The sequence below is a fragment of the Salmo salar genome, chromosome 10 (assembly GCF_965601325.2).
Source record: "Salmo salar chromosome 10, fSalSal1, whole genome shotgun sequence".
NCBI classification, from domain to species: domain Eukaryota; kingdom Metazoa; phylum Chordata; class Actinopteri; order Salmoniformes; family Salmonidae; genus Salmo; species Salmo salar.
The window spans coordinates 117,870,835-118,015,013 of NC_138300.1; the positions used below are offsets into that span (position 1 = coordinate 117,870,835).

General features: G+C 42.8%; 4 protein-coding genes across 23 annotated transcripts in view; 3 read left to right on the forward strand and 1 right to left on the reverse strand.

Moving 5' to 3' along the window:
* Positions 1 to 48,842: 48,842 nt before the first annotated feature.
* LOC106561663 (uncharacterized) lies at positions 48,843 to 75,391 on the forward strand. Of its 5 annotated transcripts, XM_082957419.1 has the most exons (24): positions 48,854 to 48,908; positions 49,117 to 49,333; positions 49,932 to 50,080; positions 51,034 to 51,129; positions 51,347 to 51,419; positions 54,542 to 54,633; positions 55,107 to 55,244; positions 55,513 to 55,637; positions 55,771 to 55,787; positions 55,931 to 56,030; positions 56,264 to 56,358; positions 57,435 to 57,538; positions 57,653 to 57,725; positions 57,819 to 57,890; positions 58,009 to 61,050; positions 61,725 to 62,036; positions 62,217 to 62,529; positions 62,761 to 63,226; positions 63,344 to 67,243; positions 67,380 to 67,505; positions 67,651 to 67,804; positions 68,053 to 68,158; positions 73,299 to 73,480; positions 74,736 to 75,391. In XM_082957419.1, the coding sequence occupies exons 2-24, from the start codon at positions 49,303 to 49,305 to the stop codon at positions 74,834 to 74,836; spliced, it is 9,867 nt and encodes a 3,288-aa protein (XP_082813545.1). In that variant the 5' UTR covers positions 48,854 to 48,908; positions 49,117 to 49,302; the 3' UTR covers positions 74,837 to 75,391. The 5 variants fall into 5 exon arrangements, with proteins under 5 accessions (XP_013981303.3, XP_082813545.1, XP_013981302.3 ...); XM_014125827.3 differs by having other exon boundaries at positions 61,725 to 62,529; XM_014125830.3 differs by lacking the exon at positions 61,725 to 62,036.
* A 47-nt stretch (positions 75,392 to 75,438) lies between these two features.
* On the reverse strand, positions 75,439 to 96,572 carry gdi2 (GDP dissociation inhibitor 2). Its single transcript, NM_001139638.1, has 11 exons — positions 96,458 to 96,572; positions 95,377 to 95,484; positions 94,186 to 94,285; positions 93,861 to 93,995; positions 92,729 to 92,927; positions 92,073 to 92,204; positions 91,684 to 91,783; positions 84,479 to 84,650; positions 83,983 to 84,127; positions 76,114 to 76,168; positions 75,439 to 75,998 (listed from the first exon to the last, which is right to left on the reverse strand). Exons 1-11 carry the CDS (start codon positions 96,500 to 96,502, stop codon positions 75,843 to 75,845), a joined length of 1,347 nt encoding a protein of 448 aa, NP_001133110.1. The 5' UTR covers positions 96,503 to 96,572; the 3' UTR covers positions 75,439 to 75,842.
* A 93-nt stretch (positions 96,573 to 96,665) lies between these two features.
* On the forward strand, positions 96,666 to 109,717 carry LOC106561664 (transcription initiation factor TFIID subunit 3). 4 transcript variants are annotated; one of them, XM_045688477.2, is made up of 7 exons: positions 96,666 to 97,000; positions 97,743 to 97,994; positions 98,229 to 100,075; positions 100,191 to 100,273; positions 104,361 to 104,622; positions 106,157 to 106,263; positions 107,121 to 109,717. In XM_045688477.2, exons 1-7 carry the CDS (start codon positions 96,835 to 96,837, stop codon positions 107,233 to 107,235), a joined length of 2,832 nt encoding a protein of 943 aa, XP_045544433.2. In that variant the 5' UTR covers positions 96,666 to 96,834; the 3' UTR covers positions 107,236 to 109,717. The 4 variants fall into 4 exon arrangements, with proteins under 4 accessions (XP_045544433.2, XP_082813547.1, XP_045544434.2 ...); XM_082957421.1 differs by lacking the exons at positions 106,157 to 106,263; positions 107,121 to 109,717 and adding an exon at positions 105,873 to 106,093; XM_045688478.2 differs by lacking the exons at positions 106,157 to 106,263; positions 107,121 to 109,717 and adding an exon at positions 100,693 to 101,077 and having other exon boundaries at positions 104,361 to 104,544.
* Positions 109,718 to 119,585: 9,868 nt separating this feature from the next.
* The window catches only part of LOC106561659 (CUGBP Elav-like family member 2), a 55,759-nt gene continuing 31,165 nt past the window's right edge, over positions 119,586 to 144,179 (forward strand). For 5 of the 13 annotated variants that reach the window (XM_014125821.3, XM_014125818.3, XM_045688479.2 and 2 more), the window contains exon 1: positions 119,592 to 119,848. In XM_014125821.3, the coding sequence (XP_013981296.1) occupies positions 119,727 to 119,848 (122 nt within the window). In that variant the 5' untranslated portion in view covers positions 119,592 to 119,726. Of the gene's footprint in view, positions 119,849 to 125,670; positions 125,983 to 126,203; positions 126,478 to 144,179 lie in introns of those variants that run through there. The other 8 variants (XM_014125817.3, XM_014125819.3, XM_014125820.3 and 5 more) reach the window with 5 other exon arrangements.

Here is a 144,179-nt window from a genome sequence, read left to right on the forward strand (position 1 = left end):
TGTTAACTAGGGCTTTACGACCCCTGGAAAATAGCTTATAGTCGTAGACGTATGCGACCTAATGTCCGATCAAAAGTCACCTCTATAGATAAAGTTTCAAGAAAGAGATACACATAGCAACACATGAGGTTATACATTGGGAAATTTCCACAGGGGTAAGAGGATGATTGCATGTGAGACAGATATATTGGTCAAAAGCCATACATGTGAGACCTAATAAATCTATCAAAAGTCATGAAAGTAATTATTCTAAGATCCTAGAGGAAATTAACAATAGGTAGAAGAAGACACATAGACACATTGGGAAATTTCCACAGGGGTAGGAGGATAATTGCGTGTCAGATAGATATATGGACCAGTCAAAAGCCATAAGTAACAATGCAAAAATGGGCTGTTTGTCACGTCCTGACCAGTAAAAGGGGTTATTTGTCATTGTAGTTTGGTCAGGGCGTGGCAGGGGGTGTTTGTTTTGTGTGTTTTGATGTTTTTGGTTTAGGTTCTATGTTTTCTGGAGGCAGGCTGGGGAGTACCGGCGACTGAAGGAGGAACTGGAGGCAGCAAAGGCAGAGCGGTGCTACGATGAGGCGCTGTATAGGCCCAAAGGCAAGTGCGAGAGGCGTGGGCACACGGGGAGTTGGGCAGAGTCAGGGTGGAGTCCTGAGCCAACTCCCTGTGCTTACCGTGGGGAGCGGGTGACGAGGAGAGCACCAAGCTATGCAGAAATGCGCACGGTGTCGCCCATACGCACGCACAGTCTGGTGCGGTCAGTAAGGGCTCCGCAGCAATGCCGGGCGAGAGTTGGCCGGCAGCCAGGGAGAAGTGCGCCGGCGCAGCGCATCTGGCCATCAGTGCGTCTCCTCGGTCCAGCTTACCCTGCGCCTGCTCTACGCACGGCAGCCCTCACTCTCCAGCACAGCCCAGTTCGCCCTGTGCCAGCGCTCCGCCCGCTACAGTGACCACTCAGCCAGGACGGGGTGTGCCAGCCCTGAGTTCCAGACCGCCGGTGCGCCTCCACGGCCCAGTGTGCCCCGTGCCTGCTCTGCGCACCCAATCTCCTGTAAGTCTCCCCAGTCCGGGGAGACCGGTCCCAGCTCCACGCAGGAAGCCTCCAGCGACGCTCCTCAGCCAGGAGCCTCCAGCGACGCTCCTCAGCCCGGAGCCTCCAGTGACGCTTCCCAGCCTGGAGCCTCCAGTGACGCTCCTCAGCCCGGAACCTCCAGCGACGTTCCGCAGCCCGGAGCCTCCAGCGATGCTTCCCAGCCCGGAGCCTCCAGCAACGCTCCTCAGCCAGGAGCCTCCAGCGACGCTTCCCAGTCAGGAGCCTCCAGCGACGCTCCTCAGCCCAGAGCCTCCAGTGACGCTCCTCAGCCCGGAGCCTCCAGCGACGCTTCACAGTCAAGAGCCTCCAGCGACGCTTCACAGTCAGGAGCCTCCAGCGACGCTCCTCAGCCCGGAGCCTCCAGCGACGCTTCCCAGTCAGGAGCCTCCAGCAACGCTCCTCAGTCAGGAGCCTCCAGCGACGCTCCTCAGCCCGGAGCCTCCAGCGACGCTCCTCAGCCAGGAGCCTCCAGCGACGCCCCTCAGCCCGGGGCCTCCAGCGACGCCTCTCAGCCCTGGGCCTACAGCGACGCCTCTCAGCCCAGGGCCACCAGCGACGCCTCTCAGCCCGGGGCCTCCAGCGACACCTCTCAGCCCGGGACCTCCAGCGATGCCTCTCAGCCCGGGGCCTCAAGCGACACCTCTCAGCCCGGGGTCTCCAGCGATGCCGCGCAGCCCAGAGTCTTCTGAACGGGAGCTACGCCCAGAGCCACCTCCGTAGTTGGAGGATTGGGAAGGGGGGGTGTAGCACAGGGACCGTCGTTGACGGTGGCCACCCTCCCTTCCCTCTCTTTAAGTTTGGGGTTGTTTTTGTGGGGGTTTTGTTTTTGAGGTGCATTCGGGGTCTGCACCTTTGGGGGGGGGGGGGTACTGTCACGTCCTGACCAGTAAAAGGGGTTATTTGTAATTGTAGTTTGGTCAGGGCGTGGCAGGGGGTGTTTGTTTTGTGTGTTTTGGGGGTTTTGGTTTAGGTTCTATGTTTAAATCTAGTTTTCTATTTCTATGTTGGGTTTTTGGTAGGACCTCCAATTAGAGACAGCTGGTTGTCGTTGTCTCTAATTGGAGGCCATATTTAGTTGAGGTTTGTTTCACTTGTGTTTTGTGGATGGTTATTTCCTGTATAGTCTGTGCACCTTATGGGACTGTTTCGTCGTTTGTTTCTTTTGTTTAAGTGTTGTTTCTAATAAATTAAGAAGATGAGCACTTTACCCGCTGCGCCTTGATCCTATCCTTACGACGCTTATGACACTGTTGACCAGGGCCTTAACCTCTGGGTAATAGCTTATTGTTGGATACATGTGAGACCCAATAATCTATCAAAAGTCATAAAAGTTATTATTCTGAGATCCTAGAGGAAATTACTTGTAGGTAAGAGATACACATAGAAGTAATTGAATCAGAGTTTTAAAATGCACATAGAATAAGAAGATAATTATTTGTGTGTGAAATAGATATATTGACCAGTCAAGAGTCGCAAGAAACGTCATAAAAATAAATATTATTTATGGTCGTATACGTGTGAGATCTAAATAATGTATCAGGATTCATACAAATAATTATTCTGAAATTCTAGGAAAGATTAACGGTAGGTATTTTTCAAAAGAGGTTAAGGATAATAACGGTAGAAAGCACACACATTGAAGTTAATAGCAAGTACATTTACACATTGAGGTTAATAGCAAGTATATATATTTTGTGAGAAGAAGCATAATAACTGTGATAGTAATTAAACGAACATGGGTAGTAAATCCTCTAAGGGGATCCCGGTATTAACCGGAGATGAGCGTTTTATGCTGGGAAAAAGATAAAAGAAACATCTATTTTGGCCCGAAATGGAGGAAGAAGTACGAATTTGATGGATGTTTAAATATAGAAAAACTGGAATCAATGATTAAACAAATAAAGAGGGTCTGTGGGGATAACATAGAGAAGCAATGAACAGAAGGCCTCGATACCGCTCGTGTTTGGCTGGCTGAAGCTAGAAAAAGAGCGGAGGGGGCCAAGAGAAAGGGAGCTACTAAGGAGGAAGAATTAGGTTGCCAGGAGCAGACAGAGAGGACTCCCATGGCTCCCACAGAGACACCACCTAAGCCCAAATTGTACCCCTCCCTGGCAGACCAGCGGTGGTGGGAAAACCTAGATAACGAGGTGGTGGTAGTGAGATGGAGGCAATCACACCAGGTGCCGCCGTCCCGTTACCCCCTCCCCCATATGCTAGTCCTCAGGGAGCCGAGGGAGGTAGAGAGGAAGAGATACAGAAAGGAGGACAGGATTTAGCAACTTTATTGAGAAAGTGGATAGACACAGACAAAGGGAGAAAGATGGGAACTAAGGGAAGAGAGCATGTTCGTGGTGCTGCACGACCCAGAGCCCTCAGTAGACTCGTTTCCCATAACCAAAGTCCGGATAGGGACAGACAAGAGGAAAGTGAGGATGATTCTGAATGGATAGAGGAGAAGGAGAGGACAGACGGTCAGTACCCTCTGATAGCCTTACCTAACCCCCGAGCTGGGGATGACGGACAGGGGCCGACACTAGAGGTATATAGAGCATGGACTCAGAGGGATGTAGCAAGGGCAGTAGAAGGGGTAGGACATCCCAAGACAGGAATGGATGGGTTCAAGAGAGATTTGGAGGCTCTGGCAGCCAGCTTTAAACTTAACACGGGTGAAGTAGAGCGAGCAGTAAGACAGCTGGTGGGAAAAGATTGGGCAGAAGTTCGGGGAAATTGGGTACCAGGACATGGTGATTTGGTAGTAGTGCCCTGGGCGATAGATGGACAGTATGTTGAGAAAATCACACAGCGGTGTAATAATCTGAGGGAACACTATCACCGATATGCAGATTTCTCCAAGGTCCACGAGTGTAAACAAGAAGACAGTGAGAGTATAAGTCAATACTTAGAGATATTAAAAGACGTGTTCAACGCAAAAAGTGGGTTAATAGAACCCCCGGTAGTGGATGGATTTGATGCTCCATATTATCAGCAATTAAAAATTGCTTTCCTCAGTGGAATGCGTCCCGAGATAAGCCGTGCCATCAAACAGAACCTCGTAGGGTGGGGGCTAGCAGATCTGAGGGAAGTAAAGAGATATGCAGTCCACTATGAGCAGCACGGGAAAAGTGAGAGAGAAAAGAAGGAACGGATGGGAGTAGAGTATTTGATGGCCACTCTAGGAGAGATTGCAGGGAAGGGTAGAGGTGACAGGGGAGGAAAGAATAGCAAGGCAGGAGAGAAAGGGGGAAATAGATGTTACAATTGTGGCGAGACAGGACATTTTGCTAGAGAATGTGAGGAGCCGTGTAAACACTGCAATAAAGTAGGCCATAATCACCGAGACTGTAAAAATAACAAAGACAGGAGAGGCAAGAGAGGGGGTGTTGGCAAATACAGAGAGAAGAAGGTCAGGCGCCCACATCCAGACTCAGAGGAGGATGAGGAAAATGAGGCATGACTAAGTAGGGGGAGCAGGGGAGTAGACTCTAGTGAGATGAAGGAGGATTTTCAGGATTTGGTTATAAACAGTGATTGTGAAGTTTTTGAAATGGCTACGATTGATTTGGCATTACAACAGGAACAGAAACCCTATTTAACATTAACAGTAATGGGAAAGAAAATTACATTTCTGTGTGATACTGGAGCTTGTCGTACAGCAATCTGTGCAGACGATGCTCCCAATAGGGTAAAGTGTAATGGGGAACAGATAATAGTATGGTCAGCATCAGGACATCAATTCATGGAACGGCTATCTGCTCCTGTAACACTGAAACATGAGGCATCTGGGGGAGAAGCCACTGTCCCAGTTCTAATATCCAAGCTATGCCCTGTCAACTTGTTAGGTCGAGATGTAATGACTAAACTGAATGTGGCCGTCACTCCCACTGAGAGGGGAATGAAGGCATACATTGTCAGAGACAATATGATCGTCTGTGGGGACGGGGAACCATGTTATTGGTACAGTTAAGATTTGCGGGGGGGGGGGGATGACGGATATTCCTAAAACCTTGATGGAACTCTCAGACAAAGTAGTACCAGGACTCATTAACCTGTTGGGGCTAGGGGGCAGTATTTGCACGGCTGGATAAAAAAATGTACCCGATTTAATCTGGTTACTAATCCTACCCAGTAACTAGAATATGCATATACTTATTATATATGGATAGAAAACACTCTAAAGTTTCTAAAACTGTTTGAATGGTGTCTGTGAGTATAACAGAACTCATTTGGCAGGCAAAACCCTGAGACATTTTCTGACAGGAAGTGGATACCTGATGTGTTGTATTACCTTTAAACCTATGCCATTGAAAAACACAGGGGCTGAGGAATATTTTGGCACTTCCTATTGCTTCCACTAGATGTCACCAGCCTTTACAAAGTGTTTTGAGTATTCTGGAGGGAGATCTGACCGAACAAGAGCCATGGAACGATGATGGCCCATTAGACACCTGGCGCGCGAGTTCATGTTGGGTACCCTCGTTCCAATACGTTATAAAAGAGAATGCATTCGTCCACCTTGAATATTATTTATGTTCTGGTTAAAAAAGGCACTAATGATTTATGCTATACAACGTTTGACATGTTTGAACGAACGTAAATATATTTTTTCCCCTCGTTCATGAAGTGAAGTCCGGCGGGCTTAGATCATGTGCTAACAAGACGGAGATTTTTGGACATAAATGATGAGCTTTTTTGAACAAAACTACATTCGTTATGGACCTGTGATACCTGGAAGTGACATCTGATGAAGAGAATCAAAGGTAATGGATTATTTACATAGTATTTTCGATTTTAGATCTCCCCAACATGACGGCTAGTCTGTATCGCAACGCGTATTTTTCTGGGCGCAGTGCTCAGATTATTGCAAAGTGTGATTTCCCAGTAAGGTTATTTTTAAATCTGGCAAGTTGATTGCGTTCAAGAGATGTAAATCTATAATTCTTTAAATGACAATATAATATTTTACCAATGTTTTCTAATTTTAATTATTTAATTTGTGGTGCTGACTTGACTGCCGGTTATTGGAGGGAAACGATTTCCTCAACATCAATGCCATAGTAAAACGCTGTTTTTGGATATAAATATGAACTTGATAGAACTAAAAATGCATGCATTGTCTAACATAATGTCCTAGGAGTGTCATCTGATGGAGATTGTAAAAGGTTAGTGCATCATTTTAGCTGGTTTTATGGTTTTGGTGACCCTGTCTTTGAATTGACAAAACATTACACACAACTCTTGTAAATGTACTGTCCTAACATACTCTAAATTTATGCTTTCGCCGTAAAACCTTTTTGAAATCGTAAAACGTGGTTAGATTAAGGAGATGTTTATCTTTCAAAGGGTGTAAAATAGTTGTATGTTTGAAAAATTTGAATTTTGACATTTATTTGGATTCAAATTTGCCGCTCTTGAAATGCACCTGCTGTTGATGGAGTGCACCACGGGTGGGACGCTTGCGTCCCACCTAGTTAAAGTTCTTAAACATGTTTGTAATTTGAACCAATGAGAAGACTGAAAGGGCAAAGCCTTAGACTAAGGGTAGGCTTCCTTAAGTCTATTTTCCTAGAACCATAAGGGTACAATGATTTTTCTTTGTGGAATTGTTCAGATTAGTGATTTTGATCTGATTATGTTATTTGAATATCTTTTGACCAGTAGTAGTATTTTTATACATTATCTAGCTAAGTTTATTTTCACTTAGGTAGTCAGCTCTTGTTGTATGCAGTGTAAAAAGTTTAACACAACAAGGCTGTGAAATTGATATAATAGTATTATTATATTTTGTTGTTGAATAAGGTTATAATCTTAGCAAGAAAAGTTTAATAATGGTAAGACTTAGATTAAGTATTTAGGACATATTCTGAGCCAACAGGACAGGGATATATGACATCGATGGTGATCCAGGATCATTGAGAGTATCAGATAAACTTACTTAACTATGCAATAATCTTGATATTACTACCATAGACATGTTGATTTTTCTAAAATCCAGGAGTGCAACCAGGGAGACAATGAGACATTTAGTCAATATTTGGAAACAACCCATATTTGATACTGACTGTTATGAGAAAGAGCGACAGACAGATAGAAGGAAGGGCAGACGGAGAAGTCCTCCCCTGCACTGCTGAGACCTTGATGGTTTGGGAGTAGCAGGAGGAGAGCATAAGCCAGGAAGAGAAGATAGAAGTGACACAGAAGGGTTAGATAACAGTTACTGAGTGGAGACCAGCATAGTTAAATTATTAACAGGATTAGATGGCAGAGTGTAAGGCTCTACCGAGAAATGGGGGACAGAAAAAATACCGTGACAGACAGAAAAAGACAGAATAAGAATAAAAGGGGAAGAGAATTTGGTTCGCTTAGCTTTAGGATATTAATTCATGGAGAGACTATCGGCTCCATTGGTTTAAAAAAATATATATGAAAAGTTAGGAGGAGAGGCATGGATTTTTGTTTTGATTTTAAGTTTATGTTTGGTAAATTCGCTAGGAAGAGATATGATGATTTTGCTGAAAGTAGTTGTTACCCTAACTAAAAGGGGAATGAAAGCTTAGTTGGTTTCAGGCACTAAGGTGTTAGACACTGAACCATTGCCCAGACACTATTCTGCACAGCAGGCTGAAATAGTAGCATTGACTAGAGCCTGCGAAATAAGAAGGGAGAGAACGGTTACTATTTACACAGACAAGCACATAGACATTTAAAACCACACAAAGCAGCACAGATACATCTTAAAGAAGATAAGACACTTGACAGAGAATTGTTACAGGATAGCCGAGAACGAACGCCCCAGGGAGAATTGGACATGTGGAAAATGGAAGGGGCAATCCTACAAGAGAAGGTCTGACATAAGGATAATTTACTAATCTTACCAAAGACACTGTTTAGATATGCGGCAATATTGACACATGGGCGGAGCCAGGTGTCAACAAGGAGGAAGGATGGTAGAGCAGGTAAGGAAACACTGCAGGTTAGGAAAGACTTAGTGGCCTAGAGGATAATTACTTAACCTCTTACATCTAGACGTTCCGCTAGCGGAACACCTGCTCCAATATCCAATGATAGGCGTGGCGCGAATTACAAATTCCTCAAAAATACAAAAACTTCAATTTTACAAACATATGACTATTTACCAGCATTTTAAAGACAAGACTCTCCTTTATCTAACCACACTGTCCGATTTCAAAAAGGCTTTACAGCGAAAGCAAAATGTTAGATTATGTCAGCAGAGTACCCAGCCAGAAATAATCAGACACCCATTTTTCAAGCTAGCATATAATGTCACAAAAAACAAAACCACAGCTAAATGCAGCACTAACCTTTGATGATCTTCATCAGATGACACACCTAGGACATTATGTTATACAATACATGCATGTTTTGTTCAATCAAGTTCATATTTATATCAAAAACCAGCTTTTTACATTAGCATGTGACGTTCAGAACTAGCATACCCCCCGCAAACCTCCGGTGAATTTACTAAATTACTCACGATAAACGTTCACAAAAAACATAACAATTATTTTAAGAATTATAGATACAGAACTCCTTTGTGCAATCGAGGTGTCCGATTTTAAAATAGCTTTTTGGTGAAAGCACATTTTACAATATTCTGAGTAGATAGCCCAGCCATCACGGCTAGCTATTTAGACACCCACCAAGTTTAGCCCTGACCAAACTCCGATTTACTATTACAAAAGTTTGATTACCTTTGGTGTTCTTCGTCAGAATGCACTCCCAGGACTGCTACTTCAATAACAAATGTTGGTTTGGTTCAAAATAATCCATTGTTATATTCAAATAACGGCGTTTTGTTCGTGCGTTCAAGACACTATCCAAAGTGTAAATAAGGGTCACGAGCATGGCGCATTTCGTGACAAAAGATTTCTAAATATTCCATTACCGTACTTCGAAGCATGTCAACCGCTGTTTAAAATCAATTTTTATGCCATTTTTCTCGTAAAAAAGCAATAATATTCTGACCGGGAATCTGCATTTAGGTAAACAGACGAAAGAAAATAAAGCATGGGGTCGACTCGGGCACGAGCCTGAGTCTCACAGTACTGTAACCAGCCACTATCCAAACGCGCTACTTTTTTTCAGCCAGAGCCTGCAAAGCCACGATTCAGCTTTTTGCCGCCTTCTGAGAGCCCATGGGAGCCGTAGGAAGTGTCACGTAACAGCAGAGATCCCCTGTAATGGATAGAGATAATCAAGAAGGGCAAGAAATTGTCAGACAGGGCACTTCCTGCATGGAATCTTCTCAGGTTTTGGCCTGCCAAATGAGTTCTGTTATACTCACAGACACCATTCAAACAGTTTTAGAAACTTTGGAGTATTTTCTATCCAAAGCTAATAATTATATGCATATTCTAGTTTCTGGGCAAGAGTAATAATCAGATTAAATCGGGTACGTTTTTTATCCGGCCGTGAAAATACTGCCCCCTAGCCATAACAGGTTAAAGGTTAGGAAAGACTTAGTGGCCTAGAGGATAATTACTTTAAAAAATGTTTTTGTAGAATATCCATTCCAACATTTGGAAATGGACCTTATTGAACTATTCCGAAGTGAGGGGAAGAAGGGGTGTTCAACAATAATAGATAAGTATAGCAAATGGGTAGAAGCGTTACCAACTTACTTGGTGGACATGAATATGGTAGCTAAAATATTAGGTTAAGATATTATCCCTAGAGTGGGTTTACTAGGATCTATTTCTTTAAATTATGGATGACATTTTAGCTAAACAGGTAGAACAAATAGAATGCCAGCGTTAGGGAGACCAGAACAGGTAGACATAGAAGTTGAAGATATACTAGCAGAGCACATGAGAAGACTGGTTGTTAACCAAACCCGTATGTCCAGGATTTTGTCTCCAACAGGTGAATTACAGGAGAAGGTGATTCAATCAATCCAACCAGGAGACTGGGTGTGGATCCAGTCCCTGAGGAGAAAAGACTGGAAGCAGCCTCGTTGGGAAGGCCCATACCAGGTTCTGTTAAACCACTGCCTTTGCCATTAGAAAAGCTGAGAGAGTCACTTGGGTCCACGTTATCCACTGCAAGAAGGTATGTACACATATGAGCACTGCTGACCACACACAGAGTTAGGAGAAGAACCGAGTACCAACAGGGTCTGGGGGTTACCTCCTTAAAACCTCTTGGGGCTAGGTGGGACGCTAGCGTGCCACCCGTGGTGCACTCCATCAACAGCAGGTGCATTTCAAGAGCGGCAAATTTGAATCCAAATAAATGTCAAAATTCAAATTTTTCAAAAATACAACTATTTTACACCATTTGAAAGATAAACATCTCCTTAATCTAACCACGTTTTACGATTTCAAAAAGGTTTTACGGCGAAAGCATAAATTTAGAGTATGTTAGGACAGTACATTTACAAGAGTTGTGTGTAATGTTTTGTCAAGTCAAAGACAGGGTCACCAAAACCATAAAACCAGCTAAAATGATGCACTAACCTTTTACAATCTCCATCAGATGACACTCCTAGGACATTATGTTAGACAATGCATGCATTTTTAGTTCTATCAAGTTCATATTTATATCCAAAAACAGCGTTTTACTATGGCATTGATGTTGAGGAAATCGTTTCCCTCCAATAACCGGCAGTCAAGTCAACACCACAAATTAAATAATTAAAATTAGAAAACATTGGTAAAATATTATATTGTCATTTAAAGAATTATAGATTTACATCTCTTGAACGCAATCAACTTGCCAGATTTAAAAATAACCTTACTGGGAAATCACACTTTGCAATAATCTGAGCACTGCGCCCAGAAAAATACGCGTTGCGATACAGACTAGACGTCATGTTGGGGAGATCTAAAATCGAAAATACTATGTAAATAATCCATTACCTTTGATTCTCTTCATCAGATGTCACTTCCAGGTATCACAGGTCCATAACGAATGTAGTTTTGTTCAAAAAAGCTCATCATTTATGTCCAAAAATCTCCGTCTCGTTAGCACATGATGTAAGCCAGCCGGACTTCTCGTCATGAACGAGGGGAAAAAATATATTTCCGTTCGTTCAAACATGTCAAACGTTGTATAGCATAAATCATTAGGGCCTTTTTTAACCAGAACATGAATAATATTCAAGGTGGACGAATGCATACTCTTTTATAACGTATTGGAACGAGGGTACCCAACATGAACTCGCGCGCCAGGTGTCTAATGGGACATCATCGTTCCATGGCTCTTGTTCGGTCAGATCTCCCTCCAGAAGACTCAAAACACTTTGTAAAGGCTGGTGACATCTAGTGGAAGCAATAGGAAGTGCCAAAATATTCCTAAGCCCCTGTGTTTTTCAATGGGATAGGTTTAAAGTCAATACAACACATCAGGTATCCACTTCCTGTCAGAAAATGTCTCAGGGTTTTGCCTGCCAAATGAGTTCTGTTATACTCACAGACACCATTCAAACAGTTTTAGAAACTTTAGAGTGTTTTCTATCCATATATAATAAGTATATGCATATTCTAGTTACTGGGTAGGATTAGTAACCAGATTAAATCGGGTACATTTTTTTTATCCAGACGTGCAAATGCTGCCCCCTAGACCCAACAGGTTAACGAAGATTCCCTATCCCGACCGTTCATCACTGTGTGTGCTCCTAGAGGTGTGAGTATGGGGTGGTACCTAGCTGACCGACTAAGGGCAGGAGAGGGTTGGCGGTTTTTGGGAAGAGTAGGGACTCTGAGCTGCATCATAGTCTTGGTAACCTTTCTGATACATCCAGATCCACCACTTTCCGATACTAATCATCCGACACTGTTGTCATTGATAAGAAGTAAAAGATAAACTATATAATACACTGATGAGTGAGTCAAAGAAGATCAAGATGTAGGATTTAAGGTAAACATTAAACAATTCCCTAGGAAAGCAAATAACTTTACAGGGATTGGGTTGGCCAGATTGAAGTACTCGGCCAACCCACCTCGGTTCACTTTAACTCCAGATGAGTACCAGTGTTATAGATACAAGAATGGCACCGAGAACTTAGATGATTTTAACCTCTTACATCTAGACGTTCCGCTAGCGGAACACCTGCTCCAATATCCAATGATGGGCGTGGCGCGAAATACAAACTCCTCTAAAATACAAAACCTTCAATTTTTCAAACATATGACTATTTCACAGCATTTTAAAGATAAGACTCTCCTTTATCTAACCACACTGTCCGATTTCAAAAAGGCTTTACAACGAAAGCAAAACATTAGATTATGTCAGCAGAGTACCAAGCCAGAAATAATCAGACACCCATTTTTCAAGCTAGCATATAATGTCACAAAAACCCAGAAGACAGCTAAATGCAGCACTAACCTTTTATGATCTTCATCAGATGACAACCCTAGGACATTATGTTATACAATACATGCATGTTTTGTTCAATCAAGTTCATATTTATATCAAAAACCAGCTTTTTACATTAGCATGTGACGTTCAGAACTAGCATACCCCCCGCAAACTTCCGGGGAATTCGCTAACATTTTACTAAATTACTCACGATAAACGTTCACAAAAAGCATAACAATTATTTTAAGAATTATAGATACAGAACTCCTCTATGCACTCGATATGTCCGATTTTAAAATAGCTTTTTGGTGAAAGCACATTTTGCAATATTCTAAGTACATAGCCCAGGCATCACGGGCTAGCTATTTAGACACCCGGCAAGTTTAGCACTCACCAATATCAGCTTTACTATTATAAAAGTTTGATTACCTTTTGTTGTCTTCGTCAGAATGCACTCCCAGGACTGCTACTTCAATAACAAATGTTGGTTTGGTCCAAAATAATCCATCGTTATATCCGAATAGCGGCGTTTTGTTCGTGCGTTCCAGACACTATCCGAAATGGTAAAGAAGGGTCGCGCACATGGCGCAATTCGTGAAAAAAAAATTCTAAATATTCCATTACCGTACTTCGAAGCATGTCAACCGCTGTTTAAAATCAATTTTTACGCCATTTTTCTCGTAGAAAAGCGATAATATTCCGACAGGGAATCTCCTTTTCGGCAAACAGAGGAAAAAATCACAAAGGCGGGGGCGGTCGGGTCACGCGCCTAAACCCAGAGTCCCTTGATCGGCCACTTGAGAAAGGCGATAATGTGTTTCAGCCTGGGGCTGGGATGACGACATTCTGTTTTTTCCCGGGCTCTGAGCACCTATGGACGACGTAGGAAGTGTCACGTTAGAGCAGAGATCCTTAGTAAAAGATAGAGATGGAAAAGAAGTTCAAGAAATGGTCAGACAGGCCACTTCCTGTAAAGGAATCTCTCAGGTTTTGACCTGCCATTTGAGTTCTGTTATACTCACAGACACCATTCAAACAGTTTTAGAAACTTTAGGGTGTTTTCTATCCATATGTAATAAGTATATGCATATTCTAGTTACTGGGTAGGAGTGGTAACCAGATTAAATCGGGTATGTTTTTTATCCAGCCGTGAAAATACTGCCCCCTAGCCATAACAGGTTAAGGGCTGAAAGGTAATCGTTAATGTGACTGACTTAGGTTTAGAAGTACAGCAAAGGATGCATACGACAGAAACTACCAAAAAGGGTGGTTAGGAACTTGCGCCCCAGGGTTATTGGTCCAACCAGTTCAAGTTAGTCATCAGAGGCCAGTTATAGAAAGCTAAAGTAGGCACAGGAGGAGTTTTGACCAGGATGGGAGTAGCCTTGTCTAGATGGATGCTATTGGCATCCCCAGGGGAGTTCCAGATGAATATAAAGCTATGAATCAAATAGGTGAAGGCTTTACCACTACATTATTTTGGTGGTTGACAATAAATAAAAATGTGGATTGGATTAATGACATCTATTTTAATCAACAGAGATTCATGAATGAAACCGGGGATGCAGTAAAGGGGTTCTCTGACCAATTATCTGCCACCTCCCTCATGACCTGGTAAAATAGACTGACTCTCGATATGTTATTGGCAGAAAAGGACAGTGTAGGTAGAATGATTGGGTTTCATTGCTGCTCGTACATTCCTGATAACACAGCTTCAGATGGATCAGTGACTAAGGCCCTGGCCGGTTTAACCACATTAGCTCATGAGTTAGCAGAGAACTCTGGGGTGGATACTTCCCTGACAGGGTGGTTTGATAGCATGTTGGGAAATGGAAAAGTATTGTAAGTACTGTATTGTGGACTGCTTTCACCTGTATGAGTGTGTTAGTGCTGTGTGGATGTTGTCTTGTCCCATGTGTGAGAGGTTTAATCACCAGAACTCTAGAGAGATCGTTGACGCAGCAGATGGTGAGATATGGACCGATTCTGAGCTCCGACCAGTGGGATGACGAATACAGGCCTCCAGGCCTGGAAGATGGCTCCGTCTCTTTTAACCACGAGGAGCCAATGTTTGATGAAACTATTTTCAATGTTTAAACTGACTGTTCCTTTCATGATAATTATGATGAAAATCCTGAAACGAAGTGTCATAATTGGATATAGGCCTAGGACAGTCATTGATGAGTATCGGATGTATATACATGTATTGGTTTGGTTAATCCTTGTATCACAATTATGTTTCCATATAGCATTTGATAATCAATGTGTATTATTTAGTCATTTAAGGGTGGAATTATAAGGAAATTATATAATAAAGGTAAATGAATAAAGAATCCCTCCCTGAAACGTAACTGATTAGTAATTAGTAGATATGTAGTATGTGTGATGAATAATTAAAGTACTGAACGAAAGTCCCATAAGGTCTAGTAGAGGCCCGGGAGGATGAGAAATGGGTGTGTGTTAGTGGGCCTAAGGGAACTGTAGACATGTGTGTGTGACCCGACCTGAAGAGGCTTGGAAGAAACAGGGAGTAACCTTCAAGGTCCCGCTAATCTCGGGGGAAAGGAACAGGCAGTGCTGGATAGTGATTAACAGTGGTGAGAAGTCCGGGGAGGGATACTATTCACCTACTTTTCGTGTGTATGGATGTGCGTAGGATATCTATTGTTTGTGTGTAGGTATGTGCGTAAGCGGGGAGGGAGCATAAAATGAACTTCTTTGTGTAATGTACTTCAGAACGTTCTCTGAATAAACTGTACAGACCTTTTGCAGAAAGATGAGTCCTTGCCTAATTATTATTAACCCAGTGTCTTACAAACCTTGGGGATTAGTCAAGGCTTATTGATTGTTAATTATTATCATTGGGATTAGAAAATTCCCGTGACAGCGGCTCACGTAGTCTACTCCCTATTCACAAAGGAGGTGACCAGTTGTGACCAAAATAACCATTGATGTAGTGGTGGCTTGAGAAGGTGTATTCTAAGTTTGCCAAACATTTTCCAAACAGCCTGCACAGCCACGGAAAGACGCCCTGTGTGAAAAATTCTATGACAAAATATTCCACTTTGAATGACCGAAAATTATAAATCCAATATTGGTCTTTCACAGTCAGCTAATCAAAACTGTACTGTGCAAGTAGGCTAATAGAAGGCCTCCTATTAAAATCAATCAATTAGAATGTCCATAACAATGCTTAAACCACATCAGACCACATTGGAGGTCTGGAGAAAATGTACAAAATTTAGATTTTGGATTGTAGTTTCCCTTTAATTCAAGTGTGCAGGCACCTAGCACTGTTGTTTGGTTTCTGTAGTGTTTCTGTAGCAACTGGATTGATGCAAATAATCATGATATCATTCTGCCAGGCTACTTTGTAGCTGGTTAATATTTAATTGAGAAGGTGGGAAAGCCTTTCCATCTACCAGAAGACGGTTAGGCCAATCATTAGCATCACTATATTTTTCCTGTTCCTTAATTGTTTGAAACCTGGACATTTTACTTCATATTATGAGGCATGTTTTACCTTGCTTCAAAGTAGCCTATAGCCAAAATCCCAGCATAGAAACGTGGAGGCAATTATTTTATAAAGACTTCCTTATATGCGCTCTCCTGTTCTATTGGTTTTCAAAAAAACTTTATTTCATTGTCTAGCAGCCTAGTCATATTAGCAACCCATGATATTTGTTGCATCTTTAGATCTCCCCTCTTTCTAAATTTCGAATGGATATTTCCATCTCTGTTCATGAAACCGCTTGCATGTCCAGTGCGCATTTTAAAACAGTATATTCCCGCAAATTGCATTTTGGAACATTTGCACATAGACTTACCACCATGTGCACATTGCTACACTTAAAATGTGAAGAAATTATAGTTAATCAAAATGGTAAGCTAAACATTATGATCCGTTCCATGATAACAATTTTAAAACTTTCCTTCCTTGCAAACAAATTAGAATCCTTCAATTATCAGGTAAGATCTTTCTTATCTATGAAATGTATTCTGGATGTTCATTAGGCTGGTTTTAGAGCAGGTCATAGCACTATCTCGGCTGCATCCCACCTAATAAATGATGTAGTAAACTGTATGGATATGAGACAATACTGCGGTGCCCTCTTTATTGACCTTTCCAAGGCAGTCAACACGGTTGATCATTCACTGTTAGTTCAGAGGCTATCTTCAATTGGCTTACAACAGGCAGCATGTACAGTGACGGAAAAAAGTATTTGATCCCCTGCTGATTTTGTACGTTTGCCCACTGAATGATCAGTCTATAATTTTAATGGTAGGTTTATTTGAACAGTGAGAGACAGAATAACAACAAAAAAATCCAGAAAAACGCATGTCAAAAATGTTATAAATTGATTTGCATTTTAATGAGGGAAATAAGTATTTGACCCCCTCTCAATCAGAAAGATTTCTGGCTCCCAGGTGTCTTTTATACAGGTAACGAGCTGAGATTAGGAGCACACTCTTAACCTGTTAGGGCTAGGGGGCAGTATTGACACGGCTGGATAAAAAACGTACCCGATTTAATCTGGTTACTACTCCTGCCCAGTAACTAGAATATGCATATAATTATTAGCTTTGGATAGAAAACACTCCAAAGTTTCTAAAACTGTTTGAATGGTGTCTGTGAGTATAACAGAACTCAAATGGCAGGTCAAAACCTGAGAGATTCCTTTACAGGAAGTGGCCTGTCTGACCATTTATTGTCTTTCTTTGACATCTCATTCAATTACAAAGGATCTCTGCGGTAACGTGACAATTCCCACGGCTCCAATAGGCTCTCAGAGCCCGGGAAAAAACAGAATGTCGTCATTCCAGCCCCAGGCTGAAACACATTATCGCCTTTCTCAAGTGGCCGATCAAGGGACTGTGGGCTTAGGCGCGTGCACTGGTCGCCCCCGTCTTTGTGTTTTTTCCTCTGTTTGCCGAAAAGGAGATTCCCGGTCGGAATATTATCACTTTTTTACGAGATAAATTGCATAAAAATAGATTTTAAACAGCGGTTGACATGCTTCGAGGTACGGTATTGGAATATTTAGACATTTTTTGTCATGAATTGCGCCATGCGCGCGACCCTGATTTACCATTTCGGATAGTGTCTGGGACGCACGAACAAAACGCCGCTATTCGGATATAACGATGGATTATTTTGGACCAAACCAACATTTGTTATTGAAGTGGGCAAACGTACAAAATCAGCAGGGGATCAAATACTTTTTTCCCACACTGTATACAGAGATGACCAGTTTACAGAGCAGTATAGAGTGCAGTGATGTATCTGTATATATAAGGAGCATTGGTGGCAAATCTGATGGCCGAAAGGTAAAGAGCATCTAACCGCTCGAGAGCACCCTTACCTGCCTATCTATAAATTGTGTCTCCATAATCTAGTATGGGTAGGATGGTCATCTGAATCAGGGTTAGTTTAGCAGCTGGGGTGAAAGAGGAGTGATTATTCTAGAGGAAACCAAGTCTAGATTTAACCTTATCAAAGCTGCAGGCTATGTGCTGAGAGAAGGACAGTGTACCGTTTAGCCATACTCCCAAGTACTTGGATGAGGTGACTACCTCAAGCTCTAAACCCTCAGAGGTAGTAATCACACCTGTGGGGAGAGGGGCATTCTTCTTACCAAACCACATGAACTTTGTTTTGCAGGTGTTCAGAACAAGGATAAGGGTAGAGAAAGCCTGTTGGACACTAAGAAAGCTTTGTTGTAGAGCATTTAACACTCAATCCGGGGAGGGGCCAGCTGAGTATTAGACTATCATCTGCATATAAATGAGTGAGAGAGCTTCCTACTACCTGAGCTATGTTGTTGATGTAAATTGAGAAGAGTGTGAGGCCTAGGATCGAGCCTTTGGGTACTCCCTTGGTGACAATGGGTGAGATAACAGATTTTCTGACTTTATACACTGCACTCTTTGAGAGAGGCAAAAACAAACAAAACGTACGCGTGAACGAATAAGACAACAAAATGTTTATTTTGGAAACAAACTTTAGAAGATGAATTGGATCAGCAAGAAAACAGAATGAGAAGTAACAACATGACAATATTGTCCTTACCAGAACTTTCCAGTTATGTGATCAAACTGATAGAGGAACTTGATGTGGGTATGTCACCAGAGGATTTGGATTGATGCCATAGGATCTGCTTGAAACAGAAAAATCCTAAATACCCATGAATAATACCCATGAACTATCAGACCAAAGTCAACATTCTGAAGGCACAAGGGGGAAAGGAGATCAAAATCCAAGGCCAGACCATTCGATTTTTCCAGGACCTGTCTGCTAAACTGAGAAAGAAACGTAAGGAATACCTGCCAATCAGACAGCCTTATGAGGAAAATGGGATAAAATCTCAACTCCACTTCCTGGCAGTGCTGTGGGTAAGGAAGGGAACGCAAAGGATGGAATTAACAAGCGCTGATGAAGCCTTAATCAAGCTGCAAGAAACCTTTTCCAGTTGAAGGCCTACAAACATTCTGCATAATGGGGAGTGGACAGAGGAGTGGACAGAGTGGAGTTCCCTGCACTGAGAAGAAGACGGAGTGGGAAAAAGCCAGGTAGGTTACATACAGTGATACCTAAGACCTGCTTATTGTATGTTGTGAAAATATTATTTCCCCCCACCCCAATACAATCTATACTCTACTTTCCCCAGACTGTTCTTCTCTATTTACAGTACCAGTCAAAAGTTTAGACATACCTACTCATTCCAGAGTTTTTATTTATTTTACTATTTTCTACATTTGTAGAATAATAGTGAAGACATCAAAACTATGAAATAACACATATGGAATCATGTAGTAACCAATAAAGTGTTGAATAAATCTAAATATATTTTATATTTGAGATTCTTCAAAGTAGCCATCCTTTGCCTTGATGACAGCTTTGCACACTCTTGGCATTCTCTCAACCAGCTTCATGAGGTTGTCACCTGGAATGCATTTCAATTAACAGGTGTGCCTTGTTAAAAGTTAATTTGTGGAATTTCTTTCCTTCTTAATGTGTTTGAGCCAATCAGTTGTGTTGTGACAAGGTAGGGGTGGTATACAGAAAATATCCCTATTTGGTAAAAGACCATGTCCATATTATGGCAAGAACAGCTCAAATAAGTAAAGAGAAACAACAGTCCATCATTACTTTAAGACATGAAGGTCAGTCAATACGGAACATTTCATGAACTTTGAAAGTTTCTTCAAGTGCCGTCGCAAAAACCATCAAGCACTATGATGAAACTGGCCCTCATGAGGACCGCCACAGGAATGGAAGACCCAGAGTTACCTCTGCTGCAGAGGATAAGTTCATTAGTTACCAGCTTCAGATTTCACCCCAAATAAATGCTTCACAGAGTTCAAGTAAGAGACATTTCAACATCAACTGTTCAGAGGAGACTGCGTGAATCAGGCCTTCATGGTCGAATTGCTGCAAAGAAACCACTGCTAAAGGACACCGATAAGAGGAGACTTGCCAAGAAACATGAGCAATGGATATTACATCGGTGGAAATCTGTCCTTTGGTCTGATGAGACCAAATTTGAGATTTTTGGTTACAACCGCTGTGTCTTTGTGAGATGCAGAGTAAGTGAATGGATGATCTCTGCATGTGTGGTTCCCACCGTGAAGAAGAAGAAGAAGAAGGAGGCGTGATTTGTGGGGGTGCTTTGCTGGTGACAGTGTCTGTGATTTATTTAGAACTCAAGGCACACTTAACCAGCATGACTACCACAGCATTCTGCAGCGATACGCTATCCCATCAGGTTTGCGCTTAGTGGGACTATCATTTGTTTTTCAACAGGACAATGACACAAAACACACCTCCAGGCTGTGTAAGGGCTATTTGACCAAGAAGGAGAGTGATGGAGTGCTGCATCAGATGACCTGGCCTCCACAATCACTCAACCTAAACACAATTGAGATGGTTTGGGATGAGTTGGACTGCAGTGTGAAGGAAAAGCAGCCAGCATATGTGGGAACTCCTTCAAGACTGTTGGAAAAGCATTCCTCATGAAGCTGGTTGAGAGAATGCCAAGAGTGTGCAAAGATGTCATCGAGGCAAAGGGTGGCTACTTTGAAGAATCTGAAATATAAAATATATTTTGATTTGTTGAACACTTTTTTGGTTACTACATGATTTCATATGTATTATTTCATAGTGTTGATGTCTTCACTATTATTCTACAATGTAGAGAATAGTACAAATAAAGAAAAACCCTTGAATGAGTAGGTGTGTCCAAACACTCATACACACACCCATCCATAGAACAGTTATTGACATACATGCTATATTTCCCCCTTTGAATTGTCTTATCAGTGTCAATGTAGCCTGTTGGCATTGGCTACTTTTATTGTTACATGTGTGTATATAAATGGATATGTGAGAGAGGTGTGAGGGAGGGTGAATATGAATATGTGTAGGAGGGTGGGAGAGAATGGCTGTGTCGATGCATAGGGTAATGTTGTGTGAGAATGAATGAGAATGGATGTGTTAGTCGATGGATGGATATGTGTCAATTTGTCTGAAAGGAAGGGAGGGTGGGAAAAAATGTGAGGTTGGGACAAGCTTGGCTTCTGTGTATAAGGGTGGGCAAGGATGGGAGTTTTGGAGGTTGGGACAAGCTTGGCATGGGTGGCTAAGGGTGGGCAAGGATGGGAGGTTGGGACAAGCTTGGTTTGGGTGGATAAGGGTGGGCAAGGATGGGAGGTTGGGACAAGCTTGGGATGGGGGGTGGGGAAGATGGATAGGGATAATCTTGGCTTGGGAAAGGAAGGATTTATCTATACTACAATGTAAAATTCTGTGAAATGAATGAGTTCTGGCCAAATTAGAAGAGGATATCAAGTCATTATTATTCCTTGTTTGCCATTATAGCTAAGATCCAATGGTGGTTATTGGTGAGAGTGGAGATTGGCTCTAAGATTGGGGGGGGGGGGGGGCTGGGAGTACACCAGACACTTCCCTGAAGTATGAGTGGTGCCTCCACTCACCTCACTTTGTTCTTTCGGTGGACCCACTCTCCCCATGTAGAGCCCCACCAGCCACAATACTTTAATTTAATTGATAAGGTATAATTCATAAGAAGTCCTTTCTTTATGTTTTTTGTCTGTTCCCTGTTAAATGTTTGCTCAGCCTACATGTTCACACGTTCTCTATATGTAATGTATACAATAACTATGTACTCATACTATCATTCTTCTATAGCCACGGGATGTCCAACACACTCATAAGACATGTCTGCTCAAATGTTTTATCTGGTTCTTCAGACAAGGTTAACTTTGATTCTATACAAGTAAAAGCCAACAAAATCCAACTGATTACATGGTGCACAGGCTTCATGATGGAGAAAAAAAAACATAATGTTCTTGAACATTTAAAGAGATTGTCAGCAGATGTGGTTTTCCTGCAAGAGTTACACTTCCAAAAAGGAGAAATTGAACATTTAAAGAGCAGCTGGGTTGGAGAGGCCTATGCTTCCACCTACTGTGGTAACAGCAGAGGTATAGGTATCCAGATGAATAAGAATACACCCTTTTCCCTTATATCCCAGCACATGGACCAAAAAGGACGTTTACTAATTTTGAATTGTACCTTACATGGTGAAAAATACGCATTGATTTCATTGTATGTGGTGTTTTTAGATAGAATTCAATCTATATTAAAACAAACCCAGACATGAATTCTTATTTTAGCAGGCAACATAAATCAGACATTCGGCAAGTTAGACAGACATAGCAATAAAAACGGAAATTCAAGGAGCCTCCTAAGAGGTAGAAATATTGAATCTCTACAAATATTTTACAGGACCCCTGGAGATTCCCAACTACAAAATACTACTCATTTTTTTCTCAAAATAAGAAAAGCTATTCAAGAATTGACTACATTTTTATTTCCAAAAATGCACTCAACAATATACTGGGTTCAAAAATCCATGATAAAGTGATATTGGATCATTCTCCTGTATCATGCTTAAATATACAAACAGAAAATACACCTAACAACAGAATATGGAGAATGAACAGAGCGCAACTTCAAGACCCAAAATGTATTTAAAATATAAATGATATAATTAAAACCTTTACCATTACAAATGTAGACATACAGGACAGAGAAAAGCCGACCCCCAACATAATTTGGGATGCTTTTAATGCGTACATTATAGCAATGATAATCTCATACTCTGCTAAACTTACATCTGAGTTAGAAATTCAAATTAAAGGAAAATATAAATAAATCACTATCTTAGCCCATAAAAAATCTTTACAAGGTAAAGAAGAAAATGCAATTTGTGAAATTAACCAGGAATATGATCTTCTACCTTTGAAGATAGGTAACAACTACAGGTGCAACTCAAATAAAGCATACTATTTAATGGCAAATAAACCTGGTTAACACCTCGCAGCCATCACAAAAAGAATACACGCCAAACCAGTTATAATTTTAAAAGATAAGGATACAAATGCTTTAATTAGAAACAACAAAGCTATTAATAAAAAATATAGTTTTTATGAATATATATATAAATCAGAATTAAATCAGTTGGATTGGTCCTACAGCCTTCTTAGACTCAATAACCCTGAATCAACTATCAGCAGACAAAGAAAAAATGAAATCACCCAAAAGAAATATAAGACACTGCACAACTACACTACTTCATCCCAAAATGTCAATACCGACTTTTCCCCTATTTGCTCAAATTACTCTCAATTCAGTAGTTTTTGAGTTCCATGTACCAAACTGTTATTTCAGTTATATTAAAATGAGGAAAATCTGGAGTCCACTGAGGATTATAGACCCATAAGTTTAATAAATTAAGACAATAAAATAATAACAAAACTCATAAGCAACAGAATGACAGTCTTGATACATGTTAATAATCAAACAAGAATATGTTTCAATATAATACAATACGCTAAAAAAATCAAGATGTAGATTTAACAATAATGGCTTTTGATGCCGAAAAGGCTTTCGACTGTCTTGAATGGCCTTTTCTACTCACAACTTTGGAAGCCTTCAACTTTTGAACTGAGACAATACATTTCATAAAATACTACATTATCTGATGAAATTGCTTTAGAAAGGGGCACAAGACATGGATGTACTTTCTCCCCCCTCCTGTTTGCACTGGCATTTGAACCGCTTGCTGAAAGAATTAGACAGGACCAAACCTAACAAGTATCAGTATTGGTAAGCATGAATGCCGACGATCTCTTGACATACCTGACTAATATTGAAAACTCAATGCCCCGCTTTGTAAAAAATATTTTCAAAATACCAAAAAATCTCAGGATATAAAATATACGTGGAAAAACTGAAATAATGGCAATAGGAAAAAGAAAAAGAATCACAAAAAAGGACCACAAAAAATATCAAATACTTAGGATACTTAATTAGGGACAACAAACAACAAATATATTAACATAACTTTACTCAACAACATGAAAGCTAATCTAATTAAATGGAACAATCTTCCCATAGATCTTACAGGTAGAATAAACCTCTTTAGAACGGCATGGCTCCCAACACTTTTTTCTTCTTCAGGTAATACCAATTACCCAGCTGAAGACATTCTTTAAAATATCGTTAAATGCACTTAAGAAGAACAGTGGGTACATATTGAAGATGCGCATGTTCATCCCCAGAATCTTTTCACATGTCTGTTTTCAAAGGATGGCGCTAGGAACATGAACAACTTCATAGTTAAGAACATTATAACGATATGGAAGAAAATGAAACGGATTCAACAAGAACCAATATCAATCCCTAAAAACACAACCTGATGGAACAATCCTTGGATAACTTTTCAAGAATTCACCGATAAATTGGTCCACATGGAAAACTAAAGGCATAGAAACGATAAATGACTTAGTAACAAGAAATACATTTATTTACTTTACAGAATTAAAATGCAACTTGGACTGACCAATGTAGACATTTTCATATACATGCAACTTAAAATATCAAGACATTTCGATCTGAAATCTTTGGAAAACAGAGTAATGTTGGGGGAATTCTATTTGAGTCAGAAAATAATATTCATATGACAGGTAAGATATACAAAACCTTGCAGAAAGCATATCCAACTGACAATCTCTTAGAAAAAAACTAATGGAACCAAGACCTAAAAATAACTGATATTGGCACAAGATGGAGGGAGTGTTGGAACAAAACTAATGGAATTACAGTTAACGAAAATGTTTGCTTAATCCAGTATAAATATATGTACAGATTGTCTTATATAAAAGACAAAATTCACAAATTCTACACCACAATGCTAGATAAGTGTCAACAAATCAACATGCTGGGCTCACCCATACTGAGAATGTGTCATCTAATGCGAAATTGGGTTGTTTCCTGCCATTGCATTGTTTCCTGCCATTGCGTTTTTTCCCCGCCATTCGTTCATATCTAATTATCAGCTATGTATCAGCTGTTGTCAAACACATGTGAGTCTGAAAAGACTCAATAATGTGCAGTGAATTTTAGATGAAAAGTATAAAGGAGTTTGCATTCTGGTATTTAAAGCATAAATGTTCAACATTTCACAAAGGCCTACTATAAAATCTATTTTCAGGTACCCAATTAGCCTACTATTTAGAACGCACATATGGGTACTCGGACATGGCACTTGTTTTAGTACCTCGTACTCAAATGAGATTAGTTAACATACAGTGGGGGAAAAAAGTAATTTATCCCCTGCTGATTTTGTACGTTTGCCCACTTACAAAGAAATGATCAGTCTATAATTTTAGTAGTAGGTTTATTTGAACAGTGAGAGACAGAATAACAACAAAAAAATCCAGAAAAACATGTAAAAAAATGTATAAAATGATTTGCATTTTAATGAGGGAAATAAGTATTTGACCCCTCTGCAAAACATTACTTAGTACTTGGTGGCAAAACCCTTGTTGGCAATCACAGAGGTCAGACGTTTCTTGTAGTTGGCCACCAGGTTTCTGCACATCTCAGGAGGGATTTTGTCCCACTCCTCTTTGCAGATCTTGTCCACGTCATTAAGGTTTCGAGGCTGACGTTTGGCAACTCGAACCTTCAGCTCCCTCCACAGATTTTCTATGGGATTATGGTCTGGAGACTGGCTAGGCCACTCCAGGACCTTAATGTGCTTCTTCTTGAGCCAGTCCTTTGTTGCCTTGGCCGTGTGTTTTGGGTCATTGTCATAGCGGGAATACCCATCCATGATCCATTTTCAATGCCCTGGCTGAGGGAAGGAGGTTCTCACCCAAGATTTGACGGTACATGGCCCCGTCCATCGTCCGTTTGATGCGGTGAAGTTCTCTTGTCCCCTTAGCAGACAAACAACCCCAAAGCATAATGTTTCCACCTCCATGTTTGACGGTAGAGATGGTGTTCTTTGGGTCATAGGCAGCATTCCTTCTCCTCCAAACACGGCGAGTTGAGTTGATGTCAAAGAGCTCCATTTTGGTCTCATCTGACCACAACACTTTCACCAGTTGTCCTCTGAGTCATTCAGATGTTCATTGGCAAACTTCAGACGGGTATGCATATGTATTCTTGAGCAGGGGGACCTTGCGGGCGCTGCAGGATTTCAGTCCTTCACGGCATAGTGTGTTACCAATTGTTTTCTTGGTGACTATGGTCCCAGCTGCCTTGAGATCATTGACAAGATCCTCCCATGTAGTTCTGGGCTGATTCCTCACCGTTCTCATGATCACTGCAACTCCACGTGAGATCTTGCATGGAGCCCCAGGCCGAGGGATATTGACAGTTCTTTTGTGTTTCTTCCATTTGTGAATAATCGCACCAACTGTTGTCACCTTCTCACCAAGCTGCTTGGCGATGGTCTTGTAGCCCATTCCAGCCTTGTGTAGGTCTACAATCTTGTCCCTGACATCCTTGGAGAGCTCTTTGGTCTTGGCCATGGTGGAGAGTTTGGAATCTGATTGATTGATTGCTTCTGTGGGCAGGTGTCTTTTTTACAGGTAACAAGCTGCGATTAGGAGCACTCCCTTTAAGAGTGTGATCCTAATCTCAACTCGTTACCTGTATAAAAGACACCTGGGAGCCAGAAATCTTTCTGATTGAGAGGGGGTCAAATATTTATTCCCCTCATTAAAATGCAAATCAATTTACAACATTTCTGACATGCATTTTTCTGGATATTTTTGTTGTTATTCTGTCTCTCACTGTTCAAATAAACCTACCATTAAAATTATAGACTGATCCTTTCTTTGTCAGTGGGCAAACGTACAAAATCAGCAGGGGATCAAATACTTTTTTCCCCCACTGTAAGTGGTATCACTCAGAAAAGTTGAACATTCTTAAACTATAGGTGCCGAAGCGAAGCTGTGTTTATGCGAGCAAACATGACAAGTTGCTCCGTTTGGTGAACCACCAGAGTTTCGGCTCCCAACATCCATACGAAAATAAAAATGTGGTTGTATAACCAGAGTCAGTGTGCTAGCTTAGCATATAGCTCTGCCTCCCTCAACTTGCCTCTGACTGTCACCAAACTGGAAGTCTTCCGACTAGCTTGGAAAGACAGTACCGTGCAGTATCGAAGAGCCCTCACTGCTGCTCGATCATCCTATTTTTCCAACTTAATTGAGGAAAATAAGAACAATCCGAAATTTCTTTTTGATACTGTCGCAAAGCTAACTAAAAAGCAGCCTTCGCAAATGGAGGATGGCTTTCACTTCAGCAGTAATAAATTTATGAACTTCTTTGAGGAAAAGATCATGATCATTAGAAAGCAAATTACAGACTCCTCTTTAAATCTGGGTATTCCTCCAAAGCTCCATTGTCCTGAGTCTACACAACTCTGCCAGGACCTAGGATCAAGGGAGATACTAAAGTGTTTTAGTACTATATCTCTTGACACAATGATGAAAATAATCATGGCCTCCAAACCCTCAAGCTGCATACTGGACCCTATTCCAACTAAACTACTGAAAGAGCTGCTTCCTGTGCTTGGCCCTCCTATGTTGAACATAATAAACGGCTCTCTATCCACCGGATGTGTACCAAGCTCACTAAAAGTGGCAGTAATAAAGCCTCTCTTGAAAAAGCAGAATCTTGACCCAGAAATTATAAAAAACTATCGGCCTATATCGAATCTTCCATTCCTCTCAAAAATTTTTGAAAAAGCTGTTGCACAGCAACTCACTGCCTTCCTGAAGACAAACAATGTATACGAAACGCTTCAGTCTGGTTTTAGACCCCATCATAGCACTGAGACTGCACTTGTGAAGGTGGTAAATGACCTTTTAATGACGTCAGACCGAGGCTCTGCATCTGTCCTCGTGCTCCTAGATCTTAGTGCCGCTTTTGATACCATCGATCACCACATTCTTTTGGAGAGATTGGAAACCCAAATTGGTCTACATGGACAAGTTCTGGCCTGGTTTAGATCTTATCTGTCGGAAAGATATCAGTTTCTCTGTGAATGGTTTGTCCTCTGACAAATCAATTGTACATTTCGGTGTTCCTCAAGGTTCCGTTTTAGGACCACTATTGTTTTCACTATATATTTTACCTCTTGGGGATGTCATTCGAAAACATAATGTTAAATTTCACTGCTATGCGGACGACACACAGCTGTACATTTCAATGAAACATGGTGAAGCCCCAAAATTGCCCTCGCTAGAAGCCTGTGTTTCAGACATAAAGAAGTGGATGGCTGCAAACTTTCTACTTTTAAACTCAGACAAAACAGAGATGCTTGTTCTAGGTCCCAAGAAACAAAGAGATCTTCTGTTGAATCTGACAATTAATCTGGATGGTTGTACAGTCGTCTCAAATAAAACTGTGAAGGACCTCGGCGTTACTCTGGACCCTGATCTCTCTTTTGAAGAACATATCAAGACTGTTTCAAGGACAGCTTTTTTCCATCTACGTAACATTGCAAAAATCTGAAACTTTCTGTCCAAAAATGATGCAGAAAAATTAATCCATGCTTTTGTTACTTCTAGGCTGGACTACTGCAATGCTCTACTTTCCGGCTACCCGGATAAAGCACTAAACAAACTTCAGTTAGTGCTAAATACGGCTGCTAGAATCCTGACTAGAACCAAAAAATTTGATCATATTACTCCAGTGCTAGCCTCCCTACACTGGCTTCCTGTTAAGGCAAGGGCTGATTTAAAGGTTTTACTGCTAACCTACAATGCATTACATGGGCTTGCTCCTACCTATCTTTCCGATTTGGTCCTGCCGTACATACCTACACGTACGCTACGGTCACAAGACGCAGGCCTCCTAATTGTCCCTAGAATTTCTAAGCAAATGGCTGGAGGTCGGGCTTTCTCCTATAGAGCTCCATTTTTATGGAATGGTCTGCCTACCAATGTGAGAGACGCAGACTCAGTCTCAACCTTTAAGTCTTTACTGAAGACTTATCTCTTCAGTAGGTCCTATGATTAAGTATAGTCTGGCCCAGGAGTGTGAAGGTGAACGGAAAGGCTGGAGCAACGAACCGCCCTTGCTGTCTCTGCCTTGCCGGTTCCCCTCTTTCCACTGGGATTCTCTGCCTCTAACCCTTTTACAGGGGCTGAGTCACTGGCTTACTGGTGTTCTTCCATGCCGTCCATGGGAGGGGTGCGTCACTTGAGTGGGTTGAGTCACTGACGTGGTCTTCCTGTCTGGGTTGGCGCCCTCCCTTGGGTTGTGCCGTGGCGGAGATCGTTGTGGGCTATACTCGGCCTTGTCTTAGGACGGTAAGTTGGTGGTTGGAGACATCTCTTTAGTGGTGTGGGGGCTGTGCTTTGGCAAAGTGGGTGGGGTTATATCCTGCCTGTTTGGCCCTGTCCGTGGGTATCATCGGATGGGGCCACAGTGTCTTCTGATCCCTCCTGTCTCAGCCTCCAGTATTTATGCTGCAGTAGTTTATGTGTCGGGGGGCTAGGGTCAGTCTGTTACATCTGGAGTATTTCTCTTGTCTTATCCGGTGTCCTGTGTGAATTTAAATATGCTCTCTCTAATTCTCTCTTTCTCTCTTTCTGTCTTTCTCTCGGAGGACCTGAGCCCTAGGACCATGCCTCAGGACTACCTGGTATGATGACTCCTTGCTGTCCCCAGTCCACCTGGCCGTGCTGCTGCTCCAGTTTCAACTATTCTGCCTGCGGCTATGGAACCCTGACCTGTTCACCGGACGTGCTTGTTGCACCCTCGACAACTACTATGATTATTATTATTTGACCATGCTGGTCATTTATGAACATTTTAACATTTTAACATCTTGACCATGTTCTGTTATAATATCCACCCTGCACAGCCAGAAGAGGACTGGCCACCCCTCATAGCCTGGTTCCTCTCTAGGTTTCTTCCTAGGTTTTTGGCCTTTCTAGGGAGTTTTTCCTAGGGAGTTTTTCCTAGCCACCGTGCTTCTTTCACATGCTTTGCTTGCTGTTTGGGGTTTTAGGCTGGGTTTCTGTACAGCACTTTGAGATATCAGCTGATGTACGAAGGGCTATATAAAAATAAATTTGATTTGATTTGTGCTTGATCCTGGGTCCTCTACCTCGTCAACAAACGTGACATTCCGCTTGACAATGTACAAAGCGATTGAGCTATACAAAAGGATTCAATTGGATAGATCCATCTGCGATATTTCAAGCTAGCTGTGGAGTAAGTTTACGGTAAGCTCTTAACTCTGTTACATTCTCCCCCTCTAAACTCGCTCCACAGCCGTCAAGCTGAGCCCAACTGTGGAGCCAGGTAAACAGCACCAGTAAAACCAATGTCAACTGTGCTTTTTTAACATTTAACTAGGAAAGCCAGTTAAGAACAAATTCTTATTTACAATGATGGCCTAGGAACAGCGGGCTGGTTAACTGCCTTGTTCAGGGGCAGAACGACAGATTTTTACCTTGTCAGCTCGGAGATTCGATCTAGCAACCTTTCGGTTACTGGCCCAACACTCTAACCACTAGGACACCTGCCACCCCCTAACAGTAGAGCTTCCGCCGCTGTCCCTGTCCCCATACCAAGGGGAACGTTTTGGTTTTTGCCCTAACACTTACCTTACTTTAAGAGTAAAAACCAAGTATAATAAAAATCTAAATGCATTTTAAGCTAAAAGGCTACAGCAGAAATCTTCTTCCAGCAGTTGACAGGTTCTTCTAGCAAGCTCCAAAAAAGAGTTCTCATCCAAAATCATGCCTCCTTTATACCCTCCATTTTTCTTTCTGCTAACTCACTGTGGCTAACACCTACCCCAATGATGCATCCAGTGGTGAACAAACACCTAATGGGGCCATCGTTCAAAAAGGTGCTTTTTCAGCCCCCTTAACTCCCACCTTTTTCTCACCTAAGCAGGATGTCCGCTTCAACCTCTTAACAGCTCTAACCTAGGGATTTCCAAATCCAACTGACTCCCTTATTATATTTAATTACCTTTAACATTTAAAACAGTCATTTTTAATCATGAACCTTCCTCACTCCACTCAATTCTAATCTTACTCCAACCAAACGTATTACCCCACCCCATTACATCTTAAACATCCACCAACTTAAACATTTCATCATTACAACATTTCATCAGTATAACATTTCATTATCAACATGGTCTAAGGTTCCTCTAAGCTTAACAAACATGCATCGTACCTTAAAGCAAACAACATGACATTTCATTATTACCCTCCTATTGGCCCTAAGGTCTTGTTCCTCTAAGCTAAACAACATTATAAAACTGTTAACCATTTACTGCATTCCTCTAATCACCCTTTAATATCTTCCACTGTATATTTCCCCCTGTTTCCAACCTTTAACATATTTAACCTTTAATCATTATTTTAATAAATGCCAATCCCGATTCATTCATTTTTAAAATATTTTTCTTATTTTCTTTAATCAATACCAAATCCCTCTCAGTGTTCATTCTTCTTTGTGCTCAGTGTGTGTGTGTGAAAGTGAAACTTCTTCGTGAGTGTGTGTGCGTGGGCGTATGCAAGTTGTGTTTTTAAAATGTCACAGAGAGCTAGGCCTTAATCTACTACTCTTGTCAATGTGACTTCAGTAACCAAATGTTGCCTCCTAAACTTATTTAGGCGTTTTATAACAAAGGGGTTAAATACTTATTAACTCAAGACATTGCACCTTTTCATTTTTAATTCATTTGTTTAAAAAAAAATTGAACAACATTATTCCACTTTGACATTATGGAGTATTGTGTAGGCCAGTGACAAATAATCTCCATTTAATCAATTTTAAATTCAGGCAAAAAAACATTTTTTTAAAGTCAAGGGGTGTGAATACTTTCTGAAGGCACTATATAGGTAAAGTATAGGCAACAGGCAACAGGATAGATATAGGCAACAGGATAGACAACAGACAGTAGCAGCAGCGTATGTGGGGAGTGTGAAAGTGTGTGTGGTGTGTGTGGTCAGAATGCATGTGAGTGCATGTCAAGTGCATGTGTATATAGTGTCTGTGTGTGTGTGTGTGTGTGTGTGTGTGTGTGTGTGTGTGTGTGTGTGTGTGTGTGTGTGTGTGTGTGTGTGTGTGTGTGTGTGTGTGTGTGTGTGTGTGTGTGTGTGTGTGTGTGTGATATAAAGAGACCAGTGTGTGTGCATAGAGTCATTAGCTATTTAGCAGTATTGTTTAGAAGCCTCATGGCTTGGGGGTGGAAGCTGTTCAGGGTTATGTTGGTTTCAGACTTGGTGCGTACTGCTTGCCGTACGATAGCATAGAGAACATACAGTGTGCTCCAAAATTACTGGCACCCCTGACTGGCAATGCACAAACAATACTTAAAATAATATAAACAATATAATTATAGAGAGAAACTCAAAATACCAACATGTGAGAAATACTGTACTTTATTAATGTTTCAATGGAACCCACCAAAATCATACAATTATTTAATACAAAATACATTTCACCAAAATCAAGGTTTCATAATTATTGGCACTCCTCATTTAGTACTTAGTGCCACCACCTCTGCAGGGATACCAGCATGGTCTTTTCCTGTAATGTTTGACAAGGTTAAGGAACACATTTGGAGGAATTTTGGACCATTCCTCTATGCAGATCCTTTCAAGACCCTTCACATTCTTGGGTTTGCGCTTAACAACAGCCCTCTTCCACTCAGCCCACAGGTTTTCGGTTGGATCGAGGTCCGGCGACTGAGATGGCCATGGCAGAACATTGATTTTGTTGTCACAGAACCATTTCTGTGTGGATCTTGAGGTATGTTTTGGATCATTGTCTTGTTGGAAAGTCCACATACGGCCAAGTCCCAGCCTTCTGGCAGAGGCAACCAGATTGTCAGCCAAAATTGCCTGATACTTGGTGGAATTCATTATGCCATCAATCTTTACTAGTGCTTCTGGACCTCTGGAATTAAAACAGCCCCAAAACATCACTGACCCACCACCATATTTCACCGTGGGTATGAGGTGCCTCTCCTTGTATGTATCGCTGTTTCGACGCCGAACATGCTGATGCTGTATCTGACCAAAAAGTTCAATTTTGGTCTCATCTGACCAGAGCACCTTCTTCCAATCATAATTTAAATGACGTTTGGCAAACTCCAAGCGCTTGCGACTAGGTCTTGGGGTCATTAAGGGCTTTCTTCTGGCAACCATTCCAAAGAGCCTGTGGTTGTGGAGATGGTGTCTGATGGTCCTTTTTTAAACCTGGTGACCCCAAGACGCCACCAAGGCCTGCAATTCTTTCACAGTGATTCTTGGGGATTTTGTTGCTTCTCTCACGATCCTCCTCCCTATCCTGGGGGGAAAAATGCATTTGCGTCCTCTACCCGTGAGGTTTTCAACTGTTCCATATCTTTTGAATGTTTTAATAATTGCCCTGAGGGTGCTCAGTGGTATATTCAATCGTTTGTGGATCTTCTTGTACCCATTACCAGATTTATGAAGGTCTATGACCATCTGTCCCTTTTGAACTTTTCTTTTCTTCATGGTGTTGGAAGACAAAGGGATATTGCATGCGTGTTACCTCATTTTTATACCCTAGTGAAAAGGGAAGTGATGTAATGGCTCAATATAGTTCCTTAACACTTAGATAAACTTAAATAAGTGGAATTTAATTCCTGGTTTAATTTTGGTAGATGTTATTTACAATAATATTTAAGGGTGCCATTAATTGTGAAACCTTGATTTGGAGTACATTGATTTTTAATTACATCAAATGATTTTAGTGGGTTCCATTGAAATATTAATAAAGTACAGTATTTTTCACATGTTGGTATTTTGAGTTTCTCTCTATAATTATATTGTTTATATTTTTTAAAGTATTGTTTGTGCATTGCCAGTCAGGGGTGCCAGTAATTTTGGAGCCCACTGTATATGTGTATATTCCCCCTCTAGCTGATACCACAACAGCTCTCAAGGAACTACACTGGACCTTGTGCAAACTGCAAACTGCATATCCTGAAGCCCCATTTATTATAGCTGGGGACTTTAATAAAGCAAATCTGAGAAAAACACTACCAAAGTTATATCAACACATCGCCTGCAGTACTCGCGCTTCAAAAACTATCAACCATTGTTACTCTCCCTCCCGGGATGGCTACGAGGCCATCTCCCGACCTCCCTTCGGCAAATCAGATCACTACTCCATTTTTCTCTTCCCTTCCTATAGGCAGAAACTCAAACAGGAAGTATCCATGCCAAGGTCTTATCAACACTGGTCAGACTAACTGGAATCCATGTTTCAAGAATGTTTTGATCATATGGATTGGGACATGTTACAGGTTGATACTGAAAATAATTTTGACGTATGACTGAGTTCATCAGGAAGTGTATAGGGGATGTTGTTCCTACTGTGACGATTAAAACCTATCCAAACCAAAAAACGTGGATAGATGGCAGCATTCGCTCAAAACTGAAGCTGAAGCACCGCATTTAACCACAGCAAGTTGACTGGGAATATGATTGAATACAAAGAGTCCAGTATTGCCCTCCGTAAGGCAATCAAACAGGCAAAACGTCAGTACAGAGACAAAGTGGAGTCGCAATTCAGCTCAGACACGAGACTTATATGGCAGAGACTCCAGACACTCACAGATTATAAAGGGGAAACCATCCATGTCGAGGACACCAACGTCTTGCTCCCGGGATAAGCTAAACACCTTCTTCGCCCGCTTTGAGGATAACACAGTGCCATCGACACTGTGTTATCCGCTCCCGAGGACTGTGCACACTCGTTCTCCGTGGTCGTCGTGAGTAAGACATTTAAGCGTGTTAACCCTCGCAAGGCTGCATGCCCAGACGGCATCCCTAGCCGCATCCTCAGAGCATGCGCAGACCAGCTGGCTGGAGTGTTATTAGACATGTTCAATCTCTCCCTATCCCAGTCTGCTGTCCCCACATGCTTCAAGATGTCCACCATTGTTCCTGTACCCGAGAAAGCGTAGGTAACCAAACTAAATGACTATCGCCCTGTAGCACTCACTTCTGTCATCATGAAGTGCTTTGAGAGACTAGTCAAGGATCCTATCACCTCTACCTTACCTGTCACCCTAGACCCACTGTAATTTGCATACCGCCCAAATAGATCCACAGATTATGCAATCGCCATTGCACTGCCCTATCCCATCTGGACAAGAGGAATACCTATGTAAGAATGCTGTTCATTGATTACAGCTCAGCCTTCAACACCATAGTACCCTCCAAGCTCATCATTAAGCTTGGGGCCCTGGGTCTTAACCCCGCCTGTGTAACTGGGTCCTGGACATCCTGACGGGCCGCTCCCAGTTGGTGAAGGTAGGCAACAACACCTCCACTACACTGATCCTTAACACAGGGTCCCCACAAGGAAGCGTGCTCAGCCCCCTCCTGTACTCCCTGTTTACCCATGACTTCGTGACCATGTACGCCTCCAACTCAATCATCAACAGTGGTAGGCCTGATAACCAAAAATGACGAGACAGACTACAGGGAGGAGGTGAGGGCCATGGCGGCGTGGTGCCAGGAAAATAACCTCTTTCTCAACGTCAACAAAACAAAGGAGCTGATCGAGGACAGCAGAGGGAGCACGCCCCCATCCACATCAAAGGGGCCGCAGTGGAGATGGTGAAAAGCTTCAAGTTCATTGACGTACACATCCCTGACAATTTGAAATGGTCCACCCACACAGACAGTGTGGTGAAGAAGGCACAACAGCATCTCTTCAACCTAAGGAGGCTGAAGAAATTTGGCTTGGCCCCTAAGACCCTCAGAAACTTTTACAGATGCACCACTGAAAGCATGATGTCAGGCTGTATCACCACCTGGTGATACGGCAACTGCACCGTCCGCAACCGCAGGGCTCTCCAGAGGGTGGTGCGGTCAGCCCAACGCATCACTGGAGCACACTGCCTGCCCTCCAGGACACCTACAGCACCTGATGTCACAGGAAGGCCAAGAAGCTCCTCAAATCAAATCAAATGTATTGTCACATAAACATGGTTAGCAGATGTTAATGCGAGTGTGGCGAAATGCTTGTGCTTCTAGTTCCGACAGTGCAGTAATATCTAACAAGTAATCTAACAAATTCACAACGACTACCTTATACACACAAGTGTAAGGGATGAATAAGAATATGTACATATAAATATATGGATGAGCGATGGCCGTGCGGCATAGGCAAGATGCAGTAGATGGTATAGAATACAGTATATACATATGAGATGAGTAATGTAGGATATATAGACATTATTAAAGTGGCATTATTTAAAGTGACTAGTGATACCTTTATTAATACATTTATTAAATGTATTAAAGTGGCAAGAGATTTGAGTCCGTATGTTGGCAGCATCCACTCTATGTTAGTGATGGCTGTTTAACAGTCTGATGGCCTTGAGATAGAAGCTGTTTTTCAGTCTCTCGGTCCCAGCTTTGATGCAATTGTACTGACCTCGCCTTCTGGATGATAGCGGGGTGAACAGGCAGTGGCTCGGGTGGTTGTTGTCCTTGATGATCTCTTTGGCCTTCCTGTGACATCGGGTGCTGTAGGTGTCCTGGAGGGCAGGTGGTTTGCCACCGGTGATGCGTTGTGCAGACCGCATCAGACAACTGGGCGGAGCAGTTGTCGTACCAGGCGGTGATACAGCCCGACAGGATGCTCTCAATTGTGCATCTGTAAAAGTTTATGAGTGTTTTAGATGACAAGCCAAATTTCTTCAGCCTCCTGAGGTTGAAGAGGCGCTGTTGCGCCTTCTTCACCACGCTGTCTGTGTGGGTGGACCATTTCAGTTTGTCCGTGGTGTGTACGCAGAGGAACTAAAAACATTTCACCTTCTCCACTACTGTCCCGTCGATGTGGATGGGGGGATGCTCTCTCTGCTGTTTCCTGAAGTCCACGATCATCTCCTTTGTTTTGTTGATGTTAAGTGAGAGGTTATTTTCCAGGCACCAGACTCCGAGGGCCCTCACCTCCTCCCTGTAGGCAGTCTCGTCGTTGTTGGTAATCAAGCCTACTACTGTACTGTCGTCTGCAAACTTGATGATTGAGTTGGAGGCATGCATGGCCACGCAGTTATGGGTGAACAGGGAGTACAGGAGAGGGCTGAGAACGCACCCTTGTGGGGCCCCAGTGTTGAGGATCAGCGGGGTGGAGATGTTGTTTCGGCCCGTCAGAAAGTACAGGACCCAGTTGCACAGGGCGGTGTCGAAAGCCAGGGTTTCGAGCTTAATGACGAGTTTGGAGGGTACTATGGTGTTAAATGCTAAGCTGTAGTCAATGAACAGCATTTTTATATAGGTATTCAGTCACCCGAGCCACGGCCTGTTCACCCCGCTGTCATGCAGAAGGCGAGGTCAGTACAGGTGCATCAAAGCTGGGACCCAGAGACTGAAAAACAGCTTCAATCACAAGGCCATTAGACTGCTAAATAGCCATCACTAGCCGGCCTCCACCCAGTGCCCTGCCCTGAACTTAGCCTCTGTCACTAGCTGGCTACCACCCGGTTGCTCATCCCTGCACCTTAGAGGCTGCTGCCCTATGTACATAGACATGGAACACTGGTTACTTTAATAATGGAACACTTGTCACTTTAATAATGTTTACATACTGTTTTACCCACTTCATATGTATATACTGTATTCTAGTCAAGTCAATCCTATTCAACTATTGCTGTACATATACTATTCTATCCATCTATTCTTCAGATATACTACATATTCTATCCACACACTGTCCATAATGTCTATACGTCCCATTACATATATATATACTCCAGACTTCTCCTAATATTTTTATATTTCTAAATTCCATTCTTTTACTTTTAGATTTGTGTGTATTGTTGTTTATTGTTAGATTTTACTGCAGTGTTGGAGCTAGAATCACAAGCATTTCGTTGCACCCGCGATAACATCTGATAAATACTCAGTGTACGGACCAATAAAATGTGATTTGATTTGAAGTCAGTGGTAGGGAAGAATGTAGAATATTGTTTGAAAGTTGCTCTTACTAGTTAGGCAGACCTGGGGAAGTTATATCATATTTAGTATTTTATCTGTTATATACCTGTTTGGGGTAGTGGTCATTTGTAATGTGATTCTCTATTTGCCCTCAGTATGCATTTCTTCAACATTCTGAATTCCATTTCGCTGCACCCGCAATAACATCTACCTATTGCTATTCTGCTTTCACACAGCTGACTTGTTTTTTTTCCTTCACTCATTTTCTCGGCAGTGTAGACCTGTGGCTCATAGAGTGGTCTTGGAATGAGGATTAAAAAAGCGAACGACATGGCAGCGGTCAGAGACGAGTGTTACCCAGTTATGTTGTCAGAACCGTCTGCAACAAGCGCCCCTCACCCACTGGTGTCTACGCTGAATTCAAGGAGGCAGATGATGCCTTCAGAATCCTTTGAACAACCTTCCATCGATGGCTCATCACCTTTCCCTTCCCTTAGCTTCTATATCTCATTTTCTCATTCATAAATGTTTTGTTTGTATACTGCAATTCTACTGCCAATGTGTACAAGATCAAATACTCCTTACTATACATGCAACACATAGCCTTGAAAAATCCCAATTGACACCTGTGCTATGGATGTATAACAAGACCAAAAACAGTATAATCCTTTCGAATAGTTTTCTGAGTGAAAATAATACATTGTAAACTTTACATTTCCAAATGAGGAATGAACATGTATAAGAGTTTTATTTCACAGATGAAATACATAATAATATACTGACAGTATCTGTAGAAAATTCCATCTGAACTCTCTCTCTGACCCTGGGAGTTTTATGATTAACAAGCTGCATCAAGTAGCTTACCATCCCCCAACCGGAGCCTGACTATTGTTTTGCAATAGAGGGCAATTCACAATGCCGTTGTTAGGGAGGTTACTAGGGAGCCTTCTGGGAGAGTTCCAGAGATAGTCACAAACTCTCCCTTACTCCCTGGGTCAAAGAGAGAGGGTTCAGAGGGGATTCGCTACAATAACAGTGCAGTACAGTAGCATCAGTTAGCTAGATGGTGGTTGGTAGGATAAAATGACTGGATTTGAACAGTAAAATATATAGTAATAACGCTTACAGTAGGTTGGGTGGGTACATTGCAGTTGAGTCAAGTAAGAGGTAGTTGTTTAAGTGATAATGCCCTCGAAGCCGGTTTTTGGAGGATATATTGGCATGGCCCGAGACAAAGTCGATGGCCAGCAAACCGTGCCAATACAGTATAACCTCCGAACACCGGCTTCGAGTGCATTATCACTTTTATACAACGGGTTACCAACATATTCAAATAATGATTGACATATTTTAATTAAAAAAACGTTATGTTATTTATACTATTTCATCCTTCCACAAGATATAGTCCCGACACAAATCGAGGGTTGTGTCGGGACCCAAGCCAACTGGTCATTCATTCTATCGGTTCGATTGCTAGAGACGCGACCCAGTCGTTCAGTCTTTTTGTTCTATATCTATGGACAGTTGTTCATTCTAAATGTTCCATTGCCATACTGGCTGGCAATGTTCTTATCCCTTGCTTGCTAGCTAGCCAACTACGGTTAACTTACAGTCACTTCAAAAAGTGCAGCAAGAATAACACCAAAGTAGCCGCATTTGCATTTGTTTAAGCTGTTTTCTAGTGACATTTATTTGGATTCATCCATAATAATGAACTAATGAGGTGCAATTTCGCCTGGCATAGAACATTTTCTCACTCGTCAGGACACTGTTGTTCCGACGAGCTAGCCAACAACACAGCTAACACAATCAATTCAAACTGAAGCTGGAAAGACTGCAAACTAGCTGCACTTCGTTTCGTTTAGTTTGAACTTTTTTCAATTGACAACTAAATGTTAGTATAAAAGAAATGTGAGATAATTTCTAAATAGTGGAGATCAAGTTTATAAATTGCTTGGCTGGGCTGATGAGACAGTGGATTGTGCAGTCAGATGGAACAGAATAAACAGACATTTAAACATCTTAGATTTAGCCGGTGGTACTTGTGGAATAGACACCGGCTGAAAATGCAGTTTTAACCAATCAGCATTGAGGATTAGACCCACCCGTTGTATAATGTGGCATAGGTAGTTGCGCAGTAGCAACAGTTGTGTGTGTGTGTGTGTGTGTGTGTGTGTGTGTGTGTGTGTGTGTGTGTGTGTGTGTGTGTGTGTGTGTGTGTGTGTGTGTGTGTGTGTGTGTGTGTGTGTGTGTGTGTGTGTGTGTGTGTGTGATATAAGGAAAAAGACAGCTTCAATCTCGACAAAAGGCAATATTTTATGACCAAGTGTCACGGCTGTCGAAAGGAGAAGAGGACCAAAGTGCAGCGTGTGTGTCGTTCCACATTTTATTTATACTGTGAAACTATGCAATACATAAATACACTGAATGAAAAAGATCAAACTGTGACGCAGAGATGAACACCTACACAACTCAAAATTAATCACCCACAAAACCCAGGTTGAAAAACCCCTACTTAAGTATGATCTCCAATTAGAGACAACGAGGACCAGCTGCTTCTAATTGGAGATCATCCCAAACAAAACCCCAACATAGAAATACAAAACTAGAACCTAAACATAGAAATAGAAAACATAGAGAGAGAAAAAACCTGTCACGCCCCGACCTACTCTACCATAGAAAATAACATCTTTCTATGGTCAGGACGTGACACCAAGTCTCCTGTGAACAACACGCTACACACTCACTTTTGCTCACACACATAACACGCACACTCACATACGCTGCTGCTACTCTGTTTATCATATATGCTGATGCCTAGTCAACTTACCCTTATACATATCTACCTCTGTCACTCCAGTATCCTTGCACATTGTAAATATGGTATTGGAACTGACCCTGTATATAGCTTACCTACTTTCTTGTGTTCTTATTTCTATTTCTCGTGTTTTTGTTCTACCTTACTTTATTTTATAGTACTACATTGATATTGATTACTGCATTGTTGGGATAAAAGCAAGAAAGGAGTTTCACTGTAATTGTGCATGTGACATTAAAAACTTGAAACTTGGGGGCCCCCGAGTGACGCAACGGTCTAAGGCACTGCATCGTACTGTTGTGTCATCAGCAAACTTAATGAGGGTGTTGGAGTCGTGTTTGGCCACACAGTCTTGGTCGAACAGGGAGTACAGGAGGGGACTAAGCACCCACCCCTGAGGGGCCCCAGTGTTGAGGATCAGTGTGGAGACAAGTTGTTGCCTATCCAGGATTCAGTTGCAGAGGGAGGTGTTTAGTCCCTGGGTCCTTAGCTTAGTGATGAGCTTTGTGGGCACTATGGTGTTGAATGCTGAGCTGTAGTCAATGAACAGCATTCTCACATAGGTGTTCCTTTTGTTCAGGTGGGAAAGGGCAGTGTGGAGTGCGATTGAGATTACGTCATCTGTGGATCTGTTGGAGTGGTATGCGAATTGGAGTTGGTCTAGGGTATCCGGGATGATTCTGTTGATGTGAGCCATGACCAGCCTTTCAAAGCATTTCATGGCTACCGACTTGAGTGCTACGGGGCGGTAATCATTTAGGCAGGTTACCTTCGCTTCCTTGGGCACAGGGACTATGGTGGTCTGCTTGAAACATGTAGGTATTACAGACTCGGTCAGGGAGAGGTTGAAAATGTCAGTGAAGACACTTGCCAGTTGGTCCGCGCATGGTTTGAGTAAAAGTCCTGGTAATCCGTCTGGCCCCGCGGATTTGTGGATGTTGACCTGTTCAAAGGTCTTGCTCACATTGGCTATTATCACACAATTGTCTGGAACAGCTGGTGCTCTCATATGCATGCTTCAGTGTTGCTTGCCTTGAAGCGAGCATAAAAGGCATTTAGCTCATCCGGTAAGTTCACGTCACTGGGCAGCTCGCAGCTGGGTTTCCTTTTGTAATCCTTAATAGTTTTCAAGCTCTGCCACATCCAACGAGCGTCAGAGCCGCGTCAGAGCCAGAGTCATGTATTGACGCTTTGCCTGTTTGATGGTTCGTCTGAGGGCATAGCGGGATTTCTTATAAGCATCCGGATTAGTGTCCCACGCCTTGAAATCGGCAGCTCTAGCCTTTAGCTCGATGCGGATGTTGTCTGTAATCCATGGCTTCTGGTTGGATTATGTACGTACGGTCACTGTGGGGATGATGTCGTCAATGCACTTATTGATGAAGCCGATGACTGAGGTGGTATACTCCTCAATGCCTTTGGATGAATCCCAGAACATATTCCAGTCTGTGCTAGCAAAACAGTCCTGTAGCGTAGCATCTGGGTCATCTGACCACTTCCGTATTGAGCGAGTCACTCTCGACCTTCGCCTCTCCCGAGTCCTTACGGGGGTTGCAGCGATGGGACAAGACTGTAACTACTACCAATTGGATACCACGAAATTGGGGAGAAAAAAGGGGTGAACAAATAAATAAATGTTAAAAAAATATAAAAAAGAAGAAGAGACTTGCTTGGGCAAAACAACACGAGCAATGGAACATGTTCCGGGATTCTTCCGATGGCATTGAGGAGTACACCACACCAGTCACTGGCTTTATCAATAAGTGCATCGAGGACGTCGTCCCCACAGTGACTGTACGTACATACCCCAACCAGAAGCCACGGATTACAGGCAACATTCGCACTGAGCTAAAGGGTAGAGCTGCCGCTTTCAAGGTGCAGGACTCTAACCCTTACAAGAAATCCTGCAATTCCCTGCGACGAATCATTAAACAGGCAAAGCGTCAATACAGGGCTAAGATTGAATCATACTACACCGGCTCCGATGCTAGTATTATGTGGCAGGACTTGCAAACTAGACTACAAAGGGAAGCACAGCCGCGAGCTGCCCAGTGACACGAGCCTACCAGACGAGCTAAATCACTTCCATGTTTGCTTTCGAGGCAAACAACACTGAGGCATGCATGAGAGCATCAGGTGTTCCGGATGACTGTGTGATCACGCTCTCCATAGCCGACATGAGTAAGACCTTTAAACAGGTCAACATACACAAGGTTGCGAGGCCAGACGGATCACCAGGATGTGTGCTCCGGGCATGTGCTGATCAACTGGCAGGGGTCTTCACTGACATTTTCAACATGTCCCTGATTGAGTCTGTAATACCAACATGTTTCAAGCAGACCACCATAGTCCCTATGCCCAAGAACACAAAGGCAACCTGCCTAAATGACTACAGACCCGTAGCACTCCGTGTCCATGGCCATGAAGTGCTTTGAAAGGTTGGCAATGGCTCACATCAACACCATTATCCCAGAAACCCTAGACCCACTCCAATTTGCATACCGCCCAAACAGATACGCCGGGGCCCCCTCGATGTCCAGAGGGGGCGGAGGAACCTCCCGCACCTCAGACTCCTGGAGTGGACCAACCACCACCGGCCTGAGGAGAGACACATGGAACGAGGGATTTATGCGGTAATATGGGAGAAGCTGTAACTTGTAGCATACCTCGTTCAGTCTCCTCAGGACTTTGAATGGCCCCACAAACCGCGGACCCAGCTTCCGGCAGGGCAGGCCGAGGGGCAGTTTTCGGGTCGAGAGCCAGACCCGGTCCCCCGGTGTGAACACCGGGGCCTCACTGCGGTGGCGGTCAGCGCTTGCCTTCTGTCACCTCACGGCCCGTTGCAGGTGCACATGGGTGGCGTCCCAGGTCTCCTCCGAGCGCTTAAACCATTCGTTCACCGCAGGAGCTTCGATCTGGCTCTGATGCCAAGGTGCCAGAACCGGCTGATACCCCAGTATGCACTGGAAGGGAGAGAGATTAGTGGAGGAGTGGCGGAGTGAGTTTGGGCCATCTCTGCCCAGGGGATGAACGCCGCCCACTTAGAAAACTGAACCACAACAACCAGGATCGTGGTGTTGCCCTGTGAGGGAGGAAGATTCGTCAGGAAGTCCACCGATAGGTGCGACCACGGCCGTTGTGGAACGGGTAGGGGTTGTAACTTCCCTCTGGGCAGGTGCCTGGGAGCCTTGCACTGGGCGCACACCGAGCAGGAGGAAGCATAAACCCTCACGTCCTTGGCCAAGGTGGGTCACCAGTACTTCCCACTAAGGCAACGCACCGTCCGACCGATGCCAGGGTGACCAGAGGAGGGTGACGTGTGGGCCCAATAGATCAAACGGTTGCGGACAGCAGACGGAACGTACAGGTGCCCAGCTGGACACTGGAGGGGAGTGGGCTCTGTGCGTAACGCCCGCTCGATGTCCACGTCCAGCTCTCACACCATCGGTGCCACCAGGCAAGAGGCCGGAAGTATGGGAGTGTGATCCATGGACCGCTCCTCTGTGTCATACATCCGGGACAGTGGGTCTGCCTTAGCGTTCTGGAAACCTGGTCTGTAGGACAGAGTGAAAACAAAACGGGTAAAGAACACGGCCCACCTTGCCTGGCGAGGGTTCAGTCCCCTCGCCGCCCGGATGTACTCCAGATTGCGGTGGTCAGTCCAGATGAGAAAAGGGTGTTTAGCCCCCTCAAGCCAATGTCTCCACGCCTTCAGAGCCTTGACAACAGCCAACAGCTCCTGGTCCCCCACATCATAGTTTCGCTCCGCCGGGCTGAGCCTCTTCGAAAAGAAAGCACAGGGGCGGAGCTTTGGTGGCGTGCCCGAGCACTGAGAGAGCACAGCTCCTATCCCAGCCATGGACGTGTCCACCTCCACTATGAACGCCAAGGAGGCATCTGGATGAGCCAGCACGGGAGCCGAGGTAAACAGAGCCTTCAGGTGACCAAAAGCCCTGTCCGCCTCTGCCGACCACTGCAGCCGCACCGGTGTCCCTTTCAGCAGTGAGGTAATGGGAGCCGCTACCTGACAAAAACCCCGGATAAACCTCCGGTAGTAGTTGGCAAACACTAGAAACCGCTGCACTTCCTTTACCGTGGTGGGAGTCGGCCAATTACGCACGGATGAAATGCGGTCACTCTCCATCTCCATCCCTGAAGTGGAAATGCGGTACCCTAGGAAAGAGACCGACTGTTGGAAGAACAGACATTTCTCCGCCTTGACGTACAGGTCATGCTCCAACAGTCGACCAAGCACCCTGCGCACCATGGACACATGCTCGGCGCGTGTAGTGGAGTATGTCAGAATGTTGTCGATATACACCACTACACCCTGCCCATGCAGATCCCAGAAAATCTCGTCAAGGTCTGGAAGACCCGTACGGCATGACGAGGTACTCATAGTGCCCTGAGGTGGTACTAAATGCCGTCTTCCACTGGTCCCCCTCCAGGATACGCACCAGGTTGTAAACGCTCCGGAGATCCAATTTTGTGAAGAAGCGTACATTGACTCGATCGCACTGGCGATGAGAGGCAGTGGGTAGCTGTACCTCACAGTGATCTGATTGATACCTCGATAGTCAATACACGGGCGCAGAGCCCCATCCTTCTTCTTCACAAAAAAGAAACTCGAGGAGGCAGGTGAAGTGGAGGGCCGAATGTATCCCTGCCCCAGAGATTCAGAGACATATGTTTCCATAGCCGCCGTCTCCTCCTGTGACAGAGGATGCACGTGACTCCTGGGAAGTGCTACGTCTACCAGGAGATTTATCGCACAATCCCCCCGTCGATGGGGTGGTAATTTAGTCGCCCTCTTCTTACAGAAGGCGAGAGCCAAATCGGCATATTCTGAGGGGATGCGCACGGTGGAGACCTGGTCTGGACTTTCCACCGTAGTCGCACCGATGGAAACCCCTACACACCTCCCTGAGCACTTTTGTGACCACCCCTTGAGAGCCCTCTGTTGCCACGAAATAGTGTGGTCATGACAGGCCAACCAGGGTAGGTCCAGCACCATGGGAAACGCAGGAGAATCAATAAGGAAGAGACTGATTCTCTCCTTGTGACCCTCATGCGTAACCATGTCTAGTGGAGCAGGCGGCCTCCCTAATCAGCCCTGACTCTAATGGTCGACTATCTAGGGCGTGCACAGGGAAGGGCATATCCACAGGAACAAGGGGGATCCCTAAACTATGGGCAAATGAAAGGTCAATCAAATTCCCAGCTGCGCCTGAATCTACGAGCGCCTTATGCTGGGAATGCGGGGAAAACTCCGGAAATTTAATAAACACATACATGTGAGCAACAGGGGGCTCTGGGTGAGCCTGGTGCCGACTCACCTGGGGTGACACGATAGTGCCCTGCCTGCTGCCTCGACTCCCTGAGGAACCCCCCCCAGCACCGACCAGCAGTGTGCCCTCTGCGGCCACAGATGGTGCAGGGAATGACCCCTCCTCCGGTCGCCCTAAATGCAGCACCTCCCAGCTCCATGGGCGTCGGATCGGAGGTGCTGGGGGATGGAACTGACGGGCCCCGATCAGGACGTCTGCGGGTGGCCAGCAGTTTGTCCAGCCGGATGGACAGGTCCACCAGCTGGTCCAACGTGAGGGTGATGTCTCGGCAGGCCAACTCCCGACGGACGTCCTCGCGCAGACTGCACAAGTAGTGATCGATCAGGGCCCTGTCATTCCATCCCGCGCTGGCGGCCAGGGTCCGGAAGTCCAAAGCGAAATCCTGCGTGCTCCTCGTCCCCTGCCTCAGGTGGAACAGACGTTCACCCGCCACTCGACCCTCAGGCGGGTGGTCGAAAACTGCCCGAAAACGGTGGGTGAACTCTGCGTAATGGTCCAACGCCGCGTCTCCCTCACTCCATACGGCGTTGGCCCACTCCAGGGCTTTGCCTGAGAGGCAGGAGACGAGGGCGGACACGCTCTCACGTCCCGAAGGAGCCGGGTGGACGGTCGCCAGGTAGAGCTCCAGGTAGAGCTTCGGAGTGCGAGCCAAATCCCGCTGGGACCGGGTGAAGGAGGGGTGGACAGTGGAGCCTGCTGTAGTGGGGCTGGGAGGCGTTTGAAGACCTCCTTCTCTCTCCCATCTATCCATAGTCTGCAGCACCCGATCCATGGCGGTGCCCAGACTTTGTAACATGGTCGCATGCTGCTGGACGCGCTCTTCGACCGCAAAAGGGGGGTTGTCTGCTCCTGCTGACTCCATTCAGTTGAGTAATTCTGTAACGTGTCTGTGTGTAGCTGGTGAGATGAGTCAGGCGCAGGACAGCAGATATGAGTAATGAAAGCAATTTACTCAAATATATCACAATACACGATGTATAAATACAAGGCCACAAATACGGACCGCAATACAATAAACAATTACTCATAAACAAACATGGGGGAACAGAGGGTTAAATAATGAACAAGTAATTGGGGAATTGCTCTCATCCTTTTAGACCTATCTGCTGCCTTTGATACTGTGAACCATCAGATCCTCCACTCCACCCTCTCCGAGTTGGGCATCTCCGGCGCGGCTCACTCTTGGATTGCGTCCTACCTGACAGGTTGCTCCTACCAGGTGGCGTGGCGAGAATCTGTCTCCGCACCACGTGCTCTCACCACTGGTGTCCCCCAGGGCTCAGTTCTAGGCCCTCTCCTATTCTCGCTATACACCAAGTCACTTGGCTCTGTCATATCCTCACATGGTCTCTCCTATCATTCCTACGCAGACGACACACAATTAATCTTCTCCTTTCCCCCTTCTGATAACCAGGTGGCGAATCGCATCTCTGCATGTCTGGCACACATATCAGTGTGGATGACGGATCACCACCTCAAGCTGAACCTCGGCAAGACGGAGTTGCTCTTCCTCCCGGGGAAGGACTGCCCGTTCCATGATCTCGCCATCACGGTTGACAACTCCATTGTGTCCTCCTCCCAGAGTGCTAAGAGCCTTGGCGTGACCCTGGACAACACCCTGCCGTTCTCCGCTAACATCAAGGCGGTGACCCGATCCTGTAGGTTCATGCTCTACAACATTCGCAGAGTACGATCCTGCCTTACACAGGAAGCGGCGCAGGTCCTAATCCAGGCACTTGTCATCTCCCGTCTGGATTACTGCAACTCGCTGTTGGCTGTGCTCCCTGCCTGTGCCATTAAACCCCTACAACTCATCCAGAATGCCGCAGCCCGTCTGGTGTTCAACCTTCCCAAGTTCTCTCACGTCACCCCGCTCCTCCGAACACTCCACTGGCTTCCAGTTGAAGCTCGCATCTGCTACAAGACCATGGTGCTTGCCTACGGAGCTGTGAGGGGAACGGCACCTCCGTACCTTCAGGCTCTGATCAGTCCCTACACCCAAACAAGGGCACTGCGTTCATCCACCTCTAGCCTGCTGGCCCCCCTACCTCTGCGGAAGCACAGTTCCCACTCAGCCCAGTCAAAACTGTTCGCTGCTCTGGCACCCCAATGGTGGAACAAGCTCCCTCACGACGCCAGGACAGCGGAGTCAATCACCACCTTTCGGAGACACCTGAAACCCCACCTCTTTAAGGAATACCTGGGATAGGATAAAGTAATCCTTCTAACCCCCCTCCCCCCCCCCCAAAAAAATATATAGATGTACTATTGTAAAGTGGTTGTTCCACTGGATATCATAAGGTGAATGCACCAATTTGTAAGTCGCTCTGGATAAGAGCGTCTGCTAAATGACGTAAATGTAAAAATGTAAATTTAATTGAAACCAGGTTTGTAAGACAAAGACAAAACAAATGGAAAATGAAAAGTGGTAATGGCTAGAAGGCCGGTGACGTCGACCGCCGAACGCAGTCCGAACAAGGAGAGGAACCGACTTCGGCGGAAGTCATGACACTGAAACCTTCTATAACATGCAATTTACATCAAAAATACTGATCAGGGTCCTAAATCTGATGTCAACCAGATGTCACCAAGCAGGCACCAACTCACTTCAACATAAATCTCTGATACATTGATTTGGAAAAATATCACCACAAACTCTCTCTCTCACACACACAGAGACACACAGGTGTGAGCAACAATAGGATATACATAAGGTTACCCTTGAAAGTTTAAAAGGGCCTGATGCAAAGTGCACATTGGATTAATGTGATACAGATTTCAAAATAATGACTTACTATCTCATAATTATTACTTAGTATATTATTATTATTATGAGTTACTATTTTATAATTATGATTTACTATCTAATAACTCTTAGTCAGATATTTTTTGTGGGGGTGGCGGGAACGGGCTTCCATAACTGCGTCTACTAGCGGTAGGCAAGTGAAGAAATGAAAGCGAAGCAGTCTCGAAATGGATGCAGGTAGTTATAGCTAAGTTTCTGTTTCTTTTTTGGAAGCAATACTTCACGTTTAGTTAGGATTACATTGTTTGGTCATTATATATAAGATATGTAAAACATATCTGAGCATAAACTCAGAAAAAATCACAAAATATCGAAATGTGTTCTAATGGCGAAGTTTTTCCTTGTGCTCTTTCTTACTTCCTGGTTGCAATATATTTTTCCTCAGCCTACCAAACTCACTGACAATGTTGAGATTTGATTTTGGCACGAAGATTGCGCCAAATCGCTCATATGGATTGGCAACATTTTCCTTGGAATAGAGCAATTAAGTGTCGAAATGTCAATGGAAGACAGAGGTGGTCTGCAAAAGTCAAGAGAAATAGAGACAAACTGATTTAATACATTTCCAACCATGGAAATCGATAATGGTGCCGTGAGAGAAGGTGACGTCGAGTAATGTTTTTTTGGTCAATCACAATGTTATATCACTTTTCTATTATGGTTACTATTCATAATTTAACATTTTAACAACTCGACAATGTTGATTTTAGTCATACATCATTTGTTTTAGTTTAGCCTAAAGGATTACAGTATTTACAGTTTGAAGTATCATATCAAGTGCGCATACTGGTCGAAAGAAGTTGACTGCCATTGTAATTCGTTAGCAGCGAGAATAATGTGTTCACATGGGCGAGACATTTCTTTGTTGTTGCATAAATCTTTTTATATTGTTTTTTAACAATATGCTCACCAATGTTAGACCTACCTCAAAATATATGTGTAGAATATAATCAATAAGGTTAAAAATGTAAGACACCTAGTATATAATTAAATAGAATGGAATAGAAAACAATAATTGAATATATCAATATGTTATTTACAAATGCAATATGCATAGAATAGAATATATCAGTATAGTAGTTATAAATACAAGATGCATAGAATAGAAAATAAAATGCATGGCACCTTTTGGTAAAAACAGAACGAGTTTGCAACTCTACAGTAGTCACTTTTTAACCTTGTTCCTGTTGCAACCTCCAGGTGTGTTGGTACCTGTGCTACCAGGTTCGAAAAACTTCGACAACAGCATTCGGCCTCCACTGCAAAACTCGTACATGTACAAGGAGTCTAAGCAGTCTTTCAGATACAACTCTGCTTTCTTGATAAACAATGCTACTCTGCAGGAACGGGTCAGTATTTCACTACGGTACATGGTAAACTTGGCCAACCCTGGCTTACTCCTTGGTCTACGGTATCCCGGCCCTGACTGCCCATAGAGTCCAGTTTATAGTATCTGTGCAATACTTAGTGCAGGATAGTATATGTACTATTTCATGATAATATCTGTGTAATACTTGATAGTACATGTTAGTATATGTACTGTTACATATCTGTGTAATACTTGATAGTATATTTGTGTATTACTTAAGTCATTTTGTGCTGCCCCTTTAGTCGTTAAGTACATATTTACAACATAAAATAATTGAACTTAATATCAGTAGGATGTTGTTTTTATTTAAATGTTTTACTCTTATTATTATCTATCCTGGTGCCTAGTCATTTTCCCCCTACCTATGTACATATCTACCTCAATACCTTGTACCCCTGCACATTGATCTGGTCCTGCTACTCCCTGTATATAGCTCCACATTGATCTGGTACTTCCTGTATATAGCTCCACATTGATCTGGTACTTCCTGTATATAGCACCACATTGATCTGGTACTTCCTGTATATAGCTCCACATTGATCTGGTACTTCCTGTATATAGCTCCACATTGATCTGGTACTTCCTGTATGTAGCTCCACATTGATCTGGTACTTCCTGTATGTAGCTCCACATTGATCTGGTACTTCCTGTATGTAGCTCCACATTGATCTGGTACTTCCTCTATGTAACTCCACATTGATCTGGTACTTCCTGTATATAGCTTCATTCTAGTGTATTTTATTCCTCTTGTGTTACTATTTTAATTTGTGTTATCACTTTTTATTTTTCTAATTTTTAACTCTGCATTGTTGGGAAAGGGCTCGTAAGTAAGCATTTCATGTTAAAGTTTACACCTGTTTTATTCGGTGCATGTGACAAATACAATTTGTATTATATTTGAGATAGGCTAAACTATTGCTTGTTGTTTGACAGTATGAGGCTTTCCGAACAAAGAGGAGAGACATGGGATACTCAGAGGAAGAAATGGAGGAGTCCTATGGCTTCTTGCTGTTTGACGACGAAAATAAGGTAACAAAATAAATATTTCAATGTATATCTCACAATAATGTTTATAGTCATTCATACATCTATTTCTGTAGAAAACGTAAAGTCACACACAATGTATTCTCCCCCCAAAAATGTTTTATGGAGAAACCCATATCTAACTTTGTGTCATAGAAAACAACCTCAAAACATTGTAATCAAGTTACCAATCGCTAATAATCACTCTTCTTCTATTTTAAAGGCAAATAAAGTGGGAGAAACTGGTGTTGTCCCTGGACACAGCACATGTACCACACTTGGAGATCCTTCAAAGGGTAAATGAGCAGCGCCATATTGTGTAAATAACGAGATATCAGACAAGACGCCTGGGTTTCCACAGCATGGGAGTTAAATACACTAGGACAATAACGCCTCCATAAAAACAAGAACAACCTGTCTTGGGTTAAGGCAATATGAGAAAAACTGGTTTGAACTATTTCTACTGAAACCTTTTTCATATCATCGAACAAGGCCTCACCTAAACAATGGAGCATTTCTAAGCTTTTACATTTTAAATATAGAGGCAACTCACACCCTACATGACATGGAGTATTCTCTAGCCACAAACTTAAACTAATTCTATTTGAGTGTGGACTATATGGCTAAAGACATGTCAAAACATAAGTAGTGAGATTTAAATACGTTTTCTTACTAGGATAATAACATTTTTACATTTTAGTCATTTAGCAGACGCTCTTATCCAGAACGATTTACAGTAGTGAATGCATACATTTCAATTCATTTCATACATTTTTTTCCCCTGTACTGGCCCCCCGTGGGAATCGAACCCACAGCCCTGGTGTAGCAAACACCATTGCAAACACCATGCTCTACCAACGGTTTCAGTACATGTTTGGTCAATTGTCCTTCTGCTTTTGAAAGTGAAACTGCTTTACGTACATGATAGTGTAAAGAGAAAGTGGAAGGAGAGACCAGAAGTGTTTGCTAGGACCAGATATTAGCATTAGTCTATACTTAGGGGCCTGCAGTAAAAATGTTTGAATGATGTAGAAATTAGATTTTACCTCATTGGAATGAGGGAGGATTCTACTTTATCAACAGAATATTATGTTATGAGAGTTTAGCTCTGAACATACATACAATAAAACTCTGGTAAATATCTTTCTTTGTTTGAAGTTAGAATTCCTCAATAGAAATCTCTGTTACTTCAGGTTACATAGTGAGCCAGGCTGTGTTCGGTTGCAGGCCCTAGTGGAAAAGGGGGAGGGTGGTGGAAGATTATCTACAGTTGGACAAAGTCTGCTAGTTTTTTTATCTACTAGGCTCAGATTGCGATAACTGCCATAGTTATGGAGGAAGGAAACAGTGGTCAAAGTCCTTGTGTAGTCTAGTGTTCTGTTTCGTCATGTTCCAAGTTTACAGTTCTAGATGTTTATGAGATCACCATAGAAGAAGCCCTGTAAGAGTTGAAGTGTTTTTTTCTTCTTTCTGTAGCAGTATAATAGTACTTTTTGTCAGCCCTTTTCATTCACGTATTGTTTCTTCACTTGTCACTTGTGTCCTTCAACTCGTTTTTCCTGTTTTGTCACTTGTAGGTTAATCAACATGACACAGGTTTCTTTGGTTAGATTAAATTATAAGGAAAGAGAACATCTAATCACATATCCATAGCATGTGCCTGTGTGCCACAAGACAGTGTTCGCCTGCTGTGCTAAAGCCTAGGCATTAGCTTAGGGAGCCAACAAGTTCATTATGTGCGTGTGGAGCCAATTCTGCCAAACCACCTCAGTTACATTATGCAGTGTTGGAACTGTAAACCACTAAACCTAAAAAAAAAACGTGTGAAGTTTCACAGCCTCTTAAATATTTCTCACTTAATTGTTCTGACACAGATCTTAAATGTCTGCTTACATTCAGATATACAGTACCAGTAAAAAGTTTGGACACGCCTACTCGTTCAAGGGTTTTTCTTTATTATTACTATTTTCTACATTATAGTGAAGATGTCAAAACTATGAAATAACACATATGGAATCATGTAGTAACCAAAAAAAAGTGTTAAACAAATAAAAATATATTTTATATTTGAGATTCTTCAAAGTGGAACACTCACCACCCCATGTTCTTGTTGTTTTGGTTTAATCAGAAAGAGGAGGGGGGATACTGGAACACTCACCACCCCATGTTCTTGTTGTTTTGGTTTAATCAGAAAGAGGAGGGGGGATACTGGAACACTCACCACCCCATGTCCTTGTTGTTTTGGTTTAATCAGAAAGAGGAGGGGGGATACTGGAACACTCACCACCCCATGTTCTTGTTGTTTTGGTTTAATCAGAAAGAGGAGGGGGGATGCTGGAACACTCACCACCCCATGTTCTTGTTGTTTTGGTTTAATCAGAAAGAGGAGGGGGGATGCTGGAACACTCACCACCCCATGTTCTTGTTGTTTTGGTTTAATCAGAAAGAGGAGGGGGGATACTGGAACACTCACCACCCCATGTTCTTGTTGTTTTGGTTTAATCAGAAAGAGGAGGGGGGATACTGGAACACTCACCACCCCATGTTCTTGTTGTTTTGGTTTAATCAGAAAGAGGAGGGGGGATACTGGAACACTCACCACCCCATGTTCTTGTTGTTTTGGTTTAATCAGAAAGAGGAGGGGGGATACTGGAACACTCACCACCCCATGTCCTTGTTGTTTTGGTTTAATCAGAAAGAGGAGGGGGGATACTGGAACACTCACCACCCCATGTTCTTGTTGTTTTGGTTTAATCAGAAAGAGGAGGGGGGATACTGGAACACTCACCACCCCATGTTCTTGTTGTTTTGGTTTAATCAGAAAGAGGAGGGGGGATACTGGAACACTCACCACCCCATGTTCTTGTTGTTTTGGTTTAATCAGAAAGAGGAGGGGGGATACTGGAACACTCACCACCCCATGTTCTTGTTGTTTTGGTTTAATCAGAAAGAGGAGGGGGGATACTGGAACACTCACCACCCCATGTTCTTGTTGTTTTGGTTTAATCAGAAAGAGGAGGGGGGATACTGGAACACTCACCACCCCATGTTCTTGTTGTTTTGGTTTAATCAGAAAGAGGAGGGGGGATACTGGAACACTCACCACCCCATGTTCTTGTTGTTTTGGTTTAATCAGAAAGAGGAGGGGGGATACTGGAACACTCACCACCCCATGTTCTTGTTGTTTTGGTTTAATCAGAAAGAGGAGGGGGGATACTGGAACACTCACCACCCCATGTTCTTGTTGTTTTGGTTTAATCAGAAAGAGGAGGGGGGATACTGGAACACTCACCACCCCATGTTCTTGTTGTTTTGGTTTAATCAGAAAGAGGAGGGGGGATACTGGAACACTCACCACCCCATGTTCTTGTTGTGGAAACAGACTTGTCAATGTTGTGAATGTTCTTGTTTAACTCAGGTGTGTACGTGTCCAAGTACTCGGACTGCCTGGACTTAAACCGCTGGTACCACGGGAAGTCTGGGTACATCGCCATCATCAGGCTCACCAAGGTATTTACACAGTAGCAGGGCAATAGGGGTGCTGACTAGAGGAAGTACAACTACGACCGGAAGTTACTTTTTTGTAGCAGGTTATGAGAGCATTTTAAACCGTTACGCTTTTCTTAATCCTTAACCTAAGTCTCATAACCTGCCACGTTAATTCTTGTAACCTACTGCATAAGTTCTCCTAACCTGCTACAAAAAAAAACCCACTTCCGGTCGTAGCTGTACTCTTTCTAGTCAGAACCGGCCACCGGGTCATAATGTTGGGTAACCTCCTTTCCCCCAAAGGTTTCTCTTGAGGTTTCTGCCTCTTAGCCACTGTGCTTCTGCTTCTGTTTGCGGTCTAGGGCCAGGTTACTGTAAAGCAATTTGGGACGACTGCTGATGAATATATTTGGGACGACTGCTTTATAAATATATTTGATTGATTAGTTGAAATGGCCCGCTATTTAATTCTCTCATTTTGTGGGGTTCTACAGGGCAGGGTCAGAGAGGTGACTGAGAACTACACAGTAAACTACACCTCTCCCTCTAATGGGTTTGACTGTCATGTATCAGAGCAGCTCAGTTCTGTGTCAGCCAACACCAGCTCCTTCCTGGCCTTCGAGAGAACACAGGTGAGACTCCTCTCTCCTTCCACCATCATCCCTCCCTCTCACATGGTGTGTTATGTTGCCTTCAATTATCAAATATGCACTCAGTGTGTCAAAGCAATAAAACAAAAATGTAATTTAGTAAGCTACCTCTAACGAAAAAATTTAATTATGTATTATTCGTCTTTTTGCCACGGGCATTTAGCCAAGTTGATGAAATACACCTGCAGATACAGTAGTGATAAATACAACACAATAGCAAAGCTGACAAGATTTGTGTTGGTCTTTGCAGTACTACATGTATGAGCTGCCTGTTGGAGGGCCAGTCCAGCCTCCCAGCCATGTCTGCCCATTCGCTATCGTGGCTTTCTCCTATTGGGATACCAAGACACCCGCATCAGAGGAGGAGGAGAAAAGGTACATTTCCCTCTTTACCCTCATGGGGTTTGTAACAAACGACATTATGCTCAAAAGAAAATATTAGGTGAAAAAGGAATTAAACTGTTATTGTTATGATTAATGAAATGAAAATGTCTCCCTGTCTTTTTAGTGCGGAAGAAAAAACAGGTGAGCAATGAACTGATGGCTACTTATCAATGTGTCTATATCTAGTGTGTTATCCATATGAATTTGACTTGTTGTGTGTATTGTAACACTGCACTGGTGCTTTTGGATACTGTTATGATAATGGTAATGGTATACGATTACAGTCTTTCACTACTATCCGTGGAGGGGCCAGCTCCAAATCAGCTCCCAGATCTACCATGTGGCTCTGAAGTCCAGCACAGGACCCCTAATTCCAGCTAAACTGTAAGTTCAATGCTACCCTGTGAAGGTGTACTGTCTCTCCCTATGATATGACTTTAAAAAATATCTTCTAAATCTATCTCCAATTGACTTGATGTGGGTCGTGTTCAGTAGGGCACACCATGGAAAAACATTAAGCACATTTCAGTACCTCCCCATTTTATTCTGTTTTCATGTGGTACCATAACTTGAGAATGTCACATGAATTACACTTCCTTCCTTTTGGTTGATTGCAGTCCAACAATGATGTCAGTTGACGGAGCAATTCAAATGTCAGATCTGAGGCAGAAATTACCGAAGGCTATATTTGAAACCTGCTTCTCCGGTGAAGGTACAGTCATGTTTAAAACCTTTTAAGGATCTGCCCTTTTTTTCAATTTTTGCTTAAAATGACATACCCGTATCTAACTGCCTGTAGCTCAGGCCCTGAAGCAAGGATATGCATATTCTTGATACCATTTGAAAGGAAACACTTTGAAGTTTGTGGAAATGTGAAAGGAGAATATAACACAGTAGATCTGGTAAAAGATAATACAAAGAATAAACCAACCGTTCTTTTGTATTTTTTTGTACCATCATCTTTGAAATGCAAGAGAAAGGCCATTATGTATTATTCCAGCCCAGGTGCAATTTCGTGTTTGCAGTATATGTGCAAAGTTTTAGACTGATCCAATGAACCATTGCATTTATGTTCAAAATGTTGTATCAAGACTGCCCAAATGTGCCTAATTTGTTTATTAATAACTTTTCATGTTCAAAATTGTGCACTCTCCTCGAACAATTGCATGGTATTATTTCACTGTAATAGCTACTGTAAATTGCAGTGCGGTTAGATTAACAAGAATTTAAGCTTTCTGCCAATATCAGATATGTCTATGTCCTGGGAAATGTTCTTCTTACTTACAACCTCAAGCTAATCACATTAGCTCAACCGTCCCGTGGAAGGGACACTGATCCCGAAGAATTTGTAAATGTACTCAAAAAGGGGTTTCATTTTGATAGCATTTTGTTTGAGCAGTGTCACCACAAACAAAACCTTCTCAGGAAATGTTTATGTGTTGCTTATCTGAATAACGATGAAACTGTTTATTTATTCAGCTTTGATAAGTCTGTGTATGGCTCAGTGGTAGAGCATGACGCTTGCAATGTCAGGATTATGGGTTTGACTCCCGGGGCCACCCATACATGAAATGTATGCACGCATGACTGTAAGTCACTTTGGATAAAAGCTTCTGCTAAATGGTATATTTTATTATATTAGCTTTACACAGATTTATTTTTTGTTCTTTACCATGGAATGCTGAATGTCTAAATGATCACCTTTTTTTCAGTATTTTGTATTTTCTTGCAATAACAAACTTTACACACTAGGAGTACTTTATTATATTGAGTTGTACTGTTTTTCAGTGTCTCTGGAAGGAATGGGTTGCAGTCTGTATGAGCTTGCACCCAGTGAGGCTGAAGACATCTCTCTCGCTCAGCTCACACAGGACCTCAAGGAGAAAGACCTGGTGAGCTTTCATTGTTTTTAAATTTGACTCACAGTCTATTTGAAGAACGGAATGCAGTACATTGTTGCCTTGTCAGACTTTGATTCAAATAAATTATATTTTTCTTACTAACAGGCCCTCACAATACAGCTGAATGATAATGGTTTTCTTATACTGTTACATTCATCTCACTTCCTCACATATGAAGGTAAGACAGAACCTGTATACACAACATACTGTATTTAGATATTGTAGATAGATATGTAGCTTCTAACATGACATTATAATTGTATATTTCCAGATACTGGGTCCAGTAAGCCAGAGGTATTGCAGGGGATGTTTGTGTTTCCAGACTGCAGAGCTATACATAGAGGTGTGTGTGTGGGGCCAACTTTAATTTGTGCACACTTATGCCCTTGTATACAGTAGTAATTTTTATCTAATCTTTTGTAATGTATCTTTATGTAATGCCATTTTATTTTTTACCACAGACACCAAGATCTGCTGGAAGAAGCCCTTCCTCTCACCAGAGTGCCTCCAGGTGGTGCCGGCACTGAACTACGCAGAGGCAGAGGTGGAAAAGTGCCTCCCTTCGCCAAGCGGGGAGCTACGTGGTTTACTAGAGCAGCATATTCAGAGCTACGCTTCCCTCATCCACCCTGGGCTTACCATCAGTCCATCCAGGGAGGCCAGCATCTTCCCAGATCAGTTTGATGTTCCTGATGCCCTCAAATACCTCTACTCCGCCCCCAAGTGGACTGAGATGGGATGGAAACGTCTCAAATCTTATTTCCACCAGCCGGGCTCCTTTGAGCTGTCGGTGTCCAGAGCCACGGAGCTTCTGGTGGCAGGGCGAGAGGAGCGAGGAGATGAGCCGGATGATGATGTCTACTACTGTCTGTCATCTCCAGAGGGGTCCCCCATGAGTCCTGCTAGTCTGGGTGGCCCAGAGGAGCAGCAGTCAGGGGGACAGTCCCCAGGAGACACAGCTGACACAGCAGCAGACTTTAGTAAAGCACTTGCTGTGTCAATGGAGGACTTTGAGAAACCTGGTAAGACTATGGAAGACAGTAATGCACCAGACAAAGCAGTAAAGGAAGGAAATAACTTGCTTTCGAAGGAAGTGCAAGAAAGGTTGCCCTCTGATCTTAGCAAGCCTCTAATCCCTGCAGAGGATTTTGGGAAACCTGGCTTGAACAAGGCACACAGTAATGCACCAGGGACAAATTTGCCTCGAAAAGAGGAGCAGGAGGAGCTCCCCTCTGATCTTTCTCAACCTGCTGTGTCAGCAGATGACTCTGAAAAACCTGGGAAGACCAAGGCTGACTGTAATGCACAAGGGGTAAGAATAGAGGATGAAGGGACAAGTTTGAACCCAGAGGAGGTTGAAGTTGATGCACAAGAAAAGGTGCATTCTGATCTTTTACAGCCTGCAGTCTCTGCAGAGGACTTGAGGAAAGCTGACCTGGCAACATTGGGCAAGGCAGACTGTAATGCACCAGAGGTAGGAGTAGCGAATAAAGAGACTAACTTGTACCTGAAGGAGGTGCAAAAGGATATGCCCTCTCGTGTTTCACAGCCTCCAGTCTCTGCAGAGGTCTTGAGGAAACCTAGTCCGGCCCTGGCGACCAAGCCCAACAGCAAGGCACCAGAGGCAGGCGTAGAGGATAAAGTGAGAACTTTGCCTCAGAAGGAGGTGCAAGAGGAGGTTCCCTCTGATCTTTCCCAGCTTGCAGTGTCGCCAAAGGCTTTTGGGATAGCCAGTATGAGAGTGATGAAAAAGGCCACAGAGGTGACAGAGGTTTCAACCTCACCTGCATCAGGTAACCTCCCAACAGTGTTAGTCATCACTGCCACTGAAAGAACTGCAACCGTTTTACCTCACAATGAGAACCTTGACTTGATCAACACAGAGTCCACCACAAATAACTCCTCCAGTTTGCCTTGCGCCAAAGTACAGGATAAGGACGGAAGTGCTCTCAATGGGCAATGTGGCAAGGCCAATCAGCCTTCAAAACCCACAGAGGTCAGTCATTCCTCTATATCTGATTGGAGGAAACGGCCAAGGAAACGTCATAGATTTAGCGGATTGGGTAAAAGGATCTTGAGGTCTACAGTGGCTGACTTTGAAGAGAAAGAAAAAGAGGACATGGAAAGTATGGATTCAAGTGAAGTCTACCTATTAAAAAAGAGAAAGGAACGGATGGATATAATTCAAGTTAACCCATTGCAAAAGGAGGAAAGGATGGATGTAACCCAAGTTCACCCATTGAAAATGCCAAGAGAACTAATGAATTTGATCCAAGATCCCCCATTGAAAAAGAAGGAAAAGATGGATGTGACCCAAGTTCACCAATTGAAAATGCCAAGAGAACTGATGAATTTGATCCAAGATCCCCCATTGAAAAAGAAGGAAAAGATGGATGTGACCCAAGTTCACCAATTGAAAATGCCAAGAGAACTGATAAATTTGATCCAAGATCCCCCATTGAAAAAGAAGGAAAAGATAGATGTGACCCAAGTTCACCCATTGAAAATGCCAAGAGAATTGAGGAATTTGATCCAAGATCCCCCATTGAAAATGAAAAAAAAGGATTTAATCCACTATCACCCATTGAGAAATAAAGAAAGTATGGATTTGATTCATGATGACCATCCATTGAAAAAGAAGACAGAACGGTGGGACTTGAAGGCAATCATCTCCGAATGTGGTAGAATTTTTGTCCCTCACGGTTCAGAAGTTATCGCCAAGGATATAGAATCTTTGAAAATTAAGGGGAAAGTGTTAGATCACAAACAATGTGCTGATGAGATGATGGTTGAAGCTTGTATCAAAGTCCCCCAACCCATAGAAACAGGAGATGGACCTAACCTAGAGTTGAACAAGTCAGATGAGAACAAAGAGTTGCCCATAGGGATGTTAGACAGTAAAGACAGTCTGCATGAGGTCAAAATGGCTGATGTAGGCAAGATGGCCTCTCTGAATCCCTCAGAACTGGTCCTGAACAAAGACACGGATTCTCCTTCCTCAGGAAAACACAAAAAGAAGCGTCAATATGTTGCAATATCCCTGAGTCAACTAAAGACAGTTCTTTCAAGAGGGGGAAAGAGGAGTTCATCCATCAATCCTGCTCCAGAAGATCAAACATCACCCTTGAACAAGAAAAGCAAGGCTGATACTCCTGGCATGGATGAAATGGAAAATGTTAATATCAACAAAGCCAACCCGGACAGAACCACAGGTGCTGTTGAAGTTGCAAAGGAACAGACATTTGGCCTAGACCCAAAGTTTGCATTAGCGTTAGGCTTGACTCCTACGGAGTTGCATAATGATGCACACAAATCTCCAGAAAAAAGTGATATTCCATTAAAGAAAGATATTCAGAGCAGACTGGACCTGGTCCCACCTCAAGCCACATCTGACCAAACGTCTGAGGCGTTGCCTAGCTCCCCTTCAACAACAGTCATCTTAGCGAGTCAGAGGAGACCATTCAAAAAGAAACACGAGCACGCAGACTCCATTAGGAAAAAATGTAAGTTCGTGGTTGTTGTGAACTTCACATGTCATGCAAATAACAAAACATGCAGATGGATTTTCTTTTGTTCTCATTAAACCAAATGCTAAATTAGATAGCAATGTTCTTCATCATTGAGTTGTGATTACAGTTAATGTATGTGCTGAAATGTTGAAATATGCCGAAATAATCCGGATGTCTTGAATTCCTGACGATTCCGTTTCTATATTTCCTTTTTCATCTGAACTGCAAAGCGGCATTCTGAAGTAATGTGCTAATGGCCTCTTGCTTGCCTGGTCCCAGATCAGTTTGTGCCATCCTATGGTCATTGTAACGCACGTGGCAAGACAGCACAAACAGATCTGGGACCTCTTGCTGCCGCCTCTGCCTCATCTTGCTGTGTGTTGTTTGGCTAGCTCCCCTATTGCTGCGGTCCCTCTGTTGAACATAAAGTTACATCTATTACAGATCATGTTTAAATTAGGTTCAGTGGGTTGGCAAGGATATTTCTTACTATTGCAAGAAAAACATTATCAGATTCAAAAAGTAAAAAAATAAAGATCTTTACTAACCAATTTGCATGCAGGGGACTGCTTTACAGCCATGTAGGTATTAATCATCACCATGCGCTACTTTGTGTTTTTGTTTTCATGCCGTTTCTTCTGTCTCCTTTGTGTCTTTTGTTTCTACAGGGTGGTTGCATTATCGCTCACCAGCTTCTTTAGAAAGTGAGAAAGTAGCTATATCCTCCCAACTAGTGACACTTGACCCGGATGTCAGCCGTGTTGTCAGTAGGGGTAGGCCCTGCGAAGGTGCCAGCGCTGTATCATGCCCACCTGCAGATTCTCTGACCCTATTGGCCGATATGGCTCGCAGTACTAGTAATGACAAGGTACTGGAACAACAGTCAGACCCAAAGGCTCTTGAGAAACAAGATGACCACCCAAGTTTGGTGATAAGTGACAACAGTGTCAAAGATGGCGTCTCTCCTCATGATCCAGATGGTGAGCCAGAATTTGTCCTTCCTGCTCTGCTGAAGCACCCTTCTGCTGCTAGGCTTAAACTCCCCCCTCAGTCTCCGTCACCCAAGGGGCTGGTGGTGGGGAGTGGGGAGCGGGTTGTGTTAGTCTCACAAGAACATTCATACTCACTGCCGCCATCCTCTCTACTATTGGGTTTGTCAGGTTCAATCCTTCAAGTCTCCATTTCGGAGGGACTTCAGCAGCATCGCAAGGATATCTTTGCTGACGGAACTCAAACACTACGGGCCTTCCTGTGTCAGCAGAAGGACCAGAACAGGAAGGAACCCGGATTGGCTCCGGAATCCCTGAGCAAAGGAATCGGGTGCAGGCAGAAGTTCCATCGCTTCCGGCAGTTCATTGAAAAAGATGGCTCAGTTCAAGTGACAAGGCTGTGGAAGGAAAACTATAACTTTAATTCAGACAGCAAGTTTACCAACGACCCTAAGGATAAAACAGTTATTAGAGCCCTACATGGGTATGTACTTACAATCACTACCTTAAATACTAATGTCTTCAGTTTGATTCGTTATGCATACAGTAGATAGAAGAAAGGATAACTGAAGAGTTTGCTAGAGACCAAAAGCTGATACTATATTACTATATTACTCACAGTGGTCGACTAATTGTTTGACTGGAATTGCAAATTAAAACTCAGATTTTTCTCTGTCCTTTCCCTTCATCCCTCTTGCACTCCCTCTCTGTACAGCCCATGGGATTTTGACATTAAGGACACAAAGGAACAGGTTCAGCTCATTATCCACATGTGGATAGGTCTTTTCTACAGCAGGTCCACTGCGAGGTTCTGCCAGGCAGACTCAAGTCTAACATGTTTGGGAAAAAAGGATTCTACAGAAGTGGCTCATGGAATGGTACCAGCCCATGTTCAACCTGAGACCAAGACAAGTTCCCCTGCTTATATAGCCCTCTCCAGGATACCAGAACCTGAAGTTTTGGACCTTAGTAACATGGGTAAAAAAGAAGCACAACCATTAAGCCTGGAAGCTGAGGTATTGGACCTTTCAATGAAAACAACCTCAACTGTGCTAGACTCTCTAGACACAGAGTCTAAGCAGAGAATAGATTTAAAAAATCATCCAGTATACCTACCAGCAACTGGCCTGCACAAGGAAACCATCTCTTGTCCAAAACGAAGTACAGGTGTTGAGTTAAAGGTTGGAAAACAAATATATTATATATTTAAACCACATATGTTTTCCAATAAATGTTTTTTTGACGTATTTTTTTTTGCAATGATTAATTGTTTATCCTGGTGTTCTCTTTCTCTACAGGTTTACAGAGACCGTGTGGACAGCGTGATGTCAGAACAATCAAGTGACCTGGGTGATGATGAAGACTATGAAACCAACAACCATGAGAATGACAGCAAGGGTACCCTCCAAAATGGTGTGTCCCCTTACGAAAGAACTTTGGAAAGTGATCGATCGTACATACTTCTGTGTGAACAGGCAGCAAGTGTGTACATTCATCAAGAAAAGCTCCTGGAGACTCAAACTGCTCAGGTTTTGGAGGGCAACAACAAAAAGCTCCTCCAAAAGGAGGAGATGACGGGTGATGGAGAACCAAACGCAGCGCGTCTTAAAACCATGGGCTATAAAGATGTCAATAAGGAGCAACAACTTAAAGATAACGATTCAGTCAAAACAATACCATACACAGAAGTGCAGATGGATGGTGATGCTGCCAATATGGCTGACACAGTTGAGCGTAATGCAAATGAAGCCAGAGATGGGGCTCACGTTGCCATCTCTGATGGCAGTGAGTCAAAAGAGGAGATGCACAAAGTAGATCACAACGTGAAGGTTTCTGTTGAAGCCGCAAAACCAGAAGCAGTGCATGCTGGGAAAGATACCACAAACAAGGAAATCACAAAAACACAAACTGCTGTGCATGTTGGGAAGGATTTAATTGATAATGATAAGGCACTCAAAGCAGTGCACAGTGAAAATGTTCCCAGAGATTATGAAAACACCAAAGACCAGGTGCAAACTGCAATGCAGGATGGGAATGATACTAAAGATGAGACCCTAGCAGCGATGATTTGTGGAGAAGATTCAGGAGATAAAGCACCACCTGTGGTGTGTGATGGGAATACATCTGTGGCTGAGGCACTACCAGAGATATCACATACTGAAAATGATTCCCAAAAAGCAACACAGTCAGTGGTGCATGGTGGAAATGATCCGAGAGGTACGACACTACCTGTGAAATGTAATGGCAAGCTGTACATAGACGTAGAACCCACTGTAGTGCATGATATAAATGGTTCCACGGATGAGGAACTACCAATGGGACAGGGTAGGGATGTTTCTGCTGGGACTAGCAGAGTACTGCCAGAGATGCATGGTGAGATTAAATGTAAAGGTGATGTACTGCCCACGCAAGTATTTCCACTATGCGATGGGAACATGCCTTTTGTAGGCGAGTTTGACACACTCATTCAGCCCAATAATGTTTTAGGAGTGGCTAGACATGAAATAGATGAGGCTGATGTAGAAACTAAAGAACAGGAAAAAGAATTGATGCAGGGTCAGAGTAAATCTGATGATGTCACAACTCAAAGTTCCACAACATTCCCGCCAGGGTCCCAACATTCTCAAGACGAGACATTAGAAATACTGACAGGTCAGGTAGAAATACCACCGATTCCCAGTGAAGACATCGCACACACAGATGTTCTACATTCAATAGGTGAGGCATCAGAGATGGCGCAAAGTCAGGTAGAAATTCCATTTTTTGGAGAAGAAATACCATTCATTGGAGTAGAGAAGGATAGCCAGGATATCAATCACACAGAGGTGCATGATACTCACCCAAGTCAGAAAGAGACACGGATCACAGTCTGTGATAGTGCTAATGTGTTATCAGGTGAAATGCTAGCAAAAATAGTTTCAAAGGGAACAGAATCTGTCAGTCGATGCCCAACTGTGGATGAGGTGCTGTATGGTTACATCCCCATTCCTGACATCTGCAGTGCCTCCCTGGCCATCTGCGATGCCGATGGGGTCAGCAAACCCCTCAGCACTGGGCAAGGTTACAGCAGATGCCCAACTCCGACAGAAGACGAGCTACCTTTCGTTCCAGGATTTTCTTATGACCATCACTCACCAAACACTGTTTTGTTGCCCAATGCGAAAGACACCAACAGTCCCAACCTCGATAGTAGTCTTGCGCTCATTGAAAATGAAAAGGATCATCATGAACCAAGTCTTAGTCTCTATAAAGCTAGGGCTGCTACTGGGTTGCACAAGCTGCATAAATCCAGCAACAATAACAAACCAAATAATCTGGAAGCCATTGATAATCAGTTCTCTCAAGTATTGGCTGATCCTCGCAAGAACCCAATCGCCACTAGCACACCTCTCAACACTCCCTCATCTTCTTTAAAGGAAAGAAGCGATTACGATCCATATTCAAATATGCGACTTGCCGCTGTTGAACCAGACCTGCATGCTCATTCAAGTCGCCATTCGCTGCATAGTTTCTCTTACTCGTTTCCCAACACCCACTGTTCCGTAACAGAGAAAGCTGCTTTCTCTGTGCCATCAATCCACCCGGAAGTCCTGTCCAATGAAACAACATTAATTGGGAACTTTAGTGAAATCGCTTTAGAAAGAGAGACTTTCTTGCGTCCTGCCTTAAGTGAGCTCATCCTACAGTCCACCCGTCTGAGTATTCCATCTGGCAGTGGACCTAAAGCAGCTTCTCAGAACTTTTCAGTGCACAGTTTTACTCAGCCCCAGCCAAACAGCCAGCAACCTGCCATGATTGTGAATCTCTCCAAGAGTGAGGACAGCAGAGGACAGTACAACTGGGAAGAAGGACAAACAGATATTGACCCTATGTCTTCAGATGACCTAAAAAGCAAACAAACCGATACCCCTGTCCGCTCAAACACTAATGCTCAGCCTTATAACACACAGTATGCCACAGAGATGAGACAGATTGCAGTTTTGCAAGATTATGAGGATGTTATGGCTGATGAGGATGTTATGGCTGAAAATGAGGCGCCTTCTGTAGATAAAGACAACATTGAATCCAGTTTAAAGACCAATTGGATATCAGATGACAAACATTTAAGAAGTAAATTCCGGTTGAATAAAACAAGACTTGACTTCATCAACTCTTTACGCCAGTCTCAGGAATGGGAGCAAAGGGAATTTTATGGGGTGTTGGACTTCAGCAAGCAAGGCACTTCCTCGTCGGTCACCTTCCAGTCTGAAGTATCAGACAAAATACTTTCCCATATGGAAGAGAACCAACATGAGTGGTTAAAGTATTGTAGGGCTAAGAGGAGTGGCAGCCAGATGGATATGACCAAGGAAGAAGACTCCTCAGTGGCAAAGCCACGCTTAGTTACTGTTTTTGATCGCAAAGGAAACAGAATCACCTATGAAAACTATCCCGTTTTGAAACCTACAGCAAGCATGCACACACGGACAGTTCCTGACTCGAACAGACAGGGCTTGAGCAGTTTTCTGGAGTTCTCCAAGAGGTGGGATGATGCACATAACGCTGATGAATCTGATCTTACTCAGTCATCTATGGATCTGGAGACCCTCATCTTCTCAGAGAGAATGAACCAGATGCTAAAACGTAAGAGTAGTAGCAGCAGCAGGTACAACCGATCGAGACACCGCAGGTCAAACGTAGAAGAAAGAGCTTCCACCAGTAGCCCGGCTGTGACAGTGCACTTTTCCAGTCTACAGGAGGATCAGGAAAGCTCCGAGGAGCACTGGGAGGCGATACCGTCACTTGCAGGACAAAAGATCAGAGTGGAGATGCCTGAAAGGATGGCTATGCCTGAAGAGACAGATGGAGAACCTCAGCATCTTAAGAAACTTTCCTGTACAAAGGGCAGTGAGATGACGCATGTAAAAGTTTCAGATCTGGTTGTGGATAGTTTCAAGGCGTACCATGCTATGATGACTGAGGTCTGCGCAGGCAAAAAATACCCATCCAGAACTGAGAGACTCAAAAGGGAAGAAGCAAAGAGAAACAGTTCGCCAAAGTCTCGAGCTCCAAGCAAAGACTTCTGTGGGCAGATGAAGGAGGACATGTATGACAGCCTGCATGATAATCTGAACTCTGTTGTGAGACAGTCATGTAAGAACAAGTTCAGGTTCTACATACTGGTGACATCATCTGACCCATTCTTCAGAGAGACGAAGGTAAGATGAACGTAAAAACGTTAGCCTATGCAGTGCAAACAGATCTGGGACTAGTCTATGAAAGCCATTAGTACAACAATGAAAGCCAAAATGAATTATTTCGCCGTGTTTAAAAACAAGCATTTTAATTTTGTAGGAGCTGTTAGAAGCAGAGGGCCACATTGCAGTAGAACAGTCTCAATTCTGCCTTGGAAAGGATAGTCCATCGTGCCCTCTACACATCATCTTAAGGAATGAAGATATTGCTGAACACATTTGTGAGGTAAGACTGTTATACCATTGTAGACTTATAAAAAGTATCTCAAACTCCCGGAAAATAATAACCAATCCAGGTTGGAAATCCAACCTTTTGAATCGGTATACTTTGTCATTACATCGTCATTTTGAGATTTCTGTTCTACCCTCAGGTCCCTCACTTGCTTGAGTTGAAGAAGGCTCAGAATGTGTTGTTTGCTGGTATTGACCGTCCTGATGACATCGTGAACCTGACCCACCAAGAACTCTTCGGCAAAGGCGGTTTTGTGGTGTTTGAGGGAGCAGCTCTGCACACACTCAGTCTCAGTATGGACGCTTCTCTATTTGCAAGAGAACATATAAAAAGTGCATTTTCTACATGTCATTATGTTTTTAACAGCGGTTATCTCTACAAGCAACTAGGATGTCCCTAGCCTGGTCCCAGGTCAGTTTGTGTCATCTTGCCAACTCCTATGGCTGATGTTTGGCAAGAAACAGATCTGGGGCCAGGCTATGTCCACTTCCAACATGGCATGGAATGTGCGAGTCGCTGAGTAACTCTCGCTCTCTCTCAGGCAACATGAAGAAAATGTCTGGTTTTCTGGAGGGACTGAGTAAAAAAGGGAAGTGGAAATGGCTGTTGCACTACAGAGACAGCCGGAAGCTTAAAGAGAACGCACGGTAAGCTTATTCTTGCGCTTGTAAGAACCTTTACGATGGCTACTTTAGATGTGTGGTGACGATGACCATATTAGGCTGTTAGGGCGGTGACCATATTACTGCCACACCGGCAGTCACGAGTCATGACCACAGTCAAATTCCATGTGACTGTTTAGTCACGGTAACTAGGCTTCTTCCAGCTCTGATGCTGCTGATGGTCATTAGTAGCCTACCAAACGTACTAACTGCCTGGGACTCAGAACTCTATTCTCCCGCTAATCACTCTTGACATCAATGCAAATGTTTTGAAAATCAAATCAAACACTTCATGATTGCCCATGAGCTCATGTTGTGCAACAATTCTATAGGCTATGCAATTGTGTGAGAAAACAGTTTTGAAGACCTCTTAAAAAGAGGATCTCATCAGCTTTCTATAGGCTAGGCATACTATATTTCTCAACATTCCTAATATTAAGCACATTGCTTCTCTTTACAACAGGAGTATAGCCTACCTGGCTGGCATGAAAATGAACCGTGGGGAAAAGCATCCTCCATTCACTATTTAAGTGCATAGATGAGGTATTTCCCCCTGCCCCGAGACAGGTGCATGTTAATGGTCCATTCTAAATCAAAACAAATTTCACACATATTATTTAGTATATGTGAAGACCAGATGAAATCAAGAATAGTCTGATGGGTGACAATATTACCCTATCACTTGTGAATGATATATAATCACTTGTGAATGATGCCTAGCTTGTGTGTAGTAAGGCAAGAAACTGCGCATGCCTTTTTTTTGGCAACTTTTTCAAATCATAGTCGCACACCTCATGTAGCCTAGCCCATAGGCCTATATGTTTTGTATCACAATTAAAGTGGCCAAATAACTTGTTAAAATTAAGCACATTAATCTGCTTTATAACCAGTGGCATACATAGGCGGTGTGTGATTTTCAAGTCTGGGGAAGATCATTTTCACCATAAAAATGCACCTTTATAATAATGTATAATTGCATGTGGTCACTTTAGAGAATGGTGTTTTCCCGCTAATTGATTGCATTTTGGAACATTCACGCTTATAGCCTACTGCCGTGTGCGCATTGCTGCGCTTATAAAGGTGAAGAAATAGCCTAATAGTTTATCAACATTTTAAGCAAAATGTTCTGATCTGTTGTTTCAGTCTCATTGCTTTTGAAAGTTTTTTTTGATGCAAGTAGTTGTATTAATTTGGTATTTAATCGCATCCCACAACTGTCCCAGACTGTTTGGAATGTTTCTCAGACCAATCGAATAGGTCAACTTTATAACTATGGGGGATAGTGGGGCGGCAGATAGCCTAGTGGTTAGAGCGTTGAACTTGTAACCGAAAGGTTGCAAGATTGAATCCCTGAGCTGACAAGGTAAAAATCTGTTGTTCTGCCCCTGAACAAGGCAGTTAACCCACTGTTCCCCGGTTGACCGTCATTGAAAATAAGAATGTGTTATTAACTGACTTGCCTAGTTAAAATAAAAAGGTAAATTGATTTTTTTTTTAGATTGACATAGGCTAGTGCTTTTGCTCTTCGTTAGGCCTACTCTTCTTGTTAGCTGGCAAAAAGTAAACGTGGACAGTTCTAGCATCTTCAATATGCACCTCGGAATTTGATAATATTGATTAGCGCAGTTGCGTCCTCGATGTGTCTTGTCTTCACTTGTAGCCTACTTCAGAGCTGCGATAGATGCCTGTAAGAAGAACCCGATCACGTTACGGGCATTGGCTAATAAGAATTGAGATATCTGAGAACCATGTGAGTGAGAGGTGCGTCGGAACATGCAGCCGGGAGAAGGGAATTATAATTATTATATTCAGCCCAAGGGTACAACGGCCACAAAATGCATGTTTTTATTTCAATTTTATTAGAGGGCATTACGGCCACACTAGGGAGATGCCACCGGGAAATTCGAGGCATTATCAAGTGTGGTGGCTAATTTCTGCATTACCAAATGAGGAGAGTTACAAACACAACAGTCTGAGTTAAACTACATCTTTAATAATTAAGATACTTTTGCAAAAGCACTTGACCTTCAATGATGCCTTTGAAAAGTGATTACACAAAAGTACAAAGATCTTTTATACCCAAGAACCACCCCTTCAACGTACATGACGAACCACAGGAACACTTCACAAAGGGACCTTATACTTTAGAAAGGAGTATCCACAGCCAGATAGCATTCGCTATAAATTATCGTTCAGTTTGATCCCTAATGACGAGGTTCTAATCTCATCCCTGGTACTTCATAGAACAAAAACACCATTTCATCCAATGGCATATATCAATTGTCAACTCTAGATACTCCCATCTCAAGTAAGTCCCCTCCTGACCCCACTCCTGGACAAGCTCACTGAGGGGAGTGACTTGCGCACAGACATTGTGGAGACAAATAATTGGTTCCCCATTAATCACGCCATCCCTTCACATGGTTTAAGAATAGGTAAAGACACATTCACATATGAAGACAGTGTTTCATTCTAAAACATCTTAATTATCTATATTACCCAACTAATTCTAATTCATCCGCCACACAAGTGCTTGTCAAATTGTGAATGAGAGATTGATGAAGTGTTAACAGCCTGCTCAAAAAACAAAGAGCTCATGCCTTTCATGCAACTCGCATCATGCAGCCTTAGAATCTATTAAAAATCAAAACATATAGCCCAACGTTTGTATCACAACTAAAGTTGCATATATACAGTTGAAGTCGGAAGTTTACATACACTTAGGTTGGAGTCATTAAAACTCGTTTTTCAACCACTCCACAAATCTCTTGTTAACAAACTATAGTTTTGGCAAGTCAGTTAGGACATCTACTTTGTGCATGACACAAGTCATTTTTCCAACAATTGTTTACAGACAGATTATTTCACTTAATCACAATTCCAGTGGGTCAGAAGTTTACATACACTAAGTTGACTGTGCCTTTAAACAGCTTGGAAAATTCCAGAAAATGATGTCATGGCTTTAGAAGCTTCTGATAGGCTAATTGACATAATTTGAGTCAATTGGAGGTGTATCTGTGGATGTATTTCGAGGCCTACCTTCAAACTCAGTGCCTCTTTGCTTGACATCATGGGAAAATCAAAAGAAACCAGCCAAGACCTCAGATAATTTTTTTGTAGACCTCCACAAGTCTGGTTCATCCTGAGGAGCAATTTCCAAACACCTGAAGGTACCACGTTCATCTGTACAAACAATAGTACGCAATTATTAACACCATGAGACCACGCAGCCGTCATACCGCTCAGGAAGGAGACACATTCTGTCTCCTAGAGATTAACGTACTTTGGTGTGAAAAGTGCAAATCAATCCCAGAACAACAGCAAAGGACCTTGTGAAGATGCTGGAGGAAAAAGGTACAAAAGTATCTATATCCACAGTAACACGAGTCCTATATCGACATAACCTGAAAGGCCGCTCAGCAAGGAAGAAACCACTGCTCCAAAACCGTCATAAAAAAGCCAGACTACGGTTTGCAACTGCACATGGGGACAAAGATTGTACTTTTTGGAGAAATGTCCTCTGGTCTGATGAAACAAAAATAGAACTGTTTGGCCATAATGACCATCATTATGTTTGGATGAAAAGGGGGAGGCTTGCAAGCCAAAGAACACCATCCCAACCGTGAGGCACGGGGGTGGCATCATCATGTTGTGGGGGTGCTTTACTGCAGGAGGGACTGGTGCACTTCACAAAATAGATGGCATCATGAGCAGGAAAATTATGTGGATATATTGAAGCATCATCTCAAGACATCAGTCAGGAAGTTAAAGCTTGGTCGCAAATGGGTCTTCCAAATGGACAATGACCCCAAGCATACTTCCAAAGTTGTGGCAAAATGGCTTAAGGACAACAAAGTCAAGGTATTGAGTGGCCATCACAAAGCCCTGACCTCAATCCTATAGAAAATTTGTGAGCAGAACTGAAAAAGCATGTGCGAGTAAGGAGGCCTACAAACCTGACTCAGTTACACCAGCTCTGTCAGGAGGAATGGGCCAAAATTCACCCAACCTATTGTGGGGAGCTTGTAGAATGCTACCCGAAACGTTTGACCCAAGTTAAGCAATTTAAAGGCAATGCTACCAAATACTAATTGAGTATATGTAAACTTCTGACCCACTGGGAATGTGATGAAATAAATAAAAGCTGAAATAAATCCTTCTCTCTACTATTATTCTGACATTTCACATTCTTAAAATAAAGTGGTGATCCTAACTGACCAAAGACAGGGAATTTTTACTAGGATTAAATGTCAGGAACTGTGAAAAGCTGAGATTAAATGTAGTTGGCTAAGGTGTATGTAAACTTCCGACTTCAACTGTAACTCTAAATGAAGCATATAGGAGGATATGTTTCTTTGTTAAACCGCTCAACACAGAATAGCCGCATGTGCGCGCTACCATAAGGACAATATTGTATGCTATTCTGTTCTTCTGAAATAGACTTCATTTTCTTCATGTCATGTTTCTTTATACATGTCTAAAATAAATAATGGATTTATTGTGATGGTGTTGGCTATATTAAATGGATTTAATAGACTTTTTAAAAATGTAGATGTTCCAAAGGTTTGCATCAGTGTGGAAGCCAGGAGATGCTAAAAATGTGTTTGTTAATTAACGGTCAATTACCTTGAGACCGGCAGTTATTTGCTTGACAATCACGGCTGACAAAATTTAATGACCGCCACAGCCCTAGTAATGACTTGATATTTTAGAGAATTAATTCTGTAAATGCCACAGATGTCAGCTCAAGCAGAAATCCCCTTTAAAAGTCGACTGCAGTGCACTAGTCATCAAAGACACTGCGTTTCATTTAATGTCGGCCAAAGTAAATTTTTATATTTTAAAGGGAACTAATCATCCTGTAAAAGATCCTTACTAACCACCAGAATTGTTCATTACACTTTTTATTCTTCTGTTTGCAAAATTGTATTGTTTTACTGTAGTGTGTTGCAATTTTAAATGCACTTTAAAATTAAGGTAGATTTTATTTGATACAGGTCTAGGGCAGGTAGTCAAAGACACTGCATTTAATTTGAATCTTGGACAAAGTCAATTTTATATTTCAAGGTAACAAATGATTCCGTAAAATCCTAACTGCCATAACTGTTCTTACCTCTCTCTACAGGTCTAGTGCGGAAGCACAAGGCAAAAAAATCTTCATGGATGTCTGCCAGGAGGCTGGAATGGTGGAGGTCTTACCCTACCATGAATGTGATGTCATTTCAAGGGAACGACCCAACTACCTCCACTGTCTAGTTCGCCTGCAGGTCCAGAATGTATCTGCTCGTTTACCTGTATTTATAACTGGTGAGATATCAGAATTTCCTATACAGAATTTGTTAAGATTACATGTGTAGCTAATAAATATACTGAACAAAAATATAAAAACACAATTTCTAAGATTTTACTGAGTCAGTTGAAATACATTCATTAGGCTAGATATCACAACTGGGAATACAGATTTGCATCTGTTGGTCACAGATACCTTAAAAAAGGGGGGGGGGGGGGGGGGGGCGAGTAGGGGCGTGGATAAAAAAAAACAGTATCTGGTGTGACCACCATTTGCCTCATGCAGTGCGACACATCTCCTCCGCATAGAGTTGATCAGGCTGTTGATTGTGGAATGTTGTCCCACTCCTCTTCAATGGCTGTGGAAAGTTGCTGTATATTGGCGAGACCTGAAACACGCTGTCGTACACATTGATCCCAGAGCATCCCAAACATGCTTAATGGGTGACATGTCTGGTGAGTATGCAGGCCATGGAAGAACTGAGACATTTTCAGCTTCCAAGAATTGTGTACAGATCCTTGTGACATGAGGCAGTGCATTATCATGCTGAAATATAAGGTGATGGCGACAATGGGCCTCAGGATCTTGTCACGTTGTCTCTGCATTCAAATTTCCATTGATAAAATGCAGTTGTGTTCATTGTCCATAGATTATGCCTGCCCTACCATAACTCCACCATGGGGCACTCTGTTTACAATGTTGACATCAGCAAACCGCTCGCCCACACAACGCCATACACGTGGTCTGCAGTTGTGAGGCAGGTTGGACGTACTGCCAAATTCTTTAAAAAACAAGATTGAGGCGGCTTATGGTAGAGAAATTAACATTCAATTATCTGGCAACACCTCTGATGGACATTCCTACAGTCAGCATGCCAATTGCACGCTCCCTCAACTTGAGACATCTGGCATTGTGTTGTATGACAAAGCTGCACATTTCAGAGTGGCCTTTTATTGTCCACAGAACAAGGTGCACCTGTGTAATGATCATGCTGTTTAATCAGCTTCTTGATATGCCACACCTGTTAGGTAGATGGATTATCTTGGCAAAGGAGAAATGCTCACTAACAGGGATGTAAATCATAATTTTTTACAACATTTGAGAGAAATAAGCTTTTTGTGCATATAGGAAATTTCTGGGATGTTTTATTTCAGCTCATGAATCATGGGACCAACACTTTGCATGTTGCATTTATATTTTTGTTCAATGTGCATGAGGATTCTTAGTCGCAAGAAAGCTTGTTTCTGACATAATTCTTTATTTATTTTGCAGACACAACGGCAGACAAAGCGTTTGCAAAACATGGGATCTTCACAATGAATATTAACTCTTTCCTGCTGATTTCTGAGAGTGACACATGCACTATTTCTTAAGCTGATGGGGAAGCTGTCCACAGAAGTCCTCAGTACATCAAAATGCAATAACATTCTATTTATAAAGCCCTTTTTTTTGTTGTCAAAGTGATTTCAATTAACCCGACCAAGAGGCCAATGAGCAGCGGCAAAGAAATACTCTAAGGAAACCTTCAAACCTCGAGAGGAACCACTCGGAAGGGGGAGGCCCCTTTAAGAAATAAGCATTTGTATTCCAAAATCAACTTTTTAAGGAATTCTTGGGAGTTCTCTCAGAAGTTTAATACATACTGACGATCTAACCCAGATCTAAATCATTGTAGTGTAATAATACAAAAAAAAGATATGTTTATATCAAGGCTAAAAACATTTACTTAGATCAACGTTTTGGTTCCTTTGTGTAAATTGCCTTCAATTCCATGTAGATTTATTTATTCATATTTTTTTTATAACAGGTAGATTGTGTATAGATTAACATCTGCTTCAGGCATTATATTTCATCAATTGTGTATTTATATGTATGTTTGTAAAGACATTTATTGTACTTTTGCGATATAAAGAAATTGAAGTACTGTTCCTCATCTTTTCTTTTCAACATGCAACAAAAAAGAAAGTGACCATGGTTCTTTTCTCCATTCCAGATAAAATACATCTTTATTTCACCAACACAGAATAGTGCCTTATGTAAAAAATACAATTTATATCACATTTATATTGTCTACGTATAAACCCGAATAAAACCAATTATTTGGCGACATTCACATTTGTCAGAAAGTGAAGAAACCTTCATGATGTCACGCAATGTGATCATTGCATGTTTTTAACCAACTGTCAAACAAATTAGCCTACAAAACGCAGCCACCACAAATTGTTCGCTTATTAGTAAAACATTTCATTCTTCTTTTTCTACAAATGTATTTCCATTGTTTTAAAGGGTCATAGATACAGATTCCAACAATACATTTGGATTATAAACCAGTTTGTTAAGATTTGGAGTTGTCTGGACACAAACACGTTGGTTATACTATCACTGATCACCTGCGTCTCCAAAGATGTCATTCTTTGTGCGCTCCATCTCTGCAAAGTCAAACTCAGTGCCCATCGCACGCTCGTAGATGTCCTTGATGTCGTCACAGGTGGTCTCAAAGTGGGTCGTTGCATCATACGTACGTGAAATAAATATCTGCATAGATATCCCAGAAGCATAGAAGGGATAGATACATTTAAAAAAAAATACCTGGTCAAAATGTAAGAAATAAAATGCAGGCCAACATGAGGATTAGGACGAATTCACTCACCTGGCTGTCTTTTCCCATGTCAGTTGGTGCATATTGATCACTGATGCTCACAAACCTGTGAGGAGAGAAGATTTGAACATGGTCAGAAAACATCAACGAATGGAAGATACGTTACCAGGCCAGTGCCGTACATCTTAGTAGTGTGAAAATTATATTTACAGCATTGTGTTTCAGTGGTGTGAGCCCCTGTGCTAGTAGTATAACAGTTCATACCATGGCATTGTTGAATGCTTGTTTCTCATTGGCTTGAAGGGCATTCTAGAGCATGCATTATTTAAGCAATAAGGCCCGAGGTGGTGTGGTATATGGCCAATATACCACGGCTAAGGGCTGTTCTTAGTCACGACGTAATGCGGAGTGCCTGGACACAGCCCTTAGCCGTGGTATATTGGCCATATACCACAAACCCCCAAGGTGCCTTACTGCTATTATAAACTGTTTACCAATGTAATTAAGAGTAGTAAAAATGTGTTGTCGTACACGTGGTATATGGTCTGATATACCATGGCTGTCAGCCAATCAGCATTCAGGGCTCGAACCACCCAGTTTATAATTCCCTTTATACAACGGGTGGGTCTAATCCTGAATGCTGATTGGTTTAACCCGCATTCCAGCCGGTGTCTATTCCACAAGTTACCACCGGCTAAATCTATGATATTAAAATGCCCATTTACTCTGTTCCATCTGCCTGCACGATCCACTGTCATCAGCCCAGCCAAGCAATTTATAAACTTGATCTCCACTATAAAAAACATCAGATATTATCTCACATTTCTTTTAGACCAACAGTCTTCAACAGCGGAGATTTGTATAAACATTGCTGTCTGTCTCTCCGACATTTGCAACATTGTTTCAATATTCAAAATTGGATCTCCAGCTGTCCCATAGTAATGAACTCATGCAGCGTTTTTCAGCCAGTCAAATCATGAATCAGCTGGCCTTATTTTTTATGGATATATACAAATAAATGTTAATCGAAAAAAGTTACAACGAAACGAAGTGCAGCTAGTTTGCAGTCTTTCCAGCTTCAGTTTGAAGTGATTGTGTTAGCTTTGTTGTTGGCTAGCTCCTCTGAAAGACAAGTGTTCTGACGAGTGAGCACATTTTCTAAGCCAGGCGAAATCGCACCTCATTCATTGTTATGGATGTATGCAAATAAATGTCACTAGAAAACAGCTTGAACAAATGCGGTTACTTTGCCATTCTGGCTGCACTTTTTGACGTGACTAAGTTAGCCGTAGTTGGCTATCTAGCAGTATAGCAATGGAAAATGTATAATGAATGACTGGGTTGCTATTGAACGCAGTTTGGGTCTTTGCGTGTCAAAAAAGTGAAATAAGCTTTTAATTTGACACGTCAAATAACACCGTTATATTATTGAACGTTGTGTGTACTGAATTTGCATGTGCAAGCCAAGCGCCACTCTCAATGCTGTACAAAAAAAGTCAGCAAACACATCGGTTACGAACGATGTGTTTACAATACCACGTTGGTAATGCAAATTCTTGGGTAGCTAGCTTTAGCTTGGTACCTAGCTAGCACCAATACAACCAGCCTGAAAACAATGACCAGTAGAAACAGCAGTCATTTTAATTATTCTTAGCAATGATTTAGGAATCATTGTGAGTAAGTATTATAGCTAGGTAGTCACTTGTTGTTAGCCTATTGAAATGTAACTAGCTAGCCAGCTACTTAACCCCGTTTCCCAAAGCTAAAATGATAAGCAGCCATTTTGCTTCATCTGGCTAGAGAGGCTCGACCGGACCGGGTTATGTGTTGTGAAGCTCAGCCACAATAAGGATTAGGCACAATAGTGGAACTTCAAAATAAAAGTACCTATTTGAAAGTGATGCAGAAGAAGGTTACAAATTGGTGGAATTATGCCATATTTAGACTTGATAATGTTAAACAAGGTTGGAATGTGAGTCTACTCTGTAACACCCACAGAACACACATGTGAAGAGTTTAAGCAAATATTAGTGTTGTAGCTCTTATCGCAGGACTGTGAAATCACGACCCCAGTCAGCCTATTGTGTGTATTGACATTCATATTGCACTGTACAGCTTTACCTAAGGATTGGGGAATCAATGAAATGTTATCAGTCTACTCAATACCCAATATATTTTTTTTACCAACATCCTCCTCAGAGTTATCAGACTCCAAAACATCCACGCAGTATTGTTTTTCCTCAGAAATAGTGTTCCATACACATAGGTTGACGATAAATGTGGCTAGATTCACAGTTGTTTCAGTCCTGCAATAACAGAACACTAATGTTCTCCACCATTAATCAAATAAGAACTGTCTTATAAATTAGGGTTATTTTAGATGATGATGACACCTAGCTATATAGATAGCATGCTAACTATAGCTACTGAAACATGTTTCTATGTTTTTGGGGAAGAACATTGTTTGCATCCTTGAGCTAGCTACCTTTTTTTTATTTTTATGACCAGCACTGTATGTGCGCGAGAACTTTACTAGCATCATAGCATACGTATCGATGAATCGTTGTGACATATGAAATACGAGTGATTGTGTAATCAATGTGTAATAACTACGTAAAAAAATGATAAACGCGTTAAATTATTATGTGACGTGTAGTCATATTCAGCTCCTGATTGGTCAACAATCTTTTTTGACAAGACCCAAACAGTGTTCCATAGGCTGTGTCCATAGATGCAGAACAAAAAGACTGAACGACTGGGTCAGCCGGCTTGGGTTGCAACCCTAGATTTGTGTCTGGACTATATCTTGTGGAATTCATCACAATAACGTCTTTTATGAAAATACAGTATTAGTTAAAAGTTGACACCTACTCATTCCAGGGTTTTTCTTTATTTTTACTATTTTCTACATTGTAGAATAATAGTGAAGACAATGCCAAGAATGTGCAAAGCTGTCATCAAGGCAAAGGGTGGCTACTTTGATGAATCTAAAATATATTTTGATTTGTTTAACACTTTTTTGGTTACTACATGATTCCATATGTGTTACTTCATAGTTTTGATGTCTTCACTATTATTCTACAATGTAGAAAATAATATAAAGAAAAACCCTTAAATGAGTAGGTGTGTCCCAGCGTTTGACTGGTACTGTATGTAAATCATTATTTGAATATGTTGGTAACCCGTTGCATAAAAGTGATAATGCCCTCGAAGCCGGATATATAAATCCTCCAAACACCGGCTTCTCGGGCATTATCACTTAAATAACCCAAGGTACAATTCAATAGTTCATTTATTTATTTTTTCTACATATTGTGTTTGAGCTGCTTTTGGAAGCAAAAGTGGAATTGAAAACATTGTTTTTGTTAAATTCGACTTTCATAATAGCAAGCTAGGACTGATGGTTTGGTTAGCTAAACTAGTAAGTCTGTTTAGTTACCATGGTAACCGCTGTAGCTACCTAGTAAACTTGCTAGCTAGCTGCTTCACATTTTATATGCGTTTTACGGACATCAATGCAACTCTGGAAGGTCAATTCCACTCCACTAGCACGTCGTGGAACACACTTTTCCTTACACTGCATAGCCCCTGGTGATTATCCCTTACATAACAGTATAATAGTTACAGTAGTAAACCAAAAACCGAATTGTATTTGTCACATGCTTCGTAAACAACAGGTGTAGACTAACAGTAGCTGGGTTTCCATCCAATCGGTGACAGATTTTCATGCGAATATTCAAAGATCTGCATAAAGAAAATATTAGCATTTTCCAACAGTGGTGTTTCCACCAAACGGACTTTTTGTTTATATAATACAACACGTCGCACATTTTCTTACTGCACCAGACACATATTTTTGATGTAAAATTGCACAACTAAACATATTTGGCAAAAACATCAACATTACTGATCTTAGATTCATTCTGTGGATTTTGAGGAAGTTAAATTGGCTTCCACATCTAGTGTCTCATGGGGGACAAACATCATTAACCTAACGTGGAAATCGTTCAGGAAACAGACCTCCATGACTGAAATACAAATTGTTCTAATGAGCAACAGAAAAACACGTGCCAATCGGCGTGTTCAGTGGCTCTACATTTTCATTTACCGAATAAAAATGTCAAGTTCAATATGTTTTCATCACATGTTCAACTCTACTTGTAGTTTATCACAAATAGCAAATGTACTATGGTCTTGGTACGTGCGCTCTAGCCAACAGCTCGCAAATACAGTGCAGGTAGGCTGTATGGGTAGACTAGTCTACATGATGAGATGATGGATGAGCGACAATATGTTTATTTGTCAAAAGTCAAGCATCGATCATCAGGTCACCAGAATAAGACCTTCGATATTTATTGGAAAGAATAATCAAGATCACTTTCACCCCCCCTGTGAAGATCATAATTTATATCATCTGTAAACCTAATAAACTACATGGTTTCCCGAGTCCTAATGGGAATACCAAACACCATATTATCGCGTGAAGTTTACTTCGATATGATGGTTATTATAGCAACATTTGCACATAAAGGCATTTCCAACTGCCATTTCTCGCTAATTTAATTATAAAGACACAAAACGTTTCTACCATGTCGAATGAATAAATGACCGGTCAGCATTTATAAAATTGTACCGAAACTTCACAACTGTCGTGGTTTTAATACGGTATGACTTTACTCGCATAAAAACTGCGGATGGAAACGTGGTGACTGAAATGCTTACTTACGGGCCCTAGATAGATCAATACACAGTGTACAAAACATTAGGAACACCTGCACTTTCCATGAACTGACCAGGTGAATCCAGGTGAAAGATTTGATCACTTATTGATGTAATTTGTTAAATCCACTTCAAATCAGTGTAGATGAAGGGGAGGAGACCTGTTAAATAAGGATTTTTAAGCCTGCAGACAATTGACTGTGTGCCAATAAGAGGGGGAATGGGCAAGACAAAATATTTACAGTGCCTTCAGAAAGTATTCACACCCCTTGACTTTTTCCACATTTTGTTGTGTTTACAGGCCGAATTTACAATAGATTAAAATGAAGATATTTTAGGTCACTAGCCTACACACAATACCCCATTATGTCAAAGTGGAATTATGTTTTTTGAAATTTGAACAAATGAAAAAATGAAAAGCTGAAATGTATTGAGTGAATAAGAACTCCACCCCTTTGTTATGGCAAGCCTAAATAAATTCAGGATTAAACATTTGCTTAACAAGTCACATTATAAATTGCATGGACTTTTTGAATGTACCCCACACATAATTGTAAAGTCCCTCAGTCGAGCAGTGAATTTCAAACACAGATTAAACCACAAAGACCAGGGAGATTTTCCAATGCCTCACAAAGGACACCTATTGCTAAATGGGTAAAAAAAAATGTATGTGTATCAATACACCCAACCACTACACCGATACAGGCATCCTTCCTAACTCAGTTGCTGGGGGGGGGGGGGGCTCAGGGATTTCACCATGAGGCCAATGGTGACTTTAAAACAGAGTTTAATGGCTGTGACAGGAGATAACTGAGGATGGATGAACAGGGTAGTTACTCCACAATACTAACCTAAATTACAGAGTGAAAAGGAAGCGTGTACAGGATAAAACTATTCCAAAACATGCCTCCTGTTTGCAACAAGGCACTAAAGTAATACTGCAAAAAAATATGGCAAAAAATGTGGCAAAGCAGTTAACACTTTGTATTCAGGACAAAAAGTTGTGTTGTGTTTGGGGCAAATCCAATACAACACATTACTGAGTATCACTCTCCATATTTTCAAGCATAGTGGCTGATGAATCTTGTTATGGATATGCTTGTAATCATTAAGGACTAGGGAGTTTCAGGATATAACAAGTAAACAGAATGGGAGCTAAGCACTGGCAAAATCTGGTTCAGTATGCTTTCCACCAGATACTGGGAGATAAATTCAACTAATTTGAAAGAGCTTGAAGAATTTTGAAAAATAAAATAAATAACTCCCACATTTTTCACAATCGAGGTGTGGAAAGCTCTTAGAGACTTACCCAGAAAGCTGTAATCGCTGCCAAAAGTTATTCTACAAAAAGTACTGACTCAGGGGTATGAATACTTAAATAAATTAGATATCTATATTTCATGTTCAATAAATTTGCAAACATTTCTAAAAGCATGTTTTCACTTTATCATCATGGGGTATTGTGTCTAGATGGGTAAAAAAAAAGAATCCATTTCATCCATTTAGAATTCAGGCTGTAACAACAAGATGTGGAATAAGTAAAAGGGTATGAATACTTTCAGTATGCGTGTGTTGGTGCGAGTGTGTGGGTAGAGTCCATGACTTAAATGTAAATGTAATGTGTGCTTAGAGTCCGTGCAAGAGTTAGTAAAAAAAAAAATACAAATGTCCATTTAGACATTTCATTACCGTAAATTCCGTAATATAAGCCGCAACTTTTTTCCCAGGCTTTGAACTTCGCGGCTTAAACAATGACGCGGTTAATATATGGATTTTTCCCGCTTTCAAATTTGTGGGTCCTGACAGCGTGGAGCATTGTCAAAAAATCCACTATCATCAACTGATTTCGAAAGGCTGGACTGCTGCGTGTTGAAGAGGGCTCAGCGGGGGATTTGTCTCCGGATGAAAGTGACGAGAGCGACAATGAAAACGATCCAATATCGGATGAAGCAATTCTGAGGCTATTCAACTCCGACACCGAAGGAGATGGTTTCAGTGCACAGGAGGAGGAAGATGGTGACCAATGACTTTCTTGGTAGGCTACTGTTTACTGCTAATTTTTTATTTTTTGTTACAAGCCGTGTTTCGTTAAAGCCTATTTATTTTTGTTACAAGCCGTGCTTCGTTAAAGCCTATTTATTTTTGTTACAAGCCGTGCTTCGTTAAAGCCTATTTATTTTTGTTACAAGCCGTGTTTCGTTAAAGCCTATGTAAAGTTAATTTGTTTCAATGTACCAGTAGGCACCTGCGGCTTATAGACATGTGCGGCTTATTTATGTTCAAAATAAAAAAAAATATTACAAATTCAGCGGGTGCGGCTTATATTCAGGTGCGCTTAATAGTCCGGAAATTACGGTAGCTATTTAGTTGTCTTATTAAGCAGTTGTTTCCAGACTTGGTGCACTGGTACCAGTTGCCGTGCGGTAGCAGAGATTACGGTCTATGGCTTGGGTGACTGGAGTGTGAACATTTTGAGGGCGTTCCTCTGACACCGCCTGGTATAAAGGTCCTGGATGGCAGGGAGCTGACCTCAATCCTATAGAACATTTGTTGGCAGAACCCTAACTGTGTGCGAGCAAGGAGGCCTACAAACCTGACTCAGATACATCAGCCCTGTCAGGAGGAATGGGCCAAAATTCACCCAACTTTATGTGGGAAGCTTGTGGAAGGCTACCCAAAACGTTTGACCCAAGTTAAACAATTTAAAGGCAATGCTACCAAATACTAATTGAGTGTATGTAAACTTCTAACCCACTGGGAATGTGATGAAAGAAATAAAAGCTGAAATAAATCACTCTATTATTCTTCTGACATTTCACATTCTTAAAATAAAGTGGTGATCCTAACTGACCTAAAACAAGGAATTTTTACTAGGATTAAATGTCAGGAATTCTGAATTTTTTTTTTTAAATGTATTTGGCTAAGGTGTATGTAAACTTGCGACTTCAACTGTACATATTCTTACTGTATATATGAGTGTTACAGGGCGATAGTCATTTAGGTAGGTTACCTTGGCGTTCTTGGACACATGGACTATAGTGGTCTACTCAAAACAAGTTGGTATCACAGACCGGGTCAGGGATAGGTTGACAATGTCAGTGAAGACCCTTTACTAGACACTAGAGTAACAGTACAGTAGTATAACAGTGTATCTTATAGTAGAGTACAGTACAGTATAGCAACATAGAATTAAAAGCCTACTTCTGTTCAATGGGCTCCAGGAGATCCAGGGCTGGCTTGAGTTCCTTCTCTGGGTCGTTAGTCTCCACTACGCTGCTGGCGATGGCAACGTACTTGCCCTGCGCTGCCACGTTGTGGGCCGAGGAGATCATACACACGTAGATGTCTGCCACAAAAAAACACAAGAGACCAGTGACATATCATACACCCTCAATTAAGCTCCACTGCCTTGTTTTCAGTAGGGTGTAAAAAGTAGCAAAAGGTTTTGAAAACAGAAAAAAAAGCAAAAACATCTGCGTTTCTTCCACCCTCCCTGTTTCTGTTTTCTTCCGTTTGGTGCCGAATGAACACAGGCGCTGCCATTCAAAAAAGTCACAACTAGTGGCAACTTAATTTCACACACACACAATAATTGATGAAATGCTCATGTACTGCTTATGAATGTGGTATGTATGGGTTATAAATGTGTTACGAAGTCCTTATGTAGGCTAGGTACCCTAATATCCAGGGGTCTCACCATGTTTCCTGTTGACCTGGATCTGAGGGATGATGATCTGGCAGGAGTTGACGTCGCCGGTGTTCTTGATGGGGTGGCTCATGACACAGATGATACGGACCACTTGGCCGACCTTGCTGACTCTGTCCATGATGTAGCTGGGGTCACAGATCAGCTGCTTACAGCGGGCTATCTGGAGAGGAAAGGAGAGATGGTAGTGTTTAGGGTTTATAATTCAGGTGAGGGTGGGTTAGGATAGGTTCTGAGTTAATCAAATCCAATTTTATTGGTCACATACACATGGTTAGCAGATGTTAATGTGAGTGTAGCGAAATGCTTGTGCTTCTAGTTCCGACCGTGCAGTAATATCTAACAAGTAATATAACAATTTCACAACAACTACCTTATACACACAAGTACATTTACATTTACATTTTAGTCATTTAGCAGACACTCTTATCCAGAGCGACTTACAGTAGTGAATGCATACATTTCATACATTTCTTTCTCCATACTGGTTCCCCGTGGGAATCGAACCCACAACCCTGGAATTGCAAACACCATGCTCTACCAACTGAGCCACACGGGACCTTTACACCACAAGTGTAAAGGAATGAATAAGAATATGTACATATAAATATATGGATGAGCGATGGCCATGCGGCATAGGCAAGATGCAGTAGACGGTATTGAGTACAGTATATACATATGAGAAGAGTAATGTAGGGTATGTAAACATTATATAAAAAGTGGCATTGTTTAAAGTGACTAATGATACATTTATTACATCCAATTTTTAATTATTAAAGTGGCTAGAGATTTGAGTCAGTATGTTGGCAGCAGCCACTCAATGTTAGTGATGGCTGTTTAACAGTCTGATGGCCTTGAGATAGAAGCTGTTTTTCAGTCTCTCGGTCCCAGCTTTGATGCACCTGTACTGACCTCGCCTTCTGGATGGTAGCGGGGTGAACAGACAGTGGCTCGGGTGGTTGTTGTCCTTGATTATCTTTTTGGCCTTCCTGTGACATCGGGTGCTGTAGGTGTCCTGGAGGGCAGGTAGTTTGCCCCCGGTGATGCGTTGTGCAGACCTCACCACCCTCTGGAGAGCCTTACGGTTGTGGGCAGAGCAGTTGCCGTACCAGGCGGTGATACAGCCCGCCTGGTACAATCTCTAAATTGTGCAACTGTAAAAGTTTGTGAGTGTTTTCAGTAACAAGACACATTTCTTCAGCCTCCTGAGGTTGAAGAGGCGCTATTGCGCCTTCTTCACCACGCTCTCTGTGTGGGTGGACCATTTCAGTTTGTCCGTGATGTGTACGCCGAGGATTTTTTTTTTTTTTTTTTAAGTCCACCCTCTCCACTGCTGTCCCGTCGATGTGGATAGGGGGGTGCTCCCTCTGCTGTTTCCTGAAGTCCACGATCATCTCCTTTGTTTTGTTGACATTGAGTGTGAGGTTATTTTCCTGACACCACACTCCGAGGGCCCTCACCTCCTCCCAGTAGGCCGTCTCGTCGTTGTTGGTAATCAAGCCTACCACTGTAGTGTCGTCTGCAAACTTGATGATTGAGTTGGAGGCGTGGGTGAACAGGGAGTACAGGAGAGGGCTGAGAACGCACCCTTGTGGGGCCACAGTGTTGAGGATCAGCGGGGTGGAGATGTTGTTTCCTACCCTCACCACCTGGGTGCGGCCGTCAGAAAGTCCAGGACCCAGTTGCACAGGGCGGGGTCGAGAACCAGGGTCTTGAGCTTAATGACGAGATTGGAGGGTACTATGGTGTTAAATGTTGAGCTGTAATCGATGAACAGCATTCTTACATAGATATTCCTCTTGTCCAGTTGGGTTAAGGCAGTGTGATTGCGTCGTCTGTGGACCTATTGGGGCGGTAAGCAAATTGGAGTGGGTCTAGGGTGTCAGGTAGGGCACTTCATGATGACGGAAGTAGGGCACTTCATGATGACGGAAGTAGGGCACTTCATGATGATGGAAGTGAGTGCTATGGGGCGATAGTCGTTTAGCTCAGTTACCTTAGCTTTCTTGGGAACAGGAACAATGGTGGCCCTCTTGAAGCATGTGGGAACAGCAGACTAGGATAGGGATTGATTGAATATGTCCGTAAACACACCAGCCAGCTGGTCTGCGCATGCTCTGAGGACGCGGCTAGGGATGCCGTCTGGGCCGGCAGCCTTGCGAGGGTTGACACGTTTAAATGTTTTACTCACATTGGCTGCGGTGGACGAGAGCCCCAGGTTTTGGTAGCGGGCCTGTCAGCTGCACTTTATTGTCCTCAAAGCGAGCAAAGCAGTTGTTTAGTTTGTCTGGGAGCAAGACTTCGGTGTCCGGGACGGGGCTGGTTTTCGTTTTGTAATCCGTGGTTGACTGTAGACCCTGCCACATACGTCTTGTGTCTGAGCTGTTGAATTGCGACTCTACTTTGTCTCTATACTGACGCTTAGCTTGTTTGATTGCCTTGCGGAGGGAATAGCTACACTGTTTGTATTCGGTCATGTTTCCGGTCGCCTTGATTAAAAGCAGTGGTTCGCGCTTTCAGTTTTGTGCGAATGCTGCCATCAATCCACAGTTTCTGGTTGGGGAAGGTTTTAATAGTCACCGTGGGTACAATATCACCGATGCACTCGCTAATAAACTTGCTCACCGAATCAGCGTATACATCAACGTTGTTGTCTGAGGCTATCCGGAACATATCCCAGTCCATGTGATCGAAGCAATCTTGAAGCGTGGAATCAGATTGGTCGGACCAGCGTTGAACAGACCTGAGCATGGACGTTTCCTGTTTTAGTTTCTGTCTATAGGCTGGGAGCAAGAAAATGGAGTCGTGGTCAGATTTGCCGAAAGGAGGGCGAGGGAGGGCTTTGTATGCGTCGCAGTTGTTAGAGTAACAATGATCCAGAATGCTGCCAACCCAGGTCGCGCATTCGATACGCTGATAAAACTTAGGGAGCCTTGTTTTCAGATTAGCTTTGTTAAAATCCCCAGCTACAATAAATGCAGCCTCGGGATATGTGGTTTCCAGTTTACATAGAGTCCAATGAAGTTCTTTCAGGGCCCTCGAGGTCCATTTCAGCCACACTTGTTGCTGACAGGTATATAAAATTGAGCACACAGCCATGTAATCTCCATAGCCAAACATTGGCAGTAGAATGGCCTTACTGAAGAGCTCAGTCACTTTCAACGTGCCACCGTCATAGGATGCCACCTTTCCAACAAGTCAGTTCGTCAAATTTCTGCCCTGCTAGACCTGCCACAGTCAACTGTAAGTGCTGTTATTGTGAAGTGGAAACGTCTAGGAGCAACAACGGCTCAGCGGCAAAGTGGTAGGCCACACAAGCTCACAGAACGGGACCGCTGAGTGCTGAAGCGCGTAGCACGTAAAAATCGTCTGTCCTCGGTTGCAACACTCACTACCGAGTTCCAAACTGTTTGTCGGAAGCTTCATGAATAACATTTCCATGGCCGAGCATTAGCATGCAAGCCTAAGATCACCATGCACAATGCCAAGCATCGGCTGGAGTGGTGTAAAGCGCACCGCCATTGGACTCTGGAGCACTGGAAACACTTTCTCTGGAGTGATGAATCACCCTTCACCATCTGGTAGTCCGACGGACAAATCTGGGTTTGGCGGATGCCAGGAGAACGCTACCTGTCCGAAAGCATAGTGCCAACTGTACATTTTGGTGGAGGAGGAATAATGGTCTGGGGCTGTTTTTCATGGTTTGGGCTAGACCCCTTAGTTCCAGTGAAGGGAAATCTTAACGCTACAGCATACAATGACATTCTAGATGATTCTGTGCTTCCACCGTTGTGGCAACAGTTTGGGGAAGGCCCTTTCATGTTTCAGCATGACAATGCCCCCATGCACAAAGCGACGTCCATACAGAAATGGTTTGTCGAGATTGGTGTGGAAGAACTGGCCTGCACAGAGCCCTTACCTCAACCCCATCGAACACCTTTGGGATGAATTGGAACACCGACTGTGAGCCAGGACTAATTGCCCAATATCAGTGCCCGACCTCACTAATGCTCGTGGCTGAATGTAAGCAAGTCCCCGCAGCAATGTTCCAACATCCAACAGAGAGCATCTGGTCAGCGGGGTGGTGGCACTGGAATCCTCATCTCTCCCAAGTGGACATTCTCTCTTTCTCCCCTGACCCATGCTGTCACAGTCACTAGCCCATTCAAGCTTAACATCCTTATCATTTATCGCCCTCCAGGTTCCCTTGGAGAGTTCATCAATGAGCTTGACGCCTTGATAAGTTCCTTTCCTGAGGATGGCTCACCCCTCACAATTCTGGGTGACTTTAACCTCCCTACGTCTACCTTTGACTCATTTCTCTCTGCCTCCTTCTTTCCACTCCTCTCCTCTTTTGACCTCACCCTCTCACCGTCCCCCCCTACTCACAAGGCAGGCAATACGCTTGACCTCATCTTTACTAGATGCTGTTCTTCTACTAATCTCAATGCAACTCCCCTCCAAGTCTCCGACCACTACCTTGTATCCTTTTCCCTCTCACTCTCCTCCAACACTACTCACTCTGCCCCTACTCAGATGGTATTGCGCCGTCGCAACCTTCGCTCTCTCTCTCCTGCAACTCTCTCCTCTTCCATCCTATCATCTCTTTCCTCTGCTCAATCCTTCTCCAACCAATCTCCTGATTCTGCATCCTCAACCCTCCTCTCCTCCCTTTCTGCATCCTTTGACTCTCTATGTCCCCTATCCTCCCGGCTGGCTCGGTACTCCCCTCCTGCTCCGTGGCTTGACGACTCATTGCGAGCTCACAGAACAGGGCTCCGGGCAGCCAACCAGAAATGGAGGAAAACTAGCCTCCCTGCGGACCTGGCATCTTTTCACTCCCTCCTCTCCACATTTTCTTCCTCTGTTTCTGCTGCTAAAGCCACTTTCTACCACTCTAAATTCCAAGCATCTGCCTCTAACCCTAGGAAGCTCTTTGCCACCTTCTCCTCCCTCCTGAATCCTCCTCCCCCTCCCCTCCTCCCTCTCTGCGGATGACTTTGTCAACCATTTTGAAAAGAAGGTTGACGACATCCGATCCTCGTTTGTTAAGTCAAACAACACCGCTAGTCCTGCTCACATTGCCCTACCCTGTGCTTTGACCTCTTTCTCCCCTCTCTCTCCAGATGAAATCTTGCGACTTGTGACGGCCGGCCGCCCAACAACCTGCCCGCTTGACCCTATCCCCTCCTCTCTTCTCCAGACCATTTCCGGAGACCTTCTCCCTTACCTCGCTCATCAACTCATCCTTGACCGCTGGCTACGTCCCTTCCATCTTCAAGAGAGCGAGAGTTGCACCCCTTCTCAAAAAACCTACACTCGATCCCTCCGATGTCAACAACTACAGACCAGTATCCCTTCTTTCTTTTCTCTCCAAAACTCTTGAGCGTGCCGTCCTTGGCCAGCTCTCTTGCTATCTCTCTCAGAATGACCTTCTTGATCCAAATCAGTCAGGTTTCAAGACTGGTCATTCAACTGAGACTGCTCTTCTCTGTGTCACGGAGGCTCTCCACACTGCTAAAGCTAACTCTCTCTCCTCTACTATCATCCTTCTAGACCTATCTGCTGCCTTTGATACTGTGAACCATCAGATCCTCCTCTCCACCCTCTCCGAGTTGGGCATCTCCGGCGCGGCTCACTCTTGGATTGCGTCCTACCTGACAGGTCGCTCCTACCTGGTGGCGTGACGAGAATCCGTCTCCGCACCACGTGCTCTCACCACTGGTGTCCCCCAGGGCTCAGTTCTAGGCCCTCTCCTATTCTCGCTATACACTAAGTCACTTGGCTCTGTCATATCCTCACATGGTCTCTCCTATCATTGATACGCAGACGACACACAATTAATCTTCTCCTTTCCCCTTCTGATAACCAGGTGGTGAATCGCATCTCTGCATGTCTGGCAGACATATCAGTGTGGATGACGGATCACCACCTCAAGCTGAACCTCGGCAAGACGGAGCTGCTCTTCCTCCCGGGGAAAGACTGCCAGTTCCATGATCTCGCCATCACGGTTGACAACTCCATTGTGTCCTCCTCCCAGAGTGCTAAGAGCCTTGGCGTGACCCTGGATAACACCCTGTCGTTCTCCGCTAACATCAAGGTGGTGACCCGATCCTGTAGGTACATGCTCTACAACATTCGCAGAGTACGACCCTGCCTTACACAGGAAGCGGCGCAGGTCCTAATCCAGGCACTTGTCATCTCCCGTCTGGATTACTGCAACTCGCTGTTGGCGGGGCTCCCTGCCTGTGCCATTAAACCCCTACAACTCATCCAGAACGCCGCAGCCCGTCTGGTGTTCAACCTTCCCAAGTTCTCTCACATAACCCCGCTCCTCCGCACACTCCACTGGCTTCCAGTTGAAGCTCGCATCAGCTACAAGACCATGGTGCTTGCCTACGGAGCTGTGAGGGGAACGGCACCTCCGTACCTTCAGGCTCTGATCAGTCCCTACACCCAAAGAAGGGCACTGCGTTCATCCACCTCTGGCCTGCTCGCCTCCCTACCTCTGCGGAAGCACAGTTCCCGCTCAGTCCAGTCAAAACTGTTCGCTGCTCTGGCACCCCAATGGTGGAACAAGCTCCCTCACGACGCCAGGACAGTGGAGTCAATCACCACCTTCCGGAGACACCTGAAACCCCACCTCTTTAAGGAATACCTGGGATAGGATTAAGTAATCCTTCTAACCCCCCCCACCCTCCCCCCCAAAAAAGATATAGATGTACTATTGTAAAGTGGTTGTTCCACTGGATATCATAAGGTGAATGCACCAATTTGTAAGTCGCTCTGGATAAGAGCGTCTGCTAAATGACGTAAATGTAATGTAAATGTAGTGGAAAGCCTTCCCAGAAGAGTGGAGGCTGTTATAGCATCAAAAGGGGGACCAACTCCATATTAATGCCGACGAGCAGGTGTCCGCATACACTACATGACCAAAAATATATCTGACCCTATACCACATGTATGAATCCCAAAGATGTTTGTACTGCTCTAATTAAGTTGGTAACCAGTTTCTAATAGCAATAAGGCACCTCGGGGATTTGTGATATATGGCCAATATACCACAGCTAAGGGCTGTATCCAGGCACTCCGCGTTGCATCGTACATAAGAACAGCCCTTAGCCGTGGTATATTGGCCATATATCACACCCCCCTCAGGTCTTATTGCTTAATTATAACATGAGGCAAAAACTCACCTCTCCCTCTGACTTGACCCCCACCACCTTTCCATTCTCCATAACAATCTCCTCTATGGGCTTGTTCAGCATGTAGGTCCCACCATAGATAGCGCTCAACCTAGAGGGAGTGAAGTCAAGTCAAAGACACTGGTGAATAGTGGAGTATGGGATGGGTTAGTTAAGCAACAGGCTAAAAACAGTCAAATCAGGGATGTGATCAGAACCACAGAATTAGAATGAGATTTTATTTATACGATCAGAACAACTGAAATCAGTAGGATATTGGTTTGGGAGTAGGTTAACTTCAGCTCTAGTATGTACTGAAAACGATAGCGTCAGAAAAGCAGGAATTCTTGATTAATCAAGAACAATTACATAATAGCAGGGCGGGGACAAAGTCATCTTACCTGGCAAAGCCTTGTGGCAGCTCCCCCAGGCCGTAGAGAGGGTAGAGGTAAGGACTCTTGCCGTATCTGGCCAGAGACTCACTGTATAGTTTGATCCTATTGATAGTGTTGATGCAGGGCTGATCCAGGTAGCTGAGAGATCACACAAATACTAGATTGTAACACGGTTACTTTGTTAAAATGTTCATGAATAAGCCATCAAAAATGCTTATAAATGTTACATATTTTAGATTTGACACCCCTTGAATTATTTGTACCTGCCTGAACACAGTGGACAGTCGCCCATCCTATTAATTCCCATCATTCAAGTTTCTAATAGTGTAGAAGACAAAAATCGTACTTACCCGAGCTCTCACAATAAATAATACTAAATAAAACACTAAATAAAAATTCAAGAAACATCCACATGTATAGTAACGCTGATACACAAGAAACATCCACATGTATAGTAACGCTGATACACAAGAAACATCCACATGTATAGTAACGCTGATACACAAGAAACATCCACATGTATAGTAACGCTGATACACAAGAAACATCCACACATATAGTATATATAGAAATGGCACCCAATTCCCTATAATTGTATTATTATAATAATAATAATAATAATAATAATGTGGGTGCTTATATTTGTCCTATTTCAGACTTACTCGTCTGTCCTGTAGAGAGCGAGGGCGTGACCAGTGAAGTCCATCACATCCTGGCCCAGGCTGAACTTCTTGTACAGGTCACGCATCGTCGACTTGTTGGGGTCGACACCCTCCATGGTTTTGGGATCATTCAAGTCGTAGTTGGCAACGAAGATCAAGAAGTTCCTAAACCGCCTCTTCTCGAATATCCCCATCAAACCTGAGGTGTCAGAAAAGTCAGTCAGACAGAAATAGAAAAAGCTGCTATTGTCTGAAATGAGACTAAGAATGTGGTCCTGTGTGGTTGTGGGTTCAATTGTGGATTTAATTCCTGTGGGGGTCGCATACACATACAAAAAAAATGGATGCGCTCAGAAATACTGTAAGTCGCTTGGGATAATAGCTTTGGTTAAGTGGTATAGCTATAGCATAAGTTAATAGAATACGACTTACTAGACTTAACTTTCTCTCCTTGGGGAGCATAGATCATCCACAAATAATCAACTGAGAAGATAGCATATACATACCAACAAATGTATGCACTCACTGTACTGTAAGTTTCTTTGTGCTTAATGGCATAATATTATAGGAATAAGCATCTGAGAATCCCATTGATATACACTGAGTGTACAAAACATTAAGAACACCTTCCAAATATTGCGCTGCACCCCCCGCTATTGTGCTCAGAACAGCCTCAATTTGTCAGGGCATGGACTCCACAAGGTGTTGAAAGCGTTCCACAGGGATGCTGGCCCATGTTGACCACAGTTGTGTCAAGTTGGCTGGATGTTCTTTGGGTCGTGAACGATTCTTGATACACATAGGAAACTGTTGAGCGTGAAAAACCCAGTAGCGTTGCAGTTCTTGACACAAATCGGTACGCATGGCACCTACTACCATACCCCGTTCAAAGGCACTTAAATCGTTTGTCTTGCCCATTCACCCTCTGAATGGCACACATAGACAATCCATGTCTCAATTGTCTCAAGACTTAAAAATCCTTCTTTAACCTGCCTCCTCCCCTTCATCTACACTGATTGAAGTGGATTTAACAAGTGACATCAAGAAGGGATCTTAGCTGTCACCTGGCCAGTCGGTCATGGAAAGAGCAGGTGTTCTTAATGTTTTGTACACTTAGTGTATATACACTCACTGGAGGCCAGTGCCTCTGTCTCAGTGACAGGCACTTTGTAGATGGCTCCCTTCTTGTAGACGAAGCTGCCCTCGATCACCTTGAAGTCCAGGTAACGGGTCACCTGAGTGATCAGCAACATCCTCACCAGCTGACCTGGGTAGAGCCGAGAGGAAAAGAGACCTGGTCATTAGGGCATGCAACAGAAAACATTTCCTATTGGACAAGTCCAGTTAGTCCCTTCCTGTTCCATTCCCTTCCTGTTCCAGTCCCTCCCCCGTGTGTTGGCTAATAAACACAACCCTGCACTCAGTATTATATCTAGAATGCCATATTGCTTTCCTACCATTGGCCATCAGGAACTTTGGGATGAGGTCCACGCTCCAGTCCCGACCTCTTCCCATGGACTCCGGAGGTTTACCTGGAAGGCTGAAGCGCTTGTACAACTGGGGTGGGACAAGAAAAAAACAAAACAGGAATGATTAAACATTTTATTTGTTATTACTTTTTTATTACTTGTTGTTTTTATTTCTTTACCTACCTATTGTTCACCTAATACCTTTTTTTTGCACTATTGGATAAAGCCTGTAAGTAAGCATTTCACTGTAAGGTCTACACCTGTTGTATTCAGCATTTCACTGTAAGGTCTACACCTGTTGTATTCGGCGCACGTGACAAATATACTTTGATTTGATTTGATTACTTAATTTCTTTGACAGTAAAACAGTGCTGTCAGTTTGAGTAGCTCAAACTCAGCTGTGCCTCAACAATAATAATGAGATGTGACAGCATAGATAACATAACACTTACTCTATGTCTGTGTGACAACATAGATAATAGAACATGTTACATTTACATTACATTTTAGTCATTTAGCAGACGCTCTTATCCAGAGCGATAGTGAAATGCATACATTTCATTTCATGCATTTTTTTTTTTGTTCTGGCCCCCCGTGGGAATCGAACCCACAACCCTGGCGTTGCACACACCATGCTGGCGTTGCAAACACCATGCTCTACCAACTGAGCCACAGGGAAGACCTCTAACATGTAACTCTATATTTGTGAGACAACATAGATAATAGAACATGTAGCTCTATATTTGTGTGACAACATAGACAATATAACATGTAACTCTATATTTGTGTGATAGCACCACATGATGTGAGCTGTTTTAGAACCACTGGTGTGTATTCATTAGTTGGATTCCGTTACAAAACATTTGGTTTACTACAAACTGAAAACGTTTTGCAACGGAAACAAGTTTCTATTGGACAAATTCAGGTAGGTCCCTCCCCGTTTGGTTCCGATTGGGTTCTAGAGTAAATGGTAAACGGTTTGCATTGCAAAACATTTGGCAAAGGATGAAACGTTTTGCAACGGAATTCGAATAATGAATACAGCCCAGGTTAATACCCTTTCCACACTACTGATCTGAGTTGAGCCAATTACTGTGCTGGCCTAGTTAAGGATTGACTAAAAGAAAACAGGACAGGCATGATATCATGAAAATGGTCATCTTGTGTGCCTTCGCTTACGTCTTCCAGTGGTGTGATGGAAGCACTCTCTGCTCCATAGTACGAGTTCCTGTCCATATGAAGCACCTTCTTCCCCTTCACTGACATAATGCCAGACAGAATGCATTCCTTTGGAAATAAATAGATAGAAGTCAGATAGGTAAGTTAGTTACACAAAACTAGATGTATAAAGTGGTATTTTATGTTTTAGACAGATGTTTAAAGAACAATGTAAACAGTATAACAGCTAACACCACAACAAGCTAAACTGGCTACTGGTAGCTAGCTAGTGTAGTCAACGTTAGCTACATTTTACCAAAGATTTTTTATAACTAAACCAAGATAGACCACAGCCTGTCGTTTCCAATGTGAAAACGTGAGCCATAGTGGGCAGAACAAGCAAGGAGGGGTGAAGCGCCAGGCACGTTTGAGCGAAATCCTATTTGCTCGTTCTAGCATCATCTGCATATTTCCGTTAGGGAACGCCTATTCTGTGAAGGGCGCGTTTGCAATAGCTAGTTCCGCCTTTGCATTACTTCTAAACAACAATACTTTTTAAAACGTTCACAAAGGGTAAAGTCTACAAACCTTGGTCCACTCTGTTCATAGCATATTTTAGTTTTGGCTACAGAAAACTGTATTGAGATCAAATGTTTTGTCGATAAGAATTTGCAGAATGTCGGCCAAAATCCCTCTCCTCCCACTGCCGCCAGTGGGCTTCCTCTCACTACCATATTTGGTAGTGAGTGGAAACGCCAAGCGGATGCTTCACATTTATACATCCTGTGAAATATCTGTCTCATTGTTCTATCTGTGATTTTACTCTAGTTGAAAATAACAGGAAATACTAGTTATTGTACGTGAGCTGTCACTTGTTGCAGACTGTGAAAAGTAACACCACACACAGATAACACTACTGAAAAACAAAGCAGACACATTTCTGAAAATAACTTAAAATGGATATCTAACAAAAGAGAAAGCAAGCTAATTTAGCCATGACATTTAGCCTACAGATTAGCCTACACACCTAACTGTGACATGTCATGCATGATCATGCTTCGACTATTGGAAGTTCGTACTATTGCTTTGTCCATTTTCTCACCGTTAAGCCGGTACCGAGAACGATAACATCATAATCTTCATCCATAGCTGAGTGTCCTTCTTTACTTTACTCCTACGGTTATTTCTGTCAGTGAAAATGGAATGGCTGTTTGGTAGTTGAAAAGTTTTCCGGCTGCGCAGCGCAGGTAATGATCCCTGCGAACGTACCTTTCTTCTGTGGGTTGTCCCATGTTTTTGCGCATGTCTAATCGACGGGTTTGTCGGTGGAAACAAGATGGCGGCTCTGACAAGATGTCAAAATTAACCCTCATCGAGCGTTTTGTTCGCGACCTGCATGTATTTCATGCACCATGAAGACCAGGAAGATGTTCTACAGTAGGGATTGACGAAGCCACGACCGTTACTAAAGTCAGCGTGATGTGCGAGAGCTATGCCCGCTCGCTGCTGCGTGTGTCCGTGGCGCAGATCTGCCAAGCGTTGGGCTGGGATGCAGTGCAGCTCACCGCCTGCGACCTGCTTTCCGATGTTCTGCACAGATATATCCAGCAGTTGGCCAGGGGTTGTCATCGATATTCGGAGCTCTGTAAGTACTGTATTTCTGATATGTCTACTTGAAGTGAAAGTGATCTGGCTAGGTATTGAGTCACGTTGTTTATTCCCGGCTCTGTGACCAGCGCTCCCTCCAACCGAGGCCTAACGTTAGCCCTAATAATATACATTTTTAGTAAAGATATCCAAGCTGCTAACCAACTATGTTAGTTAGCCACATAATGTAATCAATGACCAGACTTAGTTATGTTTGCGAGTATACATTTTCTACGTATTGCGTTTATGTAGCTGTTTAGTTAGCTAAATTGTGCATGTTTTGGCCATGTGTATTTGTGTTTCTCTAAAACCGGTCATGCTGTATCCGACATGGTTAGCTCAGATGTCAACACAGGGGAGTGTTCAACATGGCAGAGAAGGAAAACAGTGTGTTATGTCATTTAGAATGGCTTTTAAGAAAATACTGTCCTATAAATGTTGTAGGTTTGTCAATAATTGCACGTCTTTCTCCTGGGGATGAAATTACAGAAAATCGAACTATTTGCAGAAGACATAACAGCTAATGGTTTAGGATATCTTCCTTTTGGCTCAATCAAACCATGATTTAAGAAAGAGGATGATCTGTATGACAAAGGAAATACTGTATGCAGACAAGTCCTGGTATGATATGATCCTTGTTGTCCATTCAGTCTCACCCCTTGGGTTTGACCCTTAGGAAGATGCATGTAAAAGAAGACCTTTCGTTGTGATGTCTCATGCATTCTCCTGTCTGTTCCTAGATGGGAGAACAGACCCAGTGCTGGATGACGTAGGCCAGGCATTTAGGCTGCTGGGGGTGAGTCTATCTGAGCTGGAGGACTATGTCCACAACCTGGAGCCCGTAGGGTTCGCCCAGCAGACGCCCCTCTTCCCCCTCAGCAAGAACAACGTGCTGCAGTTCCCTCAGCCTGGAGTGGGGGTCCGGGGGAACGCAGAGGAGAGGAAGGACTACATTCCAGATTATATGCCACCCTTGGTCTCACTACAGGAAGGTAAGGCTGTAGCATAGTGTTTGTGTTACACAACTTACCTCTATGGAGAACAGCTGTGCATGGAGAATGTTGTGAGATAGGGAGTGATGGGGACAGTATGCTTCTGTATTTGTGTGTTTATGGGGTTTTGTCAAACAGATAATGTTTTTATCTTTGACCTTTAATTCAATGCCAATCCGACCCTGGAAGATTGAGTGATTTGATTTAACTCAGTATTATCTCTCTCAACTGCAGAAGAGGAGGAAGCCCTGGCTGACATGGGCACCTCTGCCGAGGCCATGCAGGTCCCGCTGGATGATACCGACGAGGGTATGGATGATGACGAGGCGGTGAACGATGAGAACCACCCTGTGAAGAGACACCTGGACAGCCCCGACGCCGCCATGGGTATGATGCCGACCTCCAAGAGGCCTCGCATGCACCCTGGCTTCAGCCCCGACTGGAGCATGGAGCCCAGGGAGCCCCTCACCTCCCTCAACCCTCAGCGTGTTCCTCCAGGCATGATGGCCTCCCACTCTCACGAAAGCCTGGGTTCAATGTCTCTGTCCCCTGAGATACCTGGGCCTCCAACGTCGTTCAGACCCCAGCCGGTGACCCCCGGGAGACACTCAGATCATAAGTCACATGGCAGTCAAGGCCGCAAAGGACCCAAAGGCTCATCCCCCGGCAGGCCACGGACTAAGTCCCCCAAGGGGGTCAACGCTGGTGGGGCTATGTCAGGCAGCCCCATCCGCTCGCCCAAATCTTCCAAGGAAAGGAAAAAGTCCCCTGGCCGGACCAAGAGCCCTAAAAGTCCCAAGAGCCCCAAGATAGGCTCTGGAGCCAAGTCTGGGTCTCACCCCCAGGGCAAGTCGGAGGCTCAGGTCCTTGGCCTACAGAGGCTGCCCCTGTCAGCCCTCAGTGAGAGGATGGGGAAGGAGAATATCCACGTGCAAAGCCTGGAGGACCACGAGCTTGCAGGTTTCGTCTCAGGTAAACTCGTCGAACCTGGCACCGACAACGCCGATATTGATGACTCCATCGACACTGTGATCGCCAGGGCATGCGCCGAGCGGGAGCCCGACCCCTTCGCCTTCTCGTCGGGCTGCGAGTCGGAGAACGATGGCTTCTCTCCCCGGAGGCTCACTATCATGGAGCCAGGAGGAATGCCTAAGCTCTCACTGGGAGCCAACAGCATGGCTAAAGACCTGTCCACGCCACTACACCTCAACGCAGGTGGCGGCCCTGGGAACTGGACCATGGACGACTCCATCAACGAGGTCATACGCAAGGTAAACCAGCGGGATCCCTCGGCAGGACAACCCCAGGACGAATCGTACCTCTCCTCAGCGTCCGCCTCACCCCCGACGCCAGAGCCCCTCCTCAAGATGTACGAGGAGAAGAACAAGCTTGTCTCCTCGGCTGACATCAAGAAGAAACTGAAGAAGGAGCTCAAGACAAAGATGAAGAAGAAGGAGAAAGGAGAGAAACCGAAAGATAAAGAGAGGGATAAGGGGAAGATGAAAGAGAAGAACAAGGATAAGAACAGGGACAAGAGCAAAGATTCTTTCTCTAAAGAGTCCAAGATGCCATGGAAGGACTTTGGAAACAAGGATGAACTCAGGGAACACTTCCAGGGTCAGATGCCAGGGTTTGGCAGTCCGGATGGCTCCATGATCAAGATCAAGTCCCGTGCTGGAGGGGATGGCAGCGGCAAGAAGGAGAAGGACAAACACAAAGACAAGAAGAAGGACAAGGAGAAGAGCAAGAAGGACAAAGACAAGCGGGAGAAGGGCAAGGACAGACAGAAGATATCCTCCCTCACCCCGTTCAGTTTGGGTGACATGCCTGTCCCGTTCAGCCCGTTGACGTGTCTCCGCATCCCCTCGATGTTGCCCCCTCTTCCCCCCATCCTCCAGGACAAAGATGTGAAGAGCAAAGAGAAGGACAAGAAGAAAGACAAGAAGGAGAAGAAGAAGAAGAAGGATAAAGACAAGGAGAAGGAAAAGGAGAGGGAAAAGGAGAAAGAGAGAGAAAAAGATGAGAAGAAGAAAGAGAAGGAGAAGCGAGAGAAGGAAAAAGAGAAGATCAGACTAGAAAAGGTAACTTGTCTTTTCCGAGTATTGGTTTGTAGTGTAGCGTTTTATAAAATATTAGTGAAGCATCTTACACACACACAATAAAACGTTGCTCCTTCTTCTTTTTCCACTTTTCCAGGTGAGGGTGGAGACTCCAGTGACTGTCCCGTCTCCTGTCATCCCCAGGCTGACCCTGAGGGTGGGGGCTGGACAGGACAAAATGTAAGTTTCTCAATTCAAATCAATACAACTTTAATAGTCCATTTAAAGTTCATTCAGAAAGTATTAAGACCCCTTGACTTACCCCAAAATACAGGTAAATCTAAGTAATAAATGGATTAAGAATTTATATACATATATGTCAGAGCGGCATTGGACAGTACCAGTCAAAAGTTTGGACACACCTAGTCATTCATTCAAGGGTTTTTCTTTATTTTTACGGTTTTCTACATTGTAGAATAATAGTGAAGACATCAAAACTATGAAATAACACAAATGGAATTATGTAGTAACCAAAAATGTGTTAAACAAATCAAAATATATTTTAGATTCTTCAAAGTAGCCACCCTTTGCCTTGATGACAGCTTTGCACATTCTTGGCATTCTCTCAACCAGCTTCACCTGGAATGCTTTTCCAACAGTCTTGAAGGAGTTCCCACATATGCTGAGCACTACAAAGGGAAACCCAGCCGCGAGCTGCCCAGTGACGCGAGCCTACCAGATGAGCTAAATGCCTGTTATGCTCGCTTCGAGACAAGCAACACTGAAGTATGGATGAGAGCAACAGCTGTTCCGGACGACTGTGTGATCACTCTCTCCGTAGCCAATGTGAGCGAGACCTTTAAGCAGGTCTACATTCACAAAACCGCAGGGCCAGACGGAATACCAGGACGAACACTACTCAAAGCATGCGCGGACCAACTGGCAAGTGTCTTCACTGACATTTTCAACCTCTCCCTGGCTGAGTCTGTAATACCTACATGTTTCAAACAGACCACCATAGTCCCTGTTCCCAAGAAAGCAAAGGTAACCTGCTTAAATGATTACTGCCCCGTAGCAGAGTCTTTTTGTAGCAGACTCTTTTCGACTACTGCCCCGTAGCACTTTTTTATTTAACTAGGCAAGTCAGTTAAGAACAAATTCTTATTTTCAATGACAGCCTAGGAACAGTGGGTTTAACTGCCTTGTTCAGGGGCAGAACAACAGATTTGTTTTACCTTTTCAGCTCGGGGATTTGATCTTGCAACGTTTCGGTTATTAGTCCAGCGCTCTAACCACTAGGCTACCTGCCGCCCCATTTACGTCGGTAGCCATGAAGTGTTTTGAAAGGCTGGTCATGGCTCACATCAACACCATCATGCCGGAAACCCTAGACCCATGCCAATTAACATACCGCCCCAACTAATCCACAGATGTTGCAATCTCAATTGCACTCCACACTGTCCTTTCCCACCTGGACAAAAGGAACACCTACGTGAGAATTCTGTTCATTGACTACAGATCAGCGTTGGACACCATAGTGCCCACAAAGCTCATCACTAAGCTAAGGACCCTAGCTGGTAAGGGTAGGCAACTACACATTTGTCACGCTGATCCTCAACACTGGGGCCCCTCAGGGGTGCGTGCTTAGTCCCCTCATGTACTCCCTGTTCACCCACGACTATGTGGCCAAGCACAACTCCAACACCATCATTAAGTTTGCTGACGACACAACAGTGTCGGCCTGATCACCGACAACGATGAGACAGCCTAAAGGGAGGAGGTCAGAGACGACAACAACCTCTCCCTCAATGTGAGCAAGACAAAGGAGCTGATCGTGGACTACAGGAAAAGGAGGGCTGAACAGGCCCCTATTAATATCGACTGGGCTGAAGTGGAGCAGGTCGAGAGTTTCAAGTTCCTTGGTGTCCACATCACCAGCGAACTATCATGATCCAAACACACCAAGACAGTCGTGAAAAGGGCACGACAACACCTTTTCCCCCTCAGGAGACTGAAAAGATTTGACATGGGTCCTGAGATCCTCAAAAGGTTCTACAGCTGCACCATCGAGAGCATCCTGATCGGTTGCATCAATGCCTGGTATAGCAACTGCTCAGCATCTGACCGTTAGGCGCAACAGAGGGTAGTGCGTATGGCCCAGTCCATCACTGGGGCCAAGCTTTCTGACATACAGGACCTATATAATAGGCGGTGTCAGAGGAAGGCCCAAAAAATTGTCTAAGACTCCAGTCATCCAAGTCATAGACTGTTCTCTCTGCAACCGCACGGCAAGTGGTAACGGAGCGGCAAGTCTAGGAACCAAAAGGCTCCTTAACAGCTTCTACCCCCATGCCATCAGACTGCTGAACAATTAATTAAATGGCCACCCGGACTATTTACATTGACCCCCCCACCCTTTGTTTTTACACTGCTGCTACTCACTGTTTATTATCTATGCATAGTCACTTTAGAAATTACCTCGACTAACCTGTACCCCCGCACATTGACTCGGTACCCCCAGTATATAGCCTCATTATTGTTATATTATTTTCTTGTTACTTTTTTACTTTTGTTTTTGTAAAAAAACAAACACTTTTAGTTTATTTTGTAAATATTTTCTTAGCTTTGTTTCTTAAACTGCATTGTTGGTTAAGGGCTTGTAAGTAAGTATTTCACGGTAAAGTCTACCTACACCTGTTGTATTCGGTGCATGAACTTGTTGGCTGCTTTTCCTTCACTCTGTGGTCCAACTTATCCTAAACCATCTCAATTGGGTTGAACTCAGGTGATTGTGGAGGCCAGGTCATCGCTGCAGAATGCTGTGGTAGCCATGCTGGTTAAGTGTGCCTTGAATTCTAAATAAATCACCAGCAAGCACCATCACACCTCCTCCATGCTTCACGGTGGCAACCACACATATGGAGATCATGCGTTCACCTACTCGGCGTCTACAAAGACACAGCGGTTGGAACCAAAAATCTCAAATTTGGACTCATCAGAGCAAAGGACAGATATCCACCGTCTAATGTCCATTGCTCGTGTTTCTTGGCAAGTCTCCTCTTATCGGTGTCCTTTAGCAGTGGTTTCTTTGCAGCAATTCGACCATGAAGGCCTGATTCATGCAGTCTCCTCTGAACAGTTGATGTTGAAATGTCTCTTACTTGAACTCTGTGAAGCATTTATTTGGGGTGAAATCTGAAGCTGGTAACTAATGAACTTATCCTCTGCAGCAGAGGTAACTCTGGGTCTTCCATTCCTGTGGCGGTCCTCATGAGGGCCAGTTTCATCATAGTGCTTGATGGTTTTTGCGACGGCACTTGAAGAAACTTTCAAAGTTCTTGAAATGTTCCGTATTGACTGACCTTCATGTCTTAAAGTAATGATGGACTGTTGTTTCTCTTTGCTTATTTGAGCTGTTCTTGCCATAATATGGACTTGGTCTGTTACCAAATAAAGCTATCTTCTGTCTACCACCCCTACCTTGTTACAACACGACTGATTGGCTCAAATGCATTTAAAAGCCAAGAAATTCCACAAATTAACTTTTAAGAAGGCACACGTGTTAATTGAAATGTATTCCAGGTGACTACCTCATGAAGCTGTTTGAGAGAATGCCAAGTGTGTGCAAAGCTGTCATCAAGGCAAAGGGTGACTAATTTGAAGAATCTCAAATATAACATTTATTTTGATTTGTTTAACTCTTTTGGTTACTACATGATTCCATATGTGTTATTTCATAGTTTTGATGTCTTCACTATTATTCTACAATGTAAAAATAAAGAAAACCCTTGAATGAGTAGGTGTGGCCAAACTATTGACTGGTGTATGTAGGTAAATCTGTTTTATGTGGCGCTATTTCTATGCTTCCCGTACTTAAGTCACGTTTTTGTGTCTTTTTACTTTTGATTTTGTACACCAGCTTCAAACATTTGAAAATACAATATCTTTGGCTATTGAAAATAGATTTCACAGCGGTTTAGATGGTACAATGATTATCTACACTATACATTGCTTGTTTTGTCACACATTGAAATTAAGCGCATTATTAGAATTTTAGTAACAAGGAAATGCTGAGCAATTTCTACATATTGCACCTTTTTAACTTAATTTGGCTGTGGCATTCAGCTGCATAAAACATGTATAGCACACACTGACGCAGGAATAATTCTACATAGATGTAGAAAACAAGTGCTGTGGCTGGTCCTATGTGGTTCAGGGCCTGATTCATTTTGACCCGCATGAAGTCATTTCTCATTGGCTCTGTTCTGATGTCTCCTCTCTCTCTCGTCTTCCCTCTTTTTCTCTCTCTCTTTCTGTCTATCTCCAGAGTTATCAGCAAGGTGGTCGTGAATTCCGAGCCGCCGCCACCGCCTAAGATGCCAGCTCCCAAGACCCCCGCCACCAAATCTGGACCCGGCAATCGCCTTCAGCTGCCGCCACCTCCTCCCATCCTCCCTCCAATACCCTCGTTGGCATCTCCTGCATCCCATCTTCCCCCTGACAGCCCTCCCCCTGCCATGCTGTCCCCCGCATCCTCCGGCAAAACATGTGTACGCAGCGTGGTCACTGAAACTGTCAAGACATATGTGGTGAGTGCCACCCCACTTTATTACTCATGTATCTCTCCTGACTATTCTGTCTTCCTGAGGGACCCCCTTAATCACTCATATACATCTCATTTATTTATTTATTATTTATTTCACCTTTATTTAACCAGGTAGGCCAGTTGAGAACAAGTTCTCATTTACAACTGCGACCTGGCCAAGATAAAGCAAAGCAGTGCGACACAAACAACAACACACAGTTACACATGGAATATACAAACATACAGTCAATAACACAATAGAAAAAAAATATATATATATACAGTGTGTGCAAATGTAGTAAGATTAGGGAGGTAAGGCAATAAATAGGCCATGGTGGCGAAATAATTCAAACTTAGCAATGAAACACTGGAGTGATAGATGTGTAGAAGATGAATGTGCAAGTAGAGATACTGGGGTGCAAAGGAGAATAAAAAAAATATATATATGAGGTAGTTGGATGGTCTATTTACAGGTGCAATGATCGGTAAGCTACTCTGACAGCTGATGCTTAAAGTTAGTGAGCGAGATATGAGTTTCCAGCTCCATGTCTTTCTACTCCTATGTGTTTGAAATATGTTTTTATTGAAGAAGCACAACTGCAGCATACATAGTCTTGAGCATGTTCTCCATTGCTCTGGATAGTAACAGGTAATAGATATACACTGACTATACCAAACATTAGGAACACCTCACTAATATCGAGTTGCTCCCCCTTTAGCCCTCAGATCAGCCTCAATTCATCAGGGCTCTACAAGGTGTTGAAAGCGTTCCACAGGGATGCTGGCTCAAGTTGACTCCAATGTTTCCCACAGTTTTGTCAAGTTGGCTGGATGTCCTTTGGGTGATGGACCATTCTTAATACACACGGGAAACTGTTGAGCAGTGTTGCAGTTCTTGACACAAATTGCCTGGCACTTACTACCATACCCCGTTCAAAGGCACTTAAATCTTTTGTTTTGCCCATTCACCCTCTGAATGTCACACTCACAATCCATGTCTCAATTGTCTCAAGGCTTAAAAATCATTCTTAACCTGTCTCCTCCCCTTCATCTACACGGATTGAACTGGATTTAACAAGTCACATCAATAAGGGATCATAACTTTCACCTGAATTCACCTAGGAAAGAGCAGATGTTCTTAATGTTTGGTACACTGTGTACATAGGCATACATAATAAACACGTTTGTTTTATGTGATGCATTGTTCTTATTGTACTCCTGAGTGTCTTGTTGCTGCCGTTGTTTTCCCTGTAGGTCTGTGATCAGTGGGGAACCCAGATATTCTACTCCTGAGTGTCTTGTTGCTGACGTTGTTTTCCCTGTAGGTCTGTGATCAGTGGGGAACCCAGATATTCTACTCCTGAGTGTCTTGTTGCTGACGTTGTTTTCCCTGTAGGTCTGTGATCAGTGGGGAACCCAGATATTCTACTCCTGAGTGTCTTGTTGCTGACGTTGTTTTCCCTGTAGGTCTGTGATCAGTGGGGAACCCAGATATTCTACTCCTGAGTGTCTTGTTGCTGACGTTGTTTTCCCTGTAGGTCTGTGATCAGTGGGGAAACAAGGTCTGGATCTGTCCAGGCTGTAACAAGCCTGACGACGGTAGTCCCATGATTGGGTGTGATGACTGTGATGACTGGTACCACTGGTAAGAGAGAGGTTTGGATTCATTAATCCAGCCATTAATTCATTTATTTGTTAATTGGTTTGTTCATTCATCCATTGATTAATTGATTCATTTGTTTATTCATTAATTCGTTTACTGTAGAACCATAGTGAGGAACATTGACCAGTTACTGCTGTAGAACCATAGTGAGGAACATTGACCAGTTACTGCTGTAGAACCATAGTGAGGAACATTGACCAGTTACTGCTGTAGAACCATAGTGAGGAACATTGACTAGTTACTGCTGTAGAACCATAGTGAGGAACATTGACTAGTTACTGCTGTAGAACCATAGTGAGGAACATTGACTAGTTACTGCTGTAGAACCATAGTGAGGAACATTGACTAGTTACTGCTGTAGAACCATAGTGAGGAACATTGACTAGTTATTGCTGTAGAACCATAGTGAGGAACATTGACTAGTTACTGCTGTAGAACCATAGTGAGGAACATTGACTAGTTACTGCTGTAGAACCATAGTGAGGAACATTGACTAGTTACTGCTGTAGAACCATAGTGAGGAACATTGACTAGTTATTGCTGTAGAACCATAGTGAGGAACATTGACTAGTTACTGCTGTAGAACCATAGTGAGGAACATTGACTAGTTACTGCTGTAGAACTACAGTGAGGAACATTGACTAGTTACTGCTGTAGAACCATAGTGAGGAACATTGACTAGTTATTGCTGTAGAACCATAGTGAGGAACGTTGACTAGTTGGAACCTAAAGAATACAACTTATGCTACGCTGTGGAAAGCTGATCTACTCTTACTGTGTATCTCTTTTTGATCATTCCATCTTCCCTCCTTTTTATCACTCACTGATTCTCCCCCCAGGCCTTGTGTCGGGATGGTCTCGGCTCCTCCCGAGGACCAACAGTGGTTCTGTGTGAAGTGTGCCGGCAAGAAAAAGGACAAAAAACACAAGAAGAGGAAACACAAAGTGCATTGAGAGAGACTATGCAAAACAAAGGTCACTTTGGATTTAGGACTGTTCATTTGCTGGACTGACTGCTTCTTCAAGCCATCCTCTTGGAACACTCCTGGCACTGCTGTAAACAAAGAAAGAAAGAAAGAAAGAAAGAAAGGTGGAAAAACATGACAGATGAGACATTCACACCTCCTGATGACTTTAGTGAATGACATGATGAGCTAATGATATGATAGCGCCCGTGTATGACTGTAGGAAACAAAGAAATACAGACTCTTTAACCAGCACATGTCCAACCGCCGTTCTGTGTTCCATGGTTACAGAAGGGAGGGGAAGGAAGCGTAGTAAAGTGTTTTGGGGAGGGGGGTGCTTTTAAGCCTGCGTCCTGGTTCTCTACCCTTCTGTCTGTGGGCACTAGCACTCCACATCATGGATATCTACCCAAGTGTGCACTTGCACAGTCCCTTTCATGGATTGAACAATCTCCTGGAGTGTGCACTTGCAAGTGCACACTTGGGTAGATAATCGGGACGCAGCCTCTGTTGATGTGAGAGCCCAGCGTTCAGGAAGGAATGTTCAGGTGCTCCGATGTCGTCACGGAGATCATGCTTTTCAATCATCATGGCTTCAAACAGATAATTGTTGAGTTCAATGTTGTCAAAGAGAACAGGGTATAGAGAGAAGTCTACATTCATCCATCCCCATATTGTTCTTGTTGTTTCCTTAGTATTGTCATAGCCTGGTCCCAGATCTGTGTGTGCTCTCTTGCCAATTCCGATGGCTATTGTCTTGAGTTGGAGACAGCTAGTGAAGCTAAACCTTTTAATGTGGCTCTATACTCCAGCATTTTGGATTTGAGATCAAATATTTTATATGCGGTGACTACAGAATGTCCTGTTTTATTTGAGGGTATTTTCATACATCTGTTTTACCGTTTTAGAAATGAATGCACTTTATGTATCTAGTCTGCCTATTTGAATTTCGACAAATTCACTTATAGTGTATTACATTTTAGTCAAAAGTTGACTATTTGTTCCTATATTTCTAGCACACAATAACTACATAAAGCTTGTGACGCTACAAGCGAGTTGGATTCAATAGCAGTTTGTTTTGGCTGTGTTTCTGATTATGTTGTCCAATAGAAATCTATGGTAAATAACATATTGTGTCAATTTGGAGTCAATTTTATTGTAAATAAGAATAGAATATTTTACATTAATGTGGATGCTACCATGATTACGGGTTAATCATGACTGAGTCGTGAATAATGAGTGAGAAAGTTATATTCACAAACATCATGCCCCCAAAACATGCTAACCTCTAACCATTAACAAAAACAGGTTAGCATTTTTATAAGGTGTTATGATATTTATATATGCCTCTAACTTTCTCACTCATCATTATTCACGATTCATTCAGGACTATCTGTAATCATGGTAGTATCCACATTAATGTAAAACATTCTATTGTTATTTACAATAAAAGAGACTCCAAAATTACACAGCGTTGTTTACCATTAATTTAATTTCTATTGGACACAACATAACACAAACAAAACAAACTGCAAATGCATCCAACCAGTGTGTAGAGTCAGAAGGTTGATGTAGTCATTGTGTGCTAGGAATATGGGACCAAATACTAAACTTTTGACTAAATGTAACACACTATAAGTTAATTTGTTCAAATACTGTACTTGTAATGACAACTTCAAATGGGGGGACTAAATGCATAAAGTGCTTAGATTTCTAAAGAGTAAAACAGATTTATGAAAATACCCTCAAATAAAAAGTGACATTCTCTACTGTCGCCTCAAACATTTGATCTCAAATCCAAAATGCTGGAGTATAGAGCCAAATTTAAAAGTTTTAGCTTCCCTGTCCAAATAAATACGTAGGGGATTGTATATAGAGGTGACTGCCTTTGTGTGTAAATACCAACTTCCAACCAAGCCACATGCATTTTGTTCTTAGGACTTTTATTCTAATTTGTTAAATCCATTTTCAGATTATTGGTTTTTAACTTGAATGATTTTCTGTAATTTATGTATATATATTTTTTTTTAAATGAAAGTTTGTATTTTTATTTTTCATATAGATTGGGAGACAATCAGTTATACAGTAGCTGTGCTCGTTGTAAAGGTATCTAATTTTGCGGATATTTCATATATTAAAGCCTAACAGTCTGTTAACTACACATAAATGTCATTGCCATCCTAAAAAATGGAAAGAGTAGTTGGTCATCATCTGTACCCAAGTTCTCTGTACGCATCTGTCCTTGTCATGATTCAGGTTGATATCCCACTTCTATCTTCCATCGTACATTTTCTTTTACATTGATTGTTCTGTGTGCAATCCTCACCCTTTTTCCCTAAAATACTTTTTTTTTTTCATTTATTTTGTTTTGATGCATTTAATTCATGAAATACAGTGGAAATATTTTAACAAAACCGAAGTTGAATTTGTTAAATGAATCTGAAATGTTTGGATAAAGAAGCAGTGTGTCATTTTTGCTGTCATTTGGATTTGAATTGTCTGAGGAGTATGGAGTCATAGAGCCCAAAATAAGTAGTTTCCTCTCCCTTGTCCACAGTCCCCTTCCATAAGGAGTTGGCAAGAGATTAAACAGACCGGCACACAGAAGTATTGTGTATAATATTCAAGAAACGGCTCATGTAGAATTTAGCACAGAGCGTTTACGTAGAGCCTAAAGCCTAGTGTAAACTTTACTTAAAGTTGGCAGGTAAAATGCTTTATTATTTGCTAAAGACATGTATGATCCTTCATGTCTTTATAAGACTTAAAAATCCTAGTGTAGGTAGAATGTTTAACAAGTAATGTCTTCCTGGTGTGGTAATACACAGTATTTAGTCCATTTAAAGGTGTCAGGCACTATGCAGCACAGTTACATGTTCCATTACACAGCAATTCTTCAAATTCAACATTTCTCCATATGACCACATGGTGTCATTCTTAATGCAGGTACTGGCAGGTTTCTTCACATGCCACGACGTTGAGAGTGGAGCTCTTATCCAATGTTGGATTCTGGGGCGTGAAGAAGTGGAATTAATTTTGTGCACAGAATGCTGTAGAAACCATGTAGATCGTCTCTGAGGAATAGTTTGACCCCGAGCTGACAAGGTAAAAATGTGTCGTTCTACCCAGTGTTCCCCTGGCGCCGTGGATGTCGATGTAAGGCAGCCCCCCTGAACCGCTCTGATTCACAGGGGTTGGGTTAAATGTGGAAGACACATTTCAGTTGAATAAATTCAGTTGTACAACTGACTAGGTATCACCTTTTCACTTTCTGCAATTTGAACTGTAATGAAAGTCCAGTAGCTTTTATAGTGTCTGTCTTCTAGCCCACATGATGCAACGAACCACAGGTGCCATGGGATTACAATAGACGAGTAAATTGATTTTCTGATTGGACCATAATGAGGCCTATATCATGCAGGGGACTATTTTATTGCTACCCATCTGTCTGTAGGTAAAAATGGCATGTTCTCTTAGCAATGTTTGATTTTAAAAAAGAAAAGAAAAAATGATATATATCTATTTTTGTGCTATCTTGCCAAATCCTATGGTCCTTCACTTCAGAGGTCAAATAACTAGACACGGCAACCCAGTGAATAGGAACTGGGTTCTTGTTTTGCCGTCTTTAATAGGATGAATAGGATGCATGTTAATGTTACATTTCGCTCTCCAGATCTCTCATCCTTTTATGTACAGAATATAACAGTACCTGTGCCAATAATAGGAATAGCAACACCATGCAAGCAGCGAAATCATCACCATAGTAACAGGCAGTATTTTTTTATCTCATTTCTCTCCACGAGTTAGGAGGCAATTGGTTTGTAAGTTGCATCGTGATGACTTTTAAAACCAGAATCTGTAATCTGTACTCCAATGTGTCTAGAATATATTATTAATTGAAACAACCATTGAATAGCTGTAACCATTGCAGATTGCACCTTTAAGGAGATACCTACACTATTACTTTCTTCTGTCTGTCTCTCTGCCTGTCTGTCTGTCTGTGTCTCTCTCTGCCTGTCTCTCTCTCTGTCTGTCTGTCTGTCAGTTTGCCTGTTTGCCTGTCTGTCTGTCTGTCAGTCTGTATGCCTGTTTGCCTGTCTGTCTGCCTGCCTGTCTGTCTGTCTCTCTGCCTGTCTGTATGCCTGCCTGTCTGTCTGTCAGTCTGTATGCCTGTTTGCCTGTCTGTCTGTCTGTTTGCCTGTTTGTCTGTCTGTCTGTCTGTGTTTGTCTGTTTGTCTGTCTGTCTCTGTCAGTCTGTATGCCTGCCTGCCTGTCTCTCTGTCTGTCTGTCTGTCTCTCTGCCTGTCTGTCTGTTTGTCTGTTTGCCTGTTTGCCTGTTTGCCTTTCTGTCTGTCTCTCTGTCAGTCTATATGCCTGTCTGTCTGTCTGTCTGTCTGTCTGTCTGTCTGTCAGTCTGTATGCCTGTCTCTCTGTCAGTCAGTCTGTCTGTCTGCCTGCCTGTCTGTATGACTGCCTGTCTGTATGCTTGTCTGTCTGTCTGTCTGTCTGTCTGTCTGTCACAACCTGGTACATCTCATGCTGGGGGTTTCATTTTGGTCTATTTTAGGCTGCTTGAGTCAGATGATGTGGGCTCCAAATCTTGTTGAAATCTTCACAGTAAATTGAAATATTTGGCCAGGCAGAAAGCAGAACTGATGCACTATACTGTCATGCTTGGGCTGTGTTGTGTTGTATGGGTGGTGGCTGGGTGGGTGGATAGTGTAGGTGAGTGCTAAAAATGTAATGGTGTATAGAGAGTGTTATGAGATAAAGAGTGAAAGTGTGTGTGTGTGTGTGTGTGTGTGTGTGTGCCACAGCTGGCCCTCGATGGGAAGGAGACAGTCTTCTGATGTGAAGAAGTCACAGAGGAAGTGAAACAGGATCTTGGAAAAAGAGAAGTGAAAAGTGTTCTCTTGCAAGATAAGCTCATTTACCAACTGTGCTTTGTACAGATAACTAAAACGTGTTTTCATAGCAGATCTCTGCCAGCTTCATCAGGTTATACAACACCATGCATTCATTGAACAATTGTGTAAATGTGTAAACATTTCCCTCAAATGCCTTTCTTTATAGAAAGTGTGGAATGCTCAGATGTGCTTATAAAAAGCCAGGAAGCATTATACAGTATGTGCAGGGTTTAAGTCAAGTCACTGTTACAGAAAGTGTAAACAGAGGGAGAGAGACCGAAAGAGAGAGACCGAAAGTGGTGTAAACATTTTGTAAACAAGTTTGGCATTTGAAATTGAACTGGACTTATACAAGCTCTTCCCTGCTAATGTAAGAATAATATCAATGTCGAGCATATCCTTTCTTACAAGCAAACCGTATCCTCTCCTGTGTGACATGTGAGACCTTAGGAGATATATTGGAGATGTGTGAGACCTACAGGCATATGGCGACGTCAGGAGAAACAAGGTTATAGGAATGCTTGTGACCTCCTCTCGTGATGACCATGACTGTCTAGTCCTGTTGATCATCTTAGCCAAACGCATCTTATGGTGTTGGGTAGTTAAGATGTCTCTCTCTCTCTCTCTCTCTCTCTCTTTCTTCCTCCACCCCTCCCACATGCTGTTGGGTGTCAAGTCTCATACATTCACAGCTTGTTGCCGGGTCTTGTTGCCGGGTCATCTGTTCCATCATAAATTGTTTATCTGAGGGTGTTTAGACGACCCAATTAAAGCTGGTCATCACAGGGCTTGGACTGGAGGTTCTCATAGACATAGTCACTGGCCAGAAAACGACCAATACCCTGAACCAATACCCTGAACCAATAGCTATGGATGGAGCTTTCATTTCTACAAAAGAATGGAAAACAAGACACAGACTGACAGAAGTTTCAGAATCTGTTTTCACAATCAGACCCATGTGAAAGTGCATCCACTAATAGAAAGGGAAAGCTGCTGGTAGTTGTTTTAGTTTATCGTTAAAAAAGCCTCCTGCAGTGGATCACCACACAGACTGACCCTGTCACTTTGGGGCATGGTGAGCATGTGAGTGCCTGAGAAACACTGAGAGAGAGAAATTATAAAATATCCTGACCACAAATTAAAATTGGCTATACTTAAACTCTTTAACATCATCCTTAACTCTGGCATCTTCCCCAATATTTGAAACCAATCCACAAAAGTGGAGACAAATTTGACCCCAATACTACAGGGGGATATGCGTCAACAGTAACCTTGGGAAAACCCTCTGCATTATCATTAACAGCAGACTTAGTTAAAACAATGTACTGAGCAAATGTCAAATTGGCTTTTTACCAAATTACCGTATGACAGACCACGTATTCACCCTGCGTACCCTAATTGACAAACAAACAAGAAAACAAAGGCAAAGTTTTCTCATTCTTTGGCATGAGGGCCTGCTATACAAATTGATGGAAAGTGGTGTTGGGGGAAAACATACAACATTATAAAATCCATGTACACAAACAACAAGTGTGCGGTTAAAATTGGCAAAAAACACACTTTTCTTTCCACAGGGCCGTGGTGTGAGACAGGGATGCAGGTTAAGCCCCACACTCTTCAATATATATATCAACAAATTGGTGAGGGCACTAGAACAGTCTGCAGCACCCGGTCTCACCCTACTAGAATCTGAAGTCAAATGTCTACTGTTTGCTGCTGATCTGGCGCGTCTGTCCCCAACCAAGGAGGGCCTACAGCAGCACCTAGATATTCTGCACAGATTCTGTCAGACCTGGGCCCTAACAGTAAATCTCAGTAAGACATAAATAATGTTGTTCCAAAAAAAGGTCCAGTTGCCAGGACCATGAATACAAATTCCATCTAGACACCGTTGCCCTAGAGCACACAAAAACTATACATACCTTGGCCTAAACATCAGCGTCACAGGTAACTTCCACAAAGCTGTGAACGATCTGAGAGACAAGGCAAGAAAGGCCTACGCCATCAAAAGGAATATCAAATTTGACATACCAATTAGGATCTGGCAAAAAATACCTGAATCAGTTGTAGAACCCATTGCCCTTTATGGTTATTAGGTCTGAGGTCTGCTCACCAACCAAGAATTCACAAAATGGGACTCTGCATGCAGAATTCTGCCAAAATATATTCTGTGTACAACGAATAACACCAAATAATGCATGCAGAGTAGAGTTAGGCCGATACCCGCTAATTATCAAAATCCAGAAAAGAGCCGTTAAATTCTACAACCATCTAAAAGGAAGCGATTCCCAAAACGTCTATAACAAAGCCATAACCTACAGCGAGATGAACCTGGAGAAGTGTCCTTTAAGCAAGCTGGTCCTGGGGCTCTGTTCACAAACACAAACACACCCCACAGAGCCCCAGGACAGCAGCACAATTAGACCCAACCAAATCATGAGAAAACAAAAAGATAATTACTTGACACGATGGAAAGAATTCACAAAAAAACAGAGCAAACTAGAATGCTATTTGGCCCTAAACAGAGATACACAGTGTAACTGTAAATGACCCAAAATTAAGGAAAGCTTTGACTATGTACAGACTCAGTGAGCATAGCCTTGCAATTGAGAAAGGCAGACCTGGCTCTCAAGAGAAGACAGGCTATGTGCACACTGCCCACAAAATGAGGTGGAAACTGAGCTGCACTTCCTAACCTCCTGCCAAATGTATGACCATATTAGAGACACATATTTCCCTCAGATTACACAGACCCACAAAGAATTCAAAAATAAATCACATTTTGATAAACTCCCAAATCTACTGGGTAAAATACCCCAGCAGCAATATGTATGACCTGTTGCCACAAGAAAAGGGCAACCAGTGAAGAACAAACACCATTGTAAATACAACCCATATTTATGTTGATTTATTTTCCCTATTTGCACATCATTACAACACTGTATATAGACATAAAATGACATTTGAAATGTCTTTATTCTTTTGGAACTTTCGTGAGTGTAATAATGTTTACTGTAATTTTTTTATTGTTTATTTCACTTTGGTTTATTATCTATTTCACTTGCTTTGGCAATGTAAACATATGTTTCCCATGCCAATGAAACACCTTAAATTGAAATTGAATTGAGTGAGAAAGAGAGCAAGAGAGCAAGACGGGAGAGAGAGAGACTGAAACATGTCTTTCAGTAGCTTAACACAGTCATACTACGGATGTGGTTGACTTTCCTTTCAGATTATATTGACCTTCTAAAAAGTGTTACCTTTATTATGTTATTTCCTGAATTATATAATTTCACTGTTTCTGTAATAGATGCAGCTTTACTTTCAAAATCCCTTACATTAGAATCAAGCCTACTGTTGAACGTGACACTTGGATCAGACCATAGATACTACAGTGTTAGAATGTAACACTTGGATCAGACCATAGATACTACAGTGTTAGAATGTAACACTTGGATCAGACCATAGATACTACAGTGTTAGAATGTAACACTTGGATCAGACCATAGATACTACAGTGTTAGAATGTAACACTTGGATCAGACCATAGATACTACAGTGTTAGAATGTAACACTTGGATCAGACCATAGATACTACAGTGTTAGAATGTAACACTTGGATCAGACCATAGATACTACAGTGTTAGAATGTAACACTTGGATCAGACCATAGATACTACAGTGTTAGAATGTAACATTTGGATCAGACCATAGATACTACAGTGTTAGAATGTAACACTTGGATCAGACCATAGATACTACAGTGTTAGAATGTAACACTTGGATCAGACCATAGATACTACAGTGTTAGAATGTAACACTTGGATCAGACCATAGATACTACAGTGTTAGAATGTAACACTTGGATCAGACCATAGATACTACAGTGTTAGAATGTAACACTTGGATCAGACCACAGATACTACAGTGTTAGAATGTAACATTTGGATCAGAGGTATTTCAGGAAATACTAATGTAAGTTAACTTAGTGCAGGCCAAGAATCCAGGAACTTTAACTCTCTGCTTCATACATTTTTTTATATCTTTTTTTTATTTCACCTTTATTTAACCAGGTAGGCTAGTTGAGAACAAGTTCTCATTTACAACTGCGACCTGGTCAAGATAAAGCAAAGCAGTTTGACACATACAACAACACAGAGTTACACATGGAATAAACAAACATACAGTCAATAATACAGTAGAAAAAGTCTATATACATTGAGTGCATATGAGGTAGGATAAGGGAGGTAAGGCAATAAATAGGCCATTGTGGTGAAGTAATTACAATATAGCTATTAAACACTGGAATGGTAGATGTGCAGATTATGAATATGCAATTGCCCCTAGCACAGACAGTCACAGGTAGAGAGACAGGCAGACACACAGGCAGACACAGGTAGAGAGACAGGCAGAGACACAGACAGTCACAGGTGCCGGCAGAGACACAGGCAGAGACACAGGCAGAGACACAGGCAGACACACAGGCAGAGACACAGGCAGAGACACAGGCAGAGTCACAGGCAGACACACAGGCAGAGAGACAGGCAGAGAGACAGGCAGAGACACATCACAAAGACTCGCTAGTATTTCCACATCAGTGTTAAATGATTTATGTGGAAACTAAGACTGTAAGAGTAGGGCTGAAACAGGAGGGATTTATGCTCAGATCAGAGGAAGGGAGGAAGAGAGGATCCCCTTCATCATGTCAGTCTTATCCCTATGATACCCGCCCAGCCTGCACACTGCACGCACGCACACACACTGCACGCACACACACACATCCACATGCACTGCATTCAAATCCCTTTCCTATTTAATGTTAGAGAGAGAGAGAGAGACAGAGACAGAGACAGAGACAGAGAGAGAGAGACACAGAGAGACACAGACAGAGACAGACAGAGACAGAGAGACGAGAGAGAGACAGAGAGAGAGAGAGAGAGAGACACAGACAGAGACAGAGACAGAGACAGAGAGAGAGAGAGAGAGAGAGAGACAGAGACAGAGACAGAGAGAGAGAGAGACACAGAGACAGAGAGAGAGAGAGAGAGACAGAGAGAGAGAGAGAGACACAGAGACAGAGAGAGAGAGAGAGAGAGACAGAGAGAGAGAGAGAGACACAGAGACAGAGAGAGAGAGAGAGAGAGAGAGAGAGAGAGAGAGAGAGAGACCTATGGGGGTCGGAGGCCTAGATTTATTTTCTCCTGGGCTCTCAGAGTCAGAGAAGGATATCACAGAGCAAATCTCATTCAAAATGTCGTCTTAATGTTGGTTAGGCGAAAGCACTAGGTTGTTCCATGGTGTACCTGGAATGAAAGGAGGAGCTAAATGCATCATCAGGAACTAATATGATTGCATGTCATAGTGATCATATTTTTTAACAATGTAGTGTATGTAGGTGGATGAGCAACGATGAGTTGCTTTGCAAACGAAGTAAATAGAGTTGTAATTTGAAACTACATATGGCTATGAGCAGGAAATGACATCTTGCCTGCCATACTCTTTAGTTTGATAAATATGACGGCGGATGAGATATGAGTAACTAAATTAGAGTAATAAACAAGTCATTTGAAACTAGGGTATGCCTCTTCATGTTTCACTTCCTGTTGTCAGTTGGGTGATGGCCAATGGCTCCAGGGTCTGGGACAACACTATGTAAATATTTTAGTTCTGGAACCTGTTTGGTAACATATTGTGTTGGTGTGTATGTGTGTGCGTGTGTGTGTGTGTGTGTGTGTGTGTGTGTGTGTGTGTGTGTGTGTGTGTGTGTGTGTGTGTGTGTGTGTGTGTGTGTGTGTGTGTGTGTGTGTGTGTGTGTGTGTGTGTGTGTTTGTGTGCATGCTTATCTCATGTGGAGGTTGATGAGGGTGCATTTTGACTGGCCAAGTTGTCAGATCTGAGTGTGCTAATAGCCAACTTCTCTAACTCGTGTTGTCATGCCAACTGAACGCATGTTACAGTAGAAGAAACGCTGTCTGTAGTACAAGCACATCTGATGACCATACAGAGATGGTCAAACAGCTAATATGCTACACTGTCAATGGGATATGATCACGGTTGTGTCCCAAAAGGCACCATATTCCCATTACAGTGCACTACTTTTGGCCGGAGCCCTATGGGAATAGAGTCCATTTAGGATGCACACCATGTCTCAATGGGGATATACAGTATTTCATCTAGCAAAAGTACTGCAGAGATTTCTGTTCAGGTCAGGCTCAACATGCGGCCTGACAGAGATGGCAAACAAAATGCCGTCTGAGAGAGAGGAGACAAGCATAATCTTTCCTTTATTAAAAGGTACTCATGCTCACCACATTGTTGGCTTACTGACTAAACATATACGGTATAGGCTGCACGCTATCCTCCCCCCCCCCCCATCTCTACTCTAGTGTAGTAATGACACTGTCTCTCTCTCTCTCTCTCTCTCCCCATTCTCTCAATGTCTCTATCACACTCTCTGTGTCTCTCCTCTTTCGCTGTACCTCTCTCTCTCTCTTCTCCTCCTGTGGCTTATCATCCATCAGTCGAGGGAATCTGGAGAATGTGACATATGCACATCCCCTCCGGTCAGACAGGAGATTATTCAGGAAGTGATGCTATGACTGGATTGGAGATGGGTTTTGGATAGGAGCCGGGCCCCAATAAATATTTGCTGGTGTTAAATATTTTGTGTTTTCACAGCTTAAATCTTGGGCAAAAGCCCCGCATTTAATTGCATAGTTAGTAGTTGTAGGAGTTTGAAAATTGAAATATGTCAACATTTGAAGTTTGACACTTCAGAATACAGTTTATAAACATATACAAATTCCTTTATCTGTTACAAAAGAGTGTGGTGCTACTCTTTTTGTATTGATTCCCTTGTTGGACCCAGAGACTGTGGTTGGACCAAACTTCCTGCCACAAGTGCACCTGGGGTTTAGCTTCCATGTATGTGCTTCATCACAACAACACCTGGGTTTGACCTACATTTGACGTGGGTTTGAACTACATTTATACTGTATTTCTCCTGTATCCAGGCATCATTGAAAATACATGCAAAACATGAAACAGGGATCGTGCCACAACAACCTGAACCCCAGGACCTCAGTGAAAACCAGATCCAAGGATCCATGGGCAAATTATTCAGAAGTTTCCACTTCTTTGCCCCATGTCTCCTAGTGTGCCCAGTGTGACAGTAGGAACAAACCAACCCTGTCCAATTTCCTGGACTCTTCCTAATACGGGTGTCAATTAGTGGAAGAGTGCTACTGTGGCCGCAGCTTTGCAGCCTGCGAACCAGGCTGCTGCGGGCGACACAATGCATTAGCCCACGATGAGCTGTCAAAAAGGATTATTTCAGCTACGCCAGTTAGCGAAGGGGGTGCTCTACTGCACTAAACCAGAGGAGGAGAGAAAGAGAGGGGGTGGGGGGGGCGGGAGAGAGACACAGAGAGAGAGAAAGAGAGACAGAGCCAGAGAGAGAGAGAGAGAGAGAGAGAAATAGGCTACCCGGAGAGAGGGAGAAAGAGTGAGAAGAAGACAAGTGGCCATTTAAACACACACAATAAGTTGGATTTTTCTGGAAGAGCACCGTGCGATGTTGGAACACTCGTCGGATCTAGCCCTGGTGCAGAGCTTGTATGTTAACAACATGCGCTGTCCCCCCTCTGCCTCCGCCGCTGGTGTCCCCGTCAGGAATGAGGACCTAGGATCTCTGAGGTACGTCCGTCGGGTTGGTTGGATGTTGGGTTGGCCCCTAGTTCATTCAGAAGGAATCAGATCTAAACTGGCTGGCTTTTGTTGTAGTTGTGGTTGTGGTTGGAGCTATAGTCAGTGATTGTAATGCTTCTTTGTTCCTGCGGTGGTGGATAATGTCTATTGTGATAGGATGGATTCATTGTTTGCAGTATTCATTCCCATTCCATGGTGAGTTAGGGTAGATTTATGATGTGTATGTTTTTCACTGAAAGAAAAGAGACACAATCTAACTTGTGATCTGGGGGAAAATCTCCCCCCTCTGCCCGAAAATCCACCCTTGCTCCGTCATCTTTAAGAAACAGACAGATATGATCAGGACGCACCTATTAGTCCTATTGATTGAAGTTATCATCAAATAAATTGTGTAAAAAAAAAAAAAAAACATTATATTATCTGATTTAAAAACCAAAGAATTGTGTATTCAATACTAATGTATTAACATCATCTAAATTAAAGGACGTCCCTTCTGAAGGTCAACGGTCACCCAGAAATGAAAATAAATGGAAGAAAAATAAATGGGTCGAAGAGAAAAATAGGTGCGACTCTCATTCACAGTTAACAACTGAAGAAACGGGGCTCTGTCAGTCAGGCTGTCGGTGACGCAAACAGAATTCTACCTCCTGAAAATGACAGACAGGCCACTGGAAAGTACAGGGCAGAGTACTTAGAACAAGTTCATCCATCCTGTCTCTAACACCTCTAGTCAAAATCAGCATAAACTCTGAGCTATCTTCTGCAAGGCACGTGACAATTTACATTAGCCAATAAGGAATTTGCATAAACCAGTACCACAAACCTAAACTCAAGCTACTCTGATAAGGTTTGTGTTAACCAACGTTACAGCCAGGCTACGACGCTGTGCATTTCTTTTCAGATTAGATTACAACATTGAGTCATACTCATATCCTCTCCTTCTCCATTTTGAGAGCGCCAGCTTCAGTTGTTTGCCATTCTGCAAATGCTTTCAGAGCTAAGAGTAAGTATGTCAGTCATGCAGGCAGGCAGGCAGTCATGCAGGCAGGCAGGCAGTCATGCAGGCAGGCAGGCAGTCATGCAGGCAGGCAGGCAGTCATGCAGGCAGGCAGGCAGGCAGGCAGGCAGGCAGGCAGGCAGGCAGGCAGGCAGGCAGGCAGGCAGGCAGTCAGGCAGGCAGGCAGGCAGGCAGCAAGTTTATGGCGACATATACAAACAGACGTGACATAACCCATTTGGGTTGCTCTGTGCAGTTGGCCTATTTTTACTTGACCCGCTCCACCATTGGTTTAGAAGAGGTGCAAATCAAATGCTGGATGAATTGATTCGTAGGGGCTAGGAATAGTCTGGATCGTCCCACATTACAGAGGGATACAATAGAAAAGATGTAAACAAGGAAGGCATGGTATGTGTAGGGATTACAATAAGATTATCATAGTAATCATCTGATGGATTAAACATGGGAAGCTAGCACTGAGAGAGGCGGCAACATACTTCCATTGCAACAATAAAACAGTATTTATTTTACTATCTCTGCACAATATGTTCCTTTTATGCCCATAATCGCACTCAACAAGCTGTAAAGGGCCACAAGCAAACAAGAAAATGCACATCCAGAGGTGGAGCTCCAAGTGGCAAGTGAAGGCTTTTACTGAAGGCTTCACAGCAGATCTCCCATGCCAGACTTGACTATATTTAGTACATTTTAGTCATTTAGCAGACACTCTTATCCAGAACGACTTACAGGACCAATTAGAGTTCAGTGCCTTGCTCAAGGGCACATCAACAGATTTGTTTACCTAGTCGGCTCAGGGATTCGAACCAGTGACCTTTTGGTTACTGGCTCAACTCTCTTAACTGCTGCAATATTCAGACTAACTCGTCGGATTCCACGAGACTACTGTTGAAATGTATCTTCTTTTCTTAATGAGATTTTTGGAGATCTAATATTATTAGTCACAATTATCTGTGTCCAGTATGAAGGAATTTAGAGCTAGTTACACGAGCCAATGCTAACTAGTGTTAGCGCAATGATTGGAAGTCTATGGGTTTCTGCATATAGATACCCATAGACTTCCAGTCATTGCGCTAACGCTAGTTAGCGTTGGCTTGCGAAGCTACCTCTAACTTCCTTCATACTGCACACATAGACATAAAATGGTATCCACGAGTTCATCTGACTCTGGGGAAGTAGATAAATGACCTCATTACCACAATCCCAAAGTATACCTTTAAGGAAGTCTCGAGGTTTTGCTAACCTGAGTTAGAATACCTCATGATAAGCTGCAAACCATACTATTTACCAAGAGAGTTATCTATATTTTTCACAGCTGTCTATATACCACCACGAACCGATGCTGACACTAAGATTGCACTCAACAAGCTGTAAAGGGCCACAAGCAAACAAGAAAATGCACATCCAGAGGCGGAGCTCCAAGTGGCAAGTGATTTTATTGAAGGGAAACTGAAATCCGTCTTACCTCATTTTTACCAGCATGTCACCTGTGCAATTAGAGGCGAAAAAACTCTAGATCACCTTTAAATCACGTTCAATACGGAAGTGGTCCAATGAAGAGCAGATGCTAAGCTACAAGACTGTTTTGCTAGCACAGACTGGAATATGTTCAGAGATTCATCAGATAACATTGAGGAGTTTTACCACCTCAGTCACCGGCTTCATTAATAAGTACATCAATGATGTTGTCCCCACAGTGACCATATGTACATATCCCAAACTGAAGTCATGGTTTACAGAAAACATCCGCACGGCCCGAAAATTATGTCATTGCTTTCAAAACTTCTGATAGGCTAATTGACATCATTTGAGTCAATTGGAGGTGCAGCTGTGGATGTATTTCAAGGCCTACCTTCAAACTCAGTGCCCCTTTACTTGACATCATGGAAATCAAAAGAAATCAGCCAAGACCTCAGAAAAAAAATTGTAGACCTCCACAAGTCTGGTTCATCCTTGGAAGCAATTTCCAAACACCTTAAAGTACCACGTTCATCTGTACAAGCAATACTACGCAATTATTAACACCATGGGACCACTCAGCCGTCATACCGCTCAGGAAGGAGACGCGTACTGTCTCTTAGAGATGAACGTACTTTGGTGCGAAAAGTGCAAATCAATCCTAGAACAACAGCAAAGGACCTTGTGAAGATGCTGGAGGAAACAGGTACAAAATGATCTATATCCACAGTAAACAAGTCCTATACAGATATAACCTGAAAGGCCGCTCAGGAAGGAAGAAGCCACTGCTCCAAAATCGCCATAAAAAAAGCCAGACTACGGTACATGGGGACAAAGATTGTACTTTTTGGAGAAATGTCCTCTAGTCTGATTAAACAAAAATAGAACTGTTTGTCCATAATGACCATCATTATGTTTGGAGGAAAAAGGGAGAGGCTTGCAAGCCGAAGAACACCATCCCAACCGTGAAGCACGGGGGTGGCAACATCATGTTGTGGGGGTGCTTTGCTGCAGGACAGACTGGTGCACTTCACAAAATAGATGGCATCATGAGGCAGGAAAATTATGTGGATATATTGAAGCAACATCTCAAGACATCAAGTCACAAAGTTAAAGCTTGGTCGCAAATGGGTCTTCCAAATGGTCAATGACCCCAAGCATACTTCCAAAGTTGTGGCAAAATGCCTTAAGGACAACAAAGTCATGGTATTGGAGTGGCCATCACAAAGTCCTGACCTCAATCCTATAGAAGATTTGTGGGCAGAACTGAAAAAGCATGTGCGAGCAAGGAAGCCTACAAACCTGACTCAGTTACACCAGCTCTGTCAGGAGGAATGGGCCAAAATTCAGCCAACTTATTGTGGGAAGCTTGTGGAAGGCTACCCGAAATGTTCGACCCAAGTTAAACAATTTAAAGGCAATGCTACCAAATACTAATTGAGTGTATGTAAAACTTCTGACCCACTGGGAATGTGATGGAAGAAATAAAAGTTGAAATAAATCATTCTCTCTACTATTATTTTGACATTTCACATTCTTAAAATAAGGTGGTGATCCTAACTGACCTAAGACAGGGAATTTTAACTAGGAGTAAATGTCAGGAATTGTGAAAAAATGAGTTTAAATGTATTTGGCGTATGTAAACTTCCGACTTCAACTGTATGTAGGCAATGCATAGCAAAGCTCTTTTAAACTCTGCTTAACATAAACACAAACTGCAGTGTAGTCTGCCTTGAAAATGGCTATGGATACAGGATTAACTGGGGTTTCATAAATGGGATATTCCTTATCAGTGCGACTGAGTCACTCCCAATATTATTTTAGGGGGGATGTAAATGTGAAGCTGCTGCGAATGCTATAATGAACAATTCCTGTCCAGTTGATGAGGCTACCAAACTCTCTCTCTGCTCTGGGTTGTATTCATTAGGCCACAACATACCAAAACATTTTGCAACAGCAAACCAAAACGAGTGTTTCTTATTAGGCAAGTTCAGGTAGCCCCTCCCTCCCTCTGTGATTCAGTAAAAAAAAATCCATTTGGTGCCTAATGAATACACCCCTGCTCTCCTCCCTTCTGCTCTGGTACAACCAGTACTTGACAACCGTGGTTTCAGCCCCCCTCGGAGTGGTTTTAATATAGGAAGACCTCGCCTGGCAAGTCCAGTTCAACAAAGAAAGACAGGCTCCTCCCCCCCAGGAAAACACCAGCAAAATCACAAAAGGGGAACATGAACTGTGACTTCTATAGAAGCAAAGTGTACATCCTAAATGGCACCCTATTCCCTATGTAGTGCACTACTTTTGACCAGGGCCCATAGACCCCATTCCCTATGTAATGCACTACTTTTGACCAGGGCCCCTACTTTGTAGGGAATAGGGTGCCATTTGGAATGTATCAAAGACTCAGGATGCCTGGGATTTTTTTTTACTTGATTGGTTCAGCAATAGCGAAGTGCTTGGGCTAAGGACTCCTCAGGGAATGGGTTTGCCATATAGCCTATACTCTCTAACCTCTCTCACAAATGGTATTGTGTCTGTAGTCAAGGTTCAAGGAAGGTGTTTGGGTTGCTGTATACTTTTCCTTTCTCTCATAATATTTTACCTCTGTTACAAAATGTAAATTGCTTTCTGCTATCATCTGTGTTGGGTCTGTACTAGTCTAGCTAGGGAACGTGGGGGTCTTCATGTCCTTGGATCAACACCTTCCATATTTCCCAAACACATCATTTAGGTCAGATTGAGAGCCATGGTTGGTTGTTGTGAGTGAAGACACTTGTGTAGCCTAATTTAAATAGACTGACAAAAAATAGTCAAACACATTGTGGATTCTGTGGAAGTGTAAACCAAGATGACTGGACTAGCCTAGCCTACATTATTTTTACATACTTGACATGTAATGGAAGTGGCCACGCCTCTCTAGCTATCCCTATCTGCAGTCGCTTTGACAGTGAGGGGATTCGATTAACCTGGTCTGGGTAGACGTATTTCGCAACATGGGGAAAATTGATTGCATTCGTTTTGGAGCTGGGCTGCCTCCCGGGCGTCAGCCAGGTGCCCATTTCAAAGTCCCCTTAAAACAAAAGTGAAGTAAATAAGCATGTGGAGTAATGCGTAGGGTTCTGTGTGTTCACATGCAAAAGTGATTACTTTTAATAAAAACGGTTTGTCTGGATTCCCAATGAAAACTGGTTAGAAAATTATATCTTATTTTACGGTAAAGAGATGTATGTTTCTGTTATTGTTCGATTTGAAAGGCGCTCCTCCATCGCCGCTTTTGGCCGTTCACGTCATGGGCCACAGAACGGGGCCCAGCGGTTCAACATAATCGAATCCGCCCAGTTGCGCGCCTGTAGGAGAAATTAGCTGGGGATTGCAGAATACGAATGTCAAACGATTGATGATTAGTATTCGCATGCTGCTGCTCTGAGTAGAAGGCTAGAATAAGCCCCCCTCCCTGCACCTGTCCCGCTGCTTCTTGTGGTCGCGCAGGAGTTGAATCTCGAGGCGATTTCACTCACTTTCATTGTTGACTACAGCGTGGTGGGTTCTGGTTGTTGCTCGTGAAAATGACTTCGACGTACAGTGGTCTGGATTTTCATCCAGATAGGATGGTAGAAAGCCGGTTGATGATGAGCTCGGAAGATACAACGTAAGTAACTGTTTATTAGATTGTAATAACTGACATTTTAAATATATTTTTTTGTTGTCGTTGCATTAATTGCCTATAAATAAACTAACCTCCACAAAAGTTGCATTTCAACGCACTGATAATTTTACGAGACAATTCACCGACATGCCTGAGTAACATAGCAAGTGAAATGGGTAGCTAGCTTGCTAGCTAGCTGAAGAAGGAAAAAAATGTTTACTTCTTGGCTAAGGAAATGCTAGTGAAGTGACATGTGCTTCCGGAGTTAACATGTTCCAGACATTATCGGACTAGGTAGTCGTCATTCTAAAGTGTGTGTGTGTTTTTTTTAACATAGCCAGTTAGAAAGAATTGCTTGTGTGTTTCGGCGTGGTTACTGTGAGAGGAAAAACCAGCACACGCGGCAGCCGCCCTTTTGATTTTTTTTTGTTCATGCCGCTTGCTTGAGCGGATAGAGGAACAGAGAGGGAAGCAACGGAGTCTTCTGTTCAGTAACAGGTAGGCCATGATAGAAAATGGCTCAAAACAAACACGAAATTCGACCCAATTGCAACGATTTTGATATCAAGTAGATGTATTGCATAATTCGCTATAATGTAAACGTTATGCTTTTTTTTTTTCACGACACAGTAAATGCATTTCTACTCGATGTTTTCACGAGGGGCAGGCAACTAAATACGTTTTCTTTTTGTAGCGAGTAGCGAACGTAGTTCCTCGTTAGCGATCGATTTCCCGTAATGGAGGTTCGTGTAGGGTGGCTTGCGGAACACACGTGGTATATTATTGAGTAATTTAATGGACATCTTGTGACCGCCGAAATAATAGATTGTTAGCAAAAGAAGCCAGTCAACAACACGCATACATGTTGTTTTAGAAATGCCCGGAGGCTAATTCGGCTTACCATGACTGGATTTTAACTCTCAGCCATATAAAGGGTATACAGCTCAAGGCTGTCCGTTGCTCGGGGAGAGTACACTCTCCCCCTCCCATAGTTAGCTCTAGAAATGGGCTTGGCCCTGTAACGTTCATGAAACTGAAACATAACCTATTTAGCTACATACTTAAACATGTTTACAGCAGCCTCCTTAGCCCGATATTGATTATTAAATGAGCTGATAAATGGATTTGCAGTAAAAACATGGTGAATGACAAGTAGGAAGCATTAAGCGACAGGGAATCCATTTTTGTTTTTTGTATCTACTACAAATAGGTCTGTCATAATCCTCATGGGAACTCTTTCGACCTCTAACCTGTCCAGCGCACATCTGTTGTGTGGATTTATGAATGATGTTACTGTGATCCCCGCCTATCACACACTAGGTCAACATCATACAGCAAGTATACTCTAGTAACTACATGCATTTGAAATACACACAGGGAAAAAAAGGTGACCTAAACGAGGGATGATTAAGTGAGTGCAAAGGTCATCATGGTTATCATGGTTATCTGGCACTTGCATGATTGTGTGTCTAAAGCTTAGCAGAGCAGTGGTTTGGGACTATAGAAATGAAAGGAATCTCATCTTTTGGCTTTGGACCCACACACACAGGTGACGCAATCTCAACCCAACTCATCTGTGTTCTGTGATTTGATTGAGCCTCTGATAAAGGACAGTGAGATGGTGAATATCTGGGCTTAAGTGTGATCCTTTGGCAGCGAACACTGACATGGGAAGCATCCCAAATGGTGCCATTTTCCCTATATAGTGCACTACTTTTTACCCTATGGGTCCTGGTTCAAAAGTAGTGCACTATGTAGGGAATAGGGTGGCATTTGGAACACACTGTGTTATCTGGGCTAAGCTACATTTGATGGTGCTGTGATCCCATTGTTGTGGACTCTGACTGATTTATTATTTAAAAAAAATAATAGACTGCTATGAAAAGTATACATAAACTCTCTTGGTAAATAGTATGGTCTACAGCTTGTCATGAGGTATTAAACTCAGGCGAGTAGAACCTTGAGCCTTGCTTTAATATTAGAGCTCGAGCACCAGTTGTTAACAGAGACACACTCCTGCCCCCTTGATGCTGTCATACGGTCTTGAAGATGCATAAGAAACAGCTATATGTATATTGTCCTTGTTCAGCCACGACTCAGGAACATAGGATATTCCATTTCTTCAGGTCCCGTTGATAGAATAGTCTCAGAGGGTAGAGGCAGATTTATTTTCCAATGTAGTTTCGTCAGGGTGCCCGCACGTTGGCATCTTACGCAGAGTCTCTGGTATTGGGGCCTTGTCCGGGGTGAGCAGTACATCCTGCGCCGCCGAAACGTTGAAGTAGAATCTTCATCCAAATCCAGGTTAGTGGTTTCTGTTTTGATGTTTAGAAGATTTATTCAGTCATAGGAAACGATGGTGGAAACATTATGCACAAGTTTATCGACACAAATAAAAACACAAAATTGCGGAATTGGCCAGGAGCCCGTAAAACAACAGCTATCCATTGCAGCGCCATCCTGTACCAAAAACGCCAAAGGAACCTGTCTATATGACTATTGCGGTTCTGGGGGGGGGGGGGGGCAGTACCCCTGTGACAACAATTTTGGACCCCCTTGTGGCCCCCCTAAATGTGGAGTATGAAATCATTTTTGCATAACTCATTTTTGCTATAGTTCTTTTTTTTTTTTTTACATCCGTTATTAGACAGTTGCAACGATGATGATTATGAACATGGTCTTTTGCCTGCTAATGCCTGCAATGCAGTGAAGAAAACGATATGACAACAATAACGTCTAATGTAACTGGCCCCTCTAACAGTACAACTGGCCCCAGCTTGGCCCCCCCCAGTTGAAATAGTCTAGAACCGCCACTGCCACCCGGACAAGAGGAACACCTATGTGAGAATGCTGCAACTGGATCCTGGACTTCCTGACGTGCTGCCCCTTGGTGGTGAGGGAAGTCAACAACACATCTGCCATGCTGACCCTCGACACGGGGGCCCCTCAAGGGTGCGTGGTTAGTCCCCTCGAGTGCTTCCTGGTCACTCAGGACTGTGTGGTTGCGGCCGACTCCCAACATTACGTTTTCTGACGACATGACGTTGGTAGGCCTGATCACCTATGATAATGAGACAGCTTATAGGGAGGGAGTCAGAGACCTGGCAATGTGGTGCCTGGACAACCTCTCCCTCAACTTCAGCAAGACAAAAAGGAGCTGATCGTGGACTACAGGAAACGGAGGGCTGAGCATGCCCCCATTCACATCAACAGGGCTGTGGTGGATTGGGTCAAGGCTCTTGACCACATCACTATGGTTCTATTATGATCTAGACACACCAAGACAGTCGGGAAGAGGATATGATAATGCCGCTTTCTCCTCCTAGAGGCAGTAAAGATTTGACAAGGGCCCTCAGATCCTCACGTTTTTACAGCTACACCATTTGTGAGGGCAACTTGACTGACCGCTTCACTGCTTGGAATCGCAACTGCTTGGCATCTGACAGCAAGGCGCTACAGAGGCCCAGTCCATCGCTGAGGCCAAGCTCCCAGCTATCCAGGACGTCTATACCAAGGCGGTGTCAGAGGAAGGCCGTAATATTTGTATTTCTTAATTCCTTTACTTTAGACATGTCTATTGCTAGATATTACTGTACTGTTGGAGCTAGAAACACAAGCATTTCGCTGCACCCGCAATAACTTCTGCTAAACGTGTATGTGACAAATCAAATTTCATTTGATGTAGGGCTCACTCCATTTAGTCGACTCACCGATTTTGTTGGGTCAATGTTTTGACGCCTGTCTCAGTGGCCTAATCCATTGTGAATGCCGCTTGGATGGCACAACAGCATCACCAGTAGTACATTTACCGTTAATTCCCATAATTTTGAATCTAGAATATGTTTGTTTACTGTAATTTCTGTTAATGCATTCATATTATTTCTCTTTTGCAGTTTTCGTTGTCTTAGTGGACACTTTGTTTGCGGAGCGCACAACCTAGGCTACACTTGTTCTATTTACGAGTTGTCAATTTATTGTGTTTGGAGCGTTCCTGTCAATGTTGAGTAAGGATGTTGGCCTGATTATGCATAGAAGTGGGCCAGCTAGGCTAGCTGGCCTGCATGCAAATGTGGCTTATAAATGTGCCCATTTGGGGATCTGATTACTATTTCTGATTGTCTTTAACTCACCACCACTAATAAGCTGTGTAGCTTCTCAAACGAAATGTTTTCTTCACCTGAAATGGCAAGTAAATCAAGTCTGTTTTTACGTCCTTTGAAAATACTTCCTCAATGTAGCCTATTTGAAAAAAATCATTGCAGCCCTCTCCTTTTCGATAACTTTTTTTATATTTTCTTCACGCTGAGTGGTTATGTGCTGATCCAGTTGAAACTTCCCAAAGTAGGCCTAGGGGGAAACATTTTTATTTATATAATGTTGCAAGTTTGTTAGTGCAAGCTTCTGGCTGGATGAAGTTGATTGTTGATACAATGTTTCAAGTTCCTTGCAGACAAGCCATGAGAAGGCAATGTGATGATTTTTTTTATCAGGATATTTTCCAGCTGCAGTGTTTTATTTTTAACCAACTGGCACGCAGGTTGGTTAAAAACGGTGACACAAATTGGCACTGCAAATGGAAAGGGTTGCGGACCCCTGGTGTATCCTATTACCGGCAACTTCGTGAGCGTAATGGCAGAATCTGCGAAAGCCAGCAGCAGTGGGAGGAGATTCAGGAACAGGTTTTTTTCCCTGCTGGATAGGCTATCTTGATCTCTAGCTCCCTCTTGAGTTGTTTGTCTTAATTATTTAATCGGTGTGCTTAGAGTCAGACAAGCCCAGTAGCCTACATATGGTTGATTTCTTTAAAACATAGGCTGTGTCCTAATAATGGAGAAATACACACTGTAAAATTTCTACCTGTAGATTGGTCAAAAGAACACACGACTCTTGGTCAACAAAGATTTGTTTTCTTCCGGGGACTGCCCTAGGTTCCAGCCAACAGACTGTTCTCTCTGTTACCACACGGCAAGCAGTACCTATTAAACAAGTCTGGAACCAACATAACCTGAACAGCTTCTTATGGCAACTGCTTGGCATCCAACAAAAATATAAACTTAACAATTTCAAAGATATTACTGAGGAACAGTTCATATAAGGAAATCGGTCAATTTGAAATTAATTGAGCCATAATCTATGGATTTCACAACTGGGCAGGGTTACAGCCATGGGTGAGCCTGGGAGGGCGTAGGCCCAGCCACTGGGGTCCAGGCCCAGCCAATCAGAATGTGTTTTTCTCCACCAAAGGGTATTTTTACAGAGAAATACTCCTCAGCACTCCCCCTCCCCTCAGACAATCCTGCATGTGAAGAAGCCGGATGTAGATGTCCTGGGCTGGCGTGGTCACATGGTCTGCGGTTGTGAGGCCAGTTGGAGTCTAAAACGACATAGGCGGCTTATGATTGAGAAATTAACATAAAATTCTCCAGCAACAGCTCTGGTGAATATCCCTTAAGTCAAAATGCCAATTGCACACTCCCGCAACATTGGTGGCATTGTGTTGTGACAACTGCACATTTTAGTGGCCTTTTATTGGCCCCTGCACAAGGTGCACCTGTGTAATGACCATGCTATTTAATCAGCTTCTTGATATGCCACACCTGTCAGGTGGATGGATTATCTTGGCAAAGGAGAATTGCTCACTGACAGATTTGTTAACAGAATTTGAGAGAAATAAGCTTTTTGTGTGTATGAAAAATGTATTTTATTTCAGTTCATGAAACATGGTCCCAACAATTTACATGTTGCATTTATATTTTTGTCGGGTGTAGTTTGGTTATCTATCTGCATTTACCCTTTTTTTGCAGTAACTGTTTTGACTTGTCACTTGTTTATCTATCCTGCTGCCTTTTTAGTCAATTACCTCGTACCCCTGCACATCTACTCGGTACTGGTACCCTGCTTACAGTACCAGTCAAGTTTGGACACCTACTAATTCAAGGGTTTTTCTTTCTTTACTATTTCCTACATTGTGGAATAATGGTGAAGACATAAACTATGAAATGGCACATGGAATCATGTAGTAACCAAAAATGTGTTGAACAAAATATATTTCAGATTCTTCAAAGTAGCAACCCTTTGCCTTGATGACAGCTTTGCACACTCTTGGCATTCTCTCAATCAGCTTCATGAGGTAGTCACCTGGAATGCATTTAAATTAATTTGTGGAAAGTCTTTTCTTTCTTTAATGCGTTTGAGCCGATCAGTTATGTTGTAAAAGATAGGGGTGGTATACAGAAGAGAGCCCTATTTGGTAAAAGACCAAGTTAATTTTATGGCAAGAACAGCTCAAGTAAGCAAAGAGCAACGATAGTCCTTTCCTGTAGTGCTCATGAGAGCCAGTTTCATCATAGCGCTTGATGGTTTTTGCGACTGCACTTGAAGAAACTTTCAAAGTTCTTGACATTTTCCGTATTGACTGACCTTCATGTCTTAAAGTAATGATGGACTGTCGTTTCTCTTTGCTTACTTGAGCTGTTCTTGGTATTTAACCAAATGGGGCCATCTTCTGTATACCACCCCCACCTTTTCACAACACAACTGATTGGCTCAAACACATTACAAAAGAAAGAAATCCACAAATTAACTTTTTAACAAGGCACACCTGTTAATCGACATGCATTCCAGGTAGAGATCGACCGATTAATCGGCATGGCCGATTTTATTTAGGGACGATTTCAAGTTTTCATAACAAATCGGTAATTAGCATTTTTGGATGCCGATTTACATTGCATTCCACGAGGAAACTGCTTGGCAGGCTGTGACCACCTGTTACGCGTGCAGCAAGGAGCCAAGGTAAGTTGCTAGCTAGCATTAAACTTATCTTATAAAAAAACAAAAAAACAATCTTCACATAGTCACTAGTTAACTACACATGGTTGATTTAATATTACTAGGTTAACTAGCTTGTCCTGCGTTGCATATAATCAATGCGGTGCCTGTTAATTTATCATCGAATTACAGCCAACTTTGCCAAAACGGGTGATGTTTATTAATTTAAAAAAAGCACATTCACGAAAAAAAGCACAATCGTTGTACGAATGTACCTAACCATAAACAAACAATGCCCTTCTCAAAATCAATACACAATGCATATATTTTTTAACCTGCATATTTAGTTAAAAGAAATTCACGCTTAGAAGGCAATATTATTTAAGGAAATTGTGTCAGTTCTCTTGTGTTCATTGCACACGGAGTCAGGGTATATGCAACAGTTTGGGCCGCCTGGCTCGTTGCGAACTAATTTGCCCGAATTTTACATAATTATGACAAAATTGAAGGTTGTGCAATGTAGCAGCAATATTTAGACTTAGGGTTGCCACCCGTTCGATTAAAATACAGAACAGTTCTGTATTTTGCTGAAAGAAGAAATGTTTTGTTTTTGAGATGATAGTTTCCGGATTTGACCATATTAATGGCCAAAGGCTTCAAGCCTTTCTGTGTTTTATTATATTATAATTAAGTCTATGATTTGATAGAGCAGTCGGACTGAGTGGTGGTAGGCAGCAGCAGGCTCATAAGCATTCATTCAAACTTTACTGCTTTGCCAGCAGCTCTTAGCAATGTTTGAATCACAGCACTGTTTATGACTTCAAGCCTATCAACTCCAGAGATTAGGCTGGCAATACTAAAGTGCCTATAAGAACATCCAATAGTCAAAGGTATATGAAATACAAATGGTATAGAGATAGTTGCCAGGTCATAATTCCTATAATAACTACAACCTAATACTTCTTAACTGGGAGTATTGAACCACCAGCTTTCTCATGTTCTGAGCAAGTAATTTAAACGTTAGCTTTTTTACATGGCACATATTGCGCTTTTACTTTCTTCTCCAACACTGCTTTTGCATTATTTCAACCAAATTGAGCATGTTTCATTATTTATTTGAGACGAAATAGATTTTATTTAGGTATTAAGTTAAATAAGTGTTCATTCATTATTGTAATAGTCATTATTCCAAACTTTATATAATCGGTATCTGTTTTTTTTGGTCCTCTAATCAGTATCGCCGTTGAAAAATCATAATTAGTCGACCTCTAATTCCAGGTGACTACCTCATGAAGCTGGTTGACAGAATGCTAAGTGTGTGCAAAGCTGTCAAGGCAAAGGGTGGTCACTCTGAAGAATCTCAAATATAACATGTATTTTGATTTGTTTAACAGTTTTACTATATGATTCTGTTATTTTATAGTTTTGATGTCTTCACTATTACTGTACAACTTAAAAATAATGAAACCCTTGAGTGAGTAGGTGGCAACTTTTGACTGGTACTGTAAATAGCCACATTATCTTTACTCGTTGTATATATTACTTTATTTCCCCATTTTCTTTCCCTCTCCATTGTTGGGAAGGGCCCGTATGTAAGCATTTTACTCTTAGTCTACACCTGTTTACAAAGCATGTGACTAATAAAATTTGAGCTGGCTGTCTGATCTCAAAGTGTGGCCTCTTGGCACAGAGTCCTGGGGCTGACGGTGGTGACCAGCTGTTCTCATGGTGTGTGTGTTCAAGAGGGAGAAAGGGAGCCGTGCAGACAGATGTTGCCGGCTGAGAGGGCTCCATTCTGGCTTGTCACCTGTTGTGCTGGTGTGATGTTGGATATGCACCCTGTATCGAGGTTAAATAAAAAATAAAAAAATAAAAAGTTGTCTGCTCTGGTCCAAAACCAGTTTGGCTGAAGATGTAGACTTAGATCAAACTGTGTATGCTGTGGCCTATATCGACTTTAAACCGTTCTCCTGAGTCTTGTATGCTTCATTTGTAATTTTGGGCAGGAAAAATATTGCGTTAGTGGTGTCGTCCCGGACCTAGCTGGTGCTCTATAGAGCACGGGGACAGGAAATAGAGCCTACTTTCACATTACATGCTCAGTGTTAGATTTGTATAGTCGGCTCTGTATAGTCCCGTACTGTTTGAGGCATTTGTGTTGGATAGGTTTCGGGAACCAGGGGAGTGTGTAGGCAGGTTGACCTCTCCCTCTTGGACAGTGGCCTAAGTGGAGCAGAAAGCTTCTAGCTAGCTGGTGACTGACAGTTCCAAGAAGCGCTGGAAGGAGCGCATAACTGTTAAGGATGCATGGTATATCGGTGAACATATCGGAGTCGGACGATATTAACTAAAAATGCCAACGGTATCGGCCCGGTGTCTAGTTTAACGCTGACGTTAACCCGATGTCAAAGCTACCGTGCATACCTATATAACGTAGGTACAGGACGTAATAACGCCAAACAAAATTTTGCGCTACACGTGCCACGCAGCATTCCTAACCTAGCCCACAATGTCTGCTGTGTGGATCGAGCAGTCAACAAGTCGGGCAGTCATTTGAAAGAGTTGTCTCGCTGAAATGATCTTAAAGGTGAAATCTATTAAAGCAAAAATAATAGAATTCGTTGCCCTTGACAATCAACCGTTCTCCGTCGTGGGTGTTGTTGGCTTTCGCCGACTGGCCGAGCACCGGTACACACTACCAAGTGTGCTATTTTTCAGATATTGCCCTACCGGAGTTGCACAGTAATATCGTCACTGCTATTAGCTTCACGACATACAGTGAGGGGAAACAAGTATTTGATCCCCTGCTGATTTTGTACGTTTGCCCACTGACAAAGAAATGATCCGTCTAATTTTAATGGTAGGTTTATTTGAACAGTGAGAGACAGAATAACAACAAAAAAATCCAGAAAAACGCATGTTAAAAATTGATTTGCATTTTAATGAGGGAAATAAGTATTTGACCCCCTCTCAATCAGAAAGATTTCTGGCTCCCGGGTGTCTTTTATACAGGTAACGAGCTGAGATTAGGAGCACACTCTTAAAGGGAGTGCTCTTAATCTCGGCTTGTTACCTGTATAAAACACACCTGTCCACAGAAGCAATCAATCAGATTCCAAACTCTCCACCATGGCCAAGACCAAAGAGCTCTCCGAGGATGTCAGGGACAAGATTGTAGACCTACACAAGGCTGGAATGGGCTACAAGACCATCGCCAAGCAGCTTGGTGAGAAGGTGACAACAGTTGGTGCGATTATTCGCAAATGAAAGAAACACAAAATAACTGTCAATCTCCCTCGGCCTGAGGCTCCATGCAAGATCGCACCTTGTGGAGTTGCAATGATCATGAACGGTGAGGAATCAGCCCAGAACTACACGGGAGGATCTTGTCAATGATCTCAAGGCAGCTGGGAGCATAGTCACCAAGAAAACAATTGGTAACACACTATGCCGTGAAGGACTGAAATCCTGCAACTCCCGCAAGGTCCCCCTGCTCAAGAAAGCACATATACATGCCCATCTGAAGTTTGCCAATGTCCTCTGAATCATTCAGATGTTCAACTGGGTGAAAATGTTGTGGTCAGATGAGACCAAAATGGAGCTCCTTGGCATCAACTCAACTCGCCATGTTTGGAGGAGGAGGAATGCTGCCTATGACCCCAAGAACACCATCCCCACCTTCAAACATTATGCTTTGGGGGTGTTTTTCTGCTAAGGGGACAGGACAACATCACTGCATCAAAGGGATGGTGGACGGGGCCATGTACCGTCAAATCTTGGGTAAGAACCTCCTTCCCTCAGCTAGGGCATTGAAATGGGTCGTGGATGGGTATTCCAGCATGACAATGACCCAAAACACACGGCCAAGGCAACAAAGGAGTGGCTCAAGGAGAAGCACATTAAAGGAATCTCTCAGGTTTTGACCTGCCATTTGAGTTCTGTTATACTCACAGACACCATTCAAACAGTTTTAGAAACTTTGGAGTGTTTTCTATCCAAAGCCAATAATTATATGCATATTCTAGTTACTGGACAGGAGTAGTAACCAGATTAAATCGGCTACGTTTTTTTTATCCAGCTGTGAAAATACTGCCCCCTAGCCATAACAGGTTAACAGCTACACTAGTATCTTATTTAATTATTATTTATATTGAGTGCTTTTCTAAGCAGCAGACTAGGAACCCCTGGGTCTACCTTCAGTGTATTTGGGTCTCCAATATGCTGCTAGTTTTTCCCCTGAGGAACCCATCACTACTAGCCTGGATCCCATAATTCAGTTTGGATCTAGGCTCTGACCCCGCTGTTGCTGCTCCTGCCAACAAGCTTCTCTTCGCCTGATGCATAATTTTTCATACTAGCACAGCTGGATGAGGTGTGACCAGACCACAGTTGATTTGGATCATCCTCAGCCAGGTTCCTATTACATTCTAGAGCATTCACTCACACCTGCTTTACTCTGAATCGTTATTCTGGAGACATTTTGATTGTCCTTTTTTTTTTTTACATTTATTTTTTTATTCATGCATCCATTCACACCCTGACTCGCCTCCTAATTTGCATCCCCTTGGCCTTAATCACAGTCACCTGGGGACACTCACTTATTCATTTCAATCCATAACTACGGTCACCGGGGACTCTCCATGAGATTAGAAGCTAATGGGGTAGGTCTTGTTGTCAGGCCCTGGCTGCTTGTTGTTTAACATGGGGCTCTAGTCACAGCCTGTTAACATGGGGCTCTAGTCACAGCCTGATTGGACACATCTGTCTTCATCAGGGGAAATGCAACAATGAAAATGAGGCCATATTGAGGCAGAATTGGAGTTAATGCTGTGATGAAAACGTCTTTAATGGGGCCCTCATCAGAGCACCGATGTACTGATTTTATAGACCAGGACAACAGTCCTTTCAGCAGTCTGTAGCACCTTGTATGGAATTCAGATGAGATATCAGACTGAAGAATGTGTGTTGCGCCTTGCTGTAGTGACTCAAGGTGCAGGCTGCCCTTCCTGTGTGTCGTCATTTAATGTAATCGTTGTGGTTTACAGCCTTGTAGTGCTGGGGCTAGCGCGCACACACACACACACACACACACACACACCAGAAACCAACTGCTGCTATTTCTGTGTTGCTTGTTGTCATGTGCCTTGCTGGAGTGAGAGGTGGTGCATCACGCTCTGCCTGTGTGATCTAACCGTTGTGAGGCGACATAGCCCTGTGACCTTAACCTAAGGCCGTCTCCTACTGCCAAGGGACTCCGGAGGGAAGGGAGCATCAGTTATAACCCAACGAGGGAGAGCCTCTTGTTCACATGGCTATTTACAAACTCCCTTTACCACAACTATGGATTGAACCAAAACATGAAGCAACGCTGCATGATATCACAGGGTGTGGATGGGCCTATGAATTTTAAAACATAATAATAATAATTTTTTTAGGTAGAGTCGAGTGATCAAACAATCCCAGCCAAGGAAAAGCCTTAGAATACAAGCCTAAGTTAAACTGGTTGGTGTTAATGCTCCATTAGTTTAGGATTCATACAGAACCCAACGACACCAGGTGACACATTTTGAGAAGATGGTTGACATGTAGTCTAGAGTATATAGCCTTATATTGGCGACTGGTGCTGCCTCCATGACAGTCTCGCTATAATGGGAGCTTCTAGGAAAGATGCAGCAGCAGTGTAGCTGACATGCTTCTGCGGTCAGACCACAGCGAACGGCCAGGTCAGGCATATGGTCCCGGTAAATCATGTTATTTTATGGGAAGAGCAACAGCAGGTATGCTAATTTCAGACTTGTGCCTTGGAGTCCTCTGGAGCCCAGGCGTCAGCTGCTCCCGGGTGTCTTTGGGACAGGTCACCTGCCACATCATAGGGCCGCCTGGCCTCAGTCTTTCCATGGTCTGGGTCGTAATCATTGGGGTACAACATATGTAGCAAAACGCTTTGCAACTTAAAAGGGCACATGTGTTTTCTTCTTATTGGATACTTTGGAGACTTCTGTTTTAAAATGGAATATCCCCTTCTCTTTCCCCCTTTACTTGGAGAGTGCCCTCAAGTGACTAATCATTAAGTTTCCTCAAGGAATTATTTTTGTTGACGTTTTAATTGGACAGTAAAACAATCAGAATGGGGACGGCCCCATGTTTTTAAAGATCACTTAGCATTTACAGTGCCTTAAGTATTCATACATCTTGATTTATTTCACGTTTTGTTAGACTGATTTCAAAATGGATCAAATATTTTTTTTCTCACCCATCTACACACAATACCCCATAATGATAAAGTGTAAACTTGTTTTTAGACATTTTAGCAAATATATTAAATGCAGATCTAATTTACATAAGCATTCACAACTCTCTGCTATGACACTCCAAATTGAGCTCAGATGCATCCAATTTCCTTTTGATTGTCCTTGATGTCAATACAATTTGATTGATGTCCACCTGTGGCCAATTCAATAGTTTGAACATGATTTAGAAACATACCTGTCTATATAAAAGGTCCCCACAGTTGACAGTGCATGTCAAAGCAGAAACTATACCATAAGGCAAATACAGGCAAATCCTTGATGAGAACCTGCTGCAGAGTGCCAACGACCTTAGAATGAGGGTGAAGATTTACATTGCAGCAGGACAATGACCCCCCCCAGAATACAGTCAAAGCAACCTGGGAATGGCTAAAGAAGAAGAATGTGGAAGTCCCTTTGAGTGACCCAGCCAAAGCCCAGACTTGAATCCCATTGGAAATCTGTGGATAGACTTGAAGATTGCTATTCACCACTCCCAATCGAGCTTAACAGCGCTGGAGAAAATCTGCAAGGAAGAATAGGAGAATCCCCAAATCCAGATGTGCAAAACTGATACACACCCAAGACGACTCAAAGATGTAATCGCCGCCAAATGTGCTTCTATAAAGTATTAACTCGCGTGTGAGTGCTTATTTAAATGAGTTCTGTTTTTCCTTTTCAACACGTTGTGGAAGAAAATTCTAAACATGTAATTTATGAGATGTGTGTGTAGATGGGTGAGATGTTGAACTTTTTATTATTGAAAAAACAAATATAGTGTAGTTTTTATTTGTATAAATATTTTGACTCTTTGGCCATATCATCCAGCTCTAATTCACACCACATGCATAGTTATCAAGATAATCATATGTGACAGGCAGCTGTGTCTGTATCGAGTGGCGCAGCGGTTTAAGGCACTGCATCTCAGTGCTAGAGGCGTCATTACAGACCCTGGTTCGATCCCGGGCTGTATCACAACCGGCCATGATCGGGAGTTCTATAGGGCGGCGCACAATTGCCCCCGCGTCGTCTGGGTTAGGGGAGGGTTTGGCCAGGCTGTCAATGTAAATAAGAATTTGTTCTTAACTGATTTGCCTAGTTAAATAAAAAATCTTGATTGTACATGTAGGAGAATGAAGGCGCTCAGCAAAATGGTGCTGTGTTGGGACCTCACTCTGGTGCAGGTTTCCTTCAAGGATCTTTCTGTACTTTGCTCCGTTCATCTTTCCCTCGATCCTTACTAGTGTCCCATTTCCTGCTGCTGAAAAACATCCCCACAGCATGATGCTGCCAACACCACGCTTCACCTTAGGGATGGTGCCAGGTTTCCTCCAGACGTGATGTTTGGCATTCAGGTCATAGTTCTATCTTGTTTTCATCAGATCAGAGAATGTTGTTTCTCATGGTCAGTCCTTTAGGTGCCTTTTGGAAAACTCCAAGTGGGCTGTCATGTGCCTTTTTTACTGAGGAGTGGCTTCTGTCTGACCACTACCATAAAGGCCTGATTGGTAGAGTGCTGCAGAGATGGGAGAACCTTCCAGAAGGCCAACCATCTCCACAGAGGAACTCTGGAGCTCTGTCAGTGACCATCGGGTTCTTGGTCACCTCCCTGACCAAGGCCCTTCTCCCCCGATTGCTGAGTTTGGCCGGGCGGCCAGCTCTAGGAAGAGTCTTGGTGGTTCCAAACTTCTTCCATTTAAGAATGATGGAGGCCACTGTGTTCTTGGGGACCTTCAATGCAGCAGACATTTTTTTGGTGCCCTTCCCCAGACCTGTGCCTTGACATGATCCTGTTTCGGAGCACTACGGACAAATTCTTCAACCTCGTCTTGGTTTTTGCTCTGACATGCACTGTATACTGTGGAAACTTTTATATAGACGGGTGTGTGTGCGCCTTTCTGAATCATGTCCAATCAATTGAATTTACCACAGGTGGACTCCCAAGTTGTAAAAACCTTGCAAGGATGACCAATGGAAACAGGATGCGCCAATTTCAAGTTTCATAGAGGGTCTGAAATACAGTACCAGTCAAAAGTTTGGACACCTACTCATTAAATGGTTTTTCTTTTATTTTTACTTTATTTAAAAAATAAAATAAAAAGTACACTGTAGAATAATGAAGACAAACTATGAAATAACACATATGGGATCATGTAGTAACCAAAAAAACGTGTTCAAAGTAGCCACCCTTTTCCTTGACAGCTTTGCACGCTCTTGGCATTCTCTTAACCATCTTCACCTGGAATGCTTTTCCAACAGTCTTGAAGGAGTTCCCACATATGCTGAGCACTTGTTGGCTGCTTTTCCTTCACTCGGTCCAACTCAACCATCTCAGTTGGGGCGGCAGGTAGCCTAGTGCGTTGGACAAGTAACGAAAGGTTGCTAGATCGAATCCCCGAGCTGACAAGGTAAAAACGTCGTTATGCCCCTGAACAAGGCAGTTAGCCCACTGTTCCTAGGCGGTCATTGTAAATAATAATTTGTTCTTAACTGACTTGCCTAGTTAAATAAATTGGTTTGAGGTCGGGTTACTACATGATTCCATATGTTATTTAATAGTTTTGATATCTTCACCATTAATCTACAATGTAGAAAATTGTAAAAATAAAGAAACCCTGGACACGACTTTGGACTGTTACTGTATGTAAATAAGATGTATATCATTAATGTATATAAAAAAAAATGTCTAAACCTGTTTTTGCTTTGTCATTATGGGGTATTGTGTGTAGATTGCTGAGAAGAGTTTTTTGTCCATTTTATAATAAGGCTGTAATGTTTCAAAATGTGGAAAAGGTCAAGGGGTCTGAGTACTTTCCGACTGCACTGTACATATGTACGAGTTCAGAAGGCAAGTCACTCAGCAAAATGGCGTCAGGCTGTCTGGTTACTAGATAATGGTGTCTCACGACACAATGCCCGCTGCTTCAGTTAGACGTAGCGTTAAGTGGGAGGATTACAAAGCGTCCTTCTGACTCACTAAAGGCCCATTGTTATCGTGGAGGGTATCTGTGAAGTGTCCTCTCCAGCATCTGAACAATATAAGCTTGTTTCCCCTGCTGCTGTGCTGGGGATGGCATAGAAAAATTATTTGTAGAATGGAACCTGCTATCACGGTAGGTTGACTTGGAATAGGGGATGTCCATTCTAAGAATTCTATGTCTATGGAACGCTGGTAGGTTACTCCCTGTTCCATTGCCAACCAAACCAATACCCGAGGAGTGACATGGTGATGGTTTACAGGCAACAATCCTCTGCTTACTGAACTGTTTTTAGAGGATAAAACATTATGTAACGAAAATACAAAAGGAGTTTTTTTGTCTTTTTTTGGAGAAGTTCAGTCCTTCCTGTGTTTTCGGCCTGCTATCTTTCAATTTGTGCTGACTGACCCTACTGTGCTAGGGCCTTCCTGCTGAGAGGATTCTGTGTAGCTAGCTGTCAGGGTGGGTGGCGGGGGTAGTGAAGTCGCCCCATGGCTTTGTGTGGACTGTAAAGCGTCTTATGCTTCCAATTTCAGTCGTGTGTGTGTGTGTGTGTGTGTGTGTGTGTGTGTGTGTGTGTGTGTGTGTGTGTGTGTGTGTGTGTGTGTGTGTGTGTGTGTGTGTGTGTGTGTGTGTGTGTGAAATGTGTATATATATTTTTTGTAGCGGTGAATAGCTGCTTGGATGAATTGACTCCAGTAGGCTGGTTTGTGCCTCTATTTTTCCACCCTAAAATATGTGTGATTACTTAACAAGTATTGGATTTGGGTGTTTTCTAAGAGTTGGATTTCCAAAGGAAGAATCGCTAAGGGACTTGTCAGTAAGCATGTCGTTTAGGTCGTCCCTTGGTGTGTCGGCCGAGCGTTTGGGCTCTGTGTGTGTAAGAGATGGATGGCTCGTGTCCAAAGGTCTGTATACTTACCCTTTATCATTTAAATTTAGCCTAGTCACCTTAACCCTGTTTGTTTTCCTCAGGCCCTCTGCTTACTATCCCATTAGAATTAATTGGTGTGTCTCGCCAGCTTGCTATCCACCAGGAGTCCCTCTGCTCATCATCTGGCTGTGTGTACACCACACACACACACTTGTGTTCCTCAAGCTCATGTGTGCTCTGCTGTGAGTGAATTATAACTTCTCGTTGGCATTACCTGTACCTAGGAGACTGTAGGGCAGGGATCAACTCGATTCAGCCACGGGCCGATCATTTTTTAAATTTTTCATTGTTTTTCTGAAATGGATGTTTGGTGGCAAGGGGGGCTTAATTAAAAAAAATTGTAGGCTGCAAGAAGCCCAAAAAGACAAAACGGTCATTTCAAATCTAGCATGCGTCAGATTTCTTTTAATTAAAATCACTTCGAGTTGATTTCCAGTTTTTATTTTTAGCCGCGGGCCACCAGTTGGGGAACCCCGCTGTAGGGCCATAATCACAACGAACTCCCCTCCCTCCCAGCTAAATGTAGGACCAGAGTCCAGCCTGGCTGAGTCAGGAAGGCTATGGTCAGAGATTGAGATGCAGCCTAGCTCAGTGGAGGCATGTCCTCAGAGAGGCTTCTGCTGTGTTGTAGTGAACTGTTTGATACTGGTACGCTCACGACGTGGTCTCTAAGTCCTAGTGGGGGTCTGTGAGGTATGCTCCTGTGCTGTGTAGAGTACTAAGCTTAATCAGTCCAAGTCTAGCCTTAACTTAATCACCCTGAGAATGCTGATCTCCTCTCAGGGCCCGTCGAGCTGCCTTGTGTTGACGCTGACCCACCCTGAGAGAAGAGAGCAGGGGGGGGGGTGGTGTGGCTTGTGTTACCGTCTCGCTGAATTGTTTATAAAACAGTGCAAGTTGAAGTACTATTTCATTGGCTGGTAAAGGTAAATAAAACCGACTAGAAAGCTAAAGGTTAAAACAAGGATTAAAAGTACAAACTATTAGATCAATATTAAACACACACTCCCCACTTCATTCTTGTGACTAGCCGCTGCCTGTCAAATTAATACGCCTGACGACAAACACACGTTTAGCATACATTCAATGATTAAAGATGGGGGATTGTCCAGTCATTTTGGAGAGGATGTGTGATTATTTTCATCAGTGTCTGCTCTTTTTTTCTGTCAGCCAGACTTGTTAGTTACGTGTTCTAAAATGTATGTAAAAAAATAAACGTGGTACAGATGTGAC

What these genes read in the sequence shown, in the direction of transcription:
- LOC106561663 (XM_014125827.3), top strand. Translation starts at nt 49,303, where the DNA reads ATGGAAATCGATAATGGTGCCGTGAGAGAAG. An exon ending in CATTCTTCAGAGAGACGAAG is followed by an intron (nt 67,244 to 67,379) that starts GTAAGATGAACG and finishes TTAATTTTGTAG; the next exon opens with GAGCTGTTAGAAGCAGAGGG. An exon ending in TTTACCTGTATTTATAACTG is followed by an intron (nt 73,481 to 74,735) that starts GTGAGATATCAG and finishes TTTATTTTGCAG; the next exon opens with ACACAACGGCAGACAAAGCG.
- gdi2 (NM_001139638.1), bottom strand. Translation starts at nt 96,502, where the DNA reads ATGGATGAAGATTATGATGTTATCGTTCTCGGTACCGGCTTAACG. An exon ending in CTGGAGCCCATTGAACAGAA is followed by an intron (nt 76,169 to 83,982) that starts GTAGGCTTTTAA and finishes CTCTCCTCACAG; the next exon opens with GTTTGTGAGCATCAGTGATC. An exon ending in ACATGGGAAAAGACAGCCAG is followed by an intron (nt 75,999 to 76,113) that starts GTGAGTGAATTC and finishes ATATCTATGCAG; the next exon opens with ATATTTATTTCACGTACGTA.
- LOC106561664 (XM_045688477.2), top strand. Translation starts at nt 96,835, where the DNA reads ATGTGCGAGAGCTATGCCCGCTCGCTGCTGCGTGTGTCCGTGGCGCAG. An exon ending in TCATCGATATTCGGAGCTCT is followed by an intron (nt 97,001 to 97,742) that starts GTAAGTACTGTA and finishes GTCTGTTCCTAG; the next exon opens with ATGGGAGAACAGACCCAGTG. An exon ending in AAACTGTCAAGACATATGTG is followed by an intron (nt 104,623 to 106,156) that starts GTGAGTGCCACC and finishes TTTTCCCTGTAG; the next exon opens with GTCTGTGATCAGTGGGGAAA.